Here is a 106,189-nt window from a genome sequence, read left to right as displayed (position 1 = left end):
ATGTAATACGTAAATCCCGAATAATCCGAGTTCCTACAGAATTTTAAAACCTGAAGTCACAAGCATGATGCCTGGGACAAATAAAAAGCTCTAGATATATTCCCGGCAATTCTGTGGTCAGTTTTAGATATTTTTGGTTGTGACATTACAGAGGACATTACACATAACCTACAAAACTTTCAAACGCAATATCATTTTTTCTAGGCCTCCTAATAAAAAATTATTGCACATACAAGCTCGGTATATGACCCATAATTGAAAAATATTTTTTTCATATGTGTAGGTACAAAAACTTTTTTTCTCAATCCATACTAATATTATAAATGCGAAAGTGTGTCTGTCTGTTTGTCTGCTACCTTTTCACGGCCCAACAGTGTAACCGATTCTGATGAAATTTGGTACAGGGGTAGCTTATATCCCGGGGACGGACATAGGCTACTTTTTATCCCGGAAAATCAAAGAGTTCCAGCGGGATTCCTAAAGACCCATCCACTTAACCGATTTGTATAAAAGTACCGACGTAGCTTGCGTCCCTGTAATCGAAATAGACAAATTTTATCCCGGAAAATCAAACAATTCCCACGGGATCTATAAAAATCTAAATCCACGCGGACGAAGTCGCGGGCATCCTCTAGTTTATTATAATATTTACTTATGCAAGTTTGCCGTTGCTCTTTGATTTGAAGCCAGGGATCATTAAAATAGCGTATGGGCGGAGCCTGAATGAGTTTTAGAGCTTGCCATAGCGATACTAAAATACTCGATAAAAATTGTCATAATTTTATTTTGAAAATCATTAAACAGTATTCGTATTTTATATTAATAGTTCATGTGAAACCTTAAAAACGATAGATAGGTATTATTGCATGTTAGTTGGATGGTTGGTCCAGCTACACCAACTAACATGCAATAATAATAGGTAAAAAATATTATGAATAAAGCTGATGCCCGCAACTTTGTCAGCGTGGATTTAGGTTTTTAAAAATCCCGTGGGAACTCTGATTTTCTGGGGTAAAAACTAGCTTATGTCAATCTCCAGGTCTTTAACTATGCCCATGCAAAATATAACGTCGTTGCGATGTGATTGAATGACAAAACAATAAACTAACAAACAAACACTTTCGCATCTATACTAATAAATAAAATTGAAGTGTCTGTCTGTAATTTCGAAATAACTACCTCATATTAAGCTCATATGGTTATTTGAACGATACCATAACTGAATCACACGTTTTTAAAATTTTTGTCTGTCTGTCTGTCTGTTTGAAAAGGCTAATCTTTGGAACGGCTGAACCGATTTTGACGGGACTTTCACAGGCAAGTAGAGGATTGACCAGGGCGTAAAAAAGGCTACTTTTTTAACCGACTTTCAAAAAGGGAGTTGTGTTTTTCTACCTATGTACACCGAAATCTCCGAGATTTCTGAACCGATTTGCGTCATTTCTTTTTTAATCGATAGAGGAACTTTGCGACATTGTTTCATAAAAAACTTGGAGTCCGACTCCTCAATCCTGATGCTGCAGGGGATCTGACCAATCCACGCCGGCGAAGCTGCGGGCATCAGCTAGTTTATAATATGGGTAATGATAATAAAAGTCGACTCACAGTAAAAAACTTACTTTGAAAATTTAAACACATTTAATTTTTTACTACAAATTCACGGTTTTCAGATTTTTATAAAATAATGTAAATCACATAAAATCAATTGTGAGTATGATGATCCGAGTAGACACGGACACAGTAACAACAAGTACATATTGATATTTCATTTCTGATATATACAGTTAATGTTATTATGATTATGACAATTATTATGCTTTGGTCTTTGGATTGTCTTCTTGTTAATTTAGCATTTATATCTTTACAAAATATTATGCATTAACTATGTAAATTAAAAATTTATAACACCCCCAAAAAATGAAGGTTACAGTAACTAGAAAAGAGCTGATAACTTTCAAACGGCTGAACCGATTTTCTTGGATTATACCTAAGAACACTCGATCAAGCCACCTTTCAAACAAAAAAAGCTAAAATAAAATAGGTTCATTAGTTTAGGAGCTACGATGCCACAGAGATACACAGATACACACGTCAAACTTATAACACCCCTCTTTTTGGGTTTAGAAAGAAAGCGGCATCCTATTTCTATGAATTGTGTCGTCGTAAGACTTCACGGTAACGTAGTTGTGATGATTGCAATGCCGTTACCGGGCAACAATGGCATATTAAGGTTCTAATAAAATAATTAATCATAAAGTTCATCATCATCAATGTCCATCATCAATTTGACTTTCATATTATACAAGTAAATACGACAAAAAAATCGTATAAAATGTAAAGCACATATTATTAACATACCAGCGTTTTAATTTCATATCCAAAATATAGAGCTCTTACATGACATAATAAACAAATTCACGAAACTAAAATTTTTAAGACTAATTATATTATTATGTAATACTTCTTTGAAGACAATGACCATCTTTTTGTCTTGATTATGGAACTAAAATCTAAACTATAAGTAATTGAGGAAAATTATTATTGATAACAACTTTATCATTTACTTAATTGCTGTATTACTCTTTTCTGTTTTCAAACGTTCAATTCTCGCATACAGTCTGCAACCAAAGCCGCAACTTAAAATAAAATAATGATCCTTTAATGGTAAAATAAAGACATTTTCTAAATAAATACTTGCAACTCAAAACTATACACACAGGAACTACATAATAAATAATAAAGGGTAAACTGTATACTTTTCAAATGGCCGTTCTTAAATTATTTTCTTGATTCTCTTCATCTTTTATGCAGTCAATACTTTTCCTCTGCTTTCTTTTATACTAGCCTTCATATTATCAAACCATTTGCCGATATCTGTATTGTCTCTTAAGTCCTGAAATGCCTGACAGCCTTCAATACTACTCAGAATACCATATACTGAAATATCAGCTAGGTTTGGTTTCTTGCCACCAAGAAACAATGTTCCTTTCTTATGGATAACCTTCATCCAGTCATTTGCTGCATCATATAAGGACTGTCGGACATCGTCTTTTATGTTGTGTCTGAAAATAATTCCAAAAATTAAGTTTGATTAATAATAACAATTTGTTACTCCCTGATCGATGGTATTATATTGTATGTACAGAAGTGGATGTTTTATATAAGCATCTAAAGTGATTTGCATTTGATCACAAATGTAGAGTGCTATTTCTTCTACTCTCTTGCGTTTTGTATCTTCTATCTCATAAGCGAGCACACAGGAACGCCATGTACTATGAACATAACATAACGTCTTATCCTGTAGGTTCGAACATACAGGTTACCTGGGAGAGATCACTTTAGTGATAAGGTCGCCCTTTGTATTTGTATAAGTGTTTCATTTATTATTGTCTTTGTATTTTTGTGCAATAAAGTTGTTTAAATAAATAAAATAAATAAATAAACATAATATCTAATGTGTGTTTTAATACTATCATGCCTGATGCTAAATGACAATGAAGTTTAATCTGGAAAGGGTATCACGCAATGATAGTGGTGCAATAACAAGTATAATTATCCCATAAGAGCTTTGTTATAACCATACTCTAACTGGTTTCTATGCAACACACTATAGAAAGAAACACTAAAGTGCTTTACCAATAGAGTGGTAACTAGCCACGGCCGAAATTTCCCATCAGACCAGATCTGAATCAGTTTAGAAATGGTGGATTCCTAAATTGCTCCTGCTAAAATTCAAGCCAGGGTGTCTCACTTTTAAGACCACAGCACTCAATGGACAGTAAAATTAACAAGTGTAAATTAAAAATTTATAACACCCCCGACAAGTGAAGGTTACAGTAATAACTAGAAAAGAGCTGATAACTTTCAAATGGGACTTCGTCTGTGATGGCGTTTGCTGGCGCGCGTGCTGTGCTTGTTTGGAGTGTTTTTTTTTGTTAAGAGTGGCTGGTTTTTGTGTTAGTTGGTGTTTTTTGGTGGTGGAACTGACTGGGAAGCGCTCTAAGGGGGCGCCGCGCGTATGTCGGCGGGCGCCGGCGCAGACGGAGTCCATACTTGTATAAATTCAATAACTTGAAAATATCACAAACTTGACATTGGCTAATCAGAGTAAAGCCAGATTTAAAGGGAAAAAAAAAACTTTCAAATGGCTGAACCGATTTTCTTGAATTATGGCTAAGAACACTTTCGATCAAGCCACCTTTCAAACAAAAAAAACTAAATTAAAATCGGTTCATTAGTTTAGGAGCTACGATGCCACAGACAGATACACAGATACACACGTCAAACTTATAACACCCCTCTTTTTTGGTCGGGGGTTAAAAAGAAGAAAATTTTACTAAATCCTACCTTTTCTTTAACCTCTTAGCTATAATCCACATGGCTGCAGCACCTACGTACACCATTACAGCACATTCCCAACTAGGAAACGTACGTTTCCATCCCCCAGCTTCTTCAAACCACTTGAATGTTTCTAATGATTCACTCGCAGTCCTGTAAACATTCGGGGACAGGGTGTGCACAAGGACACGATCTGCCCACTGACGCCATTCACGTTCCTCGCTAAAAACAACACAAAGTACTGTACAGCGTATAATGAAACTTTGTTTATTTGAATCTACTCAATAAATTTGTAATCTCATACGATCACTGCAATGCCCAGCAAGCAAATTAAAAGTGCCCACAATTTCCTATGATTTATTTCGATTTCTAAGTCTGTCATTATTTTCATCATCATCATCAATCATCAACCCGTCACCAGCCCACTAGTGAGCACAGGTGTTATCTATACTAATAAATAAAATTGGAATGTCTGTCTGTAATTTCGAAATAACCACCTAATATTAAGCTAATATGGTTACTTGAACGACACCAACACTGAATCACATGTTTTTAAAATTTTTGTCTGTCTGTCTGAAAAGGCTAATCTTCGGAACGGCTGGACCGATTTTGACGGGGTTTTCACAGACAAGTAGAGGATTGACCAGGGCGTAACATAGGCTACTTTTTTAACCGACTTTCAAAAAGGGAGTTGTGTTTTTCTACCTATGTACACCGAAATCTCCGAGATTTCTGAAACGATTTGCGTAATTTTTTTTTTAATCGAAAGAGGAACATTGTTTCATAAAAAAATTGGATTCCAACTCCTCAATCCTGATGCTGCAGGGGATCTCACCATCAAACTGATGGGATTTAGAAACTGTCGGTTATAAATTGATTGATATTGAAGGTATCTGTACCAAGTAAAGACTTTGTCGTTGACCTCGAGGACCCAACTCCTCAACCCTGATGCTGTAAGGATTTGCATTCCTAAATCCTGGTGATCCCTCGGGATTTTTAAAGGATCATCCGTTTAAATGTTTTAACGTGGTACAGAAACACGTTGCATCCCGGGGATGGACTATTACCGATAGGCTACTTTTGTCCTGGGAAATCAAAAGTTCCCACGGGATTTCAGACCCTAAATCCACGCGGGCGAAGCTGCGGGCATCAGCTAGTAAACTACTACATTTCATACACTTTTGAAATTATTATGAAGAACTTGTAGGCATGCAGGTTTGCTGACGATGGTTTCTTTAACTGTTAAAGGAAGTATAATGTGTAATATATCATAACTAGTTATTATTTAATCAAAACATAATATAATGAGCATTAGATCATAAAATATCAGTGCGTAAATTCATTGGGATGTTACAGCTCTTACAGGAACTTTGATTTTTCGAAAAGAAGGCTGAACCGATTATCTTGGATTATAACTAAGAACACTCACGATCAAGCCACCTTTTAAACAAAAAAAAAACTAAATTAAAATCGTTTCATTAGCTTAGGAGCTACGATGCCACAGACAGATACACAGATACATACGTCAAACTTATTACACCCCCCTTTTTGGGTTGGGGGTTAAAAATTTGGCACAGAGATACAAGTGCATCTAGTATATATATAGTTTTTATCCAGGAAAAATATGCCTATATATTCTTAAAACAATACTTACGCCTCAATGTTACGTTGTTTCTCATCAGGTACAGTGCTATTGTGCATAATGAAATATTTATTTGTCACATCAGTCGTAGTTTTACCAGTGTCATCCACAAACCGGGTAATTGGATAGAATTTAATGATATCTTGCAATTGGTAGGACTTATCACTCAAGTATGTTTCCAACACAGACATAATAGCTGTGCTGTCAAGTAGTTGCTGCAAAGTAATTCATTATGAGTGAAATAAACAAGATCAAAAAAGCTGTACAAGTATGAGTTGAACTCGTGTGGAGAGAGGAAACCTACCTTATAATAAAAATTAAGTTTGTATGGACAATATTGTGATTTACCAATTTTAGTAAAGAACTATTTTCTGTATTTTTTTTAAATTTTAGGCTCAGTATCATCTTAGATAACATATGGAGAGAATGGTCAATTTTCATCTATTTTCTTAAATTACTCAAAAGATCCCAACGCACTTAAGCTACGCTGCATGACACACCGCACCAAACATAGTTTATTTGAGTTTTTACAAAACCTTAAAAACTAAAACCCGACTACTAATCTTAAACAAAGCTTTTTGGCAATTGGTTTAGATTTGCTATTTAGCCCCAAAAAGTAAAAGTACTATAAACTCTGCTAATCACAACAATTGCAATAGTAGTAATGATTAATGAAGCTTTTCTGGAATTGATGCCCTGGTATTATTTTTTGTTAAGAGATAACTCAAAGATTGTGTACCTGATATCCACCATCTACTTTAGCTAACAGTATTGGTACTTTCTTGTAACCAGACCACTTTATAGCTTGACGTAGTACTGCATCAACCTCGACTATCTCATAGCTGATACCACGAGCATCGAGATAAGCACGAACTTTACAGCAAAATGGGCAAGTTTGATATTGGAATAAGACAAGCTGCAAATTGCTGGTATCTGCGTCATTGATGATCTGAAACAAAGACTCTGCCTATTTACACTTTTGTTAGCAAGTTAAAAAGATATAGGCAAGTTGCTGGTAGTAACATAAATAATACAGGAAAGTACAACCCCTAAGGAGCTAATGATTTTAGTATAAACACTAATAATAATTATGTAACTAATGTAAATAATTATGTAAATATATGTATCACATGCATATTGCTCAGTCAGCCTTTAGTAGAAAAAAATTATATAGTCATAAGCCATTATTCTTATTAATATCTTAATAGACATATTTGCTGTTATTACCATCAGTAAAACCATCTCATAAGAAAATTAGTTAGTTAGTTAGTGTTAGTGTAGCGCATTTATTTATTTATAGAAAAATATCTTGGACCACAAAAATAAAATAAACTTTGAGCACATTGAACAGTTATCCAACCCAACATACAGTACAATCTTGCTAATCCGTTACTTCAATACACTGACTAACAGAGTCAGTACATTACACAAAAAAAAAACCCTCAATTAAGGATTATTTTAAAACTATGTAAATGCTATGTAGTTAGTTAATTGTTGTGAGATATTTTACAGCTATAAAAAAAGTATAGAACATTAACACAAATACATTGAAATCCTCAAAATATATGAATTTTTCTATAATCTAATCCAGTAATCTGAACATTCCAATAATCTGGCACCCTCTAGTTTTTAATAGTGCCGGATTAGAGGATTCTACTGTATTTATAAAGTTGCAGGAGGCACAGTGTTTTGCTATCATATTTTACTGAACATGTTTTGTGAGGTTTCAATAATTTTTATTTAAAGTGTTGCTACTACATAGATGGCATTAACAGTCGCTTCAGTACTGAGTGGACACACCTATCACAAATTTCGTCACAGGCTGTAAGCGACACTGTGGCTTAGCAGTCAGAGCGTCGGGTGCGAATCAAGATTACGCAGGTTCGTATCCTGCCGGTTTTGCAATTTTTGATATGTATTCAAAAATTATTTAGAAATTTCCGTAAAGTGTAGGTAAAAACACTATCAATAAAAATTATAAAAATTTTGTAAGTTTGTTTTGTTAAATTTTTGGTGCAGGAGGATTGGCATGAGCTATTTTTCTGGAAAGATCGCCTAGGGAACCGACCGGTCCGAAAAATAAAAATAAATTAGTGATCACCTGGTCTGATGGCTGTGAATCACAAAATAATTATTGCTGAATATTTGTACAGTTCACTACAACTTTGTATGCAGAGAAAAATGACAAATTACGTCATAGTTTTATTATATTATACTAGTGTACAATAAACTTATTATAATTAGGGTATTACCTTACGGTGAGCTGCATATTTAGGTGCTTCTTTTAAAAATGCATATTCCTCGTTCTCAACAGAGGCCGAGGACTTTTTTATATTAATTTTATAATGTGTATATCCTCCATAGCCAGCTCCAACCAAAACACCAACACTAGCACTTATTAGGGTTAACTTTGCAGTAGACCGGGGCAAGCGGCTTTTTGTTGAATAAAATAGTTTCGACAAGGTTACGTTTTCTTTGATCGAGAGAAACACAACTTTACGCAAGATTGTAAATGTCGGGCGCCACATTTTACATTTAAAATATATCAATAAAAATTACATGAATTATGCACAACAGCGGAGACTGCGAGTCCGAGAAATGATTTTTTTTTTTTTTTAATTTATTTTACGGCCCTGGATACTAGTCCTTTAAGGCCTTTCAAAAATTTACAAATACTAAAAATACAAAATTGCTTATAACTAATTAGTCTAACGTTTTTACACTTTATTTATAGTATTGCATATATAGGTAATTAAAAATAGATTTAAAATATGACGTTTTACACAACAAGTCCTTTACATGGCGGGGAAAATCATTTTTTTGTTTTTGTTCCATATTTATAGCGTTTAGATCACTGGCTAATATAAGTCTTTGTATGCCAAAAGCTGGACATTTGAGTATCATATGATTAACATCAGCCTCCTCATATTCACAATAGGTGCATTTTTTACTGTTTAGTATTTTAATTTTATTCAGGTGTGTTGGCACCAGACAGTGACCAAATCTCAGTCTATTCATTAATGATGTAAATTTTCTAGATTCACACTTCGTTTTGAAATACCATGGTTGTATTGGTATTTCCTTTTGAATTTCCGCATACCATTTTCCTTTATTTTTATTAGTCACATCCCACACTTCCCTCCACAATTTCTTTTGTCTTATTTTAATTGTATTGCATAAATCCGTAAATGGCACTTTGATGCTACTTGAACAATCTTCATAAAAATTACTTCTTCTTGTAGCAGAATCAACCACTTCATTTCCTGTTATGCCTCTGTGGGAGGGTACCCAAAAAAATTCTATATTATTTCCCCTCTGTTTTAAATTAAGTGGTAGTACCTACATTTTTAATTTGGAAAATAATATAAACTAATTTATAATTACTAAAATTAAAATTATTTATAGCTAAAAGAACACTTTTCGAGTCTGTTATTAAAACATAGTTATTAATTTTAAACATTAATTCTTCTTTGATATATTCCAATGTCTTGAACAGGGCAACGCATTCAGCAGGTAAACACATTGCAGTCAGAGTTTAATTTATATGATCTACATTTTTTTAACTGTGAATCATAGAAAGCAGAACTTACAAAGTTCTCATTTTTAGAACCATCCGAATATATCCTATAATGATTTTTACAATTTTCTTCAATGAACAATAGGAATTCTAAATTGGATTTATTAACAGTGATATTATGTTGTTCCAAAAATGTTGTAACCAAGGGTTTCTTATTGTTAATACTTTGGATATTATGCTGCACAATAGTTAGGTGAGAATCCATTATATTTTACTTAAATGTTCTAAAAATGTTTCTTTGATTTGATTAGTAGTCTTAATATTATTAGAGTTCCCTATTGTAACCAAAGTGTTTACTATGGCTCCTAAAAGCTTAGAGTTATTTACAATATCATTGTGTGAAATTTCTGTCTTTGTCTGTGTAGTTTGCTTAGGCTGTGAGTATGTAGTTTGGTTTTTTTGATATGTCTGAGGGCTCTGAGGCTTTGGGAGTGGAGGGAAACTCGCACTACTTATTTGAACTACTTTTGAGTAGGTTTCTTTTTTGTTCCTCTCCATTCTCGCTGCCTTCACAGGACACGTTTTTGATATTGCAAGATGCGCACCCCCACAATTGCTGCACTTCAGTGTATCCGTCGTGCAGTCCTTGTAATGGTGCTCACCAGCGCACCCGTGAGCATATTTGCTGATTTTTACAAATTTTCCCATAATGTTTAAATTTCATACATTTAAAACATTGCATCAAAGGAGGAACATAAGTGAAAACTTTGTATCTCCATTTGTCCAAATAAATATACTGCGGTAGACTAGTACCGCTGAAAATTACACTGATAGTGGACAGAGGAATTAGCTCCTCTCCCACTTTTTTCAAAAATCTCTTTACACCTATTACTTCACTTTCCGAGGAGAGTTTATTGAATAGTTCCTGATTGCTAGATTCTTTTGGAATAAACCTAACCACCCCCACCCTTTCCACAGAGGACGCCGGGATGAACGCTCGAAGTTTATGAACTGAAAGGCACTCGTGCTTCAAAAAGTCATTAGCCGCTGTCGCTTGTTTGAAAACAAGCATAATTTTAGTAGCGTTTATGCGCCTACTTTCACTTACACCTTTTACTTGTTTAAAATATTTGGATACCACCAGGGGATTTTTGTTTCCTAGTTTGATATCTTCTGTGCTTTCTACGTATACAGGGAATTCTGAATTGGTACTAGTATCGCCGTACGCCCGACGATACCCTGGTTTTATAAATGGTTTGTATTTTGCACCATCACTTTCAGAGGGTTTCTCCTTTTGCATTTTCTTCCTCTTTTTGCCCGCTGCTGGCTCTAAATCACCGCCGTCACTATCTGACGGCATTGTACCACAGTTTAACGAAAACTATTTACAAAATGTACTATTTACACTCAAAAACTATATTTTTTAACAATTTTCAAATAAAAAGCGCACTTCGCGTTTCCCGCCAAAAACGCACCGTGCGAGAAATGAAATCTAACAGTACCAAAGAGTATGTCAAAGAGTATGTAATCACTACGTTACTAGTACAGTTATGACAAGGATCTTTTGGCACTTAAATGATACTGACAGGGGGGCGTAGTCGTTGTAGAACAAAAACTGCCAACAAATAAAATCTCCTCAATTTTAGAGATTATGTTGATAATGTCAATGAAGAAAACCGAGTAAGTCTTATCTAATTTTAATTAAATCAGAATCACGGCGAAAAAGAATAATAAAAACAATTGACACGCCTTGCATTTTTGCAACCTCTCATGTTTACCTGCTCAAATACTATATACGTAGGGCCAAATATAGTTGTAAGATGCAGATACATTTATGATATACCTAATAAACAGTATGTTGTGATGTAAATGTATATGGAATGGCTCTAATTTTTTTTAAAAAGCAGTGATTTTCAGATTTTTTACTTAGCAACACCACATTTCACAAGATGGCGGCGTTAGTTCCGATTTTGGTCACGCGCCAAAAGATCCTTGTGGCACTGTAGACTAGATTCATGGAACTAATAAGTACATACATACATAGACTGCTAAAATCATAAACCTTTCGGCTTTGCCGTAGTCGGGTAAAAATTCAAAATGTTTTTATTCAATTAAACTTTTACAAGTGCTTTTGAAGCGTCAAAAAATCTACCACTGGTTCGGAATGCCGTTCCTACCGAGAAGAACCAGCAAGAAACTCGGCAAAAGTCAAATCAAAGTCAAAATCATTTATTCAAAGTAGGTACAATTGTACAATTATTGTATTTTGAGGTACGGAACCCTAAAAACAATAGAAATTATATGTTTTTCAATACAATATAAGCAATTATTCTCTTCAATGTTATTTTGTAACCAGAAAAATTGTATAATAATAATTATTATAGTGTCCAGGTGATAATAAAGTTACCCATCCACAAAACCTATGTAAATGCATGTTACGTTTACGTCCACAATGACGTCGAATGTCGACCCAGTCCAGTGTATTACCTACTTTAAAAATAATAATTATAATCTTTGGTTGCTTTGTAATGTCTATGGTAATGTCGATGGTTCGTCGCGATGTCCGATTGAAACATTACTTACCTACCTACTTATTATTGGGAAACTGAAAATGTATCATTTTAATTTTGCTTTATTTTCGTTTGTAATTACTGCTGAAAGTTTTCAAATTTTGTTCTAAGAAAACGCAATTCTGGTTGGCGTTAAAAGAAAGGTGCGTGGTGTAGTGAAAATAGCTTCACGTCGTGATTTTACCTATTGGCGCGTTAGTAATTCAGATGTATTTGCGTTACCTGTAGATCAATGGAATGAGTTTTTTGTATGTGTAGAAGCGTGGTTATGCTCGAAGCATGCCGTCGACGTCGCGATCGCGGGGCTCCGGGCGCGGGCCGGACGGCGCGCCGAAGTCCCAAGTCATAGCGCCCATGTCGGAGCGGCAGCAGTTGGCTCTGGTGATGCAAATCTCATCCCAGGATGCCCCTCCAGGTGAAATATCTCGTTGTATTGCTAAATATCTATGAAACTTTAGATCAAGTATGACTTCCCGCCATTTTCGTATTCAGCCGCTCCGACCCCAGCAGAAGAACGAAAACGTACCAGACAGCAGCGAAATGAACGCGGGGAAACACCTCTACACGTTGCAGCAATCAGAGGTGATCATGAACAAGTCAAGAAATACCTCGACCAAGGGGAAGATCCAGATGTTCCAGACTTTGCTGGTATGCCTTTTATAAACATCCAATAATTATTATGGTAATTTACTTGGTCAAATAACACAAGTTTAAACTAAAAATTTATAACACCCCCAACAAGTGAAGGTTACAACAGTAACTAGAAAAGAGCTGATAACTTTCAAACGGCTGAACCGATTTTCTGGATTATAGCTAAGAACACTCTAGGTCAAGCCACCTTTCAAACAAAATAAAACTAAATTAAAATCGGTTCATTAGTTTAGGAGCTACAATGCCACAGACAGATACACAGATACACATCAAACTTATAACACCCCTCTTTTTGGGTTGGGGGTTATAATGGTGCAAAACATCTAAGTTTGTCATTCTGTAGTGCAGTCCCTAAAACGCAGTAAGAAAAAAATCAAGTGCAACTCACATTTTTTTAAGATTTCATACATAATTATTAGGAACATAATACTTTGGGAGTATGTAGTATATTTCTTTTCATGTAATAAACTGTGAAAGAAACATTGAAAAAGCGTTCGTTTACCCTTTGGGTACAGAACCATTTTTGGTAATGGCTTCTTTCTTATATTATAAACCATTGGATTATAATAAACCATTTTTAAATTTTTTGTATTTGTGGTTATTGAAGTTGGTTTTTATTTCTAAAACTAAGGTTTTCTGTGATATATTTATATGCCTTTTGTCATTGTTTTCAGTGTCTGTGTTAACATTTTCTGTAGTTTAAAGAAAAATTAATGGAATTGTTTTATACAGGTTGGACAGCTCTCCATGAAGCGTGTATTTATGGTTGGTTGCAAGTAGTTGCAGTCCTCGTTGCGGGTCATGCCAATGTTAATGCAAAAGGCTTAGATGACAACACACCACTACATGATGCAACAACTTCTGGCAACCTTAAACTGGTGAAATTTCTAATAGAACACGGTGGTGACCCGTTCGCTAAGAATAAAAATGGAAAGACACCTGCAGATTATGCTGTACCACACATTTTTGAATATCTGCAATCATTAAAAGGTAAGGTTTTAGACCATATAATTTATCGTTGAGTAGATGATGCCAGCGACTTCATCCGATTGGACTAAGGTTTCTCGAAATCCCATGAAAACTCTTTAAATTTTCTGGAACCAAAAGTAGTCTACTCTTCCCCAAAATGCAAGCTATCTTTGTACCAAAATTCGTCAAAATTGGTCAAACAGCTTGGCTGTGAAAAGCTTAGAGACAGACATGCTTTTGCATTTATAATAATAAAAGTATGGACTAGTTTGACGCCTGTTACTTTGTCTGTGTGTATGTAGGTTTTTAAAAACCCTGTAGGAATATTTGACTTTAGAGTATTCTAAGTATCCTCTAGAATGTGAAGTATTATTGTGCCAAAGGTGCCTTAGAGTAATACCTAAGCAGAATGTTTGCGGTGTGCAGTATTTAGAGTCTGGGCTTGATTGCATCCAATTCAAGTTGCAACATTGTTCTTCTCAGGTGCATAATCTGCATATGAACAAAAATATTTATGATGATGAAAGACATTTTTTGAGAATAGCAAATGTACTGGAGTATTTCAAGGACAGTAATATAGGCAGTTTGATCATTGAACTTTATTTTTAGGGTTCTGTACCTCAAAAGAAAAACGGAACCCTTATAGGATTGTTTGTTGTCTGTCTGCATGTCTTACCTGTCTGTCTGTCTGTCATACTAATTTGGTTTCTACACTGTATCATATTGGAATGCTAAATCAGTTGGCGGCACGACTTTGCTGGTAGGATGGTAACTAGCCACTCAAACTAAAACTGCATGTTCTTGTGGTACTTGCAGGGGTGATATCTCTTGTCTCCAGTAGTTTACAGCATTCTGCCCATTATAAAAATTGAAGCTTATCACACTTAATATTATAAAGGCGAAAAATTGATTGTATGTGTGTATGTTTGTTACTCTTTCATGTAAAAACTACTGGATGAATTTGTCTGAAATTTGGAGTGGAGATAGACTATACCATGGATACATAGGCTACTTTTTATCCCAGAAAATCAAAGAATTCCCACAGGATTTTAAAAAACCTATATTCACGCGAACGAAGTTGCAGGCATCAGCTAGTGGTATATATATAAGCTTTTATTTCATGGTCATGGTTTCTATTGGATATGCCGGTCAACTTGATCCCATCATTCTTTTGTCAAGATTATTTTGGCAGCTAACAGTGAAAAATTAATAGACTGGCAGCCAGACACTACTACTAATTCTTGACATAATAAAACTATGAATCCAAAATAAGTATTATTTTCCTAACGTGATACTTTATGTACTTACTCAGTAACTTCCTATCTATGAAGTGTTGAAGGTTAAATAAGTACTTAACTGATTTTGAGTGTAATAGTTGCATAAAATAGAAAATAAAGTTTGTTTTAAAGTAGAAGCATATTTTTAACCGACTTCAAAAAACAGAGGAGGTTCTCTATCGACTTTATCGGTTTTTTCGCGATTGGTGCAATAGCTTAGCAAACAGTAGGTTTTTAACCAGGTGTAGCATATTTTTAACAGACTTTCAAAAAGGAGGTGGTTCAGCCGGTTTTTTTATATGTATGTACACAGATTTTTCCAGGTTTCTGGACCAATTTGTATTTTTTTTTAATCAACAGCGGAAATTTCCATGTTGGTCCCATAAAAATTTCTGTATCCAACTCCTTAACCCTGATGCTGCAAGGTTACTCCCAGCCTAAGTCATCAAGATTTAAGAAGCGTTCATAGTAAATTAATATTGCCAGGTACCAAGCAACAACTTCATGCTTGGACTCCAAATCCCAACTCCTCAATCCTTATGATGCACGATATACCACTCCTAAGCTATAGTGATTCAAGAACTGTGGAAGGTGCAATATTATTTTAGGTACAAAGCATAGACTACATCACTGAACTTCGGTTCCCAAGTCTTCATTCCCGTCGCTGCAAGGTGTTGAACACCTAAGCCATGGAGATTCAGGAATTTCAGATTCTGATGGTGAATTGATATTTAAGGTATCAAGCAATGGCTTAATGGTAACGCTCCAAATCCGAATTCTCAAACCATGCAGATGATGATGTGATGCAGGGTACAGTATTCCTAAGCCATAGAAATTTAGGAACTGTTCCTGTTGAAGTGAAAAACGGAACCCTTATAGGATCACTTTGTTGTCTGTCTCTCTGTCAAGAAACCTATAGGTTACTTCCCGATGCCCTAGAATCGTGAAATTTGGCAGGTAGGTAGGTCTTATAGCCCAGATACAGGAATAAATCTGAAAACCGCGAATTTGTGGTTACATCATTTAAATAAAAATTAAAATGTGTTTCAATTTTCAAAGTAAGATCAATATACCAAGCGGGGTATTAAATGAAAGGGCTTTTTTACTTTCTAAAACAGATTTTTATTTAATTTTATGCATTGATTTTTCGTGCAAATTTTTTTTAGGTTTTTGATTTATCGTGGAAAATGTCGAAAAAAATACCTGAGAAATTCTCTCATTAACAGTGAACATTGTATCAAAATCCGCTGCTTAGTTTAGAAAACTAAACGAACAACAGAAAGACGCGGATAGCTCAGACTGTCTAATAATACATGCGAGATCGGAATGTCTCAGCAGTCTGACCGCGGCGTGAAACGGAACGCTTACATTGTATGCATGTAAAGGAACGTTCCGAGGCGAGCGTCAAATAGCTGGCGAGCGAGGGCGTGTTGCTAAATCTGTCGTTATGGCCGCTCCGTAATGTCAACGTCGTGATGTTGAATTTTCGGTCTAATTTTGTAGTTCAATGATATTTTAATTGTTTACTGGCACTGCTATATTAACAAAAGTGTCGGGTATCGTGAAATGCAAAGAAGAGCGCTCTCGCACAATAAAGGGGAGTTGTGTTTATTAGTATTTTTACGTATTTGCGTAAAATGTATATTGCACGCCGTACATAATATATCACGATTAGATGCTGTGACCCTTTTGTGAAACGCTATTCTAATGACCCAAGTGATGGGACAAAGTAAATGAGTTATGAGAAAATGTAGCAGTTTATGTATAAAGAACTCATATGTCGCGACATGTGTTAATAGTACCTACTTTTACTTGAAATGGAATCAAATAGTTATTACGTTCTGCGATTTAATTATGCATACTGTTCAACAATAATTATTGTAAGTAAAGTGTATTTCAACATAATATCGTAAAATGTACACTTTAATGAAATTTTATTTACTTATTGGTACATAATTAAAACAAGTTCATTATCTTTATTAAGTCAACTTAACCTTTCATGAAAATACACAGCTGTTTATTTGTAAGATAATTGCAATTAAAATAGTGCGATAATACTTTGTGGTTGTTTGGTTGGCAATACATTGCAGATGAATATATTTTTCTGAGGCTATGTAGTACCAATTCTCTTTAAATACAACACTAATAATTATGTATAATAAGTGTTCTATTCATTATAGTGTTGTAATGGTAATAAATTAATTTTGTCAGTGTAAGATTAATTCTTTCATATTAAGTAATCTGAGTCAGTTGTTATAAATATCATTTACATAACTTACTTTTAAACAGAAACAGGTTATTAAATTATTTATCAGTTAAATATATGACTTCTTATTTTCCTCCTGGAATAAGTAGATTATTTTTAAGTGAAAAATAAAATATTTAGTTGTGATGTGCTATTTTGCTTTCTACTGTAACAATTTCTGCACTTAGGAGTCTTATCTGTTCATTTGCAAGGGAAGCCTGTCTGATAGGTGGGTGATCGGCCATTATGATCTACATTGTGATCATTTCATCCAATTGTCCATGTTTGGACATAGCTTATTGGAGCCCTGGCAGCATATTTCCCTCAAATCTACCTATAGCTTTTGTAAACTATCCCATATAGAGAGGATTTTTAGGTCTTTTTCACTGATTCTATCCTTTCTTCGTAGTGCTCTATTATCTGTAGAGTGATTACCATATATTATTATGTCCATGTTATTACATAATATGGCGTCATACCTCAGGTTCTGTCCACAACTCTTTTGTGCTGTAGAAGAGCTATTATAGTCTTAGAGTATTCTTCTACTTCACCCTAGAATAATCCCTAGTTATTTAATTTCTTTATTCATTCCAAACACTTTTCCTAATCAATAATTGCAATCAGTGCTAGAAGTGTTGTTCCCTTCACTTGGTTTTTGACATTTAAATCCTTTATCTGAACATCATTTTATTGTAGTCTTCATATGAGTGTTCAAAATGGATCTGTTTCCAGGTCCTCACTTGTAACTAGGAACACTCAATCGGAGTCTGTAAATTTTCGTATCATTGATTTTTAACTACCAATGAGTAATAAGAAACACCATAACAGAGAACAAATCTTCCGTGAGGAAATCCTCTACTTTATAGTTCACTATCATTCCTCTCCACCTGGTTCAGCTGGTATTGACCGATTCTGATATGACAGTTCTAATATTGATATCAAAATTTTACAACAGATAACGCGAGAGCCCCCCACACTGGTCGCACAAGGGATGACAGTGCCAAGAAAGGTTGCAATGCAAATTCAAACAGTGACTTTAATAAACGAAGCAACATGGAGAGCCTAGCGCAGGGCGAGCATTTTGAGGGCAAGGAAGCCACCTCGCAAGAAAAAGGCAATGTTGAAAATAAAGATGGTAAAATAAATTTTTTAGACATTTGTACATTCAAAGTGAATGTAATAAAAACATGAAATCCATTTGCATATTTTGTATCCATTAGATATAGGTTTTGGTATCAGTGTTGCCAGTCTTAATCTCTATAATCACTCTCCTATTTTTAATCGTTCATCACTTTTGATGTAACTAATGCAAACTTATCATCTAATACATTTATAATGATTTATCATAAGTGATAATTTTCAGTTCCCTTAATAGTTTTTCGTAAATTTAGTCTTTTCAGTATTGTTTTATTTCTGCAATAAAGATTAATCTTTTAAAAATAATCTTGAGCGAACTTTAATTTTTTACCGACTTCAAAAAAAGGAGGAGGTTCTCAATTCCTCGGAATCTTTTTTTTTTTAATGTATGTTCTCCGATTACTCAAAGACCTCTGAACCGATTTGGAAATATTTTTTTTCGTTTGAAAGGGAATACTGTGCAGGTGGTCCCATATAAATTTGGTGAAGATCTGATGAATATCTTCGGAGATGGAGAAAAGAACTCCTCAATGGAAAAGAGCAAATTGCTCGCGATTAGTAAAATAACTTAGTAAACAGTAGGGTTTTAACTGGGCATAGCATATTATAGTACAGTGGGGCCACTAAAAATTGTTAAATAAAAAATTTTCAAAAGAAAAATAAAACCGACTTCAAAAACCACAAGCACTAAAAAGTATTAAATAATTTTTGTTTAGTTACACATGTAATGTACCTAGATATGAAGTCGGGCGAGCTTCACATTTAGATTTCTAATTTTGTTTTATTATGCTCGCTCGACTTCATTCTTAGGTACATTACACATGTAACTAAACAAAAATTATTTATTTTTACTTTTTAGTGCTTGTGGTTTTTGAAGCTGGTTTTATTTTTCTTTTGAAATTATTTTTAATGAATTTTAATCAATTCATTTATGCAAACTATGATCCATTGCTAGAAGTAGCAGAAAACCCAAGTTCTGATCGGAAGCTTCTGCTGTAGTTTGTTACCATCCTAGCGGCAGAGATGTGCCACCTAACTATTTAATAATTATTTTATTAACCCCCGACCCAAAAAAAGGGGTGTTATAAGTTTGACGTTTGTATCTGTCTGTGGCATCGTAGCTCCTAAACTAATGAACCGATTTTAATTTAGTTTTTTTTTTTGTTTGAAAGGGCTTGATCGAGAGTGCTCTTAGCTATAATTCAAGAAAATCGGTTCAGCCATTTGGAAGTTATCAGCTCTTTTCTAGTTGTTGGAGGTGTTATAAATTTTTAATTTACACTTGTCTATCTTATTTCAATGTTTACAGTTCTTACACATTTCAATTTATAGTTTCAAGTTATGAAATTAATATTTAAATTACTGTGTGTATAATTACATTTAAAGTATGTGCTAACTTTCAAGATTGAGTCTTCCATGTGTTGTGTCAAGAAATAAAATGATTGATTGCAGATGGAACACAGTTAAGTAGTGGGGTGGTATCATCAACTCAAGATGAGGTAGTTTCAAGTAGTAATAAACGGCCATATGTAGAAGATAGTCAAGAAGCTGAGCCGGCAGAGGATGAATTGACGAAACGGAAGAAAAGAAAAGACAATGAGGAAAGAGAACCGATGGCCAAGCCAGCACCTGTGGCCAGGGGTGGCACTGGACGGTAAATATCCAAAGCTTTAAACATTTTATTTGGCTTCACACAATGAATTGATTTATGTAGTCTATTACGTAATTATGTAGTATAATAAGTAGAAGTAGGGCATAAGGAGTATTTATGTAGCCTATAATATTACAAATTACATCGGCAATCATATCATACAGCTGCAGAGAGCACACCAGCAGTGCAGAAAAGCGGAACACTTAAACAATATTTTTTTTAAAAGGAGATTGAGAATGTAAGTAAGTACAGCATAACATGTAAGATGGTTTTGAAAATACTTGAACAGAATCCTAACTGGTAGCAAACCTCCGGGACCGGCGAGCAAAACGGGTGCTGCTCCTCTGAAAAGTGGGGTGAATCAAAGCGCTGGCAAGGTGTCTGGTGCTTCATCGTCGGGGAAGGGAGTACAGTCCCAGGGGAAAGGAGGCGGGGCTGGTGGAAAGGCTGCACAGAGTCATCAGGTAAGACTTATTTGGTTTTTTTTAAGGTTCCGTACCTCAAACAGAAAAACAGAACCCTTATAGGATCACTTTGTTGTCTGTCTGTCTGTCTGTCTGTCCGTCTGTCTGTCTGTCTGTCCGTCCGTCCGTCCGTCCGTCCGTGTGTAAATAATTGATTTCTAGTAAATTGAGTTTAAAGTTTGGCGAGTAATCAATATAATTATAAAATATGCACCTATTGCACACTATTATAATGGTAAATATACTGTACCTGAAAACTTTGGTACCACCTACTGTAAAACGTGTGTTTGAGTTTCGGACTAAAATGAAATAGAACTAAGTGTAACAGGATCTTTGGTAATTCCCCTCTCGGATTTCCAAAAATTCCACAAGAGCAAAGCTGCGGTGGCTCGACGATTCGACCAATCGTAATTGTATATTTATTGTTTTATTAAATGATTTAATTAAAGATGAATAAAAATAATAATTAAAGCTAAAGCATTTTAATGCCTTTTCTAATCTTTCGCACATTCGTACGTCTTGGCGCTGATCAATCCATCGATTGAACATGTGAATAGGTAACAGACAGACATTGTCACAGTTTTTTTCTCATCTGGCTTTACACAGATTAGCCAATGTCAAGTTTGTAGTTATTTACAAGTTAGGGAAACTATATACCTAAGTATGGACTGTCTGTGCCGGTGCTCGGCGATACGCGCGGCGCCCACTCAGAGCGCTTCACCAGTCAGTTCCACCACCAAAAAACACCAGTAAAATACAAAAACCGGCCACTTTTAACAAAAATTGGTTGTCTGTAAAGTCGCTTTACTGACGATAGTTGAACGTGAAAACAAAGGCCGATTGTGCTTCTTTGTCGCTCGTTCCGTGCTCTCGTTTGCACTTCAAGCCTTACATGGAACGCCTCAGAGCGAGGTAACGCCGCATGAGTCATGTTTTTTCGTGCGTGCAGCCGGCTCTATCGAATTATAAGACGTCACGTCAAAAAAAAAATACTCCAAAAAGGCACTGCATGCGCGCTAGCAAACGCCAACACAGATGAAGTCCATTGTCACAAATATGCGTTTGCGACAGGGTAAATCGGGCGCAGCGAAGGGTGCATCGAGCTCGCAAGCAAGTAAGCAAGATAGGAAGAGTCCTGTGGCGAGTCCGAAGCCGCATCAGGGGAAGGATAACAACGACGATGAAGAGCAGAAGGCCGAATCTACTGCGCCGAAAGTACCGCCGCTGAAAATTGTCATACCAGGTGGAGCTAGTGGCTCAGGCAGTAGGAATGAACAAGAGGGAGAAGGTAAAGAACTCTTTATCTATACATATATGTATGTAAGTGTGCTTATAGAAAAACAGCGCTTTGACAGTTGACACGGCAGTAGTTACCCCTGTCGTAAGGACAAAAGATAAACTGCTGATTGATTTTGACAGGTGATTATTACATTGTTATAAAATAAATTGTTGTGATTGGCTCAATATAATATAGTATTCTTGCTGCAACAATGCATTTTAACCGACTTCGAAAAAAAAGAGGAGGTTCTCAATTCGTTGGAATCTTTTTTTGGCTATCAAAGGTTTTATAACCAAAATGTTTCTAAGTAACACTTAATGTAAAAGTTTACAATAGCAATATCGCGATACTGTATTAGTACCATATAGTTTTACTATACATAGGTGCTAATTTCACTTCAAAATTGTATTTCTACTATAATATGAATTGTAAAATGGATTTGATAGTAATTTTCCTGCAAGACATGCAACATATCCTTTTTTACTTAATTGAAAAAGAAATCCTATCTATTACTTGTTTAGAAATCTTATTCATGTTAGATACAAATGATGCAGTATTTATTTTTATCTCATTTGTTTTCGTGCACACGCTACTTCGTCTACAAATAGGAAGACAAGGTATTACATTAAACTTTCGTATTGTCTTGCCATTGCTATAATTTCCTCAAATGTTTTTTTTTCAAGCAGGTGTATGTTTATGTAGCATTCCATCCAATGTACTGTTTGAAATTACGTCTGTCTTCTCTTCTCTACTTGTTCTTTATGTTTTCAGTTATACATAACTGAATGTGTCATGTAAAACACCTTCGACATTCAAGATTTTTATAAAAACAGACAAAATGCTAAATATTTTGAGCTTGTATATTGCTGCTTTTATTAGTTTACAAAGTTTTATGCTTGGGGCGCTGGTTGTAAGCGTATGGATAGCTGCAACCTTAGGGGTCTAAACTCAAAACCGTGATGCGTTTTTTCGCGCCGCAATCCGAATGAATATCTGGAACTCGGATCGCATCGCAGGTTTTTGCTAAGCGTTAAAGCGAGCTCGGTTTTAGATAATGTGACGCCTTATAGCGCTTATTATATATTATATGGTTATATTACTTTATATTTATGACTCACACAGGCGGAACGGGGCAAAGAGGAAGCGGCAAGGGTCGTGGCAGCGCGTCGACTTTACCCTATGTGATACCGTGCACCAGCACCGACACCGGCCAAACATCCGACAGCTCTGATGGCAATTGCGATGACAAGAGGACCGGCGAGAGTACTAAGGTGTGTAGCCTCTTATTTATCAGCTGAGAATTTCCTTCAATAAAAGGTGAATGAAAGTCAAACAAACAACTGCCTTAAATAGTGTTATCGCACTTGTGTTTGCCGCCTTTTTGAACGGAAGTCACGTAGCATCCGTCGGTAATGTTTTTAAGAACGCGAACGTAGCGCCACCTCGGAAAACTATCTTTCGGATGGCCTGCGAGAGTTCTGGACTTTTTGGGAAACGATCGAAGCGTGCGGAAGTGTGATATCATTTTGTTAGATTGCACTTACTTAGTCTTTGTTGGGTATCAAGCTTTAATCAAACAATAAGGGTTGTATTTGTTCGTTCTTATATTCCTTTTGAGTTTTCACTTATGTTATGCTAATAATAGTCATAATGCTTTTTTAAGTTGAAGTTTATTTCAATAAAAAAAGATTTCTATTCCAATATAAATTACCATATGTGTTTTCAATTGGTTCCTAGTTCAGAACTTAGTGTAAGACATCGTTAGTACGTTGTCAGTTAGAATAGATGTGCGTAAGCTTCATTCGTATAAGTCCAAAGATGGTTGTACAACTTTTAAGAAACACTTGAAAGTTTCCATTTCATTTGACAGTACTTTGTTTTCTTTTGCTCAGCTTTTGTTGAAATATATGAATAGTATAACATGTTTTGTATTTAGGATTAATAGGGTTTCAGCAGTGTAAATATTCAACATTTTGTATATCTTAGTGTTAGTTGTTTATATACGGGCGGTTTATTAGCCACGGTAATCTGCAGACATCACTTTATAATATGCTGCTATACTGCGGGATTTCTTGCTGCGTTGCGGTTTCATATAAAGTTGTGATTGCGACAGTTCTTACAACACAGAAAACCGCCCTTATCGGCATAACGATGGTAAGTTATTATGGAATTTAAAATAGGTGTAACAGTGTACCTATTGGTATAGGTATAACAGTTTTGAAATACCCACAACCCTAATCCATTTCTACTCAGGAACACTAAGTCGTTTGGCGGCTTGCTGTACCGGTATAAGGTAACGCAACTGAAACTCAATAAAATCAATTCAGAAAATGTAATTTTGAAGTAAAACTTATTTAGACGCAACTTTAGAGTTTTAACTGTCATCTACCCAAAAATGATTGACAAATAACAAAGCTGCTAAAAAGCTGGGCGACATATTACATACAGAAAGGATTGAAAGCTTCACTGCCTACCTTTCGGTTTTCAGACTTTGTGGTTTGCGGTATACCAAAACCGACCCCATCGAGTATCGAACATAAAATTTGCATTTAGTCGACGATAGATGCATTGCATTAAGCATCCATATGCCAGAGAAACCGGCCAATTTATCGATGTAGTTTTGTAGAGTGAAAAAATAATGTCCGTTCGCCTATTCTGCTAAACATAGGTTGGTACTCATTCATTATATCATGTAGTTAGCATTGTGGATATATCACTAATTATAGTGTAGTACTGTAGTGTAGGTACTTTGTCCACTGAAAATACAGAACGTATTGTCAGAACAAGGAATAAACCAATTGTTAAAAGTTACCCGCCATCTTGGAATCATCGCCTTAAACAAAATAAATTTATTCTGGCCTTTTGCGTATGAAAAGATTTCTACTGTACTCGAGCCTGTATCACCCTCATTTGGAGAAAGTCCTGCCCACGTCAATAGAAAGTTATTAGGTAGGTTGAGTTTTTTAGGGTTCCCTGCCTTATAATGGATAAACGGAATCTTTATGGAATCATTTTGTTTTCCGTCTGTGTGTCAATGCCATTTTCCTCGGAAGCGGTTAAAGATAAGGGTAAAATTAATAACTATTGCTAAGGTCTATAATCTGCTGTAAACAATTGAAATTTTTAACTTAAAGCTATTAAAAGATGTATGTGGCTTTTATAAGCGTATTTTTATACTCCTACTGACAGATCTTAACATTTATAGACTACTTCTGAGTGACTTGCTGACCTGTTGTATTGAAAGATACGAAGGCAGGTCTTTTGGCACAAGAGAAAAAATAAAGCCGGTTTATGATAATTTATGTTTGAAATTAATACAAAACAATTTTATATTTTAATTTCCGGTTTAATTTGTTGAACTACTAGCGAGCACTCTCAAAGTAAAAGTTTGTGGCATCCCTATCTCCTTTAAACATTGTAATGGTACGGAACCCTCTAAGGACGCAAATATTACACGTACTCAATCTCTTTAATTAGGTTGCGATAAAAATGACCTTTGGGACTCGAAACCGCTAAAGTTAACTGACGCAGAAGGCAAACTGCGAGCACTGCGTCATACGGTCGTTCGAAAGTACTATTGTCCAAAAGAAATATTAAATACTTGTCTTATAGGCAGGACAAAGAGTACTGCGCTCCCACAGAACGAATGACGGTGATAAAGATAAGGGGCGGACCTCTCCAACGGGGTCGGAGGCTCGCTCGGGCTCAGGATCGAATCAGGCTTTGAATTCCAACAAAAGTCCACCGCGCTCTGTAAGTACTATTGCCATACTCTCAGTAGAGACCTTAGGTGTTCATATTTGTCTCGGTGTCTTCCGCGTGCGTGGTGGACTAGTGCGTAACGGTGACCTTCTATTGCAGGGCCAAGACGGGGATCATGCGCCCTCCACGTCGTCCGGCTCGGGTGGAAGAAACGAAACAGGTAATTGTTTTACTATATTAAACTTTTATAAAATCCTTTTCGCCGGACATTGAGTATCGTAAAGACGAAAAGGAATATAATTTAACCCAAATAAAATGGAAAATTTACATATACATTTACATCTACTTGAATGTTATCGAAAATATTAAAAATGAAAAACTAAGTCTATCTCACTCACTTTCCTGTATTCAATGTCCAAATGCCATATCAAGCTGGATTACCAGTCTTTCTTATTAAAACAGAAAGGTTCTACGCGTTGACAAAATAATATGATGCTTTCATATTGCAGAATATGCACAACTGCAGTTCTTTCTTTACCTATAGTGAAACAATTAAGGAGAAAGATAGACAAATTGTTTTAATTCCAAAAGAACGCCAATCCTATCTGTTTTAAAGGGGAATTGTATTTATCAATTACAGGCGGTGACATGGAATTTCCTATTTTGTAGTTTTATTATAGTTCTTTTTTACAATACTTCTAAACCGATTATACTCTATTACATACATTTAATTTGTGATTAAATTTTCTCGCAATGGATGTAACCGCTTGATGTGTGTATACAATATTCACATATTCTCTTAACTACCTATTTTACTCAGTCCTAAAAACTAATAAGTCAATGAGTGATTAGTAAAAAGTTTATACCTTTTTTAAAATTCTTCCGCCCATTGAGGATATTTCATTTAAGGACTTTGTGGAATAGGTTTTAAATGTGTAGTCATCGTTGAGGATCGTGCTTGCAGTTTGTAGTTTGATGTTACCGCATGACTAGTAGTTGTTCCTGTATGTACTTAACATTATACCGTGTATATTTCCTTCGATAAATTAAAAAACGCCCGACAATTAATCATGTCGTACTTTAAAAAATATTTGATAAAATATTGAAATAACCGTTGCCTAACTCCAATCTGTTGCTACAAAAGAGTTATTGATTCTATTGTTTAGTATGTCCTGCTAATATTTTTCAGCAGTTCGACGCCAAGCCATCAACGATGACCGTTATGTACATGATTTCGATCATGCATGATTGAGGGTTGAAGTGGATATTGGAATCTGTGATGGTTATGCTTGTATACTATTTTAGTACAAATCAGTAGAAAGAATTGTGAATATCTCATTGACTGCTAATGATAATGGTTTGATAACCTATTTGATAATCGGTTATTTTAGAACTTAAAAATCGCCAACTCATCATATTTCATACTTTTGTTACGTTACACTTGAAGATTATCTTTAGAAGTAGGTAGTTGTAAGAGCGTTCGGGATCCTTTTACTTGTGACAAAGCAAAAGGTTTTTTTTTTTGTAAAATTACATACATACCTGTACATACATTTAGCGCACACATTTGGAATCTGGTGGCTCTTTTGCAACGATGTAAAGGTTACTTACGCTTACACAGGCAATTGAAATTCCACAATTCCAGGCAATTTAGCCAATTATGACGTCACGACCACATGAAGCAATTTACTGCGATATCCAGCAATACCTGAAAATTCCAGCAATGTCATGCGAAATAATCGTTCCAGAATGCTCCAATTATTGCTTCAGATCGATCCATACGTGTTGCCGAACAACAATTGCTTTAAAAATTGCCCATGTAAGCGCACCATAAGACATCATCTGCAGCATCTTAGCTCAGATCTTTGGCGCCTCTTTTTACAATTGTCTAATGCCAGAAGACCAAGCTTCGAGCCGCGCATTGTAACAATTCAAATTGTAATGATGTGAAACCCTATCTTATAATAAATGTATTAAAATTGGGCACCTATCTTTGATTACACCCCAAGGTATAAAATTAATTCGATACTAAATCGCAGGTCCATCTGTCGAATTGCACCCTCGGAAGCGTAAGATCAAAGCGTCGAAGGACAGCCATTCGCGCGAGCCGAAGGTCGAGGCACCGGACAGCACCACGGTGACGCACAACATCACGCATTCAAACCCCTACCAGATGTACATACACATCCGGAAACAGGTAGCTATTGCGATCTATCCCCACAGGATTGTATGATCTACGGCTTCGCACGGGTGCAATGCTGATACTAAGGAAACATACTACATGTTCAAATATTGGAGAGATCAATATGATTTTAATAAACATCGAATGTATCTACTCTATAATCTATACGTCAAATATGAATTTCCAAGTTACTTAGAGGTGATTTTCATTGAGTCGCAAAATATTCATGTTTGTTGTTTTTCAAAGCTTAAACTACTGAGCTGATCTTCACTAGATTACGGAAAAAAGCAATGATTCCCGCAGATTTTTTCAAAAACCCTAACCAATGCATGCAAGACTTTTTTATTTAAAACACATTTTTGTATCTATCAGATTGAGCGTCGTCAAAAAAGCTTGTTTCCTGTGAAACCGAAGCCGCCAAAGGACTTCAACAAATATCTAATGAACAGGTGCACCTACACCTTACAAAACAACGTGAATCCAGAGCCACAAGTTGACATACCACACAACATGCCGTCGCAAATGGTCAATGAGTTCATGACTCACGAAAAGGAGAGGTATTGTAACATAATCGAAAATATTCAAATAATATTATTATAATCACATTTTATAAATGTGAAGTTATGTGTCTGTTACCCATCCATTTAACCGCTTCTGACCTGGCCTGATATAGTTATATGCGATAGGCGACATATATGGCATCATTTTGTACTTCTTCTCTGTTAAATATAAATAAACATGTGAAGCCATTAATTGCAGTAGAGTAATGAAAGAAAAACGCAGGAGCAAACTGCCTAAATGTCTTCTCCTCTACGATAACGTATTGCCAGTGTTCCAAATTCCAAATGCATGGTGCATTTCGCGAGCGATCATCACTCGTATAGTCTGGACAGAGTCCTGTCGAATTATTCTTTCTCCTGAATTTGAAGCGGTGTTTATAGCTATCTGCGTGCCAAATGTCAGCCCAATTAGTCCAGTAGTTTTAGCTGTGCATTGATAGATAAGTCAGTCAGCTTTGCCTTTTACATAATATTTAGATTCTTGATGAGTTTTGTTTTAATTTGTATGACAGGATGAGATTGCGTATACAACACTTGGTTGAAAAAGAGAAGTTAGTGCTAGCCGTCGAACAAGAAATACTGAGAGTTCATGGGCGTGCCGAACGCGCTGTGGCTAATCAGGTACGTCAGTGATTTCTAAATTATTTTATTCACTATGCGTTTCAAATAAGAACATCGACAATATCACTCCAAATTACCGCAAGAAAACGGGCTTGCTCAATTTTTGATGATTTAAAAGATTATCAAAGAGACAGGGATTCAATGTGTGAAAATTATGAGCTTTAACTTGCTGCAGGGTTTGTAATTTGTTTGTTGTGTAAAGTATAAGTGTAAATTAAAAATTTATAACACCCCCAACAAGTGAAGGTTACAGTAACTAGAAAAGAGCTGATAACTTTCAAACGGCTGTACCGATTTTCTTGGATTATAGCTAAGAACACTCGATCAAGCCACCTTTCAAACAAAAAAAAACTAAATTAAAATCGGTTCATTAGTTTAGGAGCTACAATGCCACAGACAGATACACAGATACACACGTCAAACTTATAACACCCCTCTTTTTGGGTCGGGGGTTAAAAAGCAATAGAAATCAAGCTAAAATTATTACAGACATTCTCGAGGATACTAACGTATTAATATTTGGTCTCCAGTCTCTCCCATTTTCGGTGTGCACGATCCTGCGCGATAAAGAAGTATACAACGTGCAGGCGCCGGATCAAGAAGAGAAGCGCAACGCGCAGCGCTCTCGCTGCAACGGACGCCAGATCAACTCGTGGCTACAGGAAGTCGACGACAAGTGGGAAAAAATCAAGGTGACCACCTCTTAACTCTTACTCTCTTTCTCCTGCCTCCAACTTACTATTTCCTGCCTTCCTCACATTCTCTCCCTTCCGTCTCCCTCCTCTTTCTGTTTTCTCCTGTCTCTCTCTTTCTATGTGTCGTAACCCTCATTGCGGTTCGTGATTCTTTTATTGACATAATGGTTTATTTGGGAGTTCAACAAGACTCCCAAATCCTTCCAATCACTCTTATGCGTTTAATGTTTTCATGATGTGCTAGCCGAGCGACAAATGCCAGGATAACTAATCTGGCTCGTCCGCGAATAACAAGGGCGTCGTCTCACTGTGTGTCTGGTATTGCAGGAAGGTATGCTTCGACGTCAGCACACGGAGGCGGAAACGCTGCACGCGGTGCAGCTGATGGGCTGGGAGTGGAAACTCAAGGAGCTGGGTCTGTGCGACTACAAGACCTCGCCCAAGATCGATCCCACGCACGTACCGCAAATACACGTGTCGAATTTTGACTTGCCCGCTTGAATTTTAAGTTCATATTGCCTGTGTTAATGTAAGGCCGGCGCCCCTCGTGCCGGCGTTAGCTGATTCCACACTATACCACATGTCCCTTGCTACGCATTTTCATGACTGGCTTTTGTGCCAGTTTCCTTTTTATAATTTCCTGCCAGTTGCACTATGGTCATCATCCCATGCAAAACTTGAAATTTAACAGCGGAAATTGCCAGTTTGTCCTTTCGACTAGTCTGAATTTGTTTTGGCACCTAGCAAGTCGACTGCGATCTATAATCTCCATAAAAAGCCATGAACTACACAAGCGATGATTATATAATGACCGTTGGCAAATCACAAGTTTTACACGCAACTGAGGTGCAACTTGCATCAAAAATGATAGAATGAGGATGATGTCGACCTGTGGTATAATGTGCTATTAGCATTACCTTCTAAGTTTTGTCATTCTCGTGATCTCAAACACTTTTATAACATCGATTGGTAATACGACTCAAGCGGAGCTACGAAATTGGATTATAACCTTTCAGAATTTTTTGACTGTCGTCGATACTTTACTTTAATATATTAAGAAGATATGATAATTCTTGTCACTCCCTCGGGCTTTTTAGTTATAGTTTTAGTTATAGAATTAAGTTGTTAAGCTAGAAATAAGTACCTACTAACATAGTTTAAGTGATTTGTCACACTAACACAATTATGGGTCTAATGGCCTGAAATAAAAGTTAATTTATTTAATTTTATTTCATATCAAAAATCTCAGTGGGCGGGAACCATTTTGAGTGACCAACCAATTGCAAACAAAACTGTTTGCGAATTGAATTTCGAATGTTTTTGAAAACATCTTCGAATGAAACGAACGTTTTTGAAAACATGGCTGTGATTGGTTGGTGACTCAACATGGTTTACGCCCACTATCCATTTGTATGCGATTACGTGACACAAAGAGCACTATACTAACCTATTTCCATCAGTAGAATAGTAGGAGTTTGAGTAGTAGGTAGTAGTAGTTGCAGTTTGAGTAGTTTAATGCCAGATAGGTAACTCTATAATGTAAATTTTGAGAAAGGACTCGCTAATTTTGACATGATACATGGCGAGTTCTCTCTCAAAATGTATGTACTATACTAACTACTAAAAAATGTTGATTTACAATTGGCTGAAATAAAAATCTCAAAGTATTTACTGCATTATTATTTATAACTACATATTTCTTCCTTTGTTTCTAGTTAAAATAATTCTAAGGGTCGATTTACACTAATGGCGTCGATGCGAATTGAAAAACATTGCAAAACGACGAAAAGGACAAAGCGCGTCTTCTTTGTCGGAGTTCTTTACTACCTGGCTTTACGTGTGATAGGTCAGTATGCTATTTTAGATATTCGCTTCGACTCTGTGCCAGTGTGAATCTACCCTAACAATGAAATCTGTGGATAGAAAATCTTCATTATGGCCTGCGCAGACGAGGGATTACTGTCCCCTGACATGATGATGATCAACCCATTGCGGGCCAGCACCGAGTAAAAGTTTCCTTTTAAAATAAGAATGAAGGCGTAGGCCATATTTTGCCACGCCAGTGCGGATTGGCAGACTTTACACGTATGAATACACCATAGAGAACTGTCAGGCATGCAGGTTGTTTCGCGATATTTTCATCCGATCCGAAAATTTTGAGGTGCGTGCCTGGGAACCAACACCCTGGTGCATGCTGTTTGCCGACGACATTGTGCTTGTCGGAGAAGATGCGGCCGACGTCCAGAGCAGACTGCGTAGATGGCAAGAGAAATTGGAGAGTGTTGGCCTGAGGTTCAGCCGAACGAAGACAGAACATCTGTTCTGTGACTTCGGTGGCCCCTCCAGTTTCTCTGATATCTCTGGATGGCGTAACTCTACCTGTCTGCTCCAATTTCCGGTACCTCGGTTCGCTCTTCCAAAGTGACGGAAGTATTGATTGAGACGTGAACAATATAATGAATGCGGGATGGATGAAATGGCGAAAGGTCTCAGGTGTTATATGCGACCCGAAAATGCCCCTTAAACTTAAGGGGAAAATTTATAAAACTGTCGTTAGACCTGTCACATTGTATGGCTCAGAATGTTGGGCGGTAAAAGGGAAGGATGAAAGACGAGTAGGTACATGCGACCAAAATGCGAATGTTGAGATGGATGTGTGGGGTGACAAGAATGGATATGATAAGGAATGAATACATAAGGGGAAGTTTAAAAGTAGCACCAATGGTAGAAAAAATGAGAGTAATGGTATGGGCATGTAATGCGGAGGAAAGAGAGTCATATTACTAGAAGAATGTTAATAATATGCATGTGGATGGAGAAAAGAGAAGAGGACGACTAAAGAAAAGGTGCATGGTGGATTGCATGAAAGAGGATATGCGTATAAAAGGGGTAGATGATAAGTTGATGGATGACAGAAGAGAGTAGAAGAGGAAGACATGTTATGCCGACCCCACGTAGCATGAGATAAGGGCTGGAAGAAGAAGTGCCTGGGAACCAACCCCCGACCTCGACGTCTTTACCACATCGTCGTAAAATTTCTAATTTTCCAAAAGATTAAGAAATTTTCCCACTGTAAAAGCTTCACTTATTCCACCATAAGGGTGCGTACGCACTACAACTGAACTGCAGCAGCACTGCACGTGACTGCACTACGCGGCACAGAGTGGCAAAATATTCTTTTTATCGTTTTGTATGGAGCATATCGCACTAGAGCGGCGCTGCACTGCGCTTCAGCGTCCGTTGCCGCGCGTCGCCGCTGGAGAGAATTTGTGCAGCGCGCTGCCGCGAAGCCGCAGTTCAGCTACGCTAGTGCATCATAGCAAGCGGCGCGCCGCTGCAGTATGCGTACGGCGCTCGGATGCGATACACGTGCTTTAGGTTTGGTAATTAGTGTGTAGGCATGATAGACCTCAAAATAAATAACGAAATTTTAATTTTTGGCACATGACGTGTTCCTTAAATGCTCTTAGAAATATATCCTCAAAATTACCAAGCCCTAGGATGTCGGCAACAATGAAGTAATAATAAAATCCTCTGCACTGTCGCTCATCTTGCGACGTTGTTGCTCATACCTACGCGAACGGGTATAGAAGTGACGCGAGCTGCCGCGTACTGCAGTTGTAGTGCGATAGGTACCGTGAGCGGCATGAAGCGACTTGCCGCGCAGTTCAGTTATAGTGCGTGGGCACCTTAAGAGTTACTTTATTCCAAATGGTGTGGAACCTTAAGAATATGCCCTAAAAGAAACCTACCTACTTTCCATATTTCAAGTTAATAATGACAATATTTTTTTCCAAACACTCATTCCCTATTCCACCCTTAAGGGGTGATCAAAAAAAGCCTGTACAGGTTTTCATTATTTCGATTTATACCTACTAAGGATATGCCAATTTTTAAGTCTCCCAAGTTCAGAAACAGGACTTTCATATACCTTCCAGTACCTAGCCCTGTTTCACTACCTTTGTAAATATTCGCCAAATCTTTTCTTATCTGATACTTACCCTCTAAAAAGAATCTACCATCCAGATTCAAGTTAACCACATTAAAGTTAATAATTAATTTCGTTGATCCCCACGGAAGAGTTGCACCTTGCAGCGCCAGAATTGAGGAGCTAGAACTCGGAGTTAAATGACGTAGTCTATATACGATATTTTAAATATATTTAACCATAGGGATTTAGGATTTAGGATCACCAGGAACAGATGATAAATCCCTATGGTTAAAGAGTGTTGAACCCTGCATCATCAGGACTGATGAGTTGGGGGATTTGCGAGTTTAATCATATAGGTACCAAGCAACGACTGATTAGTAGTGATCGAGTAGTGATTTTGGAATTTTTGGTAAATTGAAGTAACTAACTAGTTACCTATCAATTTACCAAAAAATGCAAAATACTTACGGCTTAGTTTGTCAGTATCTTGCAGGATCAGGATTGAGGAGTTGGGAGCTGAAGTTCAATGGTATCGCTCGCTATCTAAAATTATATTTCACCAATTTCTGAATCCCTATAGTTCAGGAGTGCTATACTCTGCATCATCAGGGAATAGAAGCTGGTACATGGAGTCTAATCATGAAGTCGCAGCTTGGTGCCTAAAATATTAATTCACTATGAATAGTTCTAGAATTAGCACATTTTATTAGGCGGGCAGTAACTAATGTTCAAAATTCAATTTTTTTTATTCAATTAAACTTTTACAAGTACATACTTTTGAATCGTCAAAGGCATCTCTAGCTCTGGTTGGAAATGCCTTTTTTTCAACAGTTCAGCAAATCTTTGGTGACCTAACGACAGCAGCGCCACCTACCGGGTACCATCCAGGAACCCATTGAAACACACACATTTCATCCAAATCTATCCAGCCGTTTGGGAGGAGTAGGATAACAAAAACACGTATAAAAGAATGATATACCTATATATTCAGATAACAACGATCAGATATGATATAGGCATAAACTTAAAAATAAAGGAACACACACTATTTAAATTTCATTTTTCGAGCAACTGGTTTTGGAATTGGGTTCGCAAAATAGATGCCGCGGAAAACTCCAGCTGCTACGATGAAAATGTTTGTTAGCACCGAAATGTATACCTATTATTCAGATACAATAATGATCAGAAATAATATAGGCATAAACTTAAAAATAAAGTAACACTATTAAAATTTCAATTTTCGAGCAACTGGTTTTGGAATTGGGATCGCAAAATAGATGCCGCGGAAAACTCCAGCTGCTACGATGAAAATGTTTGTTAGCACCGCAATGTATACCTATTGTTCAGATACAATAATGATCAGAAATAATATAGGCATAAACTTAAAAATAAAGTAACACTATTAAAATTTCAATTTTCGAGCAACTGGTTTTGGAATTGGGATCGCAAAATAGATGCCGCGGAAAACTCCAGCTGCTACGAAGAAAATGTTTGTTAGCACCGCAATGTATACCTATATATTCAGATACAATAACGATCAGAAATAATATAGGCATAAACTTAAAAATAAAGTAATACTATTAAAATTTCAATTTTCGAGCAACTGGTTTTGGAATTGGGATCGCAAAATAGATGCCGCGGAAAACTCCAGCTGCTACGATGAGAATGCTCGTTAGCACCGCAATGGCGTATACCTATATAACATAACGATCACAAAGGCATAAACTTAAAAATAAAGTAACACTATTAAAATTTTAATTTTCGAGCAACTGAATTTGGAATGGGATCGCAAAATAGATGCCGCGGAAAACTCCCGCTGCCACGATGAGAATGCTCGTTAGCACCGCAATGTATACCTATATAACATAACGATCAGAAATAATATAGGCATAAAGTAACACTATTAAAATTTTAATTTTCGAGCAACTGATTTTGGAATTGGGATCGCAAAATAGATGCCGCGGAAAACTCCCGTTGCTACGATGAGAATGCTCGTTAGCACCGCAATGTATACATATATAACATAACGATCAGAAATAATATAGGCACAAACTTTAAAATAAAGTAACACTATTAAAATTTCAATTTTCGAGCAACTGGTTTTGGAATTGGGATCGCAAAATAGATGCCGCGGAAAACTCCCGCTGCTACGACACATGAGTAGCGAACAGAGGCAAAGCTTCATACAAGCGCGCTACGATAGGTACACTACTACAAGCTTGAGGCGCGTGTGTGCGTGAGCACAGGCGCTACGTCGCGTACGGAGAAAAATCGGTTTATACCGGCTCGGTCTGTACTCAAGCTCAGGGGCTGCAGTACACGTCGCGCGTCGTGTTTTCATTTAATTTAATGTTAATGATAATAATTTAAATAGTGTTTAAAATCTATTTTCTTGAACTGTCATAGATTTTGTTCAAAATCCATATCTGAGGATCTCTAGGATCACAAAACAGGTAACTGTTACCAAAACTTGAAAAAGTCGACGCCATTTTGAAATTCTTCGTTAATTGACCATTTTCGTTCAAAATCGATATCTGAGGATCCCTAGGATCACAAAAAAGGAAACTGTTACCAAAATTTAAAAAGTCGACGCCATTTTGAAATTCTTTGTTAATTTACCGATTTCGTTCAAAATCGATATTTAGATCTATCATTCTATATTTAAACTAGGCAATCACAACAAAAACACACTTTGCCATCTTGTTGAACAAATAACTATTGTTTATTAAATTGTATTCTCCTGTGCCAACCCTACCAAAATAGGTATAAATCTTGACAGCTTCTTAGAAGCTTTGACTCTGTTCCGTTTTTCTCCTCTGTGGCTACGATGAGAATGCTTGTTAGCACCGCAATGTATACCTATATAACATCATGATCCGAAATAATAGAGGCATAAACTTAAAAATAAAGTAACACTATTAAAATTTCAATTTTCGAACAACTGGTTTTGGAATTGGGATCGCAAAATAGATGCCATGGAAAACTCCCGCTGCTACGATGAGAATGCTCGTTAGCACCGCAATGGCGTATACCTATATAACATAACGATCACAAAGGCATAAACTTAAAAATAAAGTAACACTATTAAAATTTTAATTTTCGAGCAACTGAATTTGGAATGGGATCGCAAAATAGATGCCGCGGAAAACTCCCGCTGCCACGATGAGAATGCTTGTTAGCACCGCAATGTATATCTATATACTCAGATAACATAACGATCAGAAATAATATAGGCATAAACTTAAAAATAAAGTAACACTATTAAAATTTCAATTTTCGAGCAACTGGTTTTGGAATTGGGATCGCAAAATAGATGCCGTGGAAAACTCCCGTTGCTACGATGAGAATGCTTGTTAGTACCGCAATGTATACCTATATAACATAACGGTCAGAAATAATAGAGGCATAAACTTAAAAATAAAGTAACACTATTAAAATTTCAATTTTCGAGCAACTGAATTTGGAATGGGATCGCAAAATAGATGCCGCGGAAAACTCTCGTTGCTACGATGAGAATGCTCGTTAGCACCGCAATGTATACCTATAAAACATAACGATCAGAAATAATATAGGCATGAACTTAAAAATAACACTATTTATATTTCAATTTTCGAGCAACTGGCTTTGGAATTGGGATCGCAAAATAGATGCCGCGAAAAACTCCCGCTGCTACGATGAGAATGCTTGTTAACACCGCAATGTACTCCGCCCGGTTACTGGAACAACAAGTGTAAATTAAAAATTTATAACACCCCCGACAAGTGAAGGTTACAGTAACTAGAAAAGAGCTGATAACTTTCAAACGGCTGTACCGATTTTCTTGGCTTATAGCTAAGAACACTCGATCAAGCCACCTTTCAAACAAAAAAAAAACTAAATAAAAAACCGGTTCATTCGTTTAGGCGCTGCGATGCCACAGACAGATACACACGTCAAACTTATAACGCCTCTCTTTTTGGGTCGGGGGTTAAAATACAAAAAGTTGAATCAATAATTGCATGAAGTCACCTAATGATAGTCAACTTTAGTTCACACTAGGGGATGCCCGCGGCTTCGCCCGCGTGGACTTCGGTTTTTTTTAATCCCGTAGGAACTCTTTGATTTTCCGAGATAAAAAGTAGCCTATGTCCTTCCCCGGGATGTATCCCAAGGCTGTACCAAATTTCATTAAAATCGGTTCAGTGGTTGGGCTGTGAAAACGTAGCAGACAGACAGACAGACACACTTTCGCATTTATAATATTATAGTAAGGATTAATTTAGCAACAAATACACATTGCCACGCCAGGGGACATGTTTATGAAAGTTGATAAACAATGGCAGTAGTGTGGAGCAATCTTAAATGCTATAGAACTTTTTCAATTATAAACTTTAATCACTTATTTTCTTCAAGAAGACAATGTAAAGATATGTATATAAAAAATCGGTCAAGTGCGAGTCGGATTTGCACAGGAAAGGTCCCGTACCATCGTACAAAAAATACCTATTTTTTATTTTTGGCGGCAATTTTGCAATTAGGCATTTGTTGTTATTAGCGGCAATAGAAATACACATTATGTGAAAAGTTTAACTCTCTAACTAGGTATTTCGAGATACAGACGGACGGGCAGTGCAGATTTAGTTATACGGAACCCTAAAAAGGTACTTGAAACAATACTTACTGGAACGGAGTACCGCAAATCGTATACCAAATGTCATCATTAAATGGTTTATTGGCGCAATGAAAGTCGAAATATCCTTCGTCATAGTCATGAGGGCAGAAATATTTCCTTTTGTAGAGTGTCTGCAAACAAAATTGATATGAATCAGATTAATAGATACTTCTCGTTCCCCTCTTCTCTCGGGTGGAATTTCTTTCTAGGTATTATAGGTAAGTATAGAAAAATCCTACTTGAAAAACCGTTTCAAGTAGAATCAATGTATGTTGACATTTCTATTTATTTTTACCCTTTTATGTGAATCTCAAAAATATTATACTATATAACTATATATAATATATATATTTATATAAACCATATAAATGTATCAGGCTGGATCTCCAAAGGCGGTCACCCATCTAGTTACCGATTTGAGTCAACGTTACTTAACATTCGCAATTATTGATATACCTAGGCTGTCACAACTAGGCCACACGTCCCTCTGACGCCTATAACTGTAGTTAATGTTTAAAAATTCACCTTTCCGAAGGGCGTTATGAGAGGGATTGTTTCATTGCATGGTCCAACGGGTTCGTGTAGACCCACCGAGATTTCCTTTGCCGGGTCGAAAAACACCACAAATATCCAGTAGATTAAATAATGAACTGCCAGCTGTATAATCAGTACGTAGTCGAGGGTTGTAAGCCTGTGGAATAAACACAGTTAAAACCTTAGGTACGTTGCTAAAGCCAATTCGAGACTTATGCTGAAGGTATATCGGGCAGAATTTTACGAGAATTGTTGTGAAACTGGATCATACAAGCTTGTTTCAGTGAACTCTTTCTTCTTTGTAGGTAAGTTTCCGCACTTAAAATGTTCCGTCTATTGTGCGTCCCTCAACCCCTTTAACTTGGATAGAAAAACCGCTTCTGAATCGAGAACAGGCAGAACATATTCCTATAATGCGAATTAGATAACACCAATACCTAGGCAAAAAATATTTTCCTCTTGACCAAATTTCAGAGAAATCAGGCGCAGGACCAATGGTTTGACGGGTTTTCGACCCACTGGGATAACATCGGGTTATTGACATGAAAACTTCTTAAGTGCGTTGGGCTATTTAGGATAAAAACTTCTAGGTCGCACAACCAATATGCTAATGTTCATAGTGCTCGGAGTGCCCATAGATGCCCATAAAAACTAAACTAAATAATTTTAATTTACAAATTGTTATAGGTACTCGCATTTTGATATTACTAGCTTATACCCGCGAATTCGTCTTCATACATTTCAATACCCTATTTTAACACCTTTGGCCTTGAACTATATAAGTAGGTATCTCGCCCTGTGCAAAGGCACCAAATTCTAGGTAAGTAACATTTTACTCACTTTTTAGTACATTCATCACGTTCCGAGAGAATACCGTACATGGTGAAAGCAGCGAAAATTGAAAACAGCAGGAAAAACGTTACTTCAGCGTGAATCTCGAGCGCGTCGTGTAAAATATGATAAATTGGAACGAAGAGCATAACGCCACCCGGCATGCCGAACACCGTCGCAATCATCAAAGACATCCACTCCACAGGTACCCTAAAAATAAAAATTGTTTGAAATTAAATCTTGGACAGCAGGGTTACTTTGCCGAACTCCATGATACAAGAGACAAGCTTATTTTGCTTCTAGTTTAGCAGAATAGAATGAGCTTGTTTTCCGTGTGAAAAAAATCTCCAAAGGACAGAACTGATGAGCTGAATTTTCGTAAATATGTATATCTAAGTCTTGACATAGAAGATCCTTGTGTTTTTTTAATTCAACCTTTAAGTTGGTTAAAAACCAGCTCTCCAAGTGTTTTGTATCTGGACTCTGGAGATATCTGAAAATATTTATTCCGGCAGAACAATTTTACATAGAACATAGAAAACATGAAATGAAACATCTGAATTTCTAAGGCCTAATATGGCCCTGAGCCCTTCACAGGCCTATAGGTTGATTACATGCCTGCTCAAATCCTGTTGGCGCCTGCACTATAAAAAATTTGTTTGCCGCTCTGTATGTACTAAGTACCTTCTTATTATAATAACTCAAAATTTAAAAACCCCCGACACAAAAACCTCTAAGAAAACTAGAAAAGAGCTGATAACTTTGAAACGGCTGAACCGATTTTCTTCGATTATAGCTAAGAATACCTACTCTCGATTAAGCCACCTTTCAAACAAAAAAAAACTAAAATCGGTTCATTCGTTTAGGAGCTACGATGCCACAGACAGATACACAAATACACACGTCAAACTTATAACACCCCTCTTTTTGGGTCGGGGGTTAAAAAGAAAAAAATTGAAAGAAACGTGCTAAAGAGAAGCATACACTGTTAAAAGACAGTAAAACAACGAATACTTACAAAGGAGATTGCCTCTGAGGAAAACGAGGCTTAAACCATGTTCTACTCGCGTTGAAAAAGTAGACAAAACTTGCAGTGAAAGATGCATGGAAGTAATACGAGTTCCACGGCACCCAGTAGTGTCGGTCAAAGATATTAGGATCGGTGTCATGCCAGGTCCAATGCACGAACTTGACGGCTACGATGTCATATGGTATGTCGATGAGCACGGTTAGTAGACCCACCGCGAACGGTTCAGCGTATGCCGGCAAATCTAACCTGCTGACTGCGAAAGCGGCCTGGTAAATAAACGCGGGATCTGAAATGGGAACAAGGGATAATGTACATATACTATGGTATCAGATTAACTCTGGCTCTGAAGTTAAACCAGCGCAGTGGGTCATATATCGATTTAGTGATCAACGATTTTGTATTCGCTGTAAAAAAAGAAATAATATCTACTGAAGTTCGCTGTGGAAATAATGAGAATAAGGGATAAGGACACAACCTTACCTTGTTACCTTACCTTACCTTTCACCTTGTCACCTTACCTTGTTCAGCATATTAGTCTGGCCATTTCAACGAGGTAACGCAGCCAGGGTTCTGGGCACCCTGCCTCGTTACAGTGATTTGGCTGACATTTTCATTTTTTTTTTTTTCATATTTAAGTATTTATTAGTATTTGTGAATATTGTTACTAATTATAATTATTATTTCATCATTATTAAATTTGGAATGTACAACAACATTTATTAAGTACGTAGTATATTGTATAGTGTAACTACTTAAGATATCCTATTGCAAATTCGCTTTCCTTGTTAAAAATGACGCACAGAGATCGGTGTACACCATACAATCACACACGTACTTAGTGTGAAGAAATTATTTCAGAATGCTAAATGATGCGCCGCGACGTAGACTACACTTCAATAACTTAAAATTTAAAAAACCTCCGACAGACACAGAAACCTCTATAAGAAGACTAGTAAAGAGTTGATTAACTTTCAAACGGCTGAACCGATTTTCTTGGATTATAGCTAAGAACACTCTCGATCAAGCCATTTTTCAAACAAAAAAAAAAACTAAATTAAAATTGCGTCATTCGTTTAAGAGCTACGATGCCACAGACAGATACACAGGTACACGCGTCAAACTTATAACACCTCTCTTCTTGGGTCGGGGGTTAATTACAACCAACAAACTATAGATGTCACGACAGAATCCTCAATCGTACCAACGAAATTTTCTCTGTGGAACATGCCCGTAAATACTTATCAAAGATATTTAAAAAAGCAATGTGAGAATATACAGTTTTTGTGAGAAATATTTTATATTCGATGACTGTCACAATAGTTTTAGTGGTGGTGTGTACCTACCTAGGTAACTAGTACAGATACATTTCAAACACAATATTATGGCAAGTAGAAATTATTTATAAGAAACAAAACCCTTTGTTTTAAATAAATAATGATTTATTCAATGAGTGTGGGTACAAGTAGCTCTTACATTTAATTGAGTTACCTTACACATTCCACCAGGTCTTGGTGTGCAAATAATAAATCGTGGGCGATATTATGTGAAAATTGTACATGTTCGCCGAATACTGAAACAGTCTTAGGTAGTTCCAAGGCTACAGGCTAATAGACATGACTGTTTTGATTGCTTAGATTAATGGTAGGGCCACATTAAGGTTAACGTAACTAAATGCACAACATCGCCATAATTTCCGCTGATAATAATAATTAAAGCGTTAAATTGAGTGGCCACACGTTAAATGGCCATTAATTATTGGCGTTAAAATGTCGTGATTTTAAGATACGTGACGTCAACGCTGCAACACTGTATACGATGAGCTATTCAAATATTTTACTATGTACCTATATGAATATATTTAATCATTACCGAAGAAAGAGAAAAAACACAAAAATTAGAAAATGATATCCATATACTTACCATACCTATAATAAAATAAAATTCATAAAAGGGTACCCTAAACAAACACGTGCGGTTCTTATTATATTACTAGTACTTATTATATTATTTATTCTGTGCTCACGGTGTACAATGACCAAAACGTAAACGCATTGACGCAATAATTTGTCAAAAAATACCATCACCCGAGTTATCGACGGCACCCAAACGGCAATGTGAATGCAAATTATCGCCATAAACGTGGCTACACCTACGATTAACGTCCATTAACGCGATAATCAACGGTGTTTCCCGTTAATGTGGCATGAGTATAAGGATTTACCTATGCGTTTATTGATAGTTGTATTAGATTTACCTTTATTCTATTATTGATACTTAGTTTTTATTTATATTTTTGTTAATTATGTAAACAGATTTTAAGGGACGACGTTTCAGTAGGTGATTGACTGTAAAAAAATGGTTACATTTAGTAATAAAATACCAGCCAAGTGCGAGTCAGATTCGCGCACCGAGGGTTCCATTATTTGTTTATTTTTTCCGTCATTTTGCACGATAAATCAAAAACAATTACTTATGCATAAAAATAAATATAAATCTATCTTAGAATGTACAGGTAAAGCCCTTTTATATGATATACATATTATAGTTAGGTATCTTACTTTGAAAATTTACATATTTAAAATTATTTTTTTGGTGATGTAACCACAAATTCATGGTTTTCGGATTTTTTGCTTTCTTGTGCTATAAGACCTACCTACCTGCCAAATTTCATGATTCTAGGTCAACGGGAAATACCCTATAGGTTTTCTTGACACACACGACAGACGGACAGACGCACAGAAAGACAGACAGTCAACAAAGAGATCCCATTAGGGTTCCGTTTTTTCTTTTGAGGAACGGAACCCTAAAAATTACAAAAAAAAATCTACGTAACTAAATAAGTACCTACCTATTTTAAAAAATACCTACCTACCGTAAATTGAAATTAATTCACATTCGCTTTCATTATACTATATACGGAAACAACGAATATAAAAACATAACTTACATAGACATATAATGTGCAGGGGTAGTCGTCCGCCCAAAAACATTATCGGCGTTTGCGAGTGCCAGAAATTGTCGTATTCTGGCAATACAAAGTGCCAGAAGTTATATGCGTACAGACCGTGCAGTACTGTTCCCAGCCAGAAGTACGGCCAGCGGCCACCTTTTTGGAATGCTGCAAAAATAATACGGGCATGAATATGTGTATAGGTACATATAACGGGTTGGTTGATTAATTATTACCGATTACCTACATAAAAATTATTTTATAAAAACCGACTTCCAAAGCCTTTACAAAGTAAAAAATAATAATATGATGTTGAATTCGCGCGAACATAAATTCGCCCGGCTTTTCGAAAGGATTTTTTACTATACCTAAGTAGGTACTTAATTAAAACACAACCATCCCCATTTATCCCATTATTGAAGTTAGATTACTGAATTAATTCATGTTAGAACCTAAAACTCAATGATGAAGCCAATGCTCGGTACCTACATTACAACATGAGAAATGAAAGTTGGTTGAAGCTATTTTTTTATTACGTTAAACACCTTAAAAAGTCTTGAGTATCCATTTAACGCCAGAATATTTGGTCGCAGTGCATTATCAGGTGAAAGACTACATAAATCTCCAAAGATAGAAAATAAAAAGGTAGGTAGGGTAGGTAGGTAAGTAGTTAGTTACATATACATTTACATACCGTGCCGAAGTGTTATGATCCCAGCTGCTAGGAACACCGCCTGAGAAATGATAAATGTTGGCTGTCTTTCCAACAGCACTGCAACATTTTCCATTTGTATCCACCACTAAAAAAAACACACATTTAGTTGTACCTATTATGCGTCTCAATTTTTTTTTAACTAGTTAGCGTCTCAATTTTTTTTAACTAGTTAGCTTAATGCCCGCGACATCGTCAGCGTACATAAATTTCAAACCCCTATTTTACCTCCTTAGGGGTAGAATTTCCAAAAATCCTTTCCTTACGGATGTCTACGTGATAATAGCTACCTATCTGCATGCCAAATTTTATCCTGATCCATCCAGTTAGCACAGTGCATTGATAGATCAGTCAGTCAGTCAGTGAACTATACCTTTTATATATCTACTTATATGTATTTCGATTCACCTCGGCAAACATCGTTTTTGCTAAGCATGTGAAAGATGTACCTATACTTAAATCGAGATTTTAATATAGGTACCCACTTATTTTTTATATTTTTTTTTGGGTTTTTTTAACCAATCAAATGTAAACTTGTATAATCGCGCGATGTCCGGATTCGATCTCAGTTTTCTAGATCTAGTAGGTACTATTATAGGTATAAGAATCTAAATTTTCTCGTATTGGATCGCATGCAGTGCGTAAAGAAATAGCCTCTGCCTGCAAATTACGACGCGCTTAGAACGGTAGCGTTTTACGTAGGTACCCACCTACTGTAAAATATAAATCTAGTTAAACTTTTGTTGCTAGTTATATATATATATATATATATATATATTTAATTATATGATATAATAGGCAAGCAAAACATTGTTTAAATCGTTAATAAAACACGTTAAAACTATTTTAATTAATTAATTTAACATGTCTAGTGGTGGTACCTATTTATTACATATTATTTGATCACTTTACAAAGTGCTTTCGATAATAGTGGCCAGGCTTCCTCATTTGAATAGAATAAGTAGTTTTGTGAAGGCAATATTAGATTACCCTTAATTCTTACCCATAAAAACTGTCGAATACCTACCTACCTGTACGTTTTTATTTTCACTAGCTAACTAAAGCACGTTTTTAAAGAAACTAATTAAGTAGGTACTTATTAATTGATAATTTTGGATAAATAAAACTTCATCGATAAGCTGCTGTAGGTATTACACCTACCTACTTATTTAAACAATTATTTATCTGCTAATATTTTGATAATCATCGGATTTTAAGCATAACAGAAAATTCTACCTCATTAGATTGATAAGCAGCTAAGTAGCTATCATAATATTTACGTAATACAATCAATAAACAATTCTTTTTAGGCACAAAAAAGTTGTAATAACTCACAGGTGTGTTTGCCGCCATTTCTCAAAGTAGTAACTTGTAAGTGTTTCTTCGATGAACAAATCCAAGTGAATGTGTCAATGTGAAATGATAGATAGAAGCATAGAGTAGGATTATATGGATAGAAGTAATGACGAGACAATGCTACCAACCCACTACCCTGTCTAACATTGTCTCTGTAGTCTGTGGTCTGTCCAATGTTTAACTAATGTCAAAAACACGATCGGAACGAACCACCAACAGAAGTCACCTTGGATGCATAAACCAAATAGGATTTCATGAAGCCTAACTATATAATCATTAAATTGTGTTTATAATAATGTTATGCTTCGTGTAAACTATCAAATTGCTTCAAACTCTATAATATTATAAAACTCTTACACTGGCATGCACTGGTGAATTGCTTATTGATATATTAACAACAGCTTACAAAGTAACCTAAAAGATCTAGTACCTAGATTCAACTTATTTCATCCAAGTAGTCGGGGTGCGCTACCACTATTTCCTCTGATACTGGTAGTCAAAATAAACATCGTAATCTAGTATAGTGTTTTAAAATATTTGCATTTTTTTTGTGAAATTTATAATTAACTAGAAGATGCCCGCGGCTTCGCCCGCGTGGATTTCAGTTTTTTAAAATCCCGTAGGAACTCTTTGATTATCCGGGATAAAAAGTAGCCTATGTGCTAATCCAGGATATTATCTATCTCCATTCCGAATTTCAGCCAAATCCATTCAGTAGTTATTGCGTGAAAGAGTAACAAACATACACACACACACACACACACACACACACACACACACACACACACACACATACAAACTTTCGCCTTTATAATATTAGTGTGATATAGTTAATTTATTCAAAACGTGAGATTTCAAGATTTTAAAATAGTCTAAAAGGTTTAAAATCTTTTTACGAGGATTAAAAACATATTTATTTATTAAAATAAGCTTTCATTTGATATCCCACTTGATATAATAGCAAAAAACATTTTTAGAAACTCCTACTGTTTAGGGTGTAACATCTGTCAAGTCATTTTTTTCATATAAAGTGTAGCTTATGTACCCGGACCATAATAACGAATCGATTGACACCTCATTCATTAAAATCGGCTGAGTAGTTTAAACGCTACGGTGGAACACACATAAATACAAACCTACATAACTATAGACTGCTTATATGAAACCCTAACTTTTGGCTTTGCCGTAGTTGTGTAAAACTTGACACCAGCTGCTTACGTCTACACGGTTCCGGTTGATTTTAACATCAACTCAACCAAGGTGACCTCTGTTAGTGGTTGATTCCGATCGTGTAAAGGCCTCTTAGTCCAACAACAATGCCAACAACAAGATTTCCAAGACGTCGAAACCAAAACCAAGCTAGACTACCGCATCCTTAATAGTCTGTGTAAAGTCAATTGAAAAAAAAAACCTAAAACGCCTGAAATTTTGCCTAAAAATCCTAAAACGCCTAAAAACTAGGTTATAAAAATGTTAATGTTGCGGAATTTCTCAAAAGTAATAAAAGATTTAGGCTTGTATAAAAAATCGAAACATGTAATTTTTAACGTTGTGCGCACTAATAAATCGTTTAGCGGCTCAATAAAAATACCAAAATCAAAGGATAGGGAGCCAGGCGAAGTAATAAAATGGGTGTTATTGGTATGAATTTAACTAAACAGATACTAGATAATCAAATACTAGCTTATTAATAGTATTTAATATAGAAAAATCAATGGTTTTAAAAATTTCTTGTTCCTTTAAAGATGATTCCTGTAACATCATTTGGTTTGGGCTGTTGGCAAGTTTACAGACTGCAGTGGAAACTGGAGTTGATAGAAATTCTGCAAGCAAAATCTAACGCTCCACCTGTTGTGATGCCAGAAGAGTAAGGTTAAAATTAAGTTGTAAAATGCAAAAGTAACTGGTACATAGATACCTCGTCACTGTGCAACTGCTGAATCAATCTTGTTTTAAGCAAATTTTTTCTTATTCCTCAACAAGTATTTATAGTGCCTAGTTTGGTAGTTAACTTTTTATGGCCAACTATGGAACTAATTATGATGAAAGTTGGTACATATCGCAGGCAGACAGGCTAATTTTCAACACGAAACCCAGCAAGATTTGGAAATCATGTGCTGAAAAAATATTCTGAGTGTTTGTCTCATGTGATAATACATACTGATGTCATTTTAATTGTTCCAGTTTTGAAAAACTTGAGAGTATGGAATACAGGCCCATCAAAGTGAAAGGCGAGTTCCTTCATGACAAAGAAATTCTGATTGGACCCAGAGCTCTTATTGAAAATGATGTTATTCTGCCGCGAACTGGTTCCCTTATGTCAGACCCTAAGAAGAATCAGGGTTGGCTGGTCATCACTCCTTTTAAGTTATCTGATAGTGGGTAAGCAATAAGCATCATTACTATCCATATAGTAAATGTAAAAGTGTTTGTCCTTCAATCACATTGCAACAGAGCAATATGATTTTTTGCATGGGTATAATTATTTAAGAAGGAGAATGAAATAGGCTACTGTCTTAATTGACAGAGTTTCACTGGATATTAAATAGTTAAATCCATGCAGACTAAATCACGTCACGGGCATCAATTAGCATTTTATATTATTATAATTTATGGCAGTATGACTAGTATTTTTATGTGTTGCAATTACATTTCCATTTAAGGGATTTGCCTCTTCTCTTAACAATTTGTCTTGCACAGTAATGAGTGCTTGGTCCTATAAATGGGATATCCTGAGCTTGATTATTATAGTCTAGGCTTCGGCTGAGGTTAGTTATCTCCTTACTGGTAAATCTTTGCCACTAAACAACTTAAGCATTCCAGTGCAATGCTATATAGAAAACTAATAGGGAATAAATTTAGTAAAACTAAAACTAAAAAAAAGTATATAGCATATAGTTTGTACACTTCCAATTACCACCTTAAATCCCTTACCCTCTAGTGAGATAGCAGTTTATATGAACTTTGACCATTAACTATTTCTTTACAGGAAAGTTATATTAGTAAACAGAGGCTGGATACCACAGAGTATGCGTCCTAAAGAGAAACGACAGCCTTCTCTGATTACTGGTGAAGTAGAGCTGACAGGGATACTGCGTCTCACTGAAGCTAGGAGTCCGTTCATGCCGAAAAATAACCCTGAAAAAGGATCTTGGATGTACAGGTACATATTATTATCTTTATAATCTATATAAGTGATAATAATTACGTATCCCAGACATTGTCACTCAGCAGGCGATGGAGAGAGCTATGCTTGGAGCTTCTCTACATGATTGTATCAGAAATGATGAGATCTATTGGAGAATTGGATTGACCAACATAGCTCAGTGACTTCCAAAGCTGTTGTGATAATAAGTAGGGCACATAGTTCAAAAAACCAATAGATGTTGGGGTCCCAAGGTGCTTAAAATAGCGGCCTCGCACCGAAAAGAGCAGCGTTAGCATCAGAAGACCCTCGATTAATTGGACAGATGACATGAAACGCGTAGCAGGGAGCAGCTGCGTTCAGGTGGTGCCTATCAACAAATAATAAAAATTTCTGAATGGCAGCTGCACAAATTAAAAAAAAAATTGTAAAGTGTTATTTCTTGTGAAAGGGTATGGGATCTTCTTGTGTGAATCTGACTTGTTCTTTATTAAAAATTTAATTGCAGGGATTTGGATCAAATGAGTGCTTATCTTGGCTCCGAACCCATCTGGTTGGATGCAAAGGGAATCCCTGATCCGCCCGCTGGTTGGCCATTGCCGAATCAGACCAGAGTGACTATGAGGAATGAACATGTATCTTACCTTGTAACATGGTATTTGCTGTCCGCTTTCACTGGAACAATGTGGCATCGATATTTTATCAGGAAACTACCACTGTTATAAAACAAGTAATTGTATATACTTTATTGCTTTGTAGAATTATTTTATTGTAGTTAAGCATCAATGTTTAATTATATAGTATATTAATTTAATATATATCATGTTTTATTTACATCACATCGCATTAATTATATAAAGGCGAAAGTTTGAGTGTGTGTGTGTGTGTGTATGTTTGATACTCTTTCACGAAAAACTACTGGACAGATTTAGCATTTTGGAGAGATAGATTTTACCCTGGATAAACATATAGGCTATTTTTTATCCCAGAATTTTGAAGAACCTAAATTAATGAGGACGAAGTTGCGGAGATCAACTAGTATTTCATATTTTTTTTTGAATATAGCTTTACTATCAATTGAACTTGTGGTTCTCTGTCAAGAACATGATCCAACTGAAACTCAGGAGATCAGTCAAGTGTGTACGTATGTTGTGTGCGTGCAAGTTTTAGTATACTTATATTAATAATTACTTGTGTTTATTTAAATAAGCAGTAATTTTTTTTTATTCATTATAGGCAAGCACTTGACCACAGTCACACCTGATTGACAGTGATTGTGGACTAAGATGGGACGCGTTTACTTAAAAGATGCCTATTCACTCTTGTTTTAAAGATATATGTGATTTAACTCGAAAGTGTGTGTGTCAAAGAAACGAAAAATTAAACGACACAAACAGATAACAGGTTTTTATTGGTATGTCAGTGAAAGTAATGTGTGATTGTATGTAGTAATTTGAATACTATAGTGTGTTAAGTTATAGGTATGTCATTTCATCAGGATTCAGCCGTTTCCCGTAAGGGTAAATGATAATAATAATCGACAACCATTCTGATCAATATATCACTTTTAATGATATGTTCGTTTCAACATACAATCACAATTCCATTCTTAAAATCTAATATTTGATTATACACCTAACACATTTGCTAACAATGTCTGTGACAATGCCGACTAAATTCAGATTTAGTAAATACACACAAATTCGAATTATATTTTCATTTGGTTGGCAATGTTGGTGTTATACATACTATATAATGCATAAATTTTAGTTTTTCACTCGCCATTTTAACTCTGTGTCAGCTGAGTTAAAATGGTGAGTGAGTTCTCATTTCGTACAGACTATACCTACTACTATTTTTGCTAGAAATCAATCGTTTTGCATAAAGTACAGGCTTTTAAATATCTAAACTTGGCATAATTTAGCAGATGCTGGCTATGCCAATGAAGTTTAGCAGTGACGGTCGTAGTTACACAGTATAAGAGCTTGCACAGACAGAACTATATGTGCCATAGGGCTACTCTGCTGATATTTAAATATCTACCTTATCCAATTGGAATGGAGTTATTAACAGCTGCAAGATGCTGCTATAATAAATAATAAAGAACGCCGCCGCCGCTGCATTATCTTTGTAGTTATTACAATTCTACTGAATTGAATAGGGTGGATACAAATTGGAGCTCGCTGCATTGGTAGTTGTATCTGCGCTGACATTAAAACTGCTTTACTGAATGAACTTCAAGCAATTTCAAATAATCTCTTAAGAGTAACATATCAACAAAAGTTTGTAACTATATTATATGACATTATGTAATTTTAACAAAATAATGCCGTAGAAATCTCTGCTAAAATACATAATTTATTTTCAAATCTTTGTCCTTGCAGATTTTAAAAGCTGTTGGGGTGTACAATTTTGTACTTATTCGTTTTAAAAACAGTTTCAAGATATTTCAGGAAATTTTATATAGAGATTTATTCAGTTTAAAGGATAACTTATTATTATGTTAATATTGGAAATTATTTGAGTTATTGATCTGCTGTGAAGTGTCTCAGAATCATGTTCCTAAACGTATTTTATACCTGTCTCATTTAATATATTATATTTTGTGACGCATCGGTACCTATAATTATAATGACATAGAAACCAAGTTACAACCTCTAACCGCAGTATACTGTGTAAATTCACTACCACAAACACTTAATATACTACATATTATAATATCGAAATTGTGCAATTCAAATAGGTGGAGTTGAGTAAAATATCAAGTTTACAATTCTTTTATTGGAGGAAAAACATCCAAGACGCTCATTGAGGTGTTGAAAGAATACGCATTTAACCCAAAAATAAAAACTAAACATATTCAAGCTATTCAATGTTGCATAGTAGAAGATCGTAGTTTTAGCCATTATTCTTTTATAACATTAATATTGCTCATACAAGTACAAAATAGGAACATAAAAAAATATGCATTTAATCAAAAATAATTTAATAAATAGTTCGATGCGTGCTGAACATCTTAATTTCCTTTCATGATTCGCGTAGATAATAACTAGGTTTATTAGATTAACAGAATCACACGATTCATAGCTTAAACAATAAACATTATAGTGATAATCTAAAATAAATAATTTATTCAATAGGTATTTTGCCCAAACAAAACACGCAAAAGCGTTTTACAAACACCTAAGTCATATAAAAACGAATAATATTTATTACTCTTAAGCTATATTTAGGCAGTTAACTGTAAAAAAAGATTTAATAACAAATTGCCTTTCATAGCACTGGGTCATCTTATTCATTCTTAATTGCTAAGGTACTAAACTTGTGTAAATTAGGTATTCAGTTTTTTTTAAATCTATATAAATTCTATCTACGACTGATGAAGCCGCTCTGGAATGCCATTTGCCTTAATTTAAATACCCAACTCATGTAAGAAGTATGGTCTACTAATTAATAACATTTAGATTATATATTTTAGTAGCAGCGTTTATTGATTGAATATTTTCTCAATATTTGTAGGATTTTGAGTGAACAATTCTATAGGTTTCTAAATTGTTAGGTAAAGATAACGAGCAATAGATTAATTATATTATTCAATTTTTATAGTCAGAGAAAAGTATGTACCTTTACCCATAATAATAATTTAATTAAATATTTAGTTCTTATTACGTAATCAGTAACAATATATTAACTAGGTATACATTGAATGTTTCAGGGTCACTTAGAGTTTTAATTTCGTCTCGATACTTATATTTTGTGAAACTAATAACGAGGCCGTGCTCATCATAATATTACATCTACAAAAAATTGTGCATTTAAAGCATTGAACTAATCATAGTATAAAAAATCTCAGAAAAACGACGAGGCGACCGAAGGTTTTACCAGAAAGTACAGTGATGTCAACAGATATGAAATATTGTCGTACTTATGGTCTATTTTTAAAAAGTTCCTCTACAACGGACGGATCGGCCAAAGTCGAAGTGTCACCGATGTTCTCGTCTCCGAGGGCTATTTTTCTCAAAATCCTTCTCATGATCTTTCCCGACCTGGTTTTTGGTAACCCTGGTGCGTATTGGATGACATCGGGCGCGGCGAAGGCGCCAATCCTGTTTCTAACGAGTTTCTTTAGACAAGCAACCAAATCAGCGTCGAATTTGGCGCCTTCATTGAGAATAACGAAGCAGTAAAGAGATTCACCCTTCACAGGGTGGGGTTTGGATACGACTGCGGCTTCAGAGACCCTCGGCTCTTCGGTGAGGACGCCTTCCACTTCGGCGGTTGACATCAAGTGGCCAGAGACGTTCAGCATATCGTCAATTCGACCAGTAACCCACAAGAATCCGTCTTCGTCTCGCCTAGCGCCTGTAAAATAAATTCACATGCTAAGCTTATATAAGATTCTGGTATATAATTATTATTTTGCGAATTTGTCGTTGATAGAGAAGTATTATTATCTTTGTTTTGTATGTCAGGGAGAGCATTTTAAGCTTTGCAAGTTATGACGATCTTGCTCGCGCAGTGATGCGTGCCGTACATGCCTATAATATATGAATCAATTTTGGAAATTAGTTGATTCAAGTCTTCCGGCTATATGGATTTGTCATATCCATTTCCGGTTAGCTTGCCTACATTTTGGGCTGAAACATGAAATCGTACTTAAGGGCCAATTTGTTATTGAATACAAATATAACTTGTGCAAGAAAAATGAGTAATATCACGTACCATCGCCGGTACAATAGTATCCCTTGAATTTTGAGAAGTAAACGCTCTCGTATCGGCCATGGTCCCCAAACAGCGTCCTCATGATGCCTGGCCACGGCCGCGAGAACACTAAGTAGCCTTCCCCTTCACCTTCTATCACTGCGCCGTTCTCGTCCAGCAGAGTTGGTTCGACTCCGAAGAAAGGGAAACCCTAAATTGGAATTGGTGTATCATTCACTAGAAACGGGAAATAAAGTTTGACTTACTAGGATCTACTAAAATAGTCTATTTTTGCATTACACTAGAAAACAAAAAAAAAATGTTGGCGTATTTGGAAAACTGGCAAGATAGACTAGCAAAAGTCACTCAAATTGCGGATCTGTGGGAAATAAATAAATCGATTGTATCGGAGAATTTAAAATTGCACCTAGGTATATAAGGTTAGACTAAACGATAGTATAAATTATTGATTTTGCTATTGTGCACAAGCCCTTTAGAAATGATGAGAAGATTAAAGGAGAGGGACCATTTTTACTTTGTTGAATGTAAAGAACTTACAGCAGCACCAGGTTTCATGGGAGTGGCTCCAGGCAGACTGGTAAGAACATGGCCACCGGTTTCAGTTTGCCAGAACGTGTCTGATATAGAGCATCTGCCACTGCCTACGATGTTGTAATACCAGAGCCAAGCCTCGGGGTTGATAGGTTCTCCCACGCTGCCCAACACACGCAGGGAGCTCAATTTGTGCCTGCAAGAAATAAGAAATGGCGTATTTAATTTTACCCCTTCAAATTAGCCCGGCTTTCATCTTAAACTGCATCATATCTCTTGCCACCAAGTGAGACTGCAGTCAAGACTCAAGGTCTAACTCCTATCTGAATTAAAGAAAACCGGCATTGCGGAACTGAAAGCTTATAATGAGCTAAACGTTGTGCGCCAAGGAGCTGAAATGGCTACTTCGGACCAGAAAACGTTCCAAGACCCCAAGATTTGGGCACTTAACTACTTATAAGAGAAAGTGAATGTAATTTTTGCGGATGATACAACTGTTTGGGTTCTTTGGCTTACATACTATTATTTAATTTCCTCTGTACTTTAAGTTATTTACTAACCCCCGAACCAAAAAGAGGGGTGTTATAAGTTTGACGTGTGTATCTCTGTATCTGTCTGTGGCATCGTAGCTCCTAAACTAATGAACCGATTTTAATTTAGTTTTTTTGTTTGAAAGGTGGCTTGATCGAGAGTGTTCTTAGCTATAATCCAAGAAAATTGGTTCAGCCGTTTGAAAGTTATCAGCTCTTTTCTAGTTACTGTAACCTTCACTTGTCGGGGGTGTTATTAATTTTTTATTTACGCTTGTATCACAAGCATTTATAAAAAATCGACTTATTCGTATGTTGTCATTCCGTCGAAATTAATAGGTGTTGTTCCGACTACCCACTTCCAATATTCCGATTGAGACGAGAGAAACACGAGTGGTATGGATAGATGGACAATAGATGATTATGGTTCCGATGAGCCTCTCAGATTATGGAGAAGTAAGGTGGACACTTTTTTTTTTAATAATATTAGCCATGTGAATCATGACTAACTTTCTCCTTTCCCCTCCAACTAAGCGTAAAGCTTGTGCTAGGAGTGGGTACGACAATAGTGCAACGGGTGGGGTTTGAACCGCCGACCTTTTGGATTTCAGTCCGCTCCTATAACCGTTGAGCTATTGATACTGAAACTCTGATATTATAGGTATATTATGGCATGAAGTTCGAATTTGGATTTATTTGCTTCGTTGGGTTAATCTGCCTTTTTGGTAAGTAAAAGCAATAGGTATTAGATTTTCTATGTGAAAATATGTTTATTCATTGTTATTATTCCAATGATGACCTTTCTGAATGGAAAGTGCTTATTTAAATGACTTGTTTACGAATGCGTTTAGTTATCTTTGTAATATCTATTAAAAGATGAAAGGGTATTGATGCACTTAACCGTACATAACATATTACATAACGTCTAATTTAATTTACAAATCACAAGAGCTATGTTTTTTTAACCGACTGCTAATATAACCCTGTATGCTTACTGAACTATCTACTTAACATAATATTAACCTTCTGTATACGCAACCCAATGTTTCCAACTTTGTGCCCCTTGAAAAAAAAGCCTACGTAATTATCACACTAATATTATAAAGGCGAAAGTTTGTATGTGTGTGTGTGTGTGTGTGTGTGTGTGTGTGTGTGTGTGTGTGTGTGTGTGTGTGTGTGTGTTTGTTTGTTACTCCTTCACGCAAAAACTACTGGATGGATTGGGCTGAAATTTAGAATGGAAATAGATTATACCCTGGATTAGCACATAGGCTACTTTTTATCCCGGAAAATCAAAGAGTTCCTACTGGAATTTTAAAAACCTACATCCACGCGAACGAAGTCGCGAGCATCAGCTAGTATTAATATATATTTAGTATGTATATCGATATGATTACCTACTACCTGCTCTAACTTGTAATCTTAATTCTAAAAATCCATAGTATGTAAACTAATCATCAGTATCAATGAGTTCTGATTACAATGATTAGGTCTTTTCAGAGAACCACTTACTTTCTCTGAAGAATAGCGATTAATCGCTGAATAAAGTTGGTGACGACCATAGAATTATTAAGTACTAGTAACTTAGGTACTAAGTACTTTCTAACTCTATGGTAACGACACTTTCTTATATCAATAATAATCGAATAATAAATATGTGGACCATCATGCATATGTCATTGCAGTTGTAACTTCGTCTAAAGTAAGTAGTTCAAAGCAAGAATAGGAAAGTTTATGACTTCTGTCTGTCAACCAGTCATTCGAAAATTACGGGTTGCTAATAGTGTAAATATACTTTACATTATAACGGTTTCTAGAGTTCCGTAGCCAAATGGCAAAAAACAGAACCCTTATAGATTCTGTCATGTCTGTCTGTCTGTCTGCCGTATGTCCGAAACTATACCCTAATCCAAATTTTCCGAACATTTTTAACATTTTTTCCGAAACTATAATAACTATACTGTTGAAACTGGTAAGTAAATGTATTCTGTTATACGTTATATTTAACAAGTCTTAGTACCTACATACCACAAAATCTATTGAAAATGTATTATAAAATGTTGAATCAAAATATAATGTTCAGATGTTAGCATTGTATTAGGTAAGTTATTGCTAATATCATAACAAGGTCCAAGACCCTAGTTGTTCTTTAAATGCAGCGTAAACTACTAAGTGTGAAGTGTCGGAAAATAAGAGGCTAGGCATTTGAAAAGTTATACCTTTTCAAAGAAATTTATCTATCCGGCTCGAACGACCTGTTCGATTCATTCCGAAGCTTAGATTACTACAGAAAGATTATTATACTTTTATTTCATTTTCACATATTTTACAATTGCATCGACATCAGTAAGCGACACCAGAGAGTTCACAGAGACCCTAAATACATCGACTTGTAACTGTCAGGGAACGTAAGGACGTATTAGACTAATCAAAAACTCCATCTAACATCACTTACTGTTTGACGATGTCTTCACCGAACTTCATGAGAGATCTGATGGCAGTGGGTGCTGTGTAGAACTGCGAAATTTTGTACTTCTCAATCAAAGACCAGTAACGATCGTTGTCAGGATAGAAAGGTGTACCCTCGAACTGAAACAGATAAAATATAAAGATAAGATATGCTTTGTTTTAAAAATATATATATACCTACTAACTGATGCCCGCGACTTCGTCCGCGTGGATTTACGTTTTCCAAAATCCCGCGGGAAGTCCGTGATTTTCCGGGCTGAAAAGTAGCCTATGTGTTAATCCAGGATATAATCTATCTCCATTCCCCAAATCCGTTCAGTAGTTTTTGCGTGATTGTGTAACAGACATCCAAACATCCACACTTTCACATTTATAATATTATTAGGATTAGGATTTATATTAATATTTATTCGTAGGTAGGTGCATATAAGTTTGCAACTTTGTGTATCTTTTATAGACATAATTTGTAATTTTAAAAATCGTTTCGCTATATGACGGCAATTAAGGAAAGTAAAAAATAATAAACACATTATATGAGGGAAAGATAAGCGAAAAGGAAAATTAACACGGAAAGACCTATAAGGACACTTGAGTCATACAAATAAAATACCGATCTCAAATGGATTAAATTTTCATAAAAAACGTAATTTAGAGGAGGTTAATATAAGTACGAGGTCAACGTGGTACCGGCTCAAGTTCAACAGCTAGGTACCTACGTTTCTTAAAAGACCTTTGAACAACACATTTATCTACTTACATAGATACATATTCAGAAAATTTACAATAGGTGCTTATATTATTTTCGAATTTTGAATTAGCTGCCGAAGAACCGGTAATTAGTAGAGTTACTATGCGAGTATATTCATTAGGCACATAACTATCTATAACTACAGATTAAAAATTTAGTAGTTTAATTGTTAAACACCAGACTTAACTTTCCATAAGCTTACAGGCCCCTTATGGACTCTATATATCAATAAAATAATATCTACTAATTTTATTTTTATTTTGTGACCTCAGTAACGTTAGGAAGTCAATAATTAAACCTATTATCGGGATGTAAAGGCAGTATAATAAAACTCACCTCCTATATAGGTATATAAAATTGTTTTTCTGCCTAAGTACATGTTAGAAAAATAATTTAAATTCTTGCCTCGTGAATAGAATAGAAAAGGTGAGACTCAATTATTGTAATATAATAAATATGGGCTCAATTATTCATTGCATGTGGAGACAGTTTTGTAATTCAAAGTCATAAAGCTAAATTACATAGGTATGTAGGTATTGGCAATTTACGTCAAGTTTACACGAAAGCCATTCATAATTAAACCTAACAACTATTGATATGGCCATGGCCTTTGGACCATTTATGACTGGAAAATAGTTTTACAAGAGTAACAGCTATAAACCTATTGAATGTACGAGTACGAGTAAGTAGATATAAGATTAACGGTACCTAAGCGGTAGGCCGTAGGTAGGATAAGTAAATGAACAAGACTAAATAAAGTTCGGGTATTAAAACCCACTACCCTTCAATTAAAACCTAAAAAGTAGGTATTTACCTGGACCAACAGTAGTGGGAAACGTTTTATATTTTAATGTAAAAATAATTACTAGACGAGGCCTGCCTGGATTCAGGTTTTACAAAATCGCGTGGAAACTGATTTTCCGGGATAAAAATTAGCCTATGTCCAGGTGTTTAACTAAGTAGTTATATCCTTACAAAAATCACATTGATCCGTCGCTCCATTGCGGCATCATTGTGGAACAAACCAAACACACTTTAGAATTTGTAATATTAGGTATACTTAGTGATATATTTTGGGAATCTAATAACAAAAAAATAGACCTTTTACTAGATACCTATCAAACTTGAGGTACATTTATTTCGATTCACTCAATTTGTTTTCTAAAAGTGTTTTATTGTTATGTCTACCATATTAGATTTGCTTCTTGAGCAAAATAAAAGCAAAACAAAAGTTATCATTATACAAATAGTAGGTAGATAATACGAATAAGTACAGATCGTTATTAAATATTAAATATAATATATCATAGTATCTACCTATCTTGTTATCGTGTGGATGCTGTTTGACGCGATAAAATAATTTGAACTTGAGATAAGGATTGCCTGCTAACCTGTTTCTAACATATTATTTATCATTTGTTATAGGTATTTAGGTATATTGCTCAGTAATGAACTCGGGTTTTGTTTAACACTGAAATAAACTGAGCGCCATGGGACCTTGTAGGTTAAAGTTAATAATGTCATCGTCATGTGAACTCAGGATGAGAAGATTTAAGCCATTGTCCATCACATTGTGCGAATTTGTAGACTTCACACACCTTTGGGAGCATAATACGGAGCGCTCTCAGGCAAGCAGGTTTTCTCACGATGATTTCCTTCACCAAGCAAGTGATATTTAATTGTTTGAAACTCACATACTCGTAACTCTTAGAGGTCCTGTGTTCCGGGCCCCCGAATAGGAGGAGTAGTTAAGAAACTACTGGTACCGCTATCTACTATCTCCGTTAAAGTTGATAAAAAAGAAGCTAAATAAAGGCCTTCACAAAGCAAAGCACTCGTAAGAGATGACGTATTTTCAGCGATGTCCATGGCCGGGATGTAATGTAGCCCTATACCAAATTGCGTAAAAAGTCGGTTAAACGAGTGGGCCATGAAAGTCTAGTAGACAGACAGACATATGCCCACACTTTTGCATTTATAATAATTACTAGAGGATGCCCGCGACTTCGTCCGCATGGATTTTGGTTTTTAAAGATCCCGTGAGAACTGTTTGATTTTCCGAGATAAAAAGTTGCCTATGTCAATTACAGGGACACAAACTACCTCAGTACCGGGAATCCCATGGGAGCTCTTTGATTTTCCGGGATAAAAAGTAGCCTAGGTCCGTCCCCGGGATATAAGCTAACCCTGTACCAAACGTCAGAATCGGTAAAACCGTTGAGCCGTGAAAAGGTAGCAGACAGACAGACACACTTTCGTATTTATAATATTAGTATGGATTTACTAGTACGAATCTTACCATCACAGATGTAGCACCATTGGCCAAGGGTGCGTAGACTACGTAAGTGTGACCGGTGATCCAGCCGACATCAGCAGTGCACCAGTAGATGTCTTCGTTGCGATAGTCAAACACGTAACGGAAAGTTGCTGTAGCGTAGACCATATAGCCCGCAGTCGTGTGCAGAACGCCTTTAGGTTTGCCCGTAGACCCACTACAGTATAAATACAATAGATTAGTACTTAGGTACCACTAAATGCTATACGAGGTAATAAATATAATATAAGTGTAAATTAAAAATTTATTACACCCCCGACAAATGAAGTTACAGTATCTAGAAAAGAGCTGATAACTTTCAAACGGCTGAACCGATTTTCTTGGTATGTAGCTAAGTCCACTCTCGATCAAGCCACCTTTCAAACAAAAAAAACTAAATTAAAATCGGTTCATTAGTTTAGGAGCTACGATGCCACAGACAGATACACAGATACACACGTCAAACTTATAACACCCCTTTTTTGGGTCGGGGATTAAAAATGCTACAACAAGTGCAAGTTATAAATGTTTAGTGTGAATTCGTCGTACTGTGACGAATTATCGAAAAGGTCGACAATGTGGAGGAAAATTGGGAATGATCGTCTCAACTATCCCAATGTTATTTTTCCCTTTCATATACCATACTTGATCCAGTAACCCCATTTTGAAATCCCGATCCACTTCTTTCGGCTCCAATTGCAATAAAAATGATTACAAATTGCAAAATAATTTGCAATAAAGTTGGCAAGCATTATCTAAAACTATGCCAAATTTCAAGTCATTACCTAGGTGCTACAGTTCATTCTGGCATTACTGACCCTTGACCTAATGCTTGACCTGTTTAAACTAAGTATCTAGGTATACCTACCTTTGTGCTTGGAACAAAATTCATTCAATTTTAAATGCTATTTCAACATTTACCTACTTTATTTGAATCGCAATGAACTCTGTATGTATTTCCATATTTAGGTAATAATGAACTAAATCCCTTTACCTTTGAAACTCGGTACCTACTTACATACTTTATAAATATTTTTATACATTACTTGTATAAATATTTTTATAATAAACAATTACCATTTACCGCATCACTGTAAAAATTAAAAACTGGCAATTCCTATTTACGAATCACTTCTCCAAAGAGTTACTTGTTTACCATAAAAGCAATTTGGTTTATAATAAAAGTCTAGGGTCTGTTTTTTTCGTTCACATATAAGTTAGCCCTTGACTGCACTCTCACCTGGTGGTAAGTGATGATGCAGTCTAAGATGGAAGCGGGTCAACCTGGAAGGGGCATGGCAGTTTCAGTTTTCATTAAACCCATACTCCTTTGGTTTTTACACGGCATCGTACCGGAACGCTAAATCGCTTGGCGGCACGGCTTTGCCGGTAGGGTGATGGTAATTAGCCACGGCTAAAGCCTCCCACCAGACCATACCAGAAATTCAGAAATTATAAAATTCCCACTGCCGGGAATCGAACCCGGAACTTTTCACTAATAATACCACAGCGCCTACCACTGCGAAAGGGAGGCTGTCAAAAATGCCGGGAGGGTTGAAAACACCGTCTTCTCTCAACAACTATCATTTGCCTCCAATCGTGGTTTATGTGGTAGTAGATAGACACTGGTCTGCCATTAATAATGAGAGAGTTTGGAAGCAGTAGCTGAACGAGATGCTACATTCCAGTAGAAACCTTTATGTCCACGATTTCCTTACTTCAGGCTTGCAATTTTTTTATTCGAAGGCGGGTTCACGTTAGTAGCTATGTTTGGTGAAAAACTGTTCATCCATTTTCATGGTCTAATATCCTAATGGCTTTCTTGATATATTATAATGTAGATACCTTGTGTAAATTCCTTGATCACAAAAATAATATAAAACAGTTAGTGTAGAACATACCATAAGTAATTACCTTGTGTACAACATAAAGAGAGGATCCTCGGCTTCCATCCACTCGGGCTGACAGATAGTCGATTCATCTTCAATGATATCATGCCACCACACATCAACATCTTCATTCCATTCGTACTGTAACATTTAAAAAAGTCTGCTTAATAAATCCATTGTGTGACACTTTGCTCTATCCTGCATAATATAAAACATCTTTTGTCAAGGGTTAGAAGATTGCTTCAGCAGATTTTAAGATTTTTTTCCCAGCGACTGCGTGGACTTCTGTTTACAAAAATGCATTTTTGAATTGATAAATTCTTTATTGCCGTTATTTGAAATTTCATTGATGTGATTTGTGAAAAACCGATATTAAAAAGAGACCAACCCATACATCTATAGGCTCAAGATCGCCTCGAATGGTACATAACAAACAAACGGTACAAGTCAATCTCCAGCTTTAAATAAATAATAAATAATAATCTTACTCCTATACCTACTCTGGATTCGTCTCATTCTCTTGAAGTTTAGTACTCAAGTTTTCAATTCTGCCGCGTGTGACAATTTTTTTACACATTTTTCTCTGACTTTCCAACGATCTTACCTTTGATTTATTTTAGGTTTAGAGGGAGGTTAAACTTATAAAACGGATAAGCCAAGTTACCAATGTTTTGATGTCAGGCATTGGTCCGCACGGAGTGACCCTTTTAAGGTGTGCCACAACTATGCACATGTCCACTTTATGGTTGTGTTTGGTCTTCGCAATTCCTAATGCCTCGTCGCATGTTTTCTTCAATGTCAGAAGCTTCTCCCCTCGCCAAGCACCGTCTGATGTAACTAGGACTTTAGCTTTACAATCGGACATGCGCTCCGCCAAAGAATCAGGAGAGAACCCCGCAAACTGTAAAAGGGATCAAATGAAATGTAATATTAATACTCTAGACAAGAGCTCAACAGATTATAATCTACACCTAAACATTGGTTTTTACTAGGCGGCATGGTTGTCTTCAAGCGCAAGCCTATCTTGAGTGAATGAACATTAAAACTAGAGGTTCGAAGGAATCCTGCCCCTAAACTAGAAAAGCCCATATCTATACTAATAAATAAAATTGGAGTGTCTGTCTGTAATTTCGAAATAACTACTACATATTAAGCTCATATGGTTTTTTGAACGATACCATAACTAAATCACACGTTTTTAAAATTTTTGTCTGTCTGTCTGTCTGTCTGTCTGTCTGTCTGTCTGTCTGTCTGTCTGTCTGTCTGTCTGTCTGTTTGAAAAGGCTAATCTTCGGAACGGCTGAACCGATTTTAACGGGATTTTCATCGGGATATATACAAGTAGAGGATTGACCAGGGTGTAACATAGGCTACTTTTTTAACCGACTTTCAAGAAGGGAGTTGTGTTTTTCTATCTATGTACACCGAAATCTCCGAGATTTCTGAACCGATTTGCGTCATTTCTTTCTTAATCGATAGAGGAACTTTGTGACATTGTTTCATAAAAAAATTGGATTCCAACTCCTCAATCCTGATGCTGCAGGGGATCTGACCAATCCACGCGGGCGAAGCTGCGGGCATCAGCTAGTTATAAAATACAAGTACAAAATCTTACCACTACAGAATGAATAGCGCCGATCCTTGCGCAGGCTAACATGCACACAACAGTCTCCAAGATCATGGGCATGTAAATTGAGACTCTGTCGCCCTTCTTAATTCCATTTTTACGTAAAGCATTGGCGAACTGGCACACCAGGTCCATTAAAGTCCGGTATGAAATGCGGCTGTAGTCATCTGGGTGATTTCCTGCCCTATAAATTATTAAAAAATGTATAAATAATAACTATATTTATTTACTATAAGTTATTACATATGGTTAAATACAATAAACCTTCAATTGCATAAATACTTAAAATAAACTTGTGTGTGTTGGTTTGTTCTTTAATCACGCTGCAACGGAGCAATGGATCGGCGTGATTTTTTGATGATGGATATACATAACTAAATACCGGGATAAATTGTAGCCTATGTCACTTAGTTGATTAACTCTTCGGAATTACTTCAACTTGAGAGTTGGAGAAAATCAACGTTGGGATTAAAAAAGACTAAATCCACGCGAACGAAGTAATGGGCATCATCTGGTAAGTATATACCTACCTAAAGAAGAACTGACTGACTGTCATTCGCGTACCTACAGCTAGAACTACCGAGTCTAGAAACTAGAAATTTTGCATGTTGATTCCGTCAATAGTCCCGCACGTTTATCTGCATATCGCATAAGAAATTTCAAGAGGATAAATTTTCAATTGAACTCAAAAATCTATAAAAATGTTTCCACTTGGACGAAGCCTCGGGAGGCAAAGTAAAGAAAGGATCAAGAGTATTTCTTTGTATTCTGCTGAAAACATTTTGGGTTTAAAACCTTTACAAAGTGTATAAAAAAAATTAAAATGTTCACGTTAAAATTTCGCGCATACGGTTTGGTGGTTCAACTTCTCTCCTCGTACATTTATGATTTAGCATCTATCACAAGTGTAAATTAAAAATTTATAACACCCCCGACAAGTGAAGGTTACAGTAACTAGAAAAGAGCTGATAACTTTCAAACAGCTGAACCGATTTTCTTGGATTATAGCTAAGAACACTCTCGATCAAGCCACCTTTCAAACAAAAAAAAACTAAATTAAAATCGGTTCATTCGTTTTGGCGCTACGATGCCACAGTCAGATACACAGATACACAGACACACAGATACACACGTCAAACTTATAACACCCCTCTTTTTGGGTCGGGGGTTAAAAATATAGGTACCTATCGTAATCGTCCAAACATAAAACGTCGTATTTGCTGCACAAGTCATCGCAGTGTAGGATGGTCTGCGGACTGTTCTGTTTACAGTAGCAGGTCAAGGTTAACGTACCTAATACCTATTATTACCTATTATTATTATACCTCTGTATCTTTGCATCATAAGTGTGCCTACATTTCAAGACGATCGTATAAGTGGAAGTACAGAGGTAAATAAATAATACGAAGGTATAATCTGTGTATTTATTGACTGAAATGCCTACACCAGCGAGGAAAAGAGCTATATTTACTACTAGCTGATACCCGTGACTTCATTCGCGTGGATGTAGGTTTTTTAAAATTCCCGTGGGAACTCTTTGATTTTCCGGAATAAAAAGTAGCCTATGTCCTTCACCGGGATGTACCTAAGCTAGCTCTGTCCTAAACTTCATTAATATCGGTTAAACTGTTTGGCCGTGAAAAGCTACGAGACAGACAGACACACTTTCGCATTTATAATATTATAGTATGGATTATAAAGAGGAAAGATTTCTTTGTTTGTTTGTAATCGATAAACTTTGAAAGTTCTGAATTGATTTAAATTATTCTTTCACTATTAGATCTTTCTACTTTATCAAGAAGTAACATAGGCTACATGAAGATTACATGTCTTCACCGCATGAAATAGGTCGACCGTTTAAGAGATTCCACAGAAAGAACGATAAAGGGGTCAAATTTATAAATAGGCACTCAGTTTCCAAAATTGTAGCATATCACCCATAATGACCTTAAATAAATTACATGTTGGGTTGCGCGAACGTGTTTGGCCCCGTAGCCCGGTCACCAGGTGATGCGGGGAACACCGTGGGATTTTGGCCGGTAAGAGTCCGAAATAACCTCCGTGCCTCCCCGAGTACGGTGGACGTATCCATGAGATTTCCCCACGAAAGAGAAAAAAAGGTACACCGGGCGTCCACGTACAAGACACGTGTGATACAGTACGTTAGAGTGGCACTGTAATGGAGGTCAGGAAGTGAATATCTGCATGTACAATGTGAAAAAATATACCTAATTAAAATAATTAGCTTGACCCCAAGGTCCACGAAATACTTAAACTCGTTTTATTGACGCCACGCTGAAAGTTGAACTGATACTAATTCATACTACAAGTCGGTAGAACTCTAGAAATGGTATGTGTTGTTTTTAGTACAGCTGGTACAGCTCAGATTCATTGCTGATTTTCAACCAACCAAGCCAAGGGCGAGTCGGATCTCGCTCTTTTAGGGTTCTAAAATACGGAGGTACGGATCCCACGGTGCGCGAGTCTGACTCGAACTTGACTGGTGTACTGCTATATTCGACCTATAGATTTTGAGTTCATGCCTATGTAGCGGTGATAAAGATTCATAATATACTAACTGATGCCCGCGACTTCGTTCACGTGGATATAAGTTTTTTTAAAAACCCTTAGCTCTTTAATTTTCTAGGATAAAAAGTAGCCTATGTGTTAATCCAGGTTATAATCTAATCCAGTCTAAATTTCAGTCAAATTCGTCGTCCGGTATCCGGTTTTTTTGCGTGAAAGAGTAACAAACATACTTTCACCTTTATAATATTAGCAGCTTTACAGCTTCAGGTACAAAACGTAACGTAAAATCTATGTGGTAGACAGACAAACTCTATCTTTTTTTTTATTCTTTTTTTAACAGCTTCAGGTACAAAACGTAACGTAAAGTCTATGTGGTAGACAGACAAACTCTATCTTTTTTTTTATTCTTTTTTTATGTCGGGGCTTAATTAATCACTTCGTAACTATGTCGCCCCCATGAGTAAATCAACTTAACAGGGCTCTCTCAAAATATCTAAAAATATGTAGTTTTAAAATTACAGGGGCTCAAAGATTTGTATGTAAATTTTTAAGACCGCGTAACTTTGAAACCGAATATTTTAACAGAAATCTGGAAAACCACAGACATAGGTATTAGTTTCTAGAATATGTCTGCAAAATTTCATGGACTTTGGTTGCTTAATATTCAAATGAAATTGGAACTACGATTGTATGAAGCGAGTAGAATCGAGTGACGGAGAGAGCCCTCTTAAAGTTTAGACCTACAAAGTGTATTGTTTCCACTGTTTTCACTATTTTGCATACAGAACACTAAAATGAGCTTTTGACAAAATCTGTATAAAAAGAAGCACACCACAACGCTCTATGCATGGTCCAATCTCAATGACATAACAAGTGTAAATTAAAAATTTATAGCACCCCCGACAAGTGAAGGTCACAGTAACTACATAGAAAAGAGCTGATAACTTTCAAACACCTGGACCGATTTTCTTGGATTATAGCTAAGAACACTCTCGATCAAGCCACCTTTCAAACAAAAACTAAACTAAATTAAAATTGGTTCATTAGTTTCGGAAACAGATACACAGATACACACATCAAACTTATAACACCCCTCTTTTTGGGTCGGGGGTTAAAAATCTAAGATAATAATGTACCCATTTAAGTAGAATAGGTAAAATAAGTACATGCTATTTATTATTATATAGATACCAAATAACCTACTTTTATAAAGTTACCATGGTAATGTAGAGATAAACGTGGTAAATAATACTAGTACTTTAAATAAACTTTTTACTAGGAATCGAAACAATAATTTTATTATGATGATAATAAGTATGCACTATGTTGCAATGATCGTCGCTCTCCTCATAATATATACTGAACTACTTATACCTTACTCGTAAATATTTGAATATTGTTCCTATTTAAAACAATGGTAATTAGTTACAAAAATTACATTATTGATTGTATTTACCTGGATACAAATTAAATTTATCTGATCAGCAAAATTTAGATTATTAAATTATTTTATTTTTTAATTTAAATAATTTAAATGTGCTGTACCTACTACTAAATACGTTATATATGCACAAAGATACTAAAACCTATTCAATAAATATTATAATATAATTATTTATTAATCGTAGAGTTGTTTCTTGTAATAAAATTTTCATGCTACATTATAATTAGTTTGGCGTTAATTTGAAAATAAATAAGGTGTAATGCAATTATTAGCATTCAAGACCATCTTAATCTTTGTAGGTAAACCTTGTAACATTTTCAGTCGGTACTTAGTAGGTAAGTAGGTAGGTATACGAGTTATAAATAAGTAGGTACCTAACTTACGGGGACGGATTATTTATTAATATATGTGTGTGTTTGTTGGTTAATCTATATCCCTGTAATAATTGTTAAACTACTCATTAGATTTTCATAAATGAGAAGTTATTGGCTTCATTTTTCGTTCCGCGTTATGAAGTCAGACTTCATGACGAATCCAAAAAATGAGAAAATATATCAAGTTTGGTAAACGTATCGTATATAGATGTCAGTAATCTATTTGAAATCTTTTTGAAATATGGATTTTTAAACAATTATTATTATTAAGTTATTTATTTTAAGAGTAAAGCGAAAGAGTGTAGCGCTTAATTGATAATATATTTTTATAATAATACCAGCGTATATTAGTGTTAAAACTTTATCTTGTTTAATTTGCCATAAATATTGGTCATATTATTATAGTTTGGTGGCCTATACCTACCTAATGTAGGTACCTACGTTAAACAAACACCCATCCGGCCCTTCCTGACTCATAGGAGGAAGGTAAAATATTCAGGACTAACTGAACTGATTCGTGTGCAAAATTTATTATTGTAGTGACATACCTTACGGTTTACTTAATTCCTTTAGGAGTAAGGAATCAACGACAAAAACGAAAGATAAACGAGATAATAATCCTGAAGCCTACAGCAAGTAGATATTTTTATTTGCAACTTAAAATAAAACTTTAAGCTAACCTTATCTAATTAACTCACTCACTAATATTTTTTTTTCGAGATATTATGAATTTACTACCTTTCCCGCGTGATTAGTACCTACCTGAGCCAAATTACAATTTTCAAATACCTAGTCTGTGAGCTAAGCCGTGGACGCACGGACGAACGGACAAACAGACAAACGGACATGACGAAATGTAATGCTTCCTTGTGTACCACGGAACCCCAAAAAGGCCCGGCTTATGTATCTCTTATACGAACATCGGGACAATCTAAACCTTATCCTTAATAATGTATTCTCATCTTCTACTTATATCTGTGATTATATAATTTAGGGTCGTCTTCATAGTTTCAACTAGCTGATGCCCGCGACTTCGTTCGCGTGGATGTAGGTTTTAAAATTCCCGCGGGAACTCTTTGATTTTCCGGGATAAAAAGTAGCCTATGTGCTAATCCAGGGTATAATCTATCTCCATTCTAAATTTCAGCCCAATCCGTCCAGTAGTTTTTGCGTGAAGGTGTAACAAACATACACACACACACACATACAAACTTTCTCCTTTATAATATTAAGTGTGATTAGGTATTAGTGCCTACCTATAGTCGGTTATAGACTTACTATGATAAAGCTATGGTTATAGTGGTATGACGTAACCTACTCAACTGTTATCGACACATGTACTACATAGTATGTACTCAATAGATTTATCGGAAAAGTCATCTATGATGCCGAAGTGCAAGTAGAAACCTACAAAGAGTTTATACAGTACGTACGAGTAGATAATTATGCATTTATATAATAGTAGCGCTGACTTGACCTCTAATAACTAAATGAAAACATTACGAAACGATATTAAGAGGGGTCTCTCCGTCACTCGCTCCATACAAACGTAGTTCGTCTCTCCTTGGAATGCTAACCAATCATACTCAATGGAATTTTGTAGAAACGTTCCTGCCTGGTTCTGGATCTATGCCTGTGGTTTTCCAGATTTCCGTTAAAATATTCGATTTCAAAGTTACGCGTTTAAGTAAAAATTCACAAACAAATCTTTGAGCCCCTGTAATATTAAAACTACATATTTTTAGAAATATCTAAAACACCACAGGCAAAGATATTAGTTTCTATTATCTTTGCCTGTCTTTATCTATATAAAACACAAAAAATGATTCCACTTCCGTATAATGTCCGTTTCCATTAGGAAGGCAACCTAGGGTAGGTAACGCATTTTCTTGATTCTTTAAAAAAAAATCAATGGAAACAAAACCAAACAATCCCAGTTAGGGTACTAACTTGAAAAATCGCAAATCGAAATTGTTTTTCGATTACCGCGCTAAATTACTTCTGTTTTTTAGGTTTCCGTATCTCAAAAGGAAAAATGGAACCCTTATAGGATCTAAGTCCCTAGGGTACCCTACCCAGAAAAAAATATGTACTTAAAGATATGAAGGGGGTGTAAATAGAATACCATCTCGATAAGGAGAGATTTGTATGGCAACTTGTCTTCAATAAGCAACAGCCAACAAGTTATTGCCACTTACGAGCTTTATTATGTAAGTACTTCCGAACATATTCCCAACCTCGTCAATGGGCGTACATATGGATTACCGCAGCGTAAATAAATAGGTACATACAGTAAGTCGACGCCCTTGGTATTCGCGGATGAGTCGCTTTATGGCAGTATATCACTTAATACGAATTCTACTGATCCACTAATTGAAGTTTGTTCTGCCGATTTCTGGTAGTCAAAGCTTCCCCCGACTAGCTCTTGTTACGGCGCAGGATTTCTCTGTCAAGACGTCGTCATTTACCGACTGTTCGGAGTATCTCTCTAGACGTGCTCATATCATTTGCAAACTCACAGGACCTCTGGTCACTTGCGCGTTGATTGCACATGAATGCTTTTCAGTGGAACCGGCAAGAATGCGCGCTTTGTGATAGTCTCGCACCAATCTTGTAACAGAATACATCGGCTATTTGCAAACCAAAAGAATGGACCTATTTATGATATTTTAGCCGTTTTGGTATATTGTTACGACCTGGCGTAGTGGTGAGAGCACCCTAGAGTAGTGTGAGTGGTATTACAGTGAGAGATTCCGGGTTCGATTCTAATCAGAGGGCCTAGACAAAGTCACATTCTATTAGCGATGTCGCTAGTATAAAAGTCCAAAAATGTATGGGGTTGACATTAGCTATCGAAATGTCACGTGGTCTATTAGAAACGAATCTGCTAGACAATGTTAATTTAATCGATTCCATCGTAAGAATCGACAACTGTCGAAAGACTAATTCACTAGAGATGTGTCGACAAGTGCTAGCCAAAGTAACATTTTGACAAGCGTCATCGATAGTTAGCGATTCTTTCGATGGAAACTCTAGCGAACGCCTAGAGCTAGACCCTGTAGAAAACGAAAGAAATAGCATTGAGTGGATTCTTTTGAGTGGTTTCGATTAAAATTTTAGTCGTTTATTGAATTACTAGCCGATGCCCGCGACTTCGCCCGCGTGGATTTAGGTTTTTTGAAATCCCGTGGGAACTCTTTGATTTTCCGGGATGAAAAGTAGCCTATGTGCTAATCCAGGATATTATCTATCTCCATTCTAAATTTCAGCCAAATCCGTCTAGTAGTTTTTGCGTGAAGGAGTAACAAACATACACACACACACACACACACACACACACACACACACACATACAAACTTTCGCCTTTATAATATTAGTGTGATTTTGTGATTGTTATTCTCTTGATTCCATTTCTACGCGAGAAAATAAAAACATTTTGTCAGATAATTGTATTTAAGTATGGGAAAAAAATCTTTATTTGCCTAGATGAAATCATAGGTATATGTATTAATTGTTTTTATAACACATAAAAGCACTTTTTTACTTGCCAAGAAATATTGTGTAACAGAAGGTGGGTCATGATGGTCAAATAATAATTACCAAACTCTTTATTAGTTTAACTTAATATAGTAGGTACTCGTGTCCAGCATTACAAAAGATCTGTCCTCAGCCACAAATAATAATAATCAATTAATCATATTATTTATTAACACAAACAAAACGTAGCTTTGACTATGCCGAAACAGTCACACAGGAAAGCTCCATACTGTTTATTTGATCCCATAACGTTTAACGTAAACAATCTCTAACTATGCAAGGCCATGAACAGAGGCTTGTTTATAGCTCCTAATAACTACTCTAGATATCAAAACTAAGAGGCACAGTCAGGGCATTCATGGGGCTCATAAACAAAATAACAATAGTCAGTTTTTTTAACTACTTAGTATGATTTTTATATAAACTTTAAACATTCAAAATTACGCGCACGGATTTGACAATACAAGATAACCTACTCTCTTTTTTTTCTCTCTCGTCTGGCTTTACACTGATGAGCCAATGTCAAGTTTGTAGTTATTTACAAGTTAGGGAAACTATATGTATAAGTATGGACTCCGTCTGTGCAGGCGCCCGCCGACACACGCACGGCGCCCCTTTAGAGCGTTTCCCAGTCAGTTCCACCACTAATAAACACCAACAGAACACAAAAACCGGCCCTCAGGGGCAATTCGGAAATATATTATTTCTAAGTTGTTCTTGGTTTAAAATAAAAATATATATACCTAGCAAAGACATAATAGTACACGTTCACACCTTGACCATGAATATGCTACGTCATAGTTACGTTTTTCGATACCTGCTAATAAGTCAATATGGCTCTACAAAACTCTGACTTTACAAAATTGCAACTTGCAGCGATTGAAATACAATTGAAAGATGAACAGCGGATATAATAGGTATTACCAATGACTTTCTAAGCAAGTCATTGGGTATTACACTAAATTAAGAGGGCTCTCTCCGTCACTCGTTTCATACAATCGTAGTTCCAATTTCATTTGAATATTAAGCAACCAAAGTCCATGAAATTTTGCAGACATAATATATTATAATTTCTGTTAAAATATTCGGTTTCAAAGTTACGCGGTCTTAAAAATTTTCATACAAATCTTTGAGACCCTGTAAATTTAAAATTACACATTGTTAGAAAATTCTAAAACACCACAGACACAGATATTAGTTTCTAGATTATGTCTGCGAAATTTCATGGACTTTGGTTGCTTAATATTCAAATGAAATTGGAACTACGATTGTATGAAACGAGTGACGGAGAGAGCCCTGTCAAGTAGTTACATAAGAGCGCCCCAAACGCTAGATATCAGTTTTTCATTTCAACTAAGTAATACCTACTTATCCACTAGAGGGACGTAGATCCGTAGGGTTCTGTTTTCCCGGAAAAACACTAGGTTCCTTCAGGACTTTCTAAAACTAGTTATAAAGATGTTAGAAGTGGCTGTCCATTCCAGCCACCTATCTCCATAAACGCCTATCTAATAACGCCAAAATTCAGGACTTAGCTTCGTGTATATTTTCAAAGTCATATTTTCTTTATAACATCCGTCATCTGCCTTTATTCAGGTTCACCATTTTTCATAAGTTCCTAGTTCGAATTTTAAGGTACAAATAAAATATAATAATAATAAAATCATTGACTAAAAATTCAAACAAAATATAGTTAGATTATAGAAACTATATTTTGGTAACTAAATATACACAAGTTTTATAACTAACTGCAATGCGGAGGTACAACTCAAGATTTGAATTGTACTTGAAAAGCTCCGCAGACAACTTCTACTTCCGTCTACAAACAAGTTGTTAAATTAATAATCACGTAGTTCATTAGGTTGAACCCTTTGCTTTGAAGTTTTATCTATTTTATTAAATGAATTTTATTTTTTTAAATAGGTAGATATATATATTAAATTGTTTAAACATGATAGAAAGATAGAATTCTATTAAAAGAGCATAATATACTTATATTTAGTTAAAAGAGAAATATTTAACAATGAGTGGGGGTCCAGACCTATTTAATATTTTTATTTAGGAGTTAGTATATTTTGTTACAAAAAATACTAGTGGGAAAGCTGTGAATATATATTGTGGTTACCAGGTACATATAGTCACATTTGGTTATGGCATGTTGCAGCTAAACTGTACGTCATTATGGATCTGACGATTGTGAATAGATATTGTGGCTATTAGAAATGGATATTGCAACAATACTATAGATTCTAAGTTAGGTACTGCCTACATAGGTAGGCTACTAGATATATTTTAAGGACATAGGCCACCAGAGTGCTGCAGTTCATCCTGAGTTTTTTAAGTTTTATGGTTTTATGATTGTTTTGTCTGACACGGACACGCCACCTCCTTTCGTACCTAGTCTATGCAGAAATATTACGACCTATGCAGAGTACAGGTAATAAGTATTAATGCTTATATTATATTTATACACCGGATTAAGGAAAAAGCCGAAAAAAGAAATCAAGGTTTTGGTCGCTACCAACGTAAGTGTTTAAAGCTAAGCTATCAAAAAAAAGAATAAATACTGAAATTAAATTGATGGCTCTTAAAAAAAATATAAAAATAGATAATAATATCACTGAAACTAAAAGTTTATACTAATAGATAATTCCAGTGTAATTAAAATAAAATAAATTCGCAAAAAAATACTAACAACCCAAAATTAAAGGAAACGTAAGATAAATAAAAAATTACGTAATAAACGAAGTTTCGTAAATACAAAAAAATCAATACATTCGCGCGCCGTCTCAGTGCAGTGTATTCGCTTTGAGCTCAGCTGTCTATCGATTCTTGAATGGCATTTGAAAAAGTATCTTACCAATAGTATGCGATCTTGTCCCCGTAACCGTTTCTCACGTTGCGGTCCAAAACATTAAAACAAACGTTGGTCACAGCCCCTTCCATCCACTTAATAAAAATATCTCCCTTGTCGAGATCGAAGTTGTACGAAACGAAATTGCCGGGCTGGTAAGGAATCTCCCAGTGGAATTCATTGGCTATTTTTGACCAAAAAGCTTCTGGGTCATCTATAGAATTTTTGTACATCTCTTTGTATTTTTCGAAGGACGGCACCCGCGATTTTTTGACCACATAATCAGATGGTCTGTAAACGCGCGACATAGTAGCAGTTTGCGCTAAAATCTCGCGCAATATATAATACTTGTCTCACCGTGACGATGTCTGCACGGTTACTGAATGGAAACGTTAAATAAACTTGACGTTTGGTAATCTGCAACAACCGCGGTTACGTATTGTACCTATGACGCACGATAACCGCGCGTGCGCCTTTCGACTCTACTGAAATTTGAAGTTGCCGCGAAGAATTATTTTGAAAAAAATAAAGATCTTTTTAAGCTACTCGAGAGTCTATAAGGATTGAAGTGGTTATTTTGCGTTGCCTGGCCATAGCAAACTAGAACTGCCAGCTAGTCTTTAGTGAATTCACGTGGTTTTTTATTTCACCAGATATTTCGATTCGTTTATCATCTACCACAGAAACACTATTACAATATAGGTATGACCCGAAAAAGAAGTATATACCTAAATATTACAAATTTTTTGAGAATAGACAAACTCATTATTGGCTTTTTTCCAAAAAACTACTTGAAACACCCTGCCTTTTAGGTTCCAACAAACTTTATCTTATATTAACTAAAGCACCTATTTCTGATGTCATCACAGAAGCTAAATCAATAAAATGAATAGAATGAAAATTTTCAAAGTCGCGCACCCACCGTTTTCTGACTGGCAGATCTAGTTTTCCATGCACTGCTCAAGTAACACAAAAGTACAATAAATAATCTTACTTGTGGAGATTGGAGGTTCAAGGGCAATAAAAAAAAGCAAGACATCAAAATAAAAAAGTATTTATTAAATGTGAACATTTAACTACTTACATAATATTAAAACTATGAACATATAATATAACACATTAACAATAATTATCCTATTGGCCATGCTTTTTTGGAATAATCCACCACGTCTGCTTTCAGTGAATTTAATTTCTAGAACAAGGTGTAATAAAATACGTGTACAATAATGTATCACAGGCTATTAGTTACTTTGCTAATGGTGCTAATTCGGTAATCGTGTGTATACTTTGTATACTATAAAAAGTGATCCTATAAAGGGTTCCGTTTTTCCTTTAGAGGTACGGAACCCTAATAAAAAGAGCGACCGGCTGATATTGTCCTGCAGCTCAAACTACTAGATCTATAAACTTGAGATTTTGCATATAATTTTAGTAAAAGTTAATCCACGTTTCGTTTCTTAAACTCTACTCCTAATGGGATTCTTAGGGTATGACTCTGTTTGCATGAAAATTAGATCATTTTTTAAAGTAAATTCTATGAAAAATAGTATTTAAGTCAACAAAGTGCAATGCAAAAGCCAGTTGCAACTAATATGACAGCTAAAGATTAATACCATGCTTATCCCACTGTTTTCTGCAGAGATGCGATGTCTCGGCACACAGAAAAGATGTCACGGAACTACTTTGAGTCCTGTCAATTTAGTTTAAAGTTTTTGTTTAACCGAATTAGCAACATTTTCATGCTACAATGCCATAACATCACATACGGAGGGGCTACAAGATATTACAAAAATATCTTAAAACTAGAACATTAAATTTTTTCCTATGGGTACGATTTTATCGATCACCAATTATACATATTTTTCTTTTCTTATCCGAACCGCTAGGATATGGAACGCCCTTCCGGCATCAGTTTCCCTTCCACCTATAATATGGGTACCTTTAAGTCAAGAGTGAATAGGCAACTTCTAGGTTATAAGATTTGTACTCGAAACGAAACATTTGTCGCCAAAATAGAGCTATGCCAAAACGATTTCTAAAAAATAAATATAAAATTGTGAAGAAATAATATACTTATTTCAATTATTTATCATCAAATAATATGGTAAGTTATTAACGCCTGCCTTAAAAATATGTGATCAGGGACTATCAATTATCATTTAGCTACCTGCTTCACACTTCGAATAAATAAATCAAATAACCGAATCGAGATAACCGAATTCCATAATTTGGAAATTGAGAAAAAAATTGCATTACAGTTCGTTGATTTATTTTGTGATTGATCTAGCATTTTGAGAACGAAGTTATTATGGTAATTATGTTATATAGAAACAGGCGCTACTTTGCGTGTGGAAGCCCATGATATCGTCGGTTAAATGGAAAAATGACATTTCTCAAAATTTTCAGAAAGTAAGGTTATCATTAAAAAGAGTCTGTTATCAACATTATTTTTATATGGATAAAAGACACTTTATAAAATTACACGTTAAGCTCACTAGATGTCGCAAGTGTCATTTCGGTACTTTATGTTCATCTGCCATATTGGTTGTAGAATAACGTCACTCTGCCATTTGCAACCCAGCCACGGAACTGAGTACATGTGCGTTTTTATAGAAAATTGTCATTTTTCAAAAAAGTGTTTGGATACGATTGCAAAAGGTAAGAAAAATTTATAGAACAATGTATTTTTTTGAGAAATTACGTTTGTTCTTTAAAATTTAACTGTAATTGTGTTAGTAGCTTATATTGAGAAACGACATTTTTAGAAATGTGACTGCTTGTTGTGAAATGAAGTTATTGATACTCGACTTATTTGTAATTATGACATTTTTCTGTATAGTTTTTGTACATTTAGTATCATGAAGTTCATCAGAAAAATGTAACAATTTCAAATATGACTGTGAATGCTTAGAATGAATATTTATTGTATTGTGTTTTTAAAATAATGACGGTTATCTATTAAAATACATAGTACATTTTAACGTTAAAGTACAAAATTAGTTAAAATGATTGAATAAAAATATTTGATTAATTTTGATTTAACCTTTAGAATAAAAAGATGGGTTTAAAACTTCTTTGTTTTTTGTAGGATGAAGCGTGGTGAAAAAATGGTAAAAATGATTACGACGTCTAAAGAATTTTCTAAGGAGAATCCAGTAGAGTTTAATTCAGTTCAGTTAAAGTCAAATGAAGATCCACAAATATCTGTAATATCTTATGTGCCCGAATTCATAAAACCAGTTACTACAGAGCCCGAGCCAGTTTTTCAAGACCATACCTCAGCTACTGAGGATAAATATCCACCAAACGAAGTATCTACATCTAAATTATGTGAGATTATCGTCGTCGAACCACTGCAAAATAATTTGAATTGCACACGCACTCCTTTGATTAGTTTAAGTAGCAATGTTAAGGTACCGACTCCTATTAGCAACAATTCTTTTTTGGATTTACAAATTATTCCATACCTGCCAAATGATCAACCTGGGCCGAGTACAAATATTATGGAATCAGCTGATGTAAGTGATTCAAAATCAGAAGAAAGTACTAACGTTCTCTTTTCAGGCCAACCCAAGACTTCATGCAATATAATAATATCGGAATCAGATATTTCCTATGAGGACGATGACGATAGTTCCTTCAACTCCATTCCTGATAGTCAAAAGGACTTTTCGTCTGACGACGTAGATAATGACCCTGATTTTATACTACGCAAAGATCTTGCAATGTCATCGACATCTTCGGAAGATGAAATCGCTACAGTGAATGAAAACCTAGAAAATACAGTTGACGATGGAAACAAAAAAGCAAAGACTGGCCGAAAAAGAAAAGCTGTACCGGAAGAATGGAGCAAAAATAAAGCTAAATTATTAAGAAATTCTGGAAAAGCGTATACATCGACATCGAAGTCACAAAAACAAATGCAAGAAAGACAAATAAAACCAACATGCACTGAAAAATGTAAACTGAAATGTTATAACAAGATTAGTGAGGAAAAGCGGAAACTTATATTTATGAATTACTGGAAGATGGGAAATTTAGATAAGCAACGTCAATTTATTAATAAACATGTAACCGCAATAAAACCGAAGTATAGATATATTCGCGAAGGAAGTACAAGAAAAGATTATAACCATGCCTTCAATTTTGAAGTAGACAGAGAAATAATTCGGGTTTGTAAGACTTTTTTTAAAAATACTCTGGGTATATCCGACAGACCGATAAGAACAGTAATTTCAATGCAAAACTCTACAGTTGGAGGGTTTCTGAATGAGGACAAAAGAGGAAAGCATCGCAAACACAATAAGCTTGATGCTGCAATTATTGATGGGATCAAAGAACATATCAATTCTATACCTAGAATTGAAAGCCACTACTGTCGAGCTAGTACGAGTCGGGAATACATTGAAGGAGGTCTCTCTATTGCACAGCTACATAGGGACTATATTACAAAATGTCGATTGGAAAACGTTCCTCACGCTGATTATCAAATATATTACAATATATTTACCAAAGAATACAATATTTCCTTTTGGTCTCCGAAAAAAGACCAATGCGAGGATTGCGCTGCTTATAACAATGCAGAAGATAAAGAGCCGTTAAAAATCAAATATTACTCGCATTTAGAAGAAAAAGATTTAGTAAGAAAAGAAAAAGAGTTAGACAAAGAAAATGCCAATGAAAAATGTATAATTGCCGTCTATGATTTGCAAGCTGTAATGCCGTGCCCAAGAGGTGATGTATCCAATTTTTATTATATATCAAAACTTAATGTTCTCAACTTTACTATTTACGAACTCGGATCCAAAGACGTAAACTGCTATGTCTGGCACGAAGGTGAAGGGGCCAGAGGAGTCAATGAAATAGGATCCTGCGTTTTAAGTTATTTAAGAAATTTACAAGATAAAATCAAAGACGATTTTGATGTCATATTTTATAGTGACAACTGCTGTGGACAGCAAAAAAATAAATATATGATTGCAATGTATATCTACGCCGTAACTTATCTAGAAAATTTAAATTCTATAACCCACAAGTTTCTCATAAAGGGTCACTCACAAAATGAAGGAGATTCCGCGCATTCTGTGATTGAGCGTAACATTTCAAGGTCTTTGAAATCCTCACCTATTTACGTCCCGGAACAATACATAACATTGATCAGAACTGCCAAAAAAAAAGGAAATCCATACAAAGTCCATGAACTAAATCATGAGAGCTTCTTTGACATTAAGAAAATTGCAGACGGTGTCGGTTCAAATTTTTCAAGCAATGAAGACCGAGAAAAGTTAAAGATGGGAGATATTAAAGTTGTCAGAGTGGAAAAAAAGTTTAATGATCGATTCTATTACAAATGTTCGTATAAAGAAGATAGTTTCAAAACTGTCATGGTCAAAACTAGAGCTACCAAGAAAAAAACTAACTTGTGTTCCGAATTACAGCCGCTGTACTCAACAAAATTGGATGTATCTGACACTAAGAAAGCCGGTATACTTACACTAATAGATAAAAACATAATTCCCCGATTTTATAAAAACTTTTATCAAAGTCTTTAACCAAATAATCTCACATTGTTTTTCTTTTGTGTGATACGTTATTTACTAAATAGTTTTTTTTTGGATTTTGAAATCATCTCAAAAACCTATTTACAATATCTAGGTAGACTGAGTATGAAACTTTACATATATTTTGGAATATTTTAATTTTTTTTGAAGAGGCTCTATAACTTTTAAATAAGTAGATACTAATAATATTTTAGTTTTATAATTGATTGGTAGAATCAGTACAAAAATGCATACTAAAGCTAATAATAAAAAATTGATTTACATAAAGGAGAAAACGTTTTCAATATCTTATGAAACATATTTTACAGATTTTACAGTTTTATATTCTTATTCAAAACCCAAAATAAGCAGATTTAAGTTTAAGCTCATTGATCTCAATATTGTTGCCATTGATTTATCTAATAAGTAGGGATTACTCTTAAAATAGAGGTTTGTTTATGATTGTTATTGCATATAATTTTAAGTGGATTTGTAATTATTTGAATACCTCAATTTATAAAAACCATATACTTAATAAAACCATATTTTTTCCATTATTGTGTTACATTTTTACAAAATTCATTCCGCAAAATGTTTTTAATTATGTAGAAAAATGACATTTCTTGCTAGAAATACCTCTTTTTTAGTAAATTAGTTAAAATAACCACACCATCTTTATTTTCATGTAAATACCTTTAAAATGATATATAACACTTACACATAAATATAAAACTCAAAAGGAAAAATTAGTATTAATTGAAGTGAAAACTTTAAATGCTTGTATTGTAAAATTTGTTCTTTTTGAATAACGTCACTTTTCTATTTAACCGACGATATACAAAAGCTTAATTTACTATAATCTGCTAAAACAGTTTTAGCGGATTAAAAACAAATTAAGCTTTTAATTTCTTGTTTAGAAGTTATTATTTATTACTGAGGGACCTGATCTATTATTTATTACTGAAATAAAGGTTTTTTTACTCGAGGTATAAATGGTGAACATGTTTTTATTTGAGCCTGTAACTGTAGTACGTGGAAATAAATATATTTCATTAATTTAAAAATAAAAACATTTCATTGAGATGACCAATTTACTAGAGGAAACGATTTGATTATATTAAATACTTTGGTAACAAAAAATATTACTTATTGCTATATTTCGTTATTGTGTCCCTAAAAAAACGATTTGGAACCTGAAAATACTGTAGGTATAACAATTGACTCAATTCTGCAACAGATTTGCGTTGAAATGGTTGTTATATTATAGAAACGTAATGTCATTTGCCAAATACTATCTAATCTATCTATTCATTGCACACATTCTTCATAAATCCATTTCACTTTATCTTTTCAATGAACTATTAAAATTTTTGGTCGATAAAAAAAAATTGTACCTGTAAACTTATTTTACCCTAAGCCTTAAATCTTTCATGGTATTGGATGGCCTTTTTGGCTTCATCCTTGTATTTTCAAAGTTCGTTAGCCTCTTAGAGCCAGCGGCGTGCAGAGTTTAAAGACAGGTTAGACACCAGTTATACCCTGCCGATCGCTTCTGGCATGCGGAGTCAAAAAACGTGGGAACATAGTGTTTGTTGTGCGCTTCATTACACTTACGGGCTTTGTGGTGGGCGTAGTGTCTTTATTATTAATGATCCTTTGTATGCTTCAAATATGGGCAACTCTACTCATTTGAAGGAATGCGCAACACTAATAACTGACGTCACTGACGCGGTTTATGATCCAGCGAGCCGCGAAGGATTGTACGAGGTATAGATAGTTACCTATTTACTGGCAGATCATAACAAATGAGCATTGAGCTATTTCAACTGGAGCAAGCAGTGCTCTTATGCCTGTACGACCAGCACGCAGCACGCCACTGTTCGAGCGCCCCATTTAACCGCGTTTCACCCGTCTAGGTGACATGGGCTTATGCTAGGTAGCTAATGAAATCAGTCTTCGTCTTCGGACTTTCCGTCCGCATCGCCTCCAGAACGCCGTGAGGCAGTAGACAATGAGAACGATGGCGCAAAGCATAAAGAGCTTGCTGGCGAAGGTGGGCGGGGCCGGTTCCGTGTCGGGGTGTGACCGGGACGGCGCTGCACCGGCACCCCGCCACGCCCGGGGGGCCGCTTCCGTGCCTTCTATATCAGGAGCACCTATACATAAATATTGTCTGTGAAGTTTCGAAGACTAGGAAAAAAAAAGTGGATCTACCTTATTCTATTCTATATCTCATCAAGATACAAATAACGATTTTTTGATGTGTAGGTAGGCGTCCTACCGAACCTTCGGCTTTCGCCAAAAAAAACTACCTTCGAGTTCGGCCAAAATATGTAAGTTTCTAAAAAAATATTTATTATAATATATCTTAAAGATAAACAAGTATGCAGATACTATTGTAGTCTTTTATTTATTCCTTATTTTCTTTTTATTTGTTTAATTAACCCCCGACCCAAAAAGAGGGGTGTTATAAGTTTGACGTGTGTATCTGTGTATCTGTGTGTCTGTGTATCTGTGTATCTGTGTATCTGTGTATATGTGTATCTGTGTATCTGTGTATCTGTCTGTGGCACCGTAGCGCCTAAACGAATGAACCGATTTTAATTTAGTTTTTTTTGTTTGAAAGGTGGCTTGATCGAGAGTGTTCTTAGCTATAATCTAAAAAAATTGGTTCAGCCGTTTAAGAGTTATCAGCTCTTTTCTAGTTTTCTTGTAGAAAAGAAGGTTAGATAACCGTTAGGTTCATAATATTTTGTCAATAGACAAATATCAAGCTGTCAAGATGGACGTTGCCTAAATACATAATTATTTATTTGAAAATGATGTTTTGGAAAACTCAAATACTTTGGATCGTCGGGGGTGTTATAAATTTTTAATTTACACTTGTATTGACTTTAGTATCTACTGAATCCTATTCTGTTACTGTTTTATAACAAGATAAAGTTGAAAAGTAAAACCCGACTGCGATCGTCTTAATAAACGCTGAAATATTATAGTAAAATTGTTATTCTGTCGCTTGGTATATTTTAATGTTGTAGTACATTTATTTTATTGGTGTTGCGTTGTGTGAATTTATGCTCTTACCTATGCTCTTAGGGTCTGTGGGTTGATGCCGAGGAGCCAGGGTTCTGGAGGAAGGCGGCGCGTGGACAGGGTTTGGCTCGAGGGAGACGAGTTTGACACACTCCGGGATAGGTCGCGGCCCACTACCGTCCGGTGAAAGAACTCTCGAGTATGCATGTAAGCGCCCGCCTTCCGCGCGTTTCGGCAAATCTGTGAAATACTTAAAGATTTTCTCAAACAAGTCGAAAGAGTTCAACAGGTCCTAAAGAAACTTGATATGATAGCAAAAAAATTTGAAGAACTCACTTTTGCGGATGTAGCATTCATCATAGTGATTTTGTACGTATAAAATGTAGCCTATGCTATCCGGAGTATATTAACGAATCAATTGCCATCTTATTTATTAAAATCGGCTCAGTGAGGCGCTTTGGTGAAACATAAGTAAGTACAAACATACATAGACTATTAAAATCATAACCCTTCCCTTTGGCTTTGCTGTAATCTCTACCTCAGCTCTCCTCCTTCCATGTGTCCTGTCGCGAGCAGCCGCCCCGGCTTTGCAAGGGTACAACGTAGATACTTATGCGGTGTCAGTGAGGTTACTTTGTTATAGTTCAAAAGAATAGGACATTTTCGATAAAAGCTCTCAATTGGCTTGATTTCTTCTAACATTTTGAACAATTATCACAGAAACTATATGTAAATAAACTATATGTACAAACCTTCCTCTTGAATCTCTCTATCTATTGTTTGTAAAGCGAGTTTGTTGTATTCTATGTAGAGATACATAAGGTGTTAAGGCTCGTACCCGAGGGGATGATGTGTACGTCGCGACGGCGGCTGGTGGCGGCGGCTTCGCGCAGCGCGGAGGGCACGTGGCCCACCAGCGCGTACTGCAGCGCGGCCAGCAGCAGCCAGTGGCAGGGCCGCGCCGCACCGCCTTCCAGGCACGACGAGTCGCCGTACACGACCAACCGCCCCGCCTGCACAAAACATTACAGTGTCATTACTACAATTCAGGGCTCGATACATAATAACAACAAAGTAAAAGTTCAGCCGTTCCAAAGTTATCAGCTCTTTTCTAGATACTGTAACCTTCACTTGTCGGGGGTGTTATAAATTTTTAATTTACACTTGTTTTAAGTATACCTTAGGCAGTTTGTCACTAGTGTCATTCGTGTAGTCCCGCGTTTCTCCCTCGGTTTGTAGCAGGCCTAGAATGGGCACGTCGACAGTGTGACTGCCACCGGACGTGCCCGCTCCTTCATTTGCCTTCTCACCGGACATTATCTACAACAAAATCATCTTGTAGTTTTGTAAATCAATAGATAATATATTTATATGAGAGTCAAGTGTAAGTTTGTTTTCAAACTACTGGATGGATCGGACTGTTTGGTGCGCAAATAGTTATTATGCAGTAGACATATCGGCTAAGAAAATATTTTTGAAACGTACAACGTAGGCGTTTGAAATTTATATAGTCCACGCAGACGAAATTGCGGGCAAAGGCTTATATCTAAATACATAAAAGGAAAAGGTGACTGACTGACTGATCTGTCAACGCACAGCTCAAACTACTGGACGGACCGGGCTGAAATTTGTCATGCAGATGGCTGCTTTGACGTAAATATCCGCTGAGAAAGGATTTTTGAAAATTCGACCCCTGAGGCGCTAAAGTAGGGGTTTGAAATTTGTGTATTCCACACGGACGAAGCGGGCATAAGCTAGCATGTAATACAAATTTAAATTATGATATACTTGTTGTCCTTGATCAGTCAGCTGAGCGGTGACCAAAACGCCGTGTTCTGGAAAGCTGTGTATGTGGGTACCACTTGCGTAGTACATAGGATGGCCAGCCAGTTTGAAGGATCCTTCAAAAACTCTGTCCCCTAACGCCACCTAAATGAAAAAATAAAAGTTTAGTTTTTCTTTCTACGTTGAAAGTGTCATTGAATTATAACGGAAAATAATTTCTCATGGTAAGTTCACATCGGGACAACGAATGCCAACGATCGAACTATTAACATTCAATATTTCATGTATGGGTGTAATTTTCTGTGGTTGTATATTAAAGAAACACACTTACCTGGTACATACTCAGTAGATCATTTAATGCTGGCACATTGGCCCCACCCGTTTCTGGTATCCACCTAAAAACAATGTTTCATGACTAATTCTCTTTTTACTTTCAAACACATATCAAAATGTTATGCGCGATTAAAACATGCTTCTCCCCAATAATCTAGGCATGAGTAACTTAACTGTTAGACCAAGGTACCACAATTGGCTTACTTATCAAAGCTGTAATGTCTGATATTATGTACATGTGTAATATATCATATATTGTGTAAAATTTTATCAAACAACAGAATCCAGAATAATATACATGTACAGGTGCAAGAACTTGTCACTGCATAGATGTTTAGTAAAGATATATTAACATAGATTTACACTATAATTTTCTTTGGATGCTAAAAAACATGTGCTTTCGAATTATTTCTGTACCAGTTTCTAAAAAACAGCGACACACTGTCCCGGTATTAAATAAAGAAGATAATATGTCTTCAGAATTGTATACTGACCACTGTCTCGTGTTTTCATCGTAAAATTTGACGTGACGCAGCAAGGACGCGTTGTACCAGTCTGCGAACACTATGAGCGATAGTCCAGAGTCGATCGCTTTCTTAAAAGCTGCCATTTCTTCAGGGAAATACTCATCTTCTGGATCCACTAAGAGTAGAGCCCCGTAAAGCGAGGTGTCGATGCACGTTAAAGGGCTTCCTGGAAAAAAGACCGTTTAGGTGCATGAGATGGGTCTGCCCGCGAAATTCAAATTTAATTTGGTTTTTCGCACTTTGTAAACTAATACAACAAAGTAGGCTTATGGCATTGTAATAGCGCCAATTTCAGTATCATCTCCACAGGTTTATATGAAAATCTTTACTTGAAAGTGTTCAGTTTATGAAATTAATCAAAATAATGAGTTCAACATGAGTTACTCACAAATGAGTAGATACTCTGACTAATTTTTTAAACTAGACACTTCTGGACACTAAGGCATGTGAGCAGCATAAGAACACTCTTTTTCACGCGGTCGGTCCTTCAATTTTGAGGATCTTGGCACCCTCGAGATATCACCTTCATCACGATGTTGCGTCATTTTTTCCTATTAGAGGCCGTACGGGAGGCATAGCAGAACTGTGTGTCGACCGCTTTTCTGATCTGGTCGGTCCAACGTCTCGGGCAGCGTTCGCAGGGTCTCTTTCCTCCGATCAAGAACACTAATATCAGCTATACTTACCCATGACTTCGAGGTAGAAGCCGTGTTCGCGCAGCCTGCGGTACATGTCTCGGAAGTTGGTGTGCACGTGGTCCGCGTGCCAGTCCAGAGGGTCGTGCTTGGCGCGCAGGTCGTCGCGCGGGAAGTAGCCGCCGGGGTAGCGCAGGCTGTGGAACTGGTCCCAGAGCAGACGCCTGCCGCGAACTGGGACTGGGATGATTCGTGCCCTGGCATAGATAAACACATCCTTGACACTTCAATTAGGTATCTTTTACTACTACCGGAACACCGGCCTGTCAGCACACGATTTTTGTATATGCGTGGTTTGTGGGTAATCATTGCAGATCCGGTAGGATACTAGCAACTATACTCGATCCGCGGAATGAAGTTAGTGTAGCGCTCTCTCTGTTTGGCTCTATCTTCTTCTAGTGCTATCTCCTATCGGAGGTTGGCAATCATTAAGGCTAGCTGGATTTTATTCACCACTGCTCTAAACAGTGACCTTATACTCATATTAAACAACTGACTAAGATTTTTAAGCCAGGATGTTCGTCTACGGCCAGCTCTATGTTTGCCTTTTTATCTTGCCTTGTATAATAAGCTGTAGCAGGTCACATTTTGAGTTGCACATTATATGTCCCAGATATTCGAGCTTTCTCCTTTGCACACATTTAAGTTACTCAGTGGACTTCCCCATTCTCTGCAACACGGTGGTATTCCGAGCACGATCTCTCCATGAGATTGGCTTTATCATTTGTATGGAATTACATAACAGAGAGAGCGCCATACTAACTACATCCCGCAAATAGGAATTTAAATTTATCCGTATTCTGACACGCCCTTGGCCAGTTTTTAAGTTCTTCTTCTTCTTCTCTCTGGGCTGGTTTCCGCACTTAAACGTTTCCGTCTGTTGTGCGTGCGTTGCCCCTCCCCGCCGAAGTAGTTTTTAAGTTGTATCCATATGTAAAAAGACAGTAGTTAGTATTTTTTATGTGACATGCTGCGATGTACGATATGCATCGATCTATTCGGTCATTGGTCGGACTGATTGAGGAGCGACAGATTTCTCAAACAATAATTTAGCGTTTTAAATAATTTCAGGATACACTGTGTAAAGATAAAATATAAAATGTCCAATAAGTACTTTACCTTATCGGCAACATGAGAGTTGTGTTTTTCAAAGCGCGCTCGTGCACTTCTTCATAACTTTCGATGGTCACGTTCACGTGTCCCTGACATTGAAAAGAAACATCATTCACACCTTTCTTCAAATGAATGGGTTATACAGTGATCTGATAGGTGAGAAGAGAGCCAATATGCATATTATGGGGATGGTTTGTGAAAAGGTAACCCAGACTAAATGATCCTGAAACTAGCAATCCGCGATTTGATATTGAAGACAACAGATTTCTGTTATCTTAATAAATGGTACCGACGACTTCATCTGCGTAGATTTAGGTTTTTGAAAAATCTCATGGGAGCTCTGAATTTCCGTGTAAAAAAGTAGACTATATTCGTCTCCGAGATGCAAGCTAATCTCTGTACTAAATAGGCGACACCCGCAACTTCGTCTGCGTGGATTTAGGTTTTTTGAAAATCCCATGGAAACTCTTAGATTTTCCGGGACCTTAAATAGAATATACCCTTTCCTGGTATGCAAGCTATCTCTGTATGAAACGTCAAAATCGGCTAAATTTATGGGCTGTAAAAATTAGCAGACAGACAGACACTTTGGCATTTATAATATTTGTATGGATTTAGAATTCTGTATGAAGAGCAAAATATATTATAATTACCTCAACAATTCCGTCAAAGTTAACACCAGTCTCAAGGACGGTGAAGCTTAGAGCGAGCCAACCAGACCACGGCCAGAGTATCTGGCTATAATCTGCCGATACAGACATTATCACCCCGTGCGGAAGATGCGGATGCCAGCTTACTTTTTTCTGAAACAAAATTTATTTTACTTGTATGAAAAAGTACGTTAGAAGTTGCCTGGTAGAGATTGCTCCAAGCAATAAGGCCGCCTTTGCACACAATTGTTTTTTCTGTTTTCTTCTTTCTGTGTTGTGTTCCTTTACATGTGTTTTTGTGTGCAATAGTGTTCTATCTATCTATCTGCGTTAATATCTGGATATCAGAACGATGCCCGAAACTTTGTCCATGCGGATTTAGTTTTTATAAAAACTCGTTGGAACTCTTTCATTTTCCGGAACAAAAGGTAGCCTATGCCCTTCCTCGGAATGCACGCTATTTCTATACCAAAGGGTCTGGCTGGATAAGTATAGGGAATTGTCCCCCAATGAACCTATTACGAAACTTATGTTTCAATATCGACTTGATGTACGAACACGATTTATATGTATGTTCTCCGCTTTGGCCTTGATATATGAAAAAAAAACATTACTATGACTATCGTTCAAACTGGCATTATTGGCAATGGTCAAAAACTATTAAAGCTAGAAACAACGCGACCTTTAAAGGTTACTTTCAACCTCGCGTTTACATGTGCTCTCAAAAGCATATTTCATGTGTATTGATATGGATTTCATATGGCTGTGGATTATTAATTGTAAACATGTTCGTAACTCACCACTTCACCCGCCACGCCAAGGCCGTTAATGACCGTAACGTTCGCGATGGTGGGCTGAGCGCTGTAATACAGCGGCTGGGTGCAGTACGGCCACATGTACTGGCATTCAGTCAGGTCTATGTAAGGCGGGCTGAGACTGGCTTGAGGCTCGTACTCACGGAGAAACTGTTGACGGAAACGAACCATTAAAGTTTTTTTAGTCCGCTAGTTTTTACAAGTTTTTTGGTTCTATGTTATCGTCTATTTTAGGCGCAATGAAACAAAAATTTCAAAATATAGTAGTGGACTTAACTTATTGGATATATAAAAAATATTCATTACTAAATATATAAATAACTTATTAAGAAATAGTGATGCTCGCAACTTCACCCGCGTTGATTAGGGTTTTGAAAAACCTTTTGTTGAAACTGTTTGATTTTCCGGGATGAAAGTATCCTGTCTCTCTATTAAGCTATTCCTGGACGAAATAGATGATGCCTACAGCTTCATCTACGTAAAAAGGTTTACCAAGAATCCCGTGGAAATTCTTTAATTTTATCGGGACAAAAAACGCCTATCTGAATGTCTAGGACGCAAGCTCTCCCTGCACCGAATTTCGCCAAAATGGGGAGGGCCTTGAAATGTTAACAAATACACAGACAGACACACTTTCTCATTTATTATATATTTCAAGCTAAGAAATCACAATTTTCCGCCATATTATTAGTTTGTACGCATTATACCTGATAAGCGCTAATAAGGTCGAGCTTTCCGTGGCCCTGTTCAAACATGTTCGGGCCGGCCAGGCGCCTGGCAGTGATGCAGAGGGCCTGCTTCACGGAGGCAGGTGTCAAGTTCTGACGCGGCACGCCGCTGGCCAGCAACGCGATCGCGCCGGCCACTACAGGCGATGCTACTGATGTCCCTACAATTAAATTAATTGACCTTTAAGGTCACTGCATACGTAACGTGTTTTTTCTCGTCCCGAACGAAACGGGAGGGTTTCTCAAACGAATATTGGATAGCTAGAAAACGGACGGGACGGGACGTTCCAGTTGTCCAATAGTAGTTCAAGAAATCCTCCCGTCCCGTCCGGGACGAGAAAAAACACGTTACGTATTTAGAGACCTAAGGTCCTTATAAATTATGCTTCTTCTTCGCCTTAGCGTTTTCCCACCTAGGTGTGGTCCACTTTTCTACATTTTGCTGCCCAATTGGTCTGGGTCTTGAGCATCCGATGTAACTACACAGTCTACTGGTACTCAAGTCAGCGTTCACGACGTCCAGCCAGCACTTTCTTAGATGCCCTCGGGATATAGCTCCAAGGGACGGCGATGTTGAGACATTTACTATCGACTGTACCATCTGAGACGGGCATCTTGCAATTTATGTCACCGATGTCACTGAATCAGAGTCTACGGCAGCCGTTATAACTTACATACTATGAACGGCTAAAACCTTCATTAATATCAGACCAGGCTCACTTGGTCACGTGACCCGAGTTATACAGCAAGACGCCAGCGGAAAATTTTACATATGAACACCTATTTTCGACACTCAAGACATGCTCAACATAGAATTAAACTAAATTATGCATACCGCTAAGAGATCTGCATCCACCGGTAACACTGGAGCCACGGACGCCGCTTCCATACGTTACAATATCAGGCTTCATTCGGCCATAGCCCTGGAATATTGCGAATGATTATTATTATTAAAAGGCTCAAGATGTATGTCACCACACACTAATGCTTTTAGCTCACTTGTGGCAACTCCCAAGTGGTCATGCCTCGGGAAGAAAACTTGGCGATGCGGTCGTCGAAGCCAATCCCGCCCACTCCAATCACGTCCATTTGATCCGCCGGGTTGTTGAGAGTACCGTACAGGGGCCCGTCGTTGCCTATCGCTGACACCATTATCACCTTGAAACAAAAGTGTCCACTTAAAATCTATTTGTCTTCACATAATAATGATAATGATTAGCGAACCAAGGAGTTCTTCGAAAACATAAATTCTCTTTTCACCTCACTAGCTCAAAAAGGATGCCTTTTCTGTCTAAAACCAGTGAGTGTCTGGGGACTAGATTATCTACAGCCAAATCATGTCCCTGATCTGGGGCTAGATCATCTGCAGCCAAATAACCTAGCCCCTAGTATGGGAGCTACATTGGTGACTAACTCGTTGGTCTAGGACTTAGAACAATGAAACAGTCACTTGTTTCCCTGATACTCCATGTACAACCTGTATGAAAACAGTAAGATTATGTGAATTTAACTGGCTATTTTAAATGTATTAAAACTTGAAGTATCCTTACCTTGTTTGCACTGAGTTCCCAAACTTTATCAACAAAAGGGTGATCCATAAAATCTGGTCCACCAATACTCAAATTCAGAACATCAATTTTTCTCATTATAGCATAGTTGAAAGCGTCAAGAAACCATGAAGTGTACGAAACCTGCAGGAAATTCAAATAACAATTTAAAAGATATTGCAGATGTAAACCTGAAAATATGATAATTAAACAAAGAAAACTAGAAACACACGATTACAACATAAAAAATTATGAAAGCACCTATTACAATTGAAAATTATATTGGGACTTTGTGTTATTAAATGACTGTTTAGTAGGTAAACGGTAGGAAATATACAGTGGTTCACTATTATTGCTAAAAATCTTCTTCTAAGCAAACAACAAGGCCTACAGGAACTAAAATAACAAAGTATTATAACTAATTCGTCTATGCTACATCGCTTACTTGATTGTCAGTAAAGACTCGAAAGATATGTAAATCGGAGTCTGGTGCAAAGCCGAGGCAATCAGCGCGGGATGCGATGACGCCGGCCACGAAGGTGCCATGACCCAATGCGTCGTCTAGAGTATTTTCGCCAGTCCAATCTGTTCGTTCCCGCACTCGACCAAAGTGTGGGTGGTGACGCGCCAGCCCAGTATCGAACACTGCCACTTTGATACCTTCACCTGTGAGTGTACCACAATATTCTTTAATCTATAAAATTCAAATGTTTCAGAATTGCTAGACATAGGTTTTTAAAAATCTGTGAAAACTCTTTGATTTACTGGGATAAAAAGTAGCCTGTCACTTTCCAGGTCTTTAAGAATTAAAGACTAAATAGCATAGAACTTACTTTAGATCTGTAAAAAAAAATCAAATCAATCTGTTGCAGTGTAGTTTAATCACAAACACATTTTTACTTATAATATATATTATAATTTTAATATTAGTAGTAAGGTACCGCTTGTGAAAAAAAAACGATAATACAAACTGACCTGTCACGCCTAGAGACCACAGAAGATCAGCTTTCAACACAGAGGTTATCTGCCGCGGAACTGTCCTCAATAGCTTTCTGGATGTATAACCACTGTTCTGTTAACAAAAGTGTTATTTAAGAGACTAGAACCAAAAATGTGACAAGGATATATTTATTCATTGTAATGTATTAAAAAAGAGATGGCAATAAAGCTAAAGTACCAAAAAAAAAAAGATTCCGACGAATTGAGAACCTCCTCCTTTTTTGGAAGTCGGTTAATAATAATAAACGCATTTTCAGGCAAAGCAAGAGCAATTTTTTAAATATTTTTTGTAAAGTAAGGTTTTTGTGAATAAAATCAAAGTGCCTGAAAAAGACAGGGGGACCTATAAGCCCATTCTTTTGTACCCTCACCACACCCACACCCGTAACATAATGATTACCTCTCGTGGTTGTCTAAGAGAATGCAGCGTACGGGATGGATGTCTGTGGTTCCTCCACCCGGAATACATGCACCCTCCCGGTCCACAATCATCCTGAATCAAGGAAATTTATACCATACATACTATGTATTTCAGAACACAATTCTCTAATGAGTTTAGACAGTTCTCTAAACTAGAATGACAGAGCTATTCCTTTCACACACATAGGCAAAAATATAATTAATACTTGATTGTAAAGGTGCTTGGCTATTCTTGATTAATAAAATTAGAAGCATAGTTGACCTGATCACCTAAACAGATAAAATCAATAATACAGGAGCAACAAATAGATAACATTTTAACAAACCTCGCGCATGTATTTGATAGTGCGCTGGACCTGGCGTTGCACCGTAACGCGGCGTACTGCGGGATGGTCGCGAAGAGCTGCAACACCATCCCCACTGCCATCTCCAAATGCTATCACATCAAAGTCACTTGGGTACTCTTTTGCTGGGTTGTTCCGTTGTATAATTGTCCAATTTGATACCTGTAGGAACACTTTTATCTAGAAACTAGCTAATTCCTGTGACTTCATCCGCATGGACTAGACAAATTTCAAACCCCTATTTTACCCCCTTAAAGATTGAATTTCCGAAAATCTTTTCTTAGCAGATGTCTGCGTAATAATAGCTATCTGCATGCTAAGTTTCAGCCCGATTCGTCCAGTAGTTTGAGCTGTGTGTTGATAGATATATACAGATTTTCAGGTTTTTCAATAACGATTCAGTTATCAATAAACTCAATTTGTACCTTTAGCAGACCTATTAATTCTTATGTTATCCTATCCTTCAAATCATTGGAGCGAAATTACTGAAGTTTCGCATTGGCTGTCATCTGTGATGTGTGAATTCATGAAACGGCAGCTAAGCTACCTGTTTTGTTGAGATTTGACTACGACAATTTGACAATCTCTCTTTTTCTTTGCATTTTATTCCACATTGCTGAGGATTGTAAGCCCTTTCCATTTATCCAAGCAGTCAGTTTTTTGTGATAATAGTGAGCTCTTTTTTTCATACTCCTGCCAATAATCATCAAATTATTGATTTTTACATAGCTATTTTCTGACATTGCAGAATCTTGTAATTTTTCTGCCAGTTTTTCCAGTTTGTCTAATTTTCAAAAAATCTGTCTAGTAACTACCGAGGATTGTTGCCCGACTCTACCTCTAGGCAGGAACGGAGCATAAATTTTTTTAGTGGTAATTTTTTTAGAATACTTCAGAAATATCTTTGTACACCAGCATCAATTACACTAAAGAATAACCCAACTGATTGATTTATCAGTATCATTTTACACTTTAGATCAATCAATGCCTGTATGAGGCCTATACGTGTTGGACTAATGTCCCCACGCAAGCAAAGAGCCAGGCTTTGTCCCTTAGGAGTACCTACAAGAAGATTAAATTAGAACTTACCCCAGCATTTTTCAATGCAGCATTCACGTAGTTTTCTCTGGTGGATCTTGGAAAATATCCCTTGAAAGTTATGATGTGTTCACTGATCACTACTTCTGTGTTAAATTCGTATTCAACGCGAGCTGGCGAGGTTGCGTTACACAGGTCATCTTTATCGATGGCAATAACCGTAAAAACTTTGGAACAACACAGCAAAAGAATACATGCTAAGTGGATCGAACTCATTTTTCTCCTATTTGTTTATCACATGTTTACAAATGATGCGACTGCGTTCTCTAAAGTTAAAAAAACTTAAAAGTAAAATTGTAAACATATCATACTACTAGCACAGTTTTACAATGTCTCAGAAATATTCAAAACTAAACATCCATTGAGCGAAGCGAAAATTCGTATGTCTATGTAAACATTATAATAATCCACAGCTTTTTTTTTTTCTTTTCTCGTCTGGCTTTACAAAGATAAGCCAATGTCAAGTTTGTAGTTATTTGAAACAAGTTAGTTAAACTATGCAAGTATGGACCCCGTCTGTGCCGGCGCTCGCCGACATACGCACGACGGCACCCCCTGAGAGCGCTTTCCAGTCAGTTTTAACAAAAAAAAACACTCCAAAAAAGCAGAGCACGCCAGCCAGCCAACACCAACACAGACGAAGTCCATCCACAGCTTCACAGCTTCAAACTTTTTGACAGAAGGAAACAGGAAAGAAATGGGAAAGAATGACCGACATTAAGGCATAGACTATAACTAGTTGTTTTTGATTTATCGTGCAAAATATTGAAAAAATAGCCGATTACGAAACCCTCAGTGCGCGAGTCTGACTCGCACTTGGCTTGTTTTTTTTTTAAAGGGGTGAAAATTGAAGATAAGGGTGAAAAACACCTTTTTGTGGTCTTGTGGTGGTGGTCTTTTGGTTTTTCATATAACCCGTATAGTAAACGAAGCAAAATTTCGATATATTGTACATAAAACTTTTTGTACAAATCAACTTTCTCATGAGAATAGTACATAACTAGTTAGTTACTTTGCTTAGGTACTCCATATACCTAATCGAATATAATAATCTTTTGTAAAATATCCAGTTATTTTATTTCTTTTGTTGATTGCATAAACGAAGAATGCTTCTTAACTATTTAAAATTAGTTTTTGCATGCTTGACATGCTTACAATGTTACCCGTGACAACTGTATATTCTGTTTTCTATCCGAGTTGGGAAATCGCAACACTGCTTTGACACTTCTTTTCTTTGTCCATTGTCAATGGTACTGTAGAGCACAGACCACGAATCTGCTGTACGCGCCAGTGATGCCAACTTAGCAACTTTATAGCTAGATCTAGCTATTATTTGGTGACAGACAGCCACAATTTAATGAAACTTGTAGCTAAACTTTTTAGCTACTTTTTCTAGCAACTTCCACTGCCTCATTCAATTCAAATGCAGAGGTAGAGAGGTTATTCTCTCAAATGAATTTAGTGAAAAATAAGCAAAGAAACCGAATAAGTTTGTTAACTCTGAACTCATTCCTCCGCAGTAGAGACTTCCTCAGGAAAAGTGGTAAATGTTGCTATAACAGTGTTTTGCCTAAAGATGTTCTGCATAAAATGGGTACTCGGAAAAATATTCAAAACCAGCGAAAGACCCGGAACCCCAGCCATCGAAATCTTCCTATTTAATTAATTAGTTTTTAAATTATTTTTATCTTTTATTTTATTAATTTCTTATTATAAATTCTTTTGAGAATAAATTCTTTAACCACATTTTTTTTATTCAATGACGTACACCGATACTTTAGACATTTTTAACTTTTACAATGTTAGAATTAAGGAAAATAAAAATGATTGTTAGAAATTGTCATTTTATTGTCACTTACCATAATACCTACCAAGTTCGTTAACGTAGTGTTTAAATACTCTTTGCCTAAGTTTTAACATTTAGCACTATCTAGCAACTTTTTGGGGTAAAAAAAACTGGCAATCTAGCAACATTTTGAAAAATGTCTAGCAACTGGGAAAGCTAGCAGTTGGGACCTTTAGACTTTATATATGTAGTGATCTGTGGTTGGGACTTCGTCTGCGATGGCGTTTGCTGGCGCGCGTGCTGTGCTTGTTTGGAGTGTTTTTTTTGTTAAGAGTGGCTGGTTTTTGTGTTAGTTGATGTTTTTTGGTGGTGGAACTGACTGGGAAGCGCTCTAAAGGGGCGCCGCGTGTATGTCGGCGGGCGCCGGCGCAGACGGAGTCCATACTTGTATAAATTCAATAACTTGAAAATATCACAAACTTGACATTGGCTAGTCAGAGTAAAGCCAGATTAAAGAAAAAAAAAAAAAAAAGCTAGCAGTTGGCAACAGTGACGCGCCCTCCTGGTGCAGCTTCGCGCCAAAATAAAATTGAATTGAATCTGCTGTAGAACTTCTAGAAATTCTTCTTAGAATTCTAACAGAAAATGGAGGGCGGTGAAAAAAACCATTTACTAAATGTTTTATCAGAAACCGAAACTTTGCATGAAACCAGTAAATCACAAATCGGTAAGTTTATTATTATAATAAACTATAATGTGCAAGTTTAACTTAGTTAGATGTATTGATTCCATTTTGAATGTTGAGTGTATTCACTGTATTCTGATGAATTGAAATTACTGTGCCCTTTACCGACTAGGTAGTTATAGAAAGTCATAGACGCTGTTGTATTAAATTATAAACACGACAGACGCGGTTTATATAGACATCGCGAAAACATCTTTGAACTCTGGACGCCGAGTCTTTTTCATCTTAGCGTCATCGCAGGTAGCATCAGCTACCCGGTTTCAATTCCGAATATATTGTCTCTCGAGTCTAACAAGTCTAGGCTGCTTTTTCACCGGAATTGTGATGTGTAGGGGTTAAAGCTAAACGGTGTAGTGGAGCAGGTGAGATGTGCTTTGGTAGGTGCGTGACTCGAGCATCGACAGTAGCAAAAGCACCGGGTGCGACGTCACATTCTTTATTCTTTATTCTTTCTTTATTTGCATTCATGTCTTCATCATAAAAAATATTATTACAACATGAAGCCCCGTCAGGGCGCTGCAAAGTATAACATTGGTGATTAAAACAATTACAATTCTACTGTTAACAATTATGAAAATTATGAAATGTAAATAACAATTTTGAGTTAATTAAATGGTAGGTAATTAATTAAAAAATACAATGTCACGTATAAATAAATGTTCTTATCCATTGCTCAGAATACATCTATCGTAACAATATTCATTGGAGTACATAATTTATCGTGGAATTGAGGTCATATACGTAAAAGTAGGTGCAGTTAGTTACGAGGAAAGTTCATTTATGTCATAAAAACAATTTAGTGTGAGCCATTGTTTGAGTTTTCGCCTAAAGGTCGTATCGTTATTTTCATCTGTTATGTATTTTGGGATTTTATTATAAATGTTAGTAGTTCTGTATAGTGGGCCGCGGCAGGAGATTTTAAGCTTGTAAGTAGGGTATGCTAGTTTGTTTTGCAAACGTGTACTTCTTTCGTGTTTCTTTGTGTTCTCCACAGTTTTGTATAAATTGTAATGCTTCCTAACAAATAAAGCCGCCTCCATTATATAGATTGAAGGTACTGTCAGGATTTTTTTGTTTAGAAAGTGCGGTCTACAGCTATCGCGTGGTTTTATGTTGACAAGGATGCGGATACATTTTTTTTGCAGGATGAAGATATCCTCTGCATTGGTGCTTTCCCCCCAGAGGATTATACCATATCGGATCCACGAATATGCGTATGCGTAGTAGGCGGAAAGTGCAGTTTCGTAATTTGTATTTGCTTTCAGTACGCTGAGAGCATACACAAATCGCGAAAGCTTTACGCTTAGGTTGTGAACATGGCACTTCCAGTCCAGGTGAGTATCGATAGTGAGGCCGAGAAGAGTAAAGTCACTAACTTCTTGAATTTTTATGTTATTTGCAAGTAATTTGAGGTTTAGTGGATGTTTCTGGTGCGGTTTAAATTGTATGAGTTTAGTTTTATTTAGATTTATTTCGAGATTATTGTGTGATTTTGTAACAAAGTCTCTTGACTCTTATACAAACCGTACGTCTAGTACTAATATTTTCTGTATTGACTCGAGTACTTCCAGTACTAATATTTCAATTATTGACTCAAGCAATGGTTTATGTACTATTAGGAACCCTACTGCTTGTTTAAACTAGATAGTAAGACAACGGAGGAGCTCTGTAAAATGAATACTGTACATCAAAACATACAGAGCCTCACCGGCAAGGATGGTAAAAATTTTAAATCAAGTAGTAATACAACAGACAAGCAATGTATGATTAATCTTGTACACCAAAATATACAGGGCTTGTCTGGAAAAGAATATGAAATTGAACTTTTTATAAAAAAATTAGATATCGATATTCTATGCCTTACTGAGCATTGGCTCAATAGTTATCAATTAATTGTCAATCTTGGAAATTATTCATTGTCAAGTGCGTTCACAAGAAAGAAGGCTATTCGCGGAGGATCTATGATAATAACCCGCAACAACATTAATTACAAGGAACGAAAAGACATTCTTAATCTTTCGGTTGAACGCACTATTGAGCTGTCCTGTGTTGAGCTGGAGCGATATATTATAGTTTGCGCATACCGACCTCCTTCGGGTGACTTTTCTCTGTTTGAGGACGTCATGGAGGAGGCACTGAGGCGGATATGTAGGTCATCAAAAAAAATATTGATTTGTGGAGACTTTAATATTGATATTTTACTTCACACCTCCTTTACAGACAGATTACTTAACTTATTTAAAAGTTTTAATTTAGAAAACATTTTTGTTGAGCCCACACGTGTAACTGCAACTTCAGCTACTTGTATTGATAACATTTTTGGTGATTGTAAAATTGTTAAAAAATCCATTATCACCACTCTTAGATCCGACCACTGTGGACAAATGATATCTGTTCCCAGCTCTCAACAAAATATAACAAAAGTTATAAAGTATAGGCCAGTCACCACCAAAAAAGTAAGGCAATTCAAACTTAATATTTTATCTACTTTACCTACAATTGACCTTACACAGGGTGGTCCGGATGAACTCTATAAAGCTTTTTTTAGCTGTATAAACTCCCAATTTAATTGTATTTTTAAAGTCATAGAAAAAAGATTGTTTAAAAATCTTAAATTTAGTGAGTGGGCTACTGCTGGCATTTATAAAAGTAGGAACAAGCTGTTTGACTTGTATGCAGAAAAGCAATATAATTATACTCCAACATTTGTTCAGTATGTAAGAAATTATTCAAAATTATTTAGAAATGTTTGCATACAAGCTAAGTCAATTCACATAAAACAGAAAATTATTAATTCTGATAATAAAATCAAAGCAGCTTGGGATATCATCACAGATGAAACTGGGAAACGTAAAGTGGAAAATAATAAATTGGAACTTAAAATTAACAACCATATTACTGACTCCGACTTAGAAATAGCAAACGTATTTGAGGACTTTTTTCGAAACATTCCAGTTACCACTACCAGTTCCCTTAACTCGTCGCCAACGGAAGCCTACACTCTTCTAAGGAGCAATGTTTCTGAGTGCAGTGTATTATTTAAATTTGAACACGTTACCCCATATGATATTGTTAAAGTATTCAAATCGCTACAGTACAAAAAAACCGGAGACCTATGGGGAATTTCAGTAAAAGTAATCAGCAATATTATTGATATTGTTGCTCCATATCTTGCTCTAATCTTTAATGAGTCCGTAGATTCAGGATCCTTTCCAGATCTTATGAAATACAGTAAATTAATTCCTCTTTTTAAATCGGGTAGTAAAACTGACCCAAATAATTACAGGCCAATTTCAATTTTACCGACTTTTAGCAAGATATTTGAAAAAATTATGCTCAACCAACTGCTCCAGCACTTTAATCTGAATAAATTACTTCATTCGGAGCAGTATGGTTTTACTAAAGGTCGATCAACAATCGATGCGGGCGCAATGCTTTTAAAGCATATATTCGATGCATGGGAGAACTCACAGAATGCTATTGGAATTTTCTGTGATTTGTCTAAAGCATTCGATTGCGTTTCGCATGAGACTCTCTTGGCTAAATTGAACCACTATGGAATCAAAGACTCTGCGCTTAGTCTCATTGCGTCCTACCTCAGTGATCGTATACAAACTGTATGTGTAAATGATGTGAAGTCATCCGGATCAGCCTCACTAATGGGTGTTCCACAAGGCTCTATCTTAGGTCCCTTCATGTTTTTGGTATATATAAACGATTTACCATATTTCGTCCAAAATGATTGCGATATTGTACTATTTGCTGATGATACGTCTTTGATTTTTAAAGTCGATAGAAATTATAATAATTTTGACGATGTAAATAGAACCATATCGCAGGTTACTCATTGGTTTACTGTTAATAATTTGCTTTTAAATGCAAAGAAAACTAAGTGTGTCGAATTCGCATTGCCCAATACTAAGACGGCAAATGATTTTAATTTAATGGTAAATAATGATATGTTGAAAGTAGAAGAAACTACCGTGTTCCTAGGGATAACTTTAGATGCAAAGCTTCAATGGAACGCCCATATATCAACACTTGCTGGTAAACTCAGCTCTGCTGCTTACGCTGTTAGAAAGATTCGACAGATAACTGATGTGGAAACTGCAAAAATTGTATATTTTGCCTATTTTCACAGTATTATGTCTTACGGAATCTTACTATGGGGTAAAGCGGCAGATATTGGAAAAATTTTCGTATTACAAAAAAGGGCAATACGCGCAATCTATAATTTAAAACCGCGCGATTCCCTACGAGAGAAATTTAAGGAAATAGGTATTCTTACAGTAGCTTCTCAATATATTTACGCTAATATAATTTTTGTACGACAAAACATTCATAGTTACAAAAAAATCGGTGATTTCCACGACCGGCAAACTAGAAACCGTAATAGGCTCGCATATCCTACGCTCCGCCTCAGGAAAGTGGGAAAATCGTTTGTGGGAATGAGTGTAATATTTTATAATAAAATTCCACAATCAATTTTAGACTTGCCTTTACACAAGTTTAAAAAATCTATTAAAAGTATGCTCCTGGAAAAAGCTTATTATACAATCGAAGATTATGTAAATGACAAAAAAGCTTGGATTTGATTCGCTCCAGCAATATACGGCGCTGCAATTGCTTGTATACAGTATGGCATATTATTGTAAATTGTACATTTGAAAAGAGCAACCGCCGAGTTTCTTGCTGGTTCTTCTCGGTAGGAACAGCATTCCGAACCAGTGGTAGATTATTTTGACGATTCAAAAGCACTTGTAAAAGTTTAATTGAATAAAAATAATTTGAATTTGAAAATAATTTGAATTTGAATTTGAATTTGAATAAGTAATTTTGAATGTTTGCTAGGTTTTCCGAGATGAAATTTTCACAATGTGTCACATTCGCGCACATGGATAGGACTGACACGTCATCCGCAAACATAATGCATCGCGAGTGTGGGTTTATTATGCTAGGTAGGTCGTTGATGTATACCAAAAAAAGAATACATCCGAGGACACTTCCTTGTGGTATAGACCAGTTCGTAACGCGTACGTTCGATTCAAAGTCGCTTAATATGTTAGTCCGTTCATCGCGATATTGCACTTGTACAAATTGTTGTCTGTCTTTCAAGTAGGATTCCAGCCATCGGTAAGCATTTCCCCGTATACCTGAGTCGTATATTTTTTTTAATAGTAGTTTGTGTGAAACTTTGTCGTATGCTTTAGTCATATCTAGGAGCAGTCCGACACCGTACTGTTTTTCTTCTAAACAGTTTAGGATTGCCTGTATATATTCAAATACGGCCAGCGTTGTCGAACGGTTTTTCCTAAATAAAGCCGTATTGATTTCCTTTCAAGATGTTATACTTTTCCAGAAATTTGTATATGCGGTTTGTTATTATCTTTTCGAAGATCTTTGACAGCGCGGGCAATAGGGCGATAGGTCGATAGCTGCTGGGTTCGTTGGGTTTCCCGCCTTTTTTGAGAATAGGTCTTATTTTTGCTATCTTCAGTTTGTCGGGACAGTAGGCTTCGTCAAAAGATTGGTTTATTAGAAATGTCAGGGGAAGGGTTAATTCATTAATACACATTTTAATTAATGTTGGTGGTATTTCATCTGCGCCGAAGCTGCGTTTGTTTTCTAATTTACGAATAGTGTTATATATTTCCCGCTCTGTAACCGGCTCTAGAAATATAGAGTTAATAGATCGAGGTTCAGGATTACTCATATGCGGATCGTATTTTTTAGAAACTGTTCTATCGTCAAAGGATGACCTTCCAACTGATGCGAAGTACTCGTTAAATAGGTTTGCGACTTCTTGTGGTTCTTTGGCTAAACCTGATTGTGTCGATAGCATTATGTTTTTGGTGTATGTCTGTTTGTTCTTATTCGTTACGTCCTTTATTATATTCCACATGGTTTTAGTTTTGTTCTTAGAACTTTGCATCTCTTTTATATTGTCAAATTTCCTCGATAATTTAATACATTTTTTAAGCAACTTACTGTAGGTTTTGTGGTGTATTTTTAAGATTTTGTTGTTAGACTCATTAGTTAGTGTTTTAAGTATGCGCTTGTGTCGGCATGAGATTTTTAGTCCGGTGGTTAGATAGGTTTTGGTCCTGGCTTTAATCTTAAGTCGACGCTTAGGAATACATGTGTCAAGGTTTTGGGTTAGTTGCTCTATTTAAAGTTGTTATAGTTTTCGTTGGCGTTGTTATTTTGTGTTATTATTTTGTTCCAGTTTATATTTTCCAGTCTTGTTTTAAAATTAGTCATTGTTTTGGCATTAAAGATACGTTTAGTAACATACTGGGTGGGATTTGTATTTATTTTTCCGCGACCTTTGTGTATGCAGATGATACTTTTATGGTCTGAAATACCATGATCCTCAACCGTAAAAGTAAGGTCTTTATCGCTGGTAAAAATTAAATCTATACACGAGGACGTCGTTTCTGTCACCCGGGTTGGTTTATCAATTAGTTGAGTTAGATTTAATTCAAGCATCAAATTCGAGAGCTTACGATAGTCTTTTATTTTAGGCGTTGCAAGTGCATCAATATTGAAATCTCCCGCTATTATAACTTTTTTGTTTTGTAATTTGGCGCAAACTTTTTTTAACAGGTTTTCTATGAAAGTAAAGAAGACCTCGATTTCACGATCTGCACGATACACATTTGTGAGTAGTAAATTCTGTGAAGGTAACTCTACCGCGCAACATTCAACAATGTATTCAGTCGATAAGTCCGTTATATCTTTCTACATCTACATCGCTCGCGCATCCGTAACTTCAATCTGTAGTTCTCATTCATAGCACGTATTCGTCAATATATAAAACGATTTGTTAAACCCTTTTCAATGGAATGTAAGACTGAAGCCTAAAGCTACGGTTTCTTAGGAGAGTGGTGCCTGCAGAGGCAATGTAGCATCCAGTGATGATGTCTATACAAACAAGACAGCGTGGTCCCCTAAACGGCTGCTTGCTTTTTTAAATCCATTTGTTTAAAACTGGGTAGTCCTTAAACTTTATACTTTTATAAGATAGAGACAGTGTAATTCTGTAAACCGCAAACTTTCACAGTTCACATTCAGAGCCAATGTCTTCGTTTAGTATTCAGAGGTCGGCAAGCACCTCGCATAAGTGTAGGAAGGCACTAAGGCTGAGATCTATGATCACTTTGATGTTGCTCAGACTTAAGATACTGTTAAAACGAGACAGCGTTATATTGCTAGCATAAACCTGTCTCGTTTTAACTGAAACTTAGTTGTAGTACGCGATATCCTATCACTATTCTGTCATTAGAGAATTCTTCCATATGTTTGTTATGACGTCATACAGCCGGATCATCAAATGAGCCAGCAATACCTCATTTATAAAAATCTAATGAGTAACAATGAACCATCGTAACTGCTAAACACTACACTCTCCCTTAGTTTGGTAAAAATGGAATGTTCCTAATGTATAAAGAACCTGTTCGTACCCATATAATATAACTTTGAATAATTCAAATCTGGTATTATATTGCAGGAGCAGTGAGCGCGGGCCCGACGTCCGCGTCGGCGCCGGTGAGCACGTCGCACGCCGCGCCGCTCGTCAGCACCTCGCAGGCCGCGCCCGGCGTCAGCACCTCGCACGCGGCTCCAGGTGGGGGAATGTGTCATGTATTTCATTATTAGGTCATGCCTGCGACTACATCTGGTGGCAAGGTTTTTAAAATCCCCTAGGAACTTTTTGATTTTCCGGATTACTAAGTAGCCCATTTCCGTCTTCAGGGTGCGAGCTATCTCTGTACCAAATTTCATCAAAATTAGTTAAACAGATGGATCGTGCAAAGCAGATAGACAGTCACCCTCTCGCATTTATACTAGTTTTTATAGCAAAAAACTGGTAACCCGAGCACTTGCATGCTTAGTGTTTAAAAATTTTAAAAAGAAAACCTGACTTCAATAAGCACTTACACTAAAAACTAAAAAATATTTAATATGTATACAAGAGTTAATGTAGCTCTATAATAACATTATTTAGAGCCCGCCTGCTGCAAAAAAAAAACATACCATTGTCAAGTGCAAAGTCGCCGTTTTCTATAATGCAAAGTTTGACAAATAACAATAATATGTGTCCAGGCGTCACAACGTCGCATACGGCGCCAGGAGTAAGCACTTCGCAGGCCGCGCCCGGTGTCAGCACGTCGCACGCCGCGCTCGGCGTCAGCACGTCGCATGCCGCGCCCGGTGTCAGCACGTTGCACGCCGCGCCCGGTGTCAGCACGTCGCACGCCGCGCTCGGCGTCAGCACGTCGCACGCCGCGCCCGGTGTCAGCACGTTGCACGCCGCGCCCGGTGTCAGCACGTCGCACGCCGCGCCCGGTGTCAGCACGTCGCACGCCGCGCTCGGCGTCAGCACGTCGCATGCCGCGCCCGGTGTCAGCACGTTGCACGCCGCGCCCGGTGTCAGCACGTCGCACGCCGCGCTCGGCGTCAGCACGTCGCATGCGCAGCCCGGCATCCGGCCGCCCAAGCGCGGCATGCAACAGCGACCGCTCACTGCCAAACGGACACGAGTTCAGGTATGTTCCAGTGAGCACGACGCACGCGCAGCCCGGCGACTCCCGCCCGTGCGCCGCATGCAACAGCGATTATTATACTATACTAGCTGATGCCCGCGACTTCGTCATCGTGGATTTACGTTTGTCAAAATCCCGCGGGAACTCTTTGATTTTCCGGGATAAAAAGTAGCCTATGTGTTAATCCAGGATATAATCTATCTCCATTCCTCAGCCAAATTCGTCCAATAGTTTTCGCGTGATTGAGTAACAAACATCCACACTTTCACATTTATAATATTAGTAGGATTGGGATATTAGGATTAATTCATTGCTGAACATATTTTGGTTCTGGTCAGCGGTAGGTTACGCTTTGTATTAACCTTCTCTGTTTATAACTTGTTTGATAGGGCTTTGAGCGTTCAGTGGAGGTGGAGTACCAGGTGCCGACGTCGCGCTGCGACCAAGACGACGAGAGCGTCATCGTAATTGATTCGGAGGAAGACGACGAGCGATGCACAGGCACCATGTATAGGGTAAACTAACTATTTGTTATTCTTTTTAGGGTTCCGTTCCTCAAAAGTATCAAAAGAATTTTTAGATTTGTCAACATGAAAATATAACTGTCTGAGTCTGCCAAGATCCTTTTTCTCAGTAACATGTGGACATAGATAGCATTAGAATTAGACTTGTCAATCTCGTTCAGTTTAGAGATGGAAAGAAATGCGTAAGATGTATTCTTCATTTTTTTAGAACACTTGAGTAAAATATAAAGTAGCTTTGTTTGTATTTATACACCAGGAGGGCGAAGAGGACGAAGACATAGAGGAAGAGCAGGAGGATTACGAAGTATTTTCCGAAAACACTGCCTTCAGAGAGTTTGCAAGAGAAACTCTTGCTAAAATGCTGACAAATGAGAAAGAAAATCTTAGAAAAGTAAGTGAAGAGTTAGGTGCACTAAAAGTTGAAAAATCCAAATTAGAAGAACAATACTCATTGCTTGCATGTCAACAGAATAATGTCGTAGAAGAAATTAAAAAACTTTATGAAGAACTGCAAGTTCTTAAAGATAATATGTCACGTTTGACGGAACAATTAGCAAAACTTAAAGCAGAAAATAACACAGCAAGTGATACAAATGCCCGGCTGGCCGAGGAGATCAATAACAGAGAAGGTGTGGTAGCAGTCAGGTTGTTAGTAGAATCTCAGTGTAGCTGTTAGAACTTCCGTTACAAGGAACCCTTCTTTACAGGGTTACACAGCAATCACTTCACTTACGTATTAGTTACACAGCACT

General features: G+C 36.4%; 9 protein-coding genes and 1 long non-coding RNA gene across 16 annotated transcripts in view; 4 read left to right on the top strand and 6 right to left on the bottom strand.

Moving 5' to 3' along the window:
- Nucleotides 1-2,004: 2,004 nt before the first annotated feature.
- On the bottom strand, nucleotides 2,005-8,597 carry LOC123880656 (prostaglandin E synthase 2). Its single transcript, XM_045928893.1, has 5 exons — nucleotides 8,233-8,597; nucleotides 6,720-6,929; nucleotides 5,993-6,195; nucleotides 4,348-4,560; nucleotides 2,005-3,062 (listed from the first exon to the last, which is right to left on the bottom strand). The coding sequence occupies exons 1-5, from the start codon at nucleotides 8,506-8,508 to the stop codon at nucleotides 2,804-2,806; spliced, it is 1,161 nt and encodes a 386-aa protein (XP_045784849.1). The 5' UTR covers nucleotides 8,509-8,597; the 3' UTR covers nucleotides 2,005-2,803.
- A 1,543-nt stretch (nucleotides 8,598-10,140) lies between these two features.
- On the bottom strand, nucleotides 10,141-10,965 carry LOC123880666. The gene has a single exon (XM_045928910.1). The coding sequence runs from the start codon at nucleotides 10,855-10,857 to the stop codon at nucleotides 10,156-10,158; it is 702 nt and encodes a 233-aa protein (XP_045784866.1). The 5' UTR covers nucleotides 10,858-10,965; the 3' UTR covers nucleotides 10,141-10,155.
- A 1,080-nt stretch (nucleotides 10,966-12,045) lies between these two features.
- On the top strand, nucleotides 12,046-30,705 carry LOC123880643 (ankyrin repeat domain-containing protein 12). Of its 7 annotated transcripts, none has more exons than XM_045928867.1 (17): nucleotides 12,046-12,210; nucleotides 12,326-12,482; nucleotides 12,560-12,715; nucleotides 13,451-13,708; nucleotides 18,165-18,344; nucleotides 19,799-20,000; nucleotides 20,302-20,461; nucleotides 21,533-21,749; nucleotides 22,349-22,357; nucleotides 22,863-23,011; nucleotides 25,353-25,493; nucleotides 25,602-25,662; nucleotides 27,482-27,639; nucleotides 27,997-28,181; nucleotides 28,697-28,805; nucleotides 29,336-29,497; nucleotides 29,828-30,704. In XM_045928867.1, the coding sequence occupies exons 2-17, from the start codon at nucleotides 12,347-12,349 to the stop codon at nucleotides 29,999-30,001; spliced, it is 2,457 nt and encodes an 818-aa protein (XP_045784823.1). In that variant the 5' UTR covers nucleotides 12,046-12,210; nucleotides 12,326-12,346; the 3' UTR covers nucleotides 30,002-30,704. The 7 variants fall into 7 exon arrangements, with proteins under 7 accessions (XP_045784823.1, XP_045784821.1, XP_045784827.1 ...); XM_045928865.1 differs by having other exon boundaries at nucleotides 20,287-20,461; XM_045928871.1 differs by lacking the exon at nucleotides 18,165-18,344 and having other exon boundaries at nucleotides 20,287-20,461; nucleotides 29,828-30,705.
- A 3,691-nt stretch (nucleotides 30,706-34,396) lies between these two features.
- LOC123880678 lies at nucleotides 34,397-35,707 on the bottom strand. The gene is made up of 2 exons (XR_006799312.1): nucleotides 35,446-35,707; nucleotides 34,397-35,287 (listed from the first exon to the last, which is right to left on the bottom strand). It is a non-coding gene; the product is annotated as an uncharacterized LOC123880678 (long non-coding RNA).
- A 406-nt stretch (nucleotides 35,708-36,113) lies between these two features.
- Nucleotides 36,114-45,609, bottom strand: LOC123880655. Its single transcript, XM_045928892.1, has 8 exons — nucleotides 45,475-45,609; nucleotides 44,122-44,227; nucleotides 43,425-43,595; nucleotides 40,466-40,763; nucleotides 39,457-39,657; nucleotides 38,608-38,773; nucleotides 38,092-38,213; nucleotides 36,114-37,147 (listed from the first exon to the last, which is right to left on the bottom strand). Exons 1-8 carry the CDS (start codon nucleotides 45,490-45,492, stop codon nucleotides 37,024-37,026), a joined length of 1,206 nt encoding a protein of 401 aa, XP_045784848.1. The 5' UTR covers nucleotides 45,493-45,609; the 3' UTR covers nucleotides 36,114-37,023.
- A 1,272-nt stretch (nucleotides 45,610-46,881) lies between these two features.
- On the top strand, nucleotides 46,882-49,458 carry LOC123880660 (surfeit locus protein 1). Its single transcript, XM_045928903.1, has 5 exons — nucleotides 46,882-47,136; nucleotides 47,241-47,362; nucleotides 47,680-47,877; nucleotides 48,485-48,658; nucleotides 49,149-49,458. Exons 1-5 carry the CDS (start codon nucleotides 46,966-46,968, stop codon nucleotides 49,363-49,365), a joined length of 882 nt encoding a protein of 293 aa, XP_045784859.1. The 5' UTR covers nucleotides 46,882-46,965; the 3' UTR covers nucleotides 49,366-49,458.
- A 574-nt stretch (nucleotides 49,459-50,032) lies between these two features.
- LOC123880648 (acetyl-coenzyme A synthetase) lies at nucleotides 50,033-74,609 on the bottom strand. Its single transcript, XM_045928880.1, has 9 exons — nucleotides 74,216-74,609; nucleotides 63,459-63,654; nucleotides 62,508-62,744; nucleotides 61,869-61,984; nucleotides 59,940-60,132; nucleotides 56,879-57,012; nucleotides 53,900-54,089; nucleotides 53,363-53,552; nucleotides 50,033-53,002 (listed from the first exon to the last, which is right to left on the bottom strand). Exons 1-9 carry the CDS (start codon nucleotides 74,515-74,517, stop codon nucleotides 52,566-52,568), a joined length of 1,995 nt encoding a protein of 664 aa, XP_045784836.1. The 5' UTR covers nucleotides 74,518-74,609; the 3' UTR covers nucleotides 50,033-52,565.
- A 1,952-nt stretch (nucleotides 74,610-76,561) lies between these two features.
- Nucleotides 76,562-80,303, top strand: LOC123880644. Its single transcript, XM_045928873.1, has 2 exons — nucleotides 76,562-76,867; nucleotides 77,298-80,303. The coding sequence occupies exon 2, from the start codon at nucleotides 77,299-77,301 to the stop codon at nucleotides 79,759-79,761; it is 2,463 nt and encodes an 820-aa protein (XP_045784829.1). The 5' UTR covers nucleotides 76,562-76,867; nucleotide 77,298; the 3' UTR covers nucleotides 79,762-80,303.
- Nucleotides 80,304-81,150: 847 nt separating this feature from the next.
- On the bottom strand, nucleotides 81,151-94,211 carry LOC123880640 (membrane-bound transcription factor site-1 protease). Its single transcript, XM_045928861.1, has 20 exons — nucleotides 93,828-94,211; nucleotides 92,721-92,900; nucleotides 92,375-92,467; nucleotides 91,951-92,047; nucleotides 91,421-91,641; nucleotides 90,979-91,119; nucleotides 90,428-90,586; nucleotides 90,264-90,351; nucleotides 89,408-89,589; nucleotides 88,686-88,850; nucleotides 87,889-88,038; nucleotides 87,242-87,324; nucleotides 86,114-86,319; nucleotides 85,395-85,593; nucleotides 84,899-84,962; nucleotides 84,571-84,711; nucleotides 83,962-84,102; nucleotides 83,621-83,795; nucleotides 82,834-83,022; nucleotides 81,151-81,905 (listed from the first exon to the last, which is right to left on the bottom strand). Exons 1-20 carry the CDS (start codon nucleotides 94,050-94,052, stop codon nucleotides 81,682-81,684), a joined length of 3,123 nt encoding a protein of 1,040 aa, XP_045784817.1. The 5' UTR covers nucleotides 94,053-94,211; the 3' UTR covers nucleotides 81,151-81,681.
- Nucleotides 94,212-103,743: 9,532 nt separating this feature from the next.
- Nucleotides 103,744-106,189, top strand: part of LOC123880461 (nucleoporin NSP1-like) — a 6,891-nt gene continuing 4,445 nt past the window's right edge. Inside the window, exons 1-6 of the mRNA XM_045928587.1 lie at nucleotides 103,744-103,753; nucleotides 103,878-103,994; nucleotides 104,474-104,916; nucleotides 105,303-105,428; nucleotides 105,694-105,828; nucleotides 105,907-106,102. Of these exons, the coding sequence (XP_045784543.1) occupies nucleotides 103,744-103,753; nucleotides 103,878-103,994; nucleotides 104,474-104,916; nucleotides 105,303-105,428; nucleotides 105,694-105,828; nucleotides 105,907-106,102 (1,027 nt within the window). The remainder of the gene's footprint in view (nucleotides 103,754-103,877; nucleotides 103,995-104,473; nucleotides 104,917-105,302; nucleotides 105,429-105,693; nucleotides 105,829-105,906; nucleotides 106,103-106,189) is intronic.

Source organism: Maniola jurtina, chromosome Z, assembly GCF_905333055.1.
Source record: "Maniola jurtina chromosome Z, ilManJurt1.1, whole genome shotgun sequence".
Classification (NCBI taxonomy): domain Eukaryota; kingdom Metazoa; phylum Arthropoda; class Insecta; order Lepidoptera; family Nymphalidae; genus Maniola; species Maniola jurtina.
Note: the sequence above shows the minus strand (reverse complement) of the source record. Positions and strands in the feature narration are given on the sequence as shown.

Bases quoted from the DNA above. Each gene is read 5' to 3' on its own strand.
- LOC123880656 (XM_045928893.1), bottom strand. From the start codon at position 8,508: ATGTGGCGCCCGACATTTACAATCTTGCGTAAAGTTGTGTTTCTCTCG. The intron at 6,930-8,232 runs GTAATACCCTAA...TCTTTGTTTCAG, and splicing joins AATATGCAGCTCACCGTAAG to ATCATCAATGACGCAGATAC. The intron at 6,196-6,719 runs GTACACAATCTT...ATTACTTTGCAG, and splicing joins AAGTAGATGGTGGATATCAG to CAACTACTTGACAGCACAGC.
- LOC123880666 (XM_045928910.1), bottom strand. From the start codon at position 10,857: ATGCCGTCAGATAGTGACGGCGGTGATTTAGAGCCAGCAGCGGGCAAA.
- LOC123880643 (XM_045928865.1), top strand. From the start codon at position 12,347: ATGCCGTCGACGTCGCGATCGCGGGGCTCCGGGCGCGGGCCGGACGGC. The intron at 13,709-18,164 runs GTAAGGTTTTAG...ATTTTACAACAG, and splicing joins ATATCTGCAATCATTAAAAG to ATAACGCGAGAGCCCCCCAC. The intron at 25,663-27,481 runs GTAATTGTTTTA...ACTAAATCGCAG, and splicing joins GGGTGGAAGAAACGAAACAG to GTCCATCTGTCGAATTGCAC.
- LOC123880655 (XM_045928892.1), bottom strand. The intron at 43,596-44,121 runs GTATGTAAATGT...TTATTTTTGCAG, and splicing joins GATCATAACACTTCGGCACG to CATTCCAAAAAGGTGGCCGC. The intron at 40,764-43,424 runs GTAAGTTATGTT...TTCCCATTTCAG, and splicing joins CCTGCACATTATATGTCTAT to ATCCCGCGTTTATTTACCAG.
- LOC123880660 (XM_045928903.1), top strand. From the start codon at position 46,966: ATGTTAATGTTGCGGAATTTCTCAAAAGTAATAAAAGATTTAGGCTTG. The intron at 47,878-48,484 runs GTAAGCAATAAG...ATTTCTTTACAG, and splicing joins TTTAAGTTATCTGATAGTGG to GAAAGTTATATTAGTAAACA. The intron at 48,659-49,148 runs GTACATATTATT...ATTTAATTGCAG, and splicing joins AAAGGATCTTGGATGTACAG to GGATTTGGATCAAATGAGTG.
- LOC123880648 (XM_045928880.1), bottom strand. From the start codon at position 74,517: ATGTCGCGCGTTTACAGACCATCTGATTATGTGGTCAAAAAATCGCGG. The intron at 57,013-59,939 runs GTAAGATTCGTA...TATCTGTTTCAG, and splicing joins ATGGTGCTACATCTGTGATG to TTCGAGGGTACACCTTTCTA. The intron at 54,090-56,878 runs GTAAGTGATGTT...TATTTCTTGCAG, and splicing joins GGTGAAGACATCGTCAAACA to GCACAAATTGAGCTCCCTGC.
- LOC123880644 (XM_045928873.1), top strand. From the start codon at position 77,299: ATGAAGCGTGGTGAAAAAATGGTAAAAATGATTACGACGTCTAAAGAA.
- LOC123880640 (XM_045928861.1), bottom strand. From the start codon at position 94,052: ATGAGTTCGATCCACTTAGCATGTATTCTTTTGCTGTGTTGTTCCAAA. The intron at 89,590-90,263 runs GTATGCATAATT...ATTTAATTGTAG, and splicing joins TGGATGCAGATCTCTTAGCG to GGACATCAGTAGCATCGCCT. The intron at 84,712-84,898 runs GTAAGTGTGTTT...TTTTTCATTTAG, and splicing joins ATCTACTGAGTATGTACCAG to GTGGCGTTAGGGGACAGAGT.